Source organism: Phacochoerus africanus, chromosome 1, assembly GCF_016906955.1.
Source record: "Phacochoerus africanus isolate WHEZ1 chromosome 1, ROS_Pafr_v1, whole genome shotgun sequence".
Lineage (NCBI taxonomy): Eukaryota > Metazoa > Chordata > Mammalia > Artiodactyla > Suidae > Phacochoerus > Phacochoerus africanus.
This window is the reverse complement of record NC_062544.1, coordinates 170,918,938-171,063,116: the sequence shown is the minus strand read 5'-3', so window position 1 is coordinate 171,063,116 and position 144,179 is coordinate 170,918,938. Positions and strand designations below refer to the sequence as shown.

The 144,179-nt window shown below is 38.2% G+C and overlaps 1 protein-coding gene across 7 annotated transcripts; it reads right to left on the bottom strand.

Moving 5' to 3' along the window:
- Positions 1-43,118: 43,118 nt before the first annotated feature.
- TSC22D2 (TSC22 domain family member 2) lies at positions 43,119-100,312 on the bottom strand. Of its 7 annotated transcripts, XR_007135513.1 has the most exons (5): positions 98,179-100,312; positions 86,094-86,165; positions 56,051-56,131; positions 51,892-51,943; positions 50,650-50,665 (listed from the first exon to the last, which is right to left on the bottom strand). XR_007135513.1 is itself a non-coding variant. In XM_047784558.1 (4 exons), the coding sequence occupies exons 1-4, from the start codon at positions 100,155-100,157 to the stop codon at positions 50,405-50,407; spliced, it is 2,364 nt and encodes a 787-aa protein (XP_047640514.1). In that variant the 5' UTR covers positions 100,158-100,312; the 3' UTR covers positions 43,119-50,404. The 7 variants fall into 7 exon arrangements, 6 of the variants coding, with proteins under 6 accessions (XP_047640514.1, XP_047640524.1, XP_047640547.1 ...); XM_047784558.1 differs by lacking the exon at positions 56,051-56,131 and having other exon boundaries at positions 43,119-50,665; XM_047784568.1 differs by lacking the exons at positions 56,051-56,131; positions 86,094-86,165 and having other exon boundaries at positions 43,119-50,665.
- Between the last annotated feature and the right edge of the window lie 43,867 nt (positions 100,313-144,179).

The following is a 144,179-nucleotide window of genomic DNA, read 5'->3' as shown; positions in this document are numbered from 1 at the left end:
AGTATAAAAATAATGTATATGACTCCTACATTGTTGATGGGAATGTAAATTAGTGTATTCACCATGGAAAACAGTATGTCGGTTCCTCAAAAATTAAAAATATAGGCGTTCCTGTCATGGGGCAGCAGAAACAAATCCTACTAGGAACCATGAGGTTGTGGGTTTGATCCCTGGCCTCGATCAATGGGTTAAGGATCTGGCTGAGCTGTGGTGTCGGCTACAGATATGGCTTGGATCCTGCATTGCTGTGGCTGTGGTGTAGGCCAGCAGCTATAGCTCCAATTTGATTCCTAGCCTGGGAACTTCCCTATGCTGCGAGTTCAACCCTAAAAGAATATATATATATATATATATATATGTATATATGTGTGTATATATATATATATATGTATATTTACCATATGATCCTGCAATCCCACTCCTGGACATATATCGAGAGAGAAAAAACCATAATTCAAAAAGATACATGCACCCTATGTTCATTGCAGCACTCTTCATAACAGCCAAGACATGGAAGCAACCTAAATGTCCATCAACAGAAGACAGAAGATGTGGTACATACATAGAATGGAATGTTACTCAGCCATTAAAGAAAAAAATGAAATAATGCCATTTGCAGCAATATGATGGACCTAGAGATTATTATACTAAGTGAAGTAAAGCAACAAAGAAAAATACCATGTGATATCACTTATATATAGAATCTAAAACATGACGCAGGAGTTCCTACCATGGCTAGGCAGGTTGTGAACCCAACTAGTATCCATGAGGACGAGGGTTTGATCCCTGGCCTTGCTCGTGAGTTAAGGATGTTGCTGTGGCTATGCCGTTTGCTGCAGTTCTAATTTGATCCCTGGCCTGGGAACTTTCATATGTGCAGGTACAGCCCTAAAAGAAAAAAAAAAAAAAAAAACCCGAAAACCAAACAAACAAAAGAACCCACAAGCAAACAAACCAAACCTGTTTATAACCAGAGTCTAGAACAAAAAAATAAGCTCCCTTGACATCTTCCCGACTTTGTAGGCACATTTCATTCTGGTCCATTCTTTCATTGAGGGTGTAGACCTTCAAAAGCCTCAATTTATTTACCACCTGCTCCCTAACCCTTGCAGAACCAGGATTTGTCTCTAGTCCCTTTGTCATTCTAGGACAGCTGGAGGATTATCTCCTGAATTTATCATCTTGGTTTTCCATTCCTTCCTTCCTTTTTTTTGGCAGCACCTGAGCATGCAGAAGTTCCTGGGTCAGGGGTTGAAGCCACACCACAGTAGTTACCTGTGTAAAAATAGTGTCTAGTGACAATGCCGGATCCATAACCCACTAGGCCACCAGGGAACTCCTCCATTCCTTTTTACTCTGGCCCTTGGGGGCTTCTCCTTTATAATTTGGCCAGTTTAGCCACTTACTTAAGGAGATTATTGTTATGTTTTATTTAGCAATCCCTTGAATGGAAGGGTAGATTTTTCTAGTCTTCTTATTGAAATTGGGAGGCTTGACCTTGATGAATTTCAAAAAAGGCTAAAATCATAACTCTCATTTAGATATAACATGAACATGTGTTAAAGGTTTATTTAATTCATCATAAGGAAGGAACCTATAAGATGTTAACCAGTTCAAAAGGGAAGCTAAGAAACACATATTTATATGAAATAAAGGAATGTTGATATAGATTTACAAATGAATAGAGTAAAACTGGCTTTTTCCATGGGAGGAGGAAAATCAATTAAACATCCATCAGATGTAATATATTTCTGTGTCTATAGACAAGACTTTCCTTGCATTGCTATCATTTATCCATAGTTCACAGAGTTATAAAGTAGCTAATAAGTAACTGGCACCTAAATAGTGCCAGTTTTCCATTGGAGACTCGAAATAATCTTTTTGCTGCTTCCAAATGTGCTTCAACTAAGCCTCTCTTTGACCAAACTTTAGTCAGGCGCCTCTGTACTCTCTTGTGGAAAAAATGTTTGTGTTTCCTCCAAGTTCATATGTTCAATTTTTAACCCCTGGTGTTCCCTCTGGTGGCTCAGCAGGTTATGAACTCAACTAGTATCCATGAGGATGTGAGTTCAATCCATGGACTGGCTCAGTGGATTAAGGATCTGACATTGCCGTGAGTGTGGTGTAGGTTGCAGAAGTGGCTCAGATCTGGCATTGCTGCTGCTGTGGTGTAGGCTGGCAGCTCTAGCTCCAATTTGACCCCTAGCCTGGGAACTTCTGAGTGTCAGCAGGTACAGCCCTAAAAAAAAAAAGTTAATCCTCAAGGGTGATGGTATTGGAAGGTGGGCCTTTGGGAGGTGATTAGGACATGAGGGTAGAGCTCTAAGAAATGGGATTAGTGCCCTTGTCAAAGAGGCCCCAGGCCTCCCTCATCTTTTTACCATATGAGGATACAGCTAGAAGAGAGTCTTCTAGGAACCAGGAAGTGGGCCCTCACCAGACGTCAAATCGTCAGCACCTTAATCTTAGATTTCTTAGGTTCGAGAAGCTTGGGAAATAAATGCTTGCTGTTTAAGCCTCCTAATCTGTATTTTTGTTGTGGCAGCCTGAACTAAGACATCTCTTCTCAACTAGGCCCTGGCTTTTGGGATTTTCTGTGTTTGCTTTTTCAATGTCCAATTTCAGCAAGAATCCTGCTAAGTTACTTTAGCCAGACTCCCTCACCCTTGATATCAAATCAGGTTCCTTTTCCTCCACTATCCCTCTGATGATGTCTGATCATCCTGGCTTAACTTCAGCAAGAATCCCGTCAGCTCGTTTAGCCAGAATCCTCCTTACCACTGATGTTTCCTCTTGGAACTTTTTCATTCACTAACTCCCACCCTGTTCCTTGGTTTTGAATTCCCACTATTCCTTGTTGTATTTGGAGTTGAACCCCATCTTTCCCACCACAAAATCCCATTGCAGTGGTCTGTATTCCTATAGAAATGGTTTTGAAGTCTACTTTATCATCCTTTCACTAGTGTCGTGAATAAAAAATATCTAGTCACTTATGATGGAGCATGATAATGTGAGAAAAAAGAATCTATACATGTATGTGTAACTGAGTCACCATACTATATGTAGAAAATTGACAAAACACTGTAAACCAGCTATAATGAAAAAAATAAAAATCATTATATAAAAAAATTTTTTTAAACACAACCTTGGGTTTTTTAGCACCTTTTCAGAGAAGATTAGCTTCATAATAATTTACCTTCATAATGGGAAAATAACCAGCATTTCTTCTTCTATCTTTTGCTCAGTTAATGGAGCCTAATTTGGGGGTGTGGGTAGGGGATAAAAAAGAAAAGGAATTACTTTACTATCATCTCCTCCATTTTCTCCTAAAATTTTTGTGAAAATATAAGGGGCCATAAATGAACATTTGATCCTAGTTACCCTGAAGACCTTAGTCTGTCAGGTTCTTTACCGATGGAAGAGTGGGTGATGGGGAGCAGGGGGCCACTGTTGATTTGTGGAATATGCACGGGGTATACATACTTTAGGTTTTAGGGACAGAAAAGTCCATTCTCCACCCACCCCTCTACTCCAAACCACTCCCTGTGAAGCATATTTTGAAAACCACTACAGGAATTTGAAAGGTGGAGTTGCATTCAGGGTTTTCCTTTAGATTTCAGGGCTGTACCTTATCACTTTTGTTTCTAGGGAGGATGATTAAGCAGATTTTGTTCATATGTTATCTTGGAGCTGAAAGCGCTTTGGGGACAGCACTGCATGTCCAGGCCTGGGAACTCTAAAGGAGTTAGAGGGATGAAAATCCTGTTTAGGTGGGATAAAAGGCAGGAAAGATGACTTCCTCAGTAATGGGCAAGAAGCTGGCTCTACTTTTCACTGATTTTATGGCTTTGTCTTTGAAGAAACAACAGTGCCCGAAACAGGGGCACTTGACTGCATTCTTGGAATACAGAAGCATTCTATTTTCTTAAATGTGGGAAGGAATGAGAAATATACAAGGAAGAAAAGATTGATCCATCAGGATTGAGGTGGATCTCCTGCAGCTCTGAACATTTGTGTTGAGCAGAATTCTGAGTGGAAGTACTAGATTGAAGGATTTAGGCATATTTTAATCTGTGTTATGCAGCCCCTAAATGTTAATAAATTTTGTATAGTAGCAAGGAAATTATTAGTAATAAACAAGAAGGGCAGGATATAAAACAATAGGTGTACTGATATATCCATGCTAAAATGGGAAAGAATATTAACTTGGCAGATTTTTTTTTTTTTAACCGTGATAGGGTCATGTGTGTGCTTCTTTAAATAGTTTATGTTTTTATCATAAAATTACCTAATTAACATGGGTAATTTTAAAAAGCAAGAGTAGGAGTTCCCTGGTGGCAAAGTGGGTTAAGGATCTGGTGTTGTCACTGCTGTGGTGCCAGTTGGGTCCTTGGCCTGGGAATTCCCACATGCCACAGGTGAGCCAGAAAACAAAATAAAATAAAATAAATAAATTTTAAAGAAAAGCAAGAGTAAAGAGAAAATATACACATTTGCTTATTGTTATTACAATTTATTGCAAATGTTCACATTTTACCCTTATATATGACATTGAAGTAGAACAAATAAAACATATCAGATTACTTAAGTGATAGTGGGAAATATGTATGGCAAGATATCTTAATTTCAAATTTGTGTTTGCTCTCTGAATTTCAGGTCCTTAGGGCTTTGAGGCTTCCTGCCTTTTGTAAAATCCTAGAGAATCAATAAATTGGAGGGGGTGGAGGTGATGGAGGGTGAGAGAGTGGAGAGGCATAGCAGGTCCCCTGAGGCTGGAAGTGACATTGGTGGGTGCTGGAGGGGACTTTTGGAAGAGATTGCCTAACCTCCTTAAGATCTGGAGGCTGAGAGCCACCCAGCTGCACTGAGAGCCAGGATCTGGAGTGAGACAGTGGGGTGGTAATGGGCTAGAAATGCGATTCCAGTAGGTCTTGGGCTGGGGCCTGAGAATTTGCATTTCTAATAAATTTCCAAGTGAGGCATTTGCTTCTCTACTCAGATAATACTCTGATAATTTGCAGTATAATGTGTTTTTCTGATGCTTTATTATCAAGTGTCTTGATGCCCAACCATGCCCCCACCCCACTCCCACTCCCCCACCACCATTATCCAAATGTGGTGTGATGTCAGTTTCACCATTACAGTTCTCTTGACTTTGACTTGGTTTATTTTCAGATTTAAGGATGGAGCCTTTGGAATTTGTTAGACTCATTTCTAAGGCCCATTTGACAGAATTTATCACAATGTTTTCACTTACTTTATAGAAGTTGATTAACATAATAGATGTAAAAGGGTCATTTTTACCTAATTTCACCTCTATCAGTTTATAAAGTTTCCACATATATTATATAATCAGGATATTTCTCTTAATATATATATTCAAAAATATGTCTTTGGATCTTTTAGCAGCAGTTCTGTGAGGTAAACTTAGCATTTTTTTCTGTTTAGACACAGAGCTAGGATTAACTCCACACTGCCTCCTAGTGAGCATGTGTAGGCATAACAGCTAAGATATTACGCAAGAATGTGATTAGGGAATAATGAGAGAAAAACTTCAAAACAGCAAAGGAATGTTAATCATATGACTCTGTAATGAGACTGCTTACACATAGGCTTGTTCCCTCCCAAATGCCTTTCCAAAAAGCCTTCAGCTGGAAATAGAATGAGGTCTCAGCCACAGAGGAAAAGCTTTTTTAGCTAAATTCTGATAACTAATGGACCATATTCTAAAACTGATTGGAACCCACCACTGTTTCTATAATTCAGGGTGTTCCCTAAGGCCACAGTGCACCCTATTTCCTGACCCAGGTCTCTCTCATTTCTTAATTTTTGCCTCCTCGCCAGTTTGAAGGACAGTAGACTCAGAACCCCATACTCTAGTCCTCACGTAGATAAACACATAAAATGTTTGGCCTTCTCTGCAGGTGGAGGAAAAAAGCAAATGTTGGGAAATGAGGGCCAGCAAGTGCAAAAAAGGTGATATTTCACTGAGAGGAAACAGCACAGTGTGGCCTTGGGAGAAGGCAATTCTAAAATTCTAGAGTTTCATTCACTGAGCTCTGAAATAGGAAGAGAAATGTTATGAAAGGAATGAAAAACAAACAAAACTGGTGACTCTAGAGAGCAAGTGGGCTCGGGGCATGGAGATATTCCAACTTCCAGTGTCTCTTCTCCCTTTTTGTCTCCTCCTTTCTCCCCCCTCCCCTTGCCATTCTGTCTACTTGAAATCAGTTTTAAATGACAACTGAAGGCAGCCTTGAAGGGGGAAAAGTTAAAAATACACAGAAGAGAGAAGCATTATGACCCAGTTTGCTTTAGTGACGGGAAGTCTACTAGTAGGATTGTGCTTTTAATTTTATTTATCTATCCTTTAATGCTTTTTAAAGTTGTGGTTTAACTTACATAAAGTGAACAAATTTTGTTGTACAGCTGAAAGAGATTTTACATATCCACACATACTCTTTTTTTTTTGTTTGGTTTTTCAGGCTGTACCCACACATATGGAGGTTCCCAGGCTAGGGTTCAAATTGGAGCTACAGCCACCAGCCTACACCATAGCCACAGCAACTTGGGATCTGAGCCACATCTGTGACATAACACTGCAGCTCACAGCAACACTGGATTCTTAACCCACTGAGTGAGGCCAGAGATCAAACCTTCATACTCATGGATCCTAGTCAGGTTCGTTAACCACTGAGCCATGAAGGGAACTCCTCCACACATATTCTTGTATCCATCTTTTAGATCAAGATATAGAGCATTTCCAATATCTCAAAAGGCTACCTCATGCCTGTTCCCAGGAAATACCTCCAAAGGCAACCACTGATGACCACAATTGCCACTGAATGGAATCATACAGCATATACTTTATTTTTTTACGTATGTATGTATGTATTTATTTATTGGCTGCCCTATTGCATATGGAGTTCCCAGACCAGGATCAGATCTGAGCCCCAGATGTGGCTTATGCCGCAGCTATGGCAGCAGAGGATCCTTTAATCCACTGTGCCAGGCCAGGGATCAAACCTGCCCCCTGGTGCTGCAGAAACACCACAGATTACATTGGGCCACAGTGCAAACTCCTATACTATTTTTTTGTCTAGTATATTAAAAATATTTATTGATGAGTTTGATCAGCCAAGCTGGCAGAGTAGAAAGACCCCGAGCTCACCTCCTCTTGTGAGCACATCAAAATCACACTATCTGTAGAACAACTATTAATGAAAAAGAATAGACCTACTAGAAAAGATCTTCTACAACTAAAGGCATAAAGAAGGAGCTACAATGAGATGAGTAGGAGGGGTGGACTCACAATATAATCAAGTCCCTTGGATTGGGTCAGTTACAAAGTAGAGAATAATTACAGTTCATAAGTTCTCCAATAGGAATGAGAGGGTTTTATTTGTTTGTTTGTTTTTGCTTTTTAGGGCCACACATGCAGCATATGGAAGTTTCCAAGCTAGGGCTTGGATCAGAGCTGCAGCTGCCGGCCAACACCACATCCCACAGCAATGTGGGATCCAAGCCATATCTGTGACCTACACCATAGCCCATGGCAACACTGGATCCCCAACACACTGAGCAAGGCCAGGGATTGAACCCACAACCTCATGGTTCCTAGTTGGATTCGTTTCCTCTGCACCATGATGGGAACTCCAGGAATGAGAGTTTTGAGCACCATTTCAGACTCCCTAGCCTAGGGTTCCTCCACTAAGTTGATGAGCCCCCAAGGCATTTGGTTTTGAAGGCCAGTGGAGCTTAATTTCAGGAGTCCCAAATGACTAGGGAAAATAAAGATTTCATTCTTGAAGGGGGCATACAAAATCTCATGAATAAGAGTTCCCATCGTGGCGCAGTGGTTAACGATTCCGACTAGGAACCATGAGGTTGCGGGTTCGGTCCCTGCCCTTCTCAGTGGGTTAAGGATCCGGCCTTGCCGTGAGCTGTGGAGTAGGTTGCAGACTTGGCTTGGATCCCACGTTGCTGTGGCTCTGGCGTAGGCTGGCAGCTACAGCACCGATTAGACCCCTAGCCTGGGAACCTCCATATGCCGTGGGAGCAGCCCAAGAAATGGCAAAAAGACAAAAAAAAAAAAAATCTCATGAATGCCAGGACCCAAGGCAAGAGCATTCATCTGATAGGAGCCTGGGCCAGACCTACCTGCTGGTCTCCCAGAGAGGTGGAGGGCAGCTATTGCTCACCCTGGGGACAAAGACACTGGCAACTGCTGTATTTAGGATATTCTGCTGCATGGACACTGTTGCTGGCAGTCACCACTTTGGGAATCATCACTCTAGCTCATTAATGCTAAGACCTGGCCCCACCCAATAGCCTGCAGGCACCAGTCCTGATATGCCTCAGGCCAAACAACTAACTGAGTAGAGTGGGGACAAAGTCAGAAAAAGCACCCCCCCCCCCAGCCCCCATCAGAAAACAGGGTATGTAAAGATTTCCTGGCCTCTCTACACACAGTCTTGCCAACCAGAGGGCCAAGACCAAGCTCCACTCACCAGTGGGCAGGCACCAGCTTGGCCCTCCAGAAGTCTGTGCTAACCTGTAGACCAGCCTCACTCACCAGGGTACAGACACCAGATGTAAGCAAAACCACAATCTCACAACAAATGGACCCAGACTACTTACCCTACTTTGGGACTATATGGGTCCTGGTCCTGCCGCTAGCAGGCCCACACAAGCCACACACAAATGCAAATAGCTTAGACAAATAAGCTACATACAAATAACTTAGATAAAATGAGGCAGCAGAGGAACGTGTTTCAGATGAAGGAGCAAAATAAAACCCCAGAAAAAGAACTAAGTAAAGTGGAGATAGGAAATCTACCAGGAAAAGAGTTCAGAGTGATGATTGTAAAGATGCTGAAAGAATTTGGGAGAACAGAAGTTCAAAGTTTTTGACAGAGTTAGAAAATATAAGAGCAACCAAACAGAGATGAAGAATACAATAACTGAAATGAAAAATACACTAGAAGGAATTAGTAACTAAATTATATAGAGAAGTGGATTAGTAAGCTGAAAGACGGAGTAGGAAAACCACTGCCACTAAACAGAAAAAAAGAAAAAATAATGAAAAGAAATGAGGACAGTTTAAGAGACTTCTAGGGCATTAAGTGCATTAATATTCACATTATAGGGGACCCAGAGGGAGTAGAAGAAAGAGAAAGGAGCTGAGTACATATTTGAAAATATAATAGCTGAAAACTTCCCTAACCTGGGAAAGGAAATAGTCACCCAAGTCCAGGAAGCACAGAGGGTCCCATAGAGGATCAACCCAAAGAGGAACATTCCAAGACATGTCGTAATTAAAATGTTAAAAAATAAAGACAGAGAATATTAAAAGCAGCAAGGGAAAAGCAACAAATAACATACAAAGGAACTCCCATAAGGCTATCAGTTAATTTTTCAGTAGTTAAGGCTATTGGTTAATTCTTGGTCATAGGTTATAAAAACACTCTACCAGGAACGCTCTTGTTCAGATCTGATGGAGACAAAAACTCCAAAGACAAGCAAAAACTAAACGAATTCAGCACTGCCAAAACAGCTTTACAACAAATGTTAAAAGAGCTCCTCTAGGAAAAAAGAAAAGGCCACAACTAGAAACAAGAAAATTACAAAATGAAAAGCTCACTGGTAAAGGCAAATATACATTAAAGGTAGAAAATCATCCTCACACAAAGCTAGTAGGGAATTAAAAGGCAAAAGTAGTAAAATCACCTATATCCACAATAGGCAGTTAAGGGATACACGAAACAATTAGGTGTAAAATATATCAAAAACAGCAATTGTGGTAGGAGGAGAGTACATATGCAGGATTTTAAAATGCATTTGAAATTAAGAGATCAGCAACTTAAAACAATCATGTATATATACAGAATGCTATATAAGACTCTCATGGCAACCACAAACCAGAAATTTATGATAGATATACACACAAAAAAGAAAATGAATCCAAGCATGACACTAAAGACAGTTATGAAATCACAAGAGAACAAAATAAAGTGAAAAAAAAACCCTACAAAACAAACAAAACAATTAACAAAATGGCAATTAGAATATACACATTGATAATTACCTGAAATGTAAATGGACTAACTACTCCAACCAAAAGATACAAAGAGACAAAGAAGAACACTACATAACGATTAAGGGATCAATCCAAGAAGATAAAAAAACTGTAAATATATATGCACCCTAATGCAGGAATATCTCAATATTTAAGGCAAATATTAACAGATATAAAAGGAGAAATTGAGAGTAATGCAATAATAGCGGGGGATTTTAACACTCCACTTACATCAATGGACAGATAATCATCCAGCCAGAAAATTAATAAGGAAACAGTGTCTTTAAATGATACATTAGACCAGATGGACTTAATTCACATTTATAGAACATTCCATTCAAAAGCAACAGAATCCACATTCTTTCCAAGTGCACATGGAACATTCCCCATAGGAGATTACATGAGAGGCTACAAAACAAGCCTCAGTAAATTTAAGAAAATTGAAATCACATCAAGCATCTTTTCTGACCACAATACTATGGGACCAGAAATCAACTACAATAAAAAAATCTGAAAAAACACAAGTATGTGGAGGCTAAACAATATACTACTGAACAACCAGTGGATCGCTGAAGAAATTAAAGGGAAATAAAAAAACCTACAGACAAATGAAAGTGAAAACAGGATGATCCAAACCCTATGAGATACGGCAAAAGTAGTCCTCAGAAGGAAGTTTATTGTAATACAAGCTTACCTCAGGAAACAAGAAAAATCTTTCTTTCTTTTTTTTTTTTTTGGCTTTTTACCTTTTCTAGGGCCACTCCCGTGGCATAGGGAGGTTCCCAGGCTAGGAGTTTAATCGGAGCTATAGCCGCCAGCCTAGCCAGAGCCACAGCAACGTGGGAGCCGAGCCGAGTCTGCAACCTACACCACAGCTCACCACAACGCAGGATCCTTAACCCACTGAGCAAGGCCAAGGATCGAACCTGCAACCTCATGGTTCCTAGTCAGATTGGTTAACCACTGCACCACAATGGGAACTCCAAGAAAAATCTTAAATAAACAATCTAATCTCACACATAAAGCAACTGGAGAAAGAAGCACAAACAAAACCCAAAGTTAGTAGAGGAAAGAAATCATAAAGATTAGAGCAGAGACAAATGAAATAGGCATGGGGAAAACAATAGAAAAAACTAATAAAACTAAAAGCTGGTTCTTTGAAAAGATAAGCAAAATTGATAAATTTTAAGGCAGATTTATCAAGAAAAAAAGGGAGAAGGACAAAACAATAAAATCAGAAATGAAAAAGAAGTTGCAACCAACACTGCAAAAATATAAAGGATCATAGGGGAATGCTATGAACAACTATACACCAATAAAGTGGACTACCTAAAAGAAATCAATAAATTCTTAGAAAATTTCTAAATTCTCAGAGAAATTTCTAATTTCTTCCATGACTGAATCAGGAAGAAATAGAAAATATGAACAGACCAATTACCAATAATGAAATTGAATTGGTAACTTAAAAACTCCCAACAAAAAAGTCTAGAGTCAGGTGAATTCTAACCAACATTTATAGAAGAGTTAATACCTATTCTTCTCAAATTATTCAAAGAATTACAGAGGAAGGAACACTTTCAAACTCATTCTTTGAAGCCAACATTACCCTGATACCAAAACCAGACAAAAATATCACAGAAAAAGGAAATTACAGGCCAATATCACTGATAAATATAGGTGGAAAACATCAATAAAATATCAAGAAGCCAGAGTTCCTGTCATAGCTCAGTGGTTAACTAAGCCGACTATCCATGAAGACATGGGTTCGATCCCTGGCTTTGTTCAGTGGGTTAAGGATCCAGCATTGCCGGGAACTGTGGTGTAGGTCACAGATGAGGCTCGGATCCCACGTTGCTGTGGCTGTGGCTGTGGCCAGCAGCTGCAGCTCCCACTTGACCCCTAGCCTAAGAACCTCCTTATGCTATGGATGCAGCCCTAAAAAGACCAAAAAAAAAAAAAAAAAAGAAAAACGAAAAAAAGAAAAAAAATATTAAGAAACCAAATCCAACAATACATTAAAAGGATCACAGGAGTTCCAATCATGACGCAGTGGTTAACGAATCCAACTAGGAACCATGAGGTTGCTGGTTTGGTCCCTGACCTTGCTCAATGGGTTAAGGATCCAGCATTGCCATGAGCTGTGGTGTGGATCACAGATGCAGCTCAGATCCCGAGTTGCTATGGCTCTAGAGTAGGCTGGTGGCTATATCTCCAATTGACCCCTAGCCTGGGAACCTCCATATGCTGCAGGAGTGGCTCTAGAAAAGAAAAAAAGACAAAAAAGACAAAAAAAAAAGGATTATTCACCAGTGGGATTTATCCCAGGGATGGATGCAAGGATTTTTTTTTTTTTTTTTTTGGTCTTTTTAGGGCTGCACCTGCAGCGTATAGAGGTTCCCAAGCTAGGGTCTAATCGGAGCTGCAGCCCCTGGCCTATGCCACAGCCACTGCAACGCGGGATCCAAGCCACATCTGCAACCTACACCACAGCTCACAGTAACGCCGGATCCTTGACCCACTGAGCGAGGCCAGGGATCGAACCCGCAACCTCATGGTTCCTAGTTGGATTGGTTAACCACTGAGCCATGACGGGAACTCCAAGGATTTTTCAATACCTGCAAAAAAAATAAATGCTATATACCACATTAACAAATTGAAGGGATTTCCCGTCATGGCTCAATGGTTAACGAATCCGACTAGGAAAATGAGGTCTCGGGTTCAATCCCTGGCTTCACTCAGTAGGTTAAGGATTCAGTGTTGCAAGAGATGTGGTGTAGGTTGTAGATGTGGGTTGGATCCTACGTTGCTGTGGCTCTGGCATAGGTTGGCGGCTACAGCTCTGATTCGACCCCTGGCCTGGGAACTTATATATGCTGGAGGTGTGGCCCTAGAAAAAGCCAAAAAAAAAAAAAAACCCAAAAAACAAACAAAAAAACAAATTGAAGAATAAAAATGATATGATCATCTCAATAAACACAGGAAAAGCATTTGACAAAATTCAACATCCATTAAAAACTTTCCAGGAGTTCGAATTGTGGTGCAGTGGTAATGAATCTGACTAGTATTCATGAGGATGTGGGTTAATTACGTCAATTATGCTATGACAAAAGAGGCAAGAATATACAATAGAAAAAAACACAGTTTCTTCAATAAGTGGTGCTACATGTAAAGGAATGATATTAGAACATTCTCTAACATCATATAAAAAATAAACTCAAAATGGATTAAAGACCTGTATGTTAGACTGGAAATCATAGAACTCTAGGAGAACATAGGGAAAACATTCTTTTATATTATTTTGTTTTACTTTTTGCCTTTTAGGGCTGCACCTGCAGCATATAGAAGTTCCCAGGCTAGGGATCAAATCGAAGCTGCAGCTACCAGCCTGTGCCACAGCCACAGCAACGCCAGATCCCAGGCTTGTCTGCGACCTACACCACAGCTCATGACAATGCCAGATCCTTAACCCACTGAGCAACGCCAGGGATCGAATTTGCATCCTCATGGATACTAGTTGGGTTTGTAACCTTCTGGGCCACAGTGGGAACTCCAGGGAGAACATTCTTTTTTTATTTTTTTAAGGGCCACACGCACTGCATATGGAGGTTCCCAGGTTAGGGGTCAAATCAGAGCTGTAGCCACTGGCCTAGGCCACAGCCACAGCAACTCGGGATCTGAGCCACATCTGTGACCTACACCACAGCTCACAGCAGTGCAAGATCCTTAACTCACTGAGCGAGGCCAAGGATTGAACCTGTGTCCTCATGGATACTAGTGAGATTTGGTTCCCCTGAGCCATGATGGGAAATCCAAGAACACTCTTTGATATAAATCTTAGCAATATTTTTTTTTGGATCTGTCTCCCAAGACAAAGGAAAATAAGCAAAAATGAAAGAGTGGGACCTAATTAAACTTCCAAGCTTTTGCACAGCAGAGGAAACAATTATAAAATGAAGAGACAAACTACAGACTGGGAGGAAAAATTTGCAAATAATATGACCAACAAAAGGTTAATATCCAAAATATATAAACAACTTAAACAACTCAACATCAAAGAAACAAACAACCTGATTAAAAAATGGGAAGAAGATTTGAATAGACATTTTTCCAAAGAGGAAATACAGGTGGTCAACAAGCACATCAATAGATATTCATTATTGCTAATAATCAGCAAAACACAAGTTAAAACCACAATGAGATTTAACCTCACACAACTTAGAACGACTCTCAAAAATAACACAAATAACAAATGTTGGCAAGGCTATTGAGAAAAGGGAATTCTTATATATTGTTGGTGGAAAAGTAAATTGGTGCAGCCACTGTGGAAACAGTATGGAAGTGTCTCAAAAGATTAAAAATAATCAAACTCCTGGAAGAGAATATGGGCAAAACATTCTCTGACATCTACCTTACAAATATTTTCTCAGGTCAGTCTCCCAAAGCAACAGAAATAAGAGCAAAAATAAACCAATGGGACCTAATCAAACTGACAAGCTATTGCACAGCATAGGAAACCAAAAAGAAAACAAAAAGACAACTTACAGAATGGGAGAAAATAGTTTCAAATGATGCAATGGACAAGGGCTTAATCTCTAGGATATACAAGCAACTTATACAACTCAACAGCACAAAAGCCAACCACCCAATGGAAAAGTGGGCAAAAGACCCGAATAGACACTTCTCCAAGGAAGATGTACAGATGGCCAACAAGCACATAAAAAAATGCTCAACATCCCTGATTATTAGAGGAACGCAAATCAAAATTACCATGAGATACCACCTCATACCAGTCAGAATGGTCATCATTAATAAGTCCACAAATAACAAGTGCTGGAGGGCTTGTGGAGAAAAGGGAACCCTCCTGCACTGTTGGTGGGAATGTAAGCTGGTACAACCACTATGCAGAACAGTATGGAGGTACCTTAGAAATCTATACATAGAACTATCATATGGCCCAGCAATCCCACTCGTGGGCATATATCCGGACAAAACTTTCCTTGAAAAAGACACATGCGCCCACATGTTCACTGCAGCACTATTTGCAATAGCCAAGAGCTGGAAACAACCCAAATGTCCATCGCCAGATGACTGGATTAGGAAGAAGTAGTATATATACACAATGAAATACTACTCAGCCAGAAAAAAGGAGGACATAATGCCATTTGCAGCAACATGAATGGAATTAGAGACTCTCATACTGAGTGAAATAAGTCAGAAAGAGAAAGACAAATACCACATGATATCACTCATATCTGGTATCTAATATATGGCACAAATGAACCTTTCCACAGAAAAGAAAATCATGGACTTGGAGAATAGACTTGTGGTTGCCTGGGGGGAGGGGGAGGGAGTGGGGTGGATTAAGAGCTTGGGGTTAATAGATACAGACTATTGCCTTTGGAATGGATTAGCAATGAGATCCTGCTGTGTAGCACTGGGAACTATGTCTAGTCACTTATGCTGGAGCATGATAATGTGAGAAAATAGAATGTGTACATGTATGTGTAACTGGGTCACCATGTTGTACAGTAGAAAAAATATTGTTATTGGGGAAATAACAATTAAAAATAAATAAATTTTAAAAAATTAAAAAATAAAAAGCTTAATGGAGAGAGGTTAAAAAAAAAAAAAAAAGAGCTACCATGTGACCCAGCAATTCCACTCCTGAATGCATGTCTGAAAAATAACCCACTAATTTGACAAACTATATCCACCCCAATGTTCATAGCAGCATTATTTACAATTGCCAAGATTAAAAAAAAAGAGGAGTTCCCATCGTGGTTCAGTGGAAATGAATCTGACTAGTAAACATGAAGATGAAGGTTTGATTCCTGACCTCACTCAGTGAGTTAAGGATCCGGCATTGCTGTGAGCTCTGGTATAGGTCATAGATGTGGCTTGGATCTGGTATGGCTATGGCTGTGGAGTAAGCTGGTGGCTCTGATTCAACCCCTAGCCTGGGAACCTCCATATGCCTTGGGTGCGGCCCTAAACAGACAAAAAAAAAAAAAAAAAAAAGCCAAGATACAGAAGCAACCTAAGTGTTCATTGACAGATGAATGGATAAAGAAGATGTGGGGTACACATACACACACAATGGAATATTACTCAGCCATAAAAAGGAACAAAATACTGCCATTTGCTGGAACACGGATGAACTTGGAGGGCATTATGCTAAGTGAAATAAGTCAAAGAAAGATAAATATCACTTATATATAGACATATCACTTATATGTATGATATCACATATGTAGAACCTAAAAAATTTAACAAACAAGTGAATAATACAAAACGAAGCAGACTCACAGATAAAAGGAACAAACTAATGGATACCAGTATGGAGTGGGAGTGGTAGGTACAAACAATTGGGTATAAGATAGACTCAAGGATGTATTGCACAACATGAGGAATATAGTCAATAATTTTGTAATAAGTGTAAATGGAAAATAACCTTTAAAATTATACAAAAATTAAAAATAAAAAATTAGTGATTCATAGAATAAAAGAGGTAGCAGATGCTGCAGAAATCATCTATTTCAACTCCCTTCTCTCCAACCTTTATAGTGGTTTCTGTATTTTCTTGCAGATGAAGAAAGGGAGCTCAGATAGGGTGACTGTCCCAAATCCACACAGTGAATTAGGGACACAGCCTGATTGATAGCACAAATTTTGTTTCCTTACCTGGCTTTTTTTTTTTTTTTTTTAGGTGATTCATCATTGCCCACAACAGTTTATGGGCATAACTTGAAAAAGCCAATTAAATTCTGAGTTGGAACTAAGATGTAATTTCAGCATTTCACCGAGGGTTTCAAAAGAAATAACGAGAAAATAAATTTTAATTTCTCTGCTTCTATAAAATGAGGACCAATGTTGTAGAAAAGGGGGTATTGTGAATCCTCCCTAACTCTTCCATAGGTTATAGATTACCACTACTACTCTTTCTGGGCTTCATTTTTTTTGTATCCGCAAAATTAAAACATTATTATTTCATTAATAGCTACTGTCCAGTAGAACTGTTTTCGGATCCACATATAAAGGAAAAAGTGTAGGGTTCTTATGTAAGTGACACTCTAGCCTTTTGGATTTTTTTTTTTAATTTTAATTTTTAATTTTTGTTGTTGTTGTTGTTGAGTTGCATGACTTGTTTTTATTTATTTAATTAATTTATTTAGTCTTTCCAGGGCCACACCCACGGCATATGGAGGTTCACAGGCTAGGGGTCGAATCGGAGCTATAGCCCCTGGCCTACGCCAGAGCCACAGCAACGCCAGATCTGAGCCACAGCTCACGGCAACGCCGGATCCTTAACCCACTGGGCAAGGCCAGGGATCAAACCCGCAACCTCATGGTTCCTAGTTGGATTCATTTCTGCTGCACCACTATGGGAACTCCTCTAATTTTTAATTTTTAACTGTGGTGAAATACACGTTATTTACCATTCAGCCATTTTTTTCCAGGGGAAAACTAATTTTCTTTGTATTGTATCCAAACCACTTAAATTTACCATCTTTATCACTTTTAAGTGTATAGTTTAGTGGCAAGTATATTCACTTTGCTGTGAAAATTTTTCATCTTGTGAAACTGAAAATCTGTACCTATTAAATAACGTCTCATTTCCCTCTCTCCCCAGGTCCTAGCAACTACTATTCTACTTTCTGTTAATTTGACAAATTTAAATATCTCATATAAGTGGAATCATTATAGCATTTGTCTTTTTGTGACTGGTTTATTTCACTGAGAATTATGCCCTCAGTATTCATCCATGTTGTAGCATGTGCCAGAATTTCCTTCCTTTTGAAGGATGATTGATATTCCATTGTGTGTGTATACACCACATTTTGTTTATCCATTCATTCACTGATAGACACTTGGGTTGCTTCCACCTTTTGACTTTGGGGATTATTTTTGCCATATGGAATCCTTTTGTGATTTGAGGACAATGTATATTTTGAAGGAGAAGGAAAGGAAAAAGGCCTTATGGGTATTTGGGCTTTTATTCTAAGCGGCTATACAGTCTTAGAAGAAAGTCTTTCTTTCTTCTAAGTGTACCACTGTGTAACACTGTCTTATGTGTTAGAGTTTGTGACCCTCTGATCACTTGTGTAACTCTTTTTATAGCCTTAATTCTTCTGTGCCTACTGTCTAAATACAGATCACTTGGCTTGTTTGGGATAATTTTCACTGAGAACAGAGTAAGGCCAAATCAAATATAACAACTTATTAGAGATATGACTTCTTTCTTTCTTCTTCTTCTTCTTTTTTTTTTTTGGCTATGCTTGTGGCATGTGAAAGTTCCTGAGCCAGGGGTTGAACCCACACTAGAGCAGCAATTGGAGCTGCTGCAGTGAAAACAATGGATCCTTAAACCCCTGTGCTACAAGAGAACTCCAGATATTATCTCCTTTTTAGTTGAGGTGTTACAGAACTTTTAAATATTTGCAAAGTGTTGTGTGTTCAATTTAATTAGGCAAGCATTCCAACAGTCCTCTGGGATTTATGTTTTAATAAGTAAAATCTCCAGATCTAACAGAAGATAAGAAAGGGGGTTATTCCTGTCCTGAGGGCAGTAGGAGTGGAAGAGAAAAAAGGGTGGGAGTGTCTTTTCAACTCCCTTGTGTGAAACTGACAGGATACAAAGTCTTTTCTAAAACTATAAAAAGTTAAAAAGCAGCATTTGGACATGTGACTGAGTTTCTAACCTACCCCTCAGCTATGTATAAAGTTCAGTAAACTATACGTTGCTGCTTTAAGCATTTCTGGTGAGCATGTTTCATCTTTGCCAAGAGGAGCAAATAAAGATCAGATGCATAACAAGAATGGCAGCCAAGGCCTAGGAATCCTTGGTCAAACAACAAAGAAAACTAGCTCCAAATTTCCAGGAGGGAATGCAGCCCCAGAAGGTAACAAATGCAGGAGCCTTAGCAGTTAGCTAGAGACCTTGTCAATATCTTGTCGGTCACGTAGATTTTAAAGGTACTCCTCAAGGAATAACTAAACAGAATTCACAGTAGCTCCCAGTGTCTTACTGCACCTGAGTGAAGTGTTACATTTTGCCACCTCACCTTAGCCACCTTGCCATCTCTGGCCCTTTCATCTTCTCTCTGGCTCATGGTGCCTTCTCGTTGGTAGCTGATTATTCCATTTTTAGCAGGTGCCCGATTCTCATGTATTGTTATTAGACATCTTGCCAACCAAGCTTCTCCTCTAGCTGTGCTTTGAATACTTTTGTCTGAGACTTTACTTTCCTGTTCACTTGGTTTCTCTTCTTTGTGTAGCCTGATCCTTACCATGACCTTCTTTCTTTTTTTTTGTTTTTACTGTAGCATCTGCAGCATATGGAAGTTCCCAGGCTAGGGGTTGAATCAAAGCTATAGCTGCCGGCCTACACCACAGCCACAGCAATATGGGATCCAAGCGGCATCTACAACCTATGCCACAGCTTGTGGCAACCCTGGATCCTTAACCCACTGAGCCAGGCCAGGGATTGAACCCGTGTCCTCATGGATTCTATGTTGAGTTCTTAACCCACTGAGTCACCATCAAAACTCTGCCATGACCTTCTCTTAAATCACTAGCTTGTTCTGATTTAAGTTTAGTGTTACCAAGACTTCAGAGTGGGCTGGCACAAGGTTATAAACAGACTTGGTGCCTCCACTGGCTCTTCCATACAAGCTGAAGACTCAGGAACCCAAACTTTAGATCACCACTACTAACTGAAGGGCTATTCGCCCTGGGCAAGTGTTCTCGCATGAAGGGCATGCTGAAACAAATATTTGCAGGCCTGACTCCCAGAGCTTCTGACTGAGCAGGTCTGAGTTGGGCTCAGAGAACTGGTGTTGCTAACAATTTCCCAGGTGATGCCAATGCTGTTGGTCCAGGGACTATACTTTGAGAATTAAAGCTCAACAGTGATAATATCAGAACTATATCTCTTAATTATTGGCCGCGTATTATACACAACAAGACAATCTTCTCAGTGCTTTACTTTTTGTCTTTATAGCAGCTTGTGTTTTTTCTATTTTCAAATGGGAATGCTGAGTCAGAGAGAAATTAACTATCTTTCTCCAAGTCACACCGATAAGTGTTGGTTTTGGGCTATGAACCTTGATAGTTTCAGCCCATGGGTTTAAATTAACCTCCATAATATCAAATAACATATCTAATGGCTTAAAATAAGTATACTGGCATACATTTTGCATTTACTTTTGCATGAACCTGCAAAAGCTCAGGCATGCTTAAGAAAAACCATCATTGTTGTTAACAGGGAACAAATTGTTGCATATCTCCCCTGTTCTATTCATTTTTTACATCTGGTCCCCTTTGTGGTCCAGAATGATGAAGAATGAGGAATATCAAACATTTTAAATGAAAAATGTAAAGATTTACCTCTGAAAATGAAGAGTATTCTGGCATATTATTTCTCTTTTATCTCCCTTCATTTCGAATCCCCACATCAATCTTCCACCATTGTAGTATTTTTTTCCTGCACTCAGATCACCTGTGAAGATGTAGCTTATTACTTTCTTTCCTCTAAAGAAAGGCCCTTTGGTGTTTTTTTTTTTTTTTTTTTTTCCCCTCTCTCTCTCTCCCTCTGCTCCACTGATGCTTTAATCTGGGCTTTCCCAAGAGCTGAAACTGAAAAACATTATTGATTTGAGAGTTTGCTCCCTGAATGACTCTAAATTGTGACAAATCTGCTCCTCTTGGGTTTCCACACCTGTGACCATGATAATTTAGAGCAAAAGAGAGGTCTTGAACCAAGGTGACTGTATTTCATCAAGTTGAAGATGTCACTAATTGTAGGAAGAAACATTATGTTACATATCACTAAGAGAAAAAAGATGCTGCCAATTAAACTATGCCACAGTGTCTCAGCTGAAGTCCTTATGCAAGAATTGGTCATACCAACCTCTCACATCTTTAACAATACTTTCATCTCTTTTGAAGCATTTGGCAAGGTCTCCAAATTCATTTGGGTGCATTTCTTGGCATGTGATATGGCAGTGCTTCTCTCTCTCTTTTTTTAATTTATTTTTTATTGTTTTTCCCCCAACACACTTTTTTCCCCCCACTGTACAGCAGTATGTGGTCAATTCTTGAGAATGTTCCATGTGCACTTGAGAAGAATGTCTATTCTGATTTTTTTGGGTGTAATGTCCTGAAAATGTCAATTAAATCTAAATTTTCTATTGTTTCCTTTAGGATCTCTGTTACTTGATTGGTTTTCTGTCTAGAGGATCTGGCCATTGTTGTGAGTGGGGTGTTAAAGTCTCCTACTATGATTGTATTCCCCTCAATTTCTCCTTTTATGTCTGTTAATATTTGTTGTATGTATCTGGGTGCTCCTATATTTGGGGCATATATGTTGACGATTGTAATATCCTCTTCTTGAATGGATCCTTTAACCATTAAATAGTGTCCTTCTTTGTCTTTCTTTATGGCCTTCATTTTTTTTTTTTTTTTGTCTTTTTGCCATTTCTCGGGCCGCTCCTGCGGCATATGGAGGTTCCCAGGCTAGGGGTCGAATGGGAGCGGTAGCCACTGGCCTACGCCAGAGCCACAGCAACATGGGATCCGAGCCGCGTCTGCAACGTCACAGCTCACTGCCAAAGCCAGATCCTTAACCCATTGAGCAAGGGCAGGGACCGAACCCGCAACCTCATGGTTCCTAGTCAGATTTGTTAACCACTGCGCCATGACAGGAACTCCCTTTATGGCCTTCATTTTAAAGTTTATTTTGTCTGATATAAGTATTGCAACTCCTGCTTTCCTGTCTTGTCCATTGGCATAAAATATCTTTTACCACCCCCTCACTTTCAATCTATATGTGTCCTTTGTCCTAAGGTGAGTTTCTTGTAGGCAGCAGATTGAAGGTTTTTGCTTTTTTATCCAATCAGCTACTCTGTCTTTTGATTGGAGCATTCAGTCCATTGACATTTAAGGTGATAATTGATAGATGTTTATTTATTGCCATTTTAAACCTCGTTTTCCAGTTGATTCTATGATTCTCCATTCTTTCTTTTCTTGGTTGGATGGTCTCCAATTATTTTCTGCTTGAGTACTTTTCTTTTCATTTTTTGTGAATGTAATGTTCAGTTTTGATTTGTGGTTGCCCTGTTTAAGTATGTTACCCCCTTTCTATTATTGTGTGTTTTAGCCCGATAGTCCTGTAGGTTCAAATGCTTCATTACCATAGTGAAATTTAAAAAAAAGAAAAAAAAGAATCTATTCATTTCCTTACTTCCTTTGCCCAGATTTTATGATTTTGATGTATTTTTTAAAATTTTATTTTATTTTAGGGAGTTCCTGTTGTGGCTCAGCGGTTAAAAAATTCGACCAGGAACCATGAGGTTGAAGGTTCGATCCCTGGCCTTGCTCAGTGGGTTAAGGATCTGGCGTTGCTGTGATGTAGGTTGCGGATGCAGCTCAGATCTCACGTTGCTGTGGCTCTGGCGTAGGCTGGTGGCTACAGCTCCGATTTGACCCCTAGCCTGGGAACCTCCATATGCACGAGGGAGCGGCCTAAGAAATGGCAAAAAAGACCAAAAAATTTTTACTTTATTTTAAACATCTTCATGATTAGATCTGTATGCTGGCTTATTTAAGTGACTGCTCTCTGATTGTGGTTTCCTCCATCCTAGTTCTTCCTCTTTTTTTTTTTTCTTTTTTTAATTTAGAGAAGTCCTTTCAGTATTTCTTTTAGAATGGGTTTTGTATTGCTGTATTCTTTTAGCTTTTTTTTTGTTGTTGGAGAAATTTTTTATTTCCTCTTTTTTAAAGAATGATATTCTTGCTGGCTAGAGTATTGTAGGTTGCATATTTTTTCCTTTCAGTGCTTTTAATATCTCTTGCCATTCCCTCCTGGCTTGTAGAGTTTCTGTAGAGAAATCAGCTGATAGCCTTATGGGGGTTCCCTTATAAGTGACACTTTGCTTTTCTCTTGCTGCCTTCAGGATCCTCTCTTTGTCATTAACTTTTGCAATTTTTATTATAATATGTCTTGGTGTGGGTCTATTTGGGTTCAACTTGTTTGGGGCCCTCTGCGCTTCCTGTATCTTGAAATCAGTATCCTTTAGATTTGGAAAGTTTCCAGCGATAATTTCTTCAAATATATTTTCAATCCCCTTTTCTTTTTCTTCTCCTTCTGGAATTCCTATTATGCATAGATTGGCCCACTTTATGTTATCCCATAGGTCTCTTCTATTGCTTTCATGTTTTTTCATTTGGTTTTCTGTCTGCTGTCCTGTTTGGGTGATTTCCATTATTCTATCTTCCACGTCACTAATTTGTCCTCTGCATTATTCTTTCTGGTTTTTACTGACTTTAGCTCCGTTTGTATCTCTGCAAATGAATTTTCTAGTTTTTCTTGGCTTCTCCTTATATTTTCTAGTTCCTTTCTGAGGGAGTCTTCATTACTGTTCATATCTTCTCTTAATTCCTTCAGTATTTTCACTATGTCCCTTTTGAACTCCAAGTCTGTCAGACTGCAGAGGTCTGTTTCATTGTTGACTGATTTAGGTGCATTCTGTTGCTTTGACTGGGAATGGTTTCTGAGCTTCTTCATCTTGCTTGTGTTTTTCTTTTTTGTGGTGGAGATGCACTCCCTGTGGCTGGGCAGGGTATGCCCTGGCGGAGTGCTTCTTGAGGGCGGGCAGTGTTGGCTGGCCTGCTTTGAGGCAGCGGGGCATTTCCTGAAGGTGGGCAGGGCTAGCTATCTTGCTCTGAGGTAAAGGAGTGCTTCCTGAGAGTGGGTGGGACTATGGCAGTGCTTCTCAATGTAGTATCTGATTCAGTAGGTCTGGGATGGAGCTAAATTTCAGATTTCTTTTGTTTGTTTGTTTGTTTTTTGTTTTAGTTTTTTAGGGCTGCACCCATGGCTTATGGAAGTTCCCAGGCTAGGGGTCTAATTGGAGCTACAGCTAAAGGCCTATACCACAGCCACAGCAGCTTGGGATCTGAGCCACGTCTGTGGCCTACATCACAGCTCACGGCAATGCCGGATCCTTAACCCACTGAATGAGGCCAGGGATCATAGCAGCATCCTCATGGATACTAGTCAGATTAATTTCCATTGAGCTACAATAGGAACTCCCACATTTCACATTTCTAATAAGCTCTCAGATGTTGCTTATGCTGCTGGTGGCACACCACATGTTGAGTAGCAAGTTGGCAAGCAATCATTTACATACTTCTCTTTAACAAAATGATGTAACTCCTTTTTTTTTTTTCTTTTTAGGGCTGCACCTGTGACAAATGGAGGTTCCTAGGCTAGGGGTCATATTGGAGCTACAGCTGCCAGCCTACGCAACAGCCACAGCAATGCAGGATCTGAGCTGCGTCTTTGACCTATACCACAGTTCACGGTGACACCAGATCCTTAACCAGATGAGTGAGGCCAGGGAGTGAACCCGCAACCTCATGGTTCCTAGTCGTATTCTTTTCTGCTGTGCCACCATGGCAACTCCAAAATGTAACTCCTCTTCATCCACTCCTGGCTGTCTTCCTTTCTTAGTTCTGGTAAAGCACAGGCTTGCTGCTTGGCACGCACACACAAAAAGGTTGCAGTAATTCCTTCAACGACAACTTATATTTGCTTTACAAATATGAAGCCCAAGTACCACTCCTTTGCTACTAGGGCTTTCTTTATAGACAACGACTTTGTTTCAATATTGAATCACAGTGTAAACATTTTGAAGAATTTAAAGGGTAATAAAGCTTAACGGATCCAATTGGACAAGGCACAAATTTCAACAGAAGAGAAGCTCATAGGACAGCCATAACCAAATCCTTGAAAGCACAGGTAATGACAACCACGTCACAGCCGCCTCCTTGGAGACAGTGAACACAGGATGCCATCAGGTTGCAAGACTCATCTGGACTTCTCTGCAGTATTAAACTAGGAGAAAAATAGAATATACAAAAAGCATAATTATGGTATTTTAAAGGAACAAAACCAATAGGAGGGCAAGTAAAGACACTGGAAGTTAAACTATATGAAGTGCTTTTCACTTATTTGCTTTTTCATGATATATTTATTGAGCATTTACCACCCGTGAGGCACTAGGCCCTGGGGAAATAGTGAATTAGCAGAGCCCCATTTCCTGCCCACATGCAGCTTACAGTTCAGCCAGGAGACTGACATTAAAGAAACACAGTCAATGCTTATTATTTGTGGATTCAGGGAGGAACTGAAATGAGTAATTTTTTCCAGTTCCCTTCAGGGTTTGTGTTCTGATTTCCAACCACCAGGTGGAGACCACACAAAACTCATTAAGACATCTCCGAAGTCTGCTTTACACCGAATCTGAACAATTCCTTAAGCTAAATCAGGGGCAAGGAGAATTTTTCTTCTCTTGTGAGGAAACCGCTGAGCTTCTAGGGCATAAAACCATAGCTCAAAGACCACGTGCAAGCTCACAAGAAACACAGTTTTTTCCAAGAGAACCTATTGTGTTCAAATCAATGACTTTTGAAATAAAAATTGGGAACCCTGCCTATTTTAAATAAGTTTAACAAAAGCGAATATGTTTTTGTGCTACTTTATGACCAGTTAGAGGGTGAGTGAGATAATGTAGAGAAAAATAGCAGCAAAGGAAAAAAAAAAAAAAAAGAAAAGAGGAAGAGAGAAAAGCAGACACAGACAGGCCTACACAGAGTGAAACACCAGCAGTCGAAGGTTGGGCTGGAGTGTGAGAGAGAAACACGAGAGGGAGTCGAGTCTGATTGTGTGTCTCGGGGCCAGTACCGTTTTGATCCTTCTTGTCCCCGTGCACTGAGGCTATGCGGGTCAGCAATCCCACAGAGCTCTTTCAAAGACTGATTAACCTCTAAGCAGCCCCCTTTCTGAAGGAGGAATTGGGTCTGCTTTTATTTGCAAACTTCAAAGTTTAATTTTAAAATGAAGATTTTTTTTTCTATCCAACTTGAAAGATTTTCCCACCCCATGTAAAGAAATCACTTGTGTTTTTAAAGTTCCCTCTTTGCAATTTTAGAAGTGTGGTTTTTGGGGGTGAGATATTTAATATTCAGAAGCAGTCAGGTAGTCATGTCTTTTTTTTTTTTTTAATTTGAAGTTAGGGGTTTCTCAGTCCATAATATTTGGAAGTTATAATCATTCTGGTGGCCACAGAATTTTTCTGAACCTTGTTGCCAATCAAATCTATTGTCTACGTGTGTGAGAGTCTTTGCGGGTCACATGCATGCTGCCTAATTAGAGCCTTGAAAATCTATGATAGGGACAGAGACAGAATTTCCCTTGGGGGAACAGCAGACTCTGTTTCCTGTCTCTGGAAGGATCCAAAAATTTCAGTCATTGCAGCTCACCACAAAGAGGGGGAAACAGCCCTGCATCTATAGCTTACTTCTCCTTATTTGCCAGAAACTGTACACAAGGAAATTAGGAATGCAACTTCTTCATGAGGGTCTGGTTGTGCAGACTGTCTGGAATAGTTGCCATTGAAGCTAGAAAGTAATGAGGGTATTGGAACCAGTTTCATTGTTTGAGAAAAGCCCATCTCATAGGTACTATGAATCACTAAAATGACATCAAAATGTGAAATGGCATCATTGAAAAGTTGGCAGCCTTTTGACAAAAATGTGACAGTATTCATATTTCTTCCCATACTACTTGGGGATTAGAAAAGTGGAGCAAAAAAGAAAGCTAATGTTTTCCTTTTTTTTTTTTTGTCTTTTTGGCCGCATCTGAGGCATATGGAGGTCCCCAGGCTAGGGGTCAAATTGGAGCTGCCAGCCTATGCCACTGTCACAGCAACATGGAATTTGAGCTGTGCCTGCAGCCTACATCACAGCTCACAGCAATGCCAGATCCTTAACCCACTGAGCAAGGCTAGGGATCGAACCTGCCTCCTCAAGGATGCTAGTCAGATTTGTTTTCACTGAGCCATGATGGGAACTCCTATCTGTTCTTTAACAAGAATCTATTTGCTTTTTGCACAACCCCCCTCCCCCTTTTTGGCTGTGCCCATGGCATGTGAAAGTTTTGGGGCCAGGGATCAAACCTGCGCCACATCAGCCACTGGAGCCATAGTGGTGACTAGAGCTACAGCAATGTCAATGCTGGATTCGTAAACCAGCAGGCCACCAGGGAACACAATATCTACTTACCTTCTAAGAGGTTTAAAATAAAACCAAAATTACCTCACTGGAAACAAGATATTGACCTTGGGCTACTCATTCAACCCCTTTGGAAGTCTGAGTCTCAAAGGTGGATCGTGCCCTTCTGGAGCCTAGGCAAAGATGATCCCCTAGGGAGCTGAAATAACTGGTAGAAGCTTTATTCATATTTTTTCATCTGAAATGTAAGAAAAAATATTAAGCTTTAATAATATTTGATATATGGATCAAGAGAGTACAGGATATAATTTATAATATACAAAAGTTGGGAGTGCATGCTCTAAAATGTTTCCCTCAATGGCATATAATCAAAAAATTGTGGAGATTACCAATCTACACTTTTCCAAGATTAGGCTACAGTCTTTTTTCAAGTTGCTGGTTGCAACCTGTTGTTAGATTTTGCAGTTCAATTAGGGAACTATAAAGAAGTGAAATAAAATATGTGTGCATTGCTTGGTAAGAATTAAGTCCTGCTTCATGAAACTTTTCAGATGAACACATGTGTGAGCCCTGGGTTCTGATGTAAAATGTATCTCCTGTTGTATGGCTTGTGCTTAAAAGTATATTGAAAGCAACTGGCCTAAAGCAGCAGCTATCAAACTTGGGCCAGCAGTGGCATCATGTGAGAACTTAGTGGAAAGGCATATTCTTCAATTCCATCCCAGATTGACTGTATGAGAAAGTGGGAGTGGAGCCTGGAAATTGTTTTGTTTGGTTTTGTTTTTTTCCTGCCGTGCTTGTGGTGTGGGGGAAACGTCCCGGGCCAGGGATCGAACCTGTGCCACAGCAGCAACCTGAGCCACTACAGTGACAATGTCGGATCCTAAACCTGCTGAGCCATGAGGGAAATCCTCAGCAATGGTGGCTAACAAACTCTCCAGGTGATTCTGCTTTATGCTCAAGTTTTTATTTTATTGTCTTTTTGGGGGCTGCACCAGTGGCATCTGGAGGTTCCCAGGCTAGGGGTCAACTTGGAGCTGTATACCACAGCCACAGCAATGTGGGATCCGAGCCATGTCTGTGACTTTCACCACAGCTCATGGCAATGCCAGGTCCTTAACCCACTGAGCAAGGCCAGGGATAGAACCTGCGTCCTCATGGATGCTACTCAGATTCGTTTCCACTGAGCCATAAGGGGAACTCCAGTATGCTCAAGTTTAGAGCCACTTGCGCTCATCTGGTTATAAGATTTTAAGACTGTTTAGGTACTCATTTAACTAAGGCAGTATTTTTGGAACGTACCTGGTCATAAGAGTCACTTAATGATTTAAAACTACCTCAGAGATCCTAAGTAAGCAAGTCTGGGGTGGAGCCTTGGACTTTAATTGCCCCCTTGGCATATGGTATTTCCTGGGCTAGGGATCGAATCCAAGCTGCAGCTGCAACCTGGGCCATAGCTGCTACAACTCTGGATCCTCAACCTGCTGCGTCAGAGTGGGAACTCCTTGGAATCTTATTTTAAAAGAACATCTCTTGCAATTCTTGTGATCAGACAAGTTTAAGAGCTGCTTTACCAAGAGATATGAAGATTAGAAAGAGTCTGTAAAGTGTAACTGGAGAATATAACCATTTTACTGAGCAGAAACGGTGTTATAGAGAACCCAAGTCTAAGAGAAGCAAATAAGTAATTCAAACCAGAACCTGAAAAGCTAAGAATTATCTAAACATTTTTAAACTGAATTAAATGCACTTCTTTTCATGTCGAGGCAGCTGAGACTGATTCTCCCTTGAAAAGCTAGTTCTGGAGTCCTAAGCAGCGCTTTCACTCTAGCACAAGAGTATGTGCTCAAGAAGCGCTAAGTGAATGAGACTTGCACGCCTACAATATTTAGTTCTGGGGTCGGGGTGGAGAGCAGGTTCTATATTCAGGGAGTTTGGGGCAGGTGTTGGAGGCAGTGTTTTCAAATACCTTCCTGACTGAACCAGGCAAATTTCATATACATTGGTGGGTAGAGACTCCACTTTGAAAAGTAATTATTAAAATTGACTTATGTAAATGTACGGGAGTACTGTATGCTGCTAAAATTGCATTCTTAGTTGATTGTAATTAAAAATGATTTTTTTTTTTTTTTTTTTCACAGAAGTTCTCCTGTGGTGCAGCAGGTTAAGGATCTGGTGTTGGCTGCTGTGGCTCAGGATTGATCCCTGGCCTGGGAACTTTCACATGCCATGGGATGGCCAAAAAAAGAAATGTGTATAAAAATCTGAAAATTCTCGGAGTTCTCATCGTGGCTCAGTGGTTAACGAATCCGACTAGGAACCATGAGGTTGCAGGTTCGATCCCTGGCCTTGCTCATTGGGTTAAGGATCCGGCGTTGCCGTGAGCTGTGGTGTAGGTCGCAGATGTGGCTCGGATCCCACATTGCTGTGGCTCTGGCATAGGCTGGTGGCTACAGCTCCGATTAGACCCCTAGCCTGGGAACCTCCATATGCTGCGGGAGCGGCCCAAGAAATGGCAAAAAGACAGAAAAAAAATTACTTAAATAAATAAATAAATAAATAAATAAATAAAAATAAAAATCTGAAAATTCTCTGACACACCCTCCCATTTTCAGCTCCCATCCCTCAGGTTATCATTGCTAACAATTTGGAGGATATTTTCTGACTTTTTTTTTTTTTCTTATTTTTGGCTTCCCCTTAGCATATGGAACTGCCAGGCCATGGTTCAGATCTGAGCCCCAGTTGTGACCTAAGCCACAGTGGTAACAATGCCGGATCTCTAACCCACTGTGCTGGGCTGGGGATCCAACCCATATCCCAGCAGCAACCAAAACACTGCCGACCCAGTTGCGCCATAGCAGAAGCTTCTTTTCTGACTTTTTGATATACATAGATGCTTTTGACATACATATATGGGGCTTTTTTTTTTTCTCTTTTCTTTTTAGAACCATATCTGTGGTACACGGAATTTCCCAGGCTAGGGGTTGAATCAGAGCTGCAGCGGCTGGCCTCCGCCACAGCCACAGCAATGCCAGATCTGAACATCATCTGCTATGTATGTAGTAGCTTGTGGCAACGCCAGATCCTTACTCAGAGTGAGGCCAGGGATTGAACCTGAATCCTCAGGGACGCTATGATGGGTTCTTAACCCATTAAGCCACAGTGGGGACACCCTATGGAGTTTTTAAACAACAAAGTTATTATTGATGTTATTCTGTAATTTTTCAGTAGATAATAGGTCATGGACATTTTTCTGTGTTATTATAAGAATCTAGCCAATTCTTTTGAACATCAGCAGGTTTTAAATATTTAATTTTTATGAAACTTTTTTTGACCTCCGAACACTTAAAATTGGTATATATTTTGACTGAATATCCATAAGTACTCAAGGCAGACAATGTGTGCTTGGATTAAAAGAGACAGCAAAACAATGTCTCCTGAACAGCTTAATACTTCAAGAAATGATATAAATTTAATTTATTGTACTTTAAAATCTTTATAACAGGAAGAATAATAAGAGCAAAAAAATTAAATCACCATATTTTACAAGGAACAAAGTATACTGAGGTTAAGTAAAATGTTTTCATTTTATATTTTGGTATAAATTGTGACTAAAAACTACAAATAAAACAGCAGGAGTTCCTGACATGGCTCAGTGGAAACGAATCTGACTAGAATCCATGAGAACGCGGGTTCAATTCCTGGCCTCGATCAGTGGATTAAGGATCTGGCGTTGCTATGAGCAGTGGTGTAGTTCTCAGGCGCAGCTCGGATCTCACATTGCTGTGGCTGTGGTGTAGGCCGGCAGCTGCAGCTCTGATTCAGCCCCTAGCCTGGGAACTTCCATATGCTGCGAGTGCAGCCCTAAAAAGACAAAAAACAAACCAATCATTTTTTATATAAGAACACTGTAACAAAAGAAAGACGTAGACAAACTGTACAAACATTTTATGGTCTCCATGTATTCTTGATTTAGATACTCTAAACATCCTTAATTATATCCTGTTTGATAGCTCTCTGCTGACTTTTCTAGAAAATGATGGGTATGATCATTCTTTTTTATGCTGACTTGTTCAACTGTTCTGCTGTTTTAATTTGAACAAAGCTTTTGAACTACAAGACTGTTTTTCCTTAGAAACTTTTTTCTTTTACCCTTCAGTCTATGAGGAACAAGTTTACACATTATGTGTTTAAAAATACCATAAACATCAAATAATAACCTCCAATGTGTGTGGCAATTATGAGATAAGACACTTGGCATGGATCAGAACAGTCGTTATCCAAAAGAGGGTGTGCAATGAGGCACTCGGAGGTGTGAGCTTCCCAGGCAGGGGATTGCACACTAGGTAGTTTTCCCCTGCAAGTGCCCAGAATTCTGGGGTAGGAAGCAACTTTAGTATTTGCTGAAGTCCATGGTTTAGAACACAATTGTTATATTTAGCAAGGGAATAAATAAATGTTAATAAATTGCTATAAATTCAACTCTGAGGTCAATTTTTTTCTAATACCAGAATCAAACTGTTGAATTGGGATTATTCAACCCAGGCCTCAAGCCTCAGGGAGAATATTCCCTACTGAGACCTCTGCCATTAATACAATTAATATTGAGGGTGGGGAGGACAGGAAATACCTTTCTATTACTTTCATCAAGGCTTTATAACTTTGTAGTCTACAGAAGCATTGTCTGTAGATTATTTCATTTAGCCTTTAGAAACACACTGTGAAGCAGGTATTATTGCTGTTTTACAAATGAAGAAGCTGAGGCTCAGAGTGATAAAGTGACCTGTGCAAGGTCTACAGAAATAAGATTCGTGGTTTTGTTTTTGTTTTGTTTTGTTTTGGTCTTTTTTAGGGCCGCACCTGTGGCCTATGGAGGATCCCAGGCTAGGAGTGGAATCGGAGCTGTAACCACCAGTCTACACCACAGCCACAGCAATGCCGAATCTGAGCTGCATCTGTGACCTACACCACAGCTGACAACAACTCCGGATCCTTAACGCACTGAGTAAGGCCAGGGATCGAACCCGCATCCTTGTGGATACTAGTTGGGTTCTTACTGCTGACCCATAACGGAACTCCAGATTTGTGTTTGTTTGGTGTCCAAGCTTGTGCTTTGTCTACCATGGCAGTAGTTCCAATGCTTTAGTCATTTACCCACTATCAACATTTTTGTTCCATGTCCACTGCTGTATTTCTTAAGATATATATATCTTAATAAAAATATTATACATTTATATCTATATATATATATTTGTCTTTTTGCTTTTTTCTAGGGCCGCTCCTGCGGCATATGGAGGTTCCCAGGCTAGGGGTCTCACCAGAGCTGTAGCTGCTGGCCTACACCACAGCCACAGCAACGCGGGATCCGAGCCACATCTGCGACCTACACCATAGCTCACGGCAATGCCGGATCCTTAACCCACTGAGCAAGGCCAGGGATCGAACCCGCAACCTCATGGTTCCTAGTCGGATTCGTTAACCACTGCGCCACAACAGGAACTCCTAAATATATATAAATTTTTTGGCTGCATCCATGGCATGTGAATGTTCCCAGGCCAGGGATGGAACCCCCACCTGGTTCTCTTTCCTCTTCCTGAGAACATGTGCTTCCCTTCCTCCCTCTCCCATCCTTTTCTTACTGGGTGGCCTTACCCTGGAGGATAAAAATCTCTGGGGTCCAAACTAAGAGACAGTTTGAAATAACAGCTTAGGTGTTGACTGCGTAACAAGTCCTTCTGCAAAGCAAATTTTCTCGATTTTTAATTTCAGCAAGATTAAAGAAAGACCTGATAGTGTTTTCAACTTATTGATCAGTGAGAATAATATCTGAGGAAATATCACTCTCTGGATCTTGGGACATAACTTAAATGAATTCAAAGATTGATGTTGCTGTAGCAAAACTCCCATTCCCATCTACTTAAGTCAACAAGATTTTTCAGAGCTGACTTCTATAAAAATGAATGAAATGAAAAATTGAAAAATACAAATGGAGGTGAAGCTAAATCTTTCTCATTCAATTAGTAAATAATATTTATCCATGGATGTATCAATCAACTTTAAAAATTATCATCCATATTCATCTTAAAAATGTGTATTTTCAATGCAGCTTCTCTTTTTTAAGTTTGAAATTCATCTTTTTTTTTTTTTTTGGCCTTTTTAGGGCCACACCTAAGGCATATGGAAGTTCCCAGGCTAGGGGTTGAACCACAGCTGAAGCTGCCAGCCTATATCACAGCCACAGCAACACCAGATCCAAACTGCATCTGTGAATTACAGCACAGCTCACGGCAACTTGGGATCCTTAACCCACTAATCGAGGCCAGGGATCGAACCAGCATCCTCATGGATACTAGTCAGGTTCATTACCACTGAGCACAAGGGGAACTCCCCTCAGCAAAACTGAAATTATTTTTTAGTTGTCTATTTTTTTCCTGTTTGGTTTGATCATTCTTGGGATCTGCTGCATGGGTCTTTATTCAGTGATAGCTGGAGACAGAAGCTCAGAGGCATTTCATTTAGAGTTAGAAGCAAGAAAGGTGGGGAGGGTTTTCTTAAGTGTGACTGGGAATAGTGGAATATTTTTAGATCAAATATTACTTGACACCCTGTTTTTATGCCTGTATTGGAAGACACATTTTAAATATGGGTTTAAAATTCGTTTGGAAATTGTCTTTAAGCAGGGATTGCATAAGTTATTTTAAAAGCTTGGCTTCATTAAAAATGCATTAAGGAACAATCAGATACTGTGTGTCTGCTAATGTGATGCAGTATGAGGCAAAGGGCACCATGTAGGAAGCTTCTAGCCACTAATGTGAACTTGAATCTAAGAATGCCTCCAGAGGTGCACTCCTATTTACAGGAAATGGGGGAGGGAGGAGAAAAGAAAAGGTTAAATGATAACATTTGGGCCCAGATTTGCTGTAAAATATTTCAGTAAAGAAAAAAAAAATAGTAAAAGGAATGTGCATTAGTTTCCTGTGGCTGTTATAAAAAATTACCACAAACTTGGGGGTTTAAAATTATGGAGGTTTAAGAGTTCCTATTCTGGCTCATTGGAAATGAATCTGACCAGGAATGATGAGGTTGCAGGTTCAATCCCTGGCCTTGCTCAGTGGGTTAAGGATCTGGCGTAGCCATGAGCTGTGGTGTAGGTTGCAGATGTGGCTTGGATCCTGCATTGCTGTGGATGTGGTGTAGGCTGGTGGCTACATCTCCAGTTGGACCCCTGGCCTGAGAACCTCCATATGCCGTGGGTGTGGCCCTAAAAAGCAAAAAAAAAAAAAAAAAAAAAAAGGAAAGAAAAGGAGATATACTTCTGCTTTGGAGGCCGAAGTTTAAAATCAAGGTGTTGGGAAAGCTATATTTCTTCCAAAGACTCAAGGAAAGAAGTTATTCCTTGCTCTTTCCAGCTTCCATTGACTCTAGGTTTTCCTTGGCTTGTGGCTGCATTACTCTAATTTTTGCCTCCATGGTCATATCTATATCTATATGTCTATATCTATCTATGTAGATATATCACATATGTATGTATTTTTGGCCACACCCACAGCATATGGAAGTTCCTGGGCCAGGGGTTGAATCCGAGCTGTGGCTGCAACCTATACCACAGCTGTAGCAACGCCAGATCAAACCTGCACCACTGCAAACAATGTTGGATCCTTAACCTGCTGTGCCACAGTGGGAACTCCAGCCTCCACAGTCATATTACTTCCTCCTCTTCTATGTTAAAATTCCCTGTATGTCTTTCTTATATGGATACATGTGATTGCATTTCGAGTCTACCTGGATAATTCAGGTTAAACACCTCTTCTCAATATCCTTAATTTAATTACATCTTTTGCCACATAAGTTAACATTCACTCTTTTGCCATGTAAGGCAATATCAACCACAGATTCCAGGGATTAGAATGTAGACTATTAGTTAATTAATTAATTAATGGCATTCAGATTATAAAAGTCAAACTCTATTTATGGATGACATAGTCCTGCATATAGAAAATCTTAAGAAACCTACCCCTCTCCCAAACACACACACACACTGCTAAAACTAATAAATGAGTTCAGCAAGTTTACAAGGTTTAAGATCAATACACAAAAATTAACTTTATTTCTATATGATAGAGAACGATCTGAAATGATCTTGGGAAAAAAGTTCCACTCACAAAAGCCTGAGAAATAATAACGTAATTAGGAATAAATTTATCAAGAGAAGCACAAGAACTGTACACTGAGAACTACAAAATCTTTAAATTGGTAAAGATTTAAATAAAGAGGAATTCCATGTTCATAGATTAGAAGACAATAATATTAAGATGGTATTTCTGCCCCAAATTGATCTACAGTTTCAAAAAATCCCTATCAAAATCTCATCAGACTTCTTTGGGAGTAGAATTTGACAAATTTCTGATTCTGAATTTTAAGTGGAAATGTGAAGAGCTCAGAATAGCCAAAATTATTTCAAAAAAATAAATTCGAACATTTAAACGATCCTGTTTTGTTTATTTATTTACTTTGCTTTTTAGGGCTGCACCCCTGGCATATTGAAGTTCCCAGACTAGGAGTCAAATCAGAGCTGTAGCTGCCGGCCTATGCCATGGTCACAGCAATGAGGGATCTGAGCCAACGCTGGAACCCTGACCCACTGAGCCAGACCAGGGATTGAACCCGTATCCTCATGGATACAAGTTGCATTCATTTCTGCTGTACCACAGTGGGAACTCTCTAAACTATCCTATTTTAAAACTTGCTATAAAGTCACAGATATACAAGGCTATATAAATCAAGAGTATAGTATTTGCACAAAAATAGCCATATAGATCAATGGAATAGAACTGACAGAATTAGGGCTTGCATTTTACATTGTAAGAGTTTCATATCTATTAGTCAACCAATTTTTGACAAAAATGCCAAAGTTCAATAGGGGAAGGATAATATTTTCAATTGGAATCCATACACAAAAATGGTAAATTCAAACTCTTCATTCTATATACAAAAATTGACTCAAAATGGATCACAGACCTGGCTGTAAAAGCTAAATATAAAAAATTTCTAGATGAGAACAAAGGAGAAAATTTTCATGACCTTGGGGTAGGCAAAGATTTCTTCAGGAACATGAACCATAAAAAAATTCTGACAAATTGTAATTCGTCAAATTAAAATGTTATGCTTACAATGAAAAGACAAGTCACAGGCTGGAGAAACTTTTTTTTGTCTCTTTAGGGCCGAACTCATGGCATATGGAGGTTCCCAGGCTAGGGATCTATCAGAGCTGTAGCCATTGGCCTACCCAACAGCCACAGCAACATCAGATCCAAGCCACGCCTGTGACCTGCACCACAGCTCATGGCAACACCAGATCCTAACCCACTGAGCAAGGCCAGGGATCAAACATGTGTCCTCATGGATACTAGTCAGATTTTTTCCCCACTGAGCCACAAGGGGAACTCCTGGAGAAACTATTTGTAATGTCTTTATCTAACAACAGACTGTATACAGAATATACAAAGACACCTTACAATTTAAATAATAAGAAATCAAGGAATTCCTGTCATGGCACAGCGGAAATGAATCCGACTGGGAACCACGAGGTTTCGGGTTTGATCCCTGGCCTCGCTTAGTGGGTTAAGGATCCTGCATTGCCTCCAGCTGTGGTGTAGGTCATACACAGGACTCGGATTGATGATGCTGTGGCTGTGGTGTGGGCCAACGGCTACAGCTCTGATTCGACTGCTAGCCTGGGAACCTCCATATGCCTCAGGTGTGGCCCTAAAAGCAAAAAAAAAAAAAAATAATAATAATAAATGAAAACAATATATCTATGCAAACACTTGTATACAACTCATCATGCAGCTTTATTCATAACAGCTCCAAATAGGAAGCAGCCCAATTATTCATGAATGCTGAATGGATATTCTGTGGTGCACCTCTGCAGTGGAATACTACTCAGCAAGACAAAGGAGTGAATTACTGATGAGGGGCATCTATGAATTTCCAAAAATATTGCACTGAGCAAAAGAAGCCAGGTTTAAAAGATTAATTCTGCATGATTCCATCTATATGAAATTCAGGATAAGGGAAATCTAAGAGGTCAACACACGTCCCCCCTCAAATCCAAATAACAGAAAACAGCGCAGGGCAGGAGATGGGGAGGACTCAACTTTAAAGGGGCAGGAGGGAATTTTTATGGTGGTAGAACTAGTCTTTGTCTTGACTGGTTGTGGTTACATGACTATGCATACTTGTTAAAACTCATCAAATTGTACATTTTAAATGGTATATTTTCTCGTATAGATTAAACCTCAGTAAAATTGATTAAAAGGTATTAAAATTAGATACTATTTTAAAGGTTTCTCTGCTTTCAGTAGTGTCCTGAGAGCACCTATATTTTAACTGTTTTTGCCTTTTTATCCACTCAGCTTCTCCCCTGGAGGCAGGCAGTTGTGTAACTAAGTGGGATAAAGGGTAAGGGGTTCAAATAGAAGAAATACAGCTTATTGGAGTTCCCTTGTGGCTCATCAGGCTAAGGATCCAGGGTTGTCACTGCTGTGGGGTGGGGTGGGGGTGTTTGCTCCCTGGCCCTGGAACTTCAGGGCCTGTAGTCTGGCAGCTGCAGCTCTGATTGGACCCCTAGCCTGGGAACTTCCATATGCTTCAGGTGCAGCCCTAAAAAGACCAAAAAAAAAAAAATTGTCTTTAATAGGGGAATGCCATGGTATGACTTATTATACAACACCATGTAGTCACTTGAAAGAATAAAAATGATATCCGTGCTGTTACGGAGGGACAGTAGATTTGTAGAAAGCAAGTTGAAGAAGAGTATGTTTAGGATTACCTAATTTTCATTAAAAAAAATAACCCACAAAATGTGTGTATGTGTGTGTATCTTCATTATAGGCAGAGAAAACTATTAGCAGAGATTAACTTTTCAGAGTAGGGTTGAGGATGAGTAAAGAGGGGAAGTTTTGGCTTTTTTTTTTTTTTTTAAGAAAAACTTCTTTATTGGAATATTTTTCTTTTTTTTGCTTTTTAGGGCCACGCTCGTGGCATATGGAAGTTCCCAAGCCAGGGGTCCAATCAGAACTGCAACTGCCAGCCTACACCACAACCACAGCAACTCAGGACCATGTCGGTGACCCACACCACAGCTCATGGCAATGCCGGGTCTTCAACTCACTGACCGAGGTCAGGGATTGAACCCACAACCTCAAGGAAACTAGTCAGATTCATTTCTGCTGCACCACAATGGCAACTCCGTTTTCTTTTTGTTTTATTTATTTTGGCTGCACCCTTGGCATGAGGAAGTTCTAGGGCCAGGGACTGTACCCAAGTCATAGCAGCGACAATGCCGGATCCTTAACCAACTGAGCCATCAGGGAACTCCTGGAATTTTTTAATGAGCATTTACTACTTAAGAAAATACATATTTCAGGGAGTTCCTTGGTGGCCTAGCAGTTAAGGATTTGGTGTTGTCATTGCTGTGGTTCGGGTTCAGTCCCTGGCCCCGTAAATTTCCTCATGCTACTGGTGTGGCCAAAAAGAAAATACACATTTCAAATAAATGAACAATAGTCAGCACCCCTCCACCTGCACTGAAGCAGCAGAAATCAGCTCTCAGTAAGCTGATTGCAGTCTGGTTGGTATTCTACTGATGGTGACTTACCTTTCTCTGCTCCAGGGGGAATATATTGTCACATATTGTTCTCATTTTACCCATATCACATGGGCAAATTTTGAATCACAGAGCTTTCTCAGTGAAATCAAATAGATGAATCAATGCATAGGAATAATTTGTGGACAGCCTCAATGTAATTTGTTCTAGGAAAGGAATTCTTTCTTCCTGTGACCTCTAGCCCACTAGAGTACAATGGGGAGAAAAACATGGGATGTGGTTTTTTTCCGCAGCCTGGAATCTAGTTCTACCATTAACCAGAGATCTGAGATCTTGGGCAGATTATAAACAATCACCTGTTTCCCTCTCTGTCAAATGAGCAAAATATTTGCTTTCTCAATCCTTTCTAGGAGAGTTGTGAGGATCTAATGAGATAAAGGGGAAAAAAGATTTTGCAGAAGGTGGGTTATCTAGGTGATCTGTATTATGATAGGTGCTATTCCCAGGGCAAACCACCCAATCTTTTCCTAGAGCTTTTGGTCAGGAAGTTTTGAGGAAAGAGAGCATGGCCTCAAAAGCAAGCATTCATGGCATGCTCACTATCGGCCAGGTCCCAGTTAAGTGATGTATATCTTGTTTAATCCTCATAACAAGCCTATGACTTTGTTATCTCAGGCTACATTTACAGATCAGAACACTCAAGAATAAGGGATGTGTAGGAGTTCCTGCTGTGGTGCAGTGGGTTAAGAATCTGACTGCAGTGGCTTGGGTTGCTACAGAGGCGAGGGTTCAATCCTGGCCAGTGCAGTGGGTTAAAGGATCCCAGGTTGCACAGCTGCAGTGTAGGTCATGGCTGCAGTTCAGATTCAGTCTCTGGCCTGGGAACTTCCATATGCTGTGGGTGTGGCCATAAAAAATTTGTAACGTAAGCATGAACCCTTATTCATTCATTCATTCATTCATTCATCCATTTATTTATTTAAAACAAATGTTTGGCCATGCCCAAGGCATGAAGTTTGAGGAGCCAGGGACTGAACCCGAGCCACAGCAGTGTCAATGCTCGATCCTTGAATTCTAGACCACCAAGAGCTCCATCCATCCGTGCAGTAATAGTATTAGATACCAGGAGTACACCTGTAAATAAAACAGTAGAAGGCCCTGCTCTCATAGATCTTACCTTCGAGGGTGACCTGGTTTGAAGGTCCCCAGATGATAAAGGCAAAAAGGGCTTCTCATTTAGTTTTATACCATTCAGCTTCCCAGTCCCAACATTGGTATCCACTTGACCCATGTTTCTTAGACTGTTCACTTTATGTCTTACATGTTGGTCCCAGGACCCTGATGTCTTTTCTCCTCCTCCCCATGAGACATCCCGCCCTGTGCTGACATTCTTGAATATCCAGGGCATAGAAGCAGGTATTAACCAGTTTCTTCTCCCGAGGTGTGATTATCTGAGCAGAGGAAACCTCCAGGACAACTGCATTCCCAGATGAGTCAGCTGTCATCACAGCCGTTACCTGAACAGGACAGGTTCAGGAAGCTGAGGGCAGTGAAAAAGCCGAGACTCACAGGTTTGGAACTCAAGGTCGCCGGAAGCAAAAGGCTGGCTTTATTTCTACAGCCAGTGCCATCTTCACTTGTTCAATCTCTCTGGAGAACAGGGCAGGGTAGCTTTCAGAGTTCCATGTAAAAATATTCTGTTATTCTTGGGAAGAGGCTCCTTCTCAATCTTTCCTATGAGTATTTAACAAGGATCTGCCCCGTCAGGGGGCGGGGCGGGGAGGCCAGAGGGGAGAGGAGAGGGAGAGAGTGGGGCAGGAGGAAGGTAAATGAAAGGAGTAGTTCCTAGGAGGGCAAAACAGACCTAAGTTCTCAAAGCTCATGTCTCAACCCTGAAGCCTCTTCTTGTGTCCAGGGCAAGACCATAAAAACTAGGAAGAAATTGATCCTCATGAAGAGTCAAGACATGGTTAACAAAGGCAATAAAGAGAACACCTGGGTACCAGTGTGGCTGATCTTTATTGTCTTGCTTAGAAATAATGCTGCCTAAGCTTAACGTTACCCATCCCGTGCTATTTCTTAGAAAACTTGTTGGCTTGTTGTCAGCTTGGAAGGAGAGTATCTCTGGTCTCCGCCTGGCAGAGGGTAAGCACACAATAGTCTACTGCTCATTTGTGTAACTCTTCATTCCCTGGATCCTCGGGGTACCCTGACCTGCTTTTGCTGGCTGCTGATGCTGCTTCTGAACCAGCCCCCACTCTGCCCAGTTTGGGCACCCTATCCACATTCCCCTCTAGGGACTCTGGACTCAGAAGCTACTCGCAGACTCAGCAATAACAGACAAGACTTCAGGTGGCCATTTCCTATTCTCACCCTTTGGGGGTTATTATTTCCTAGCTTCTCTCTACCAACACCTGAGATACACCATCCTAAATCAACCCACTTTATTCTCTCTTCCTTCTTAGAATATCTAAGTCTTCCTCAATTACTCCTTATTTATTTATTTACTTATTTATTTATTTATTTATTTATTTTTGAGATACTCAACTTATTACTTTGAAAACTGAGAAATATGTTTTCTGTCTGTCTGATTGTGGCAGCCCAGATTGAATGGAGGAAGACAGGGGGAAATAAAGAAAAAAAAGAAAAAGAAAAGAAAAGAAAAGAAAGAAAACTGAGAAATAAAAGGAAAGAATTAAGTCCTTGCTTGCCTTATATGAACTGTATCTCAAGATAACTGAACAAGGATAAGGGCAAGTTTCTCTCTAGAGAAGTGTTTTGCTAATGAGTGAGAAGGAATGAGAGAATTAACAGGCTAACATGTCTAGGTAGTGCTTATCAATGCTGCCAAAATCACAAAAGAGAGACAGCCAGACATTATGTGATGGAAGTTTACATCACCACTTATGAATGAATCTTGATAAACTAGGAATCTTATTAAGCTCCTAGATCTAACTAATTTACAGGAATGACAGGGGGTAGATGGTTCTACAAAAATGTAATCAGGAAAACTCAGGAAAAGCTGCTGGATAAACAACTCTGATTTTTAAAGCATTTCAAGGAAAAAAGAGGGGAGTGAGGAGCCTGTGGATTAAAATAGACTATATAGGCATGCCAACCAGTTGCAATATATGGACATTATTTTGATTTAAATTCAAACACACGCACCATGAAAAAATTTAAGACAAGCGGAGAGCTATAGACTCAGTTTCTAATGATATTAAGGAATTGTTGTTATTATTTTGAAGTGGGATAATAGTATTGATTTTTTAAAGAATCCCTTTATTTTATATTGTTTTATTTTATTTTCTTGGCTGCTCCTGAGGTATACAGACCTGAGATATAGCAGTGACAACACCAGATCCTTAACACTCTGTGTCACCAAGGAATCCCCAAATACTTATGTGTTAGAGATATGTGCTTATTTTTAAGAGATATAGTAAGTATTATGATATTTTTAATTTCAATATAATCCAGAGGGTCATGGGGGAAATGGGTGTAAGTGTAAATAATACAAGATTGGCCATGAGTAGATACTTCAACTTTGTTGGAATATAAACTACTGGAAGACTGGACATTGAATGTATAGCTTCCCAACCATTAGAGGGGATTAAAAAATGAATACAAAAATCATCAACTGAATAAGAACCAGAAAAAGGGAAAAAAGGGCAGAAAAACCTAAAAAGATTTCAAGGAAAAAAACACAAAATAAGGTGGCAGAAATGTATCCAAATGTGCCAATAATGATAATAAGTGGAAATATAATTAAATCTATTAAAATACAGATTGGGTTAAAAAGATTCTCATATATATATATATATATATATATATATATATATATATATATATTTGAAAAAAATCTTTATAAGAAAAACCCATAGGAAAATAAAAAGGAGGAAAACAAAGAGATAGAAAACTGCTAGACTAAACAAATGAAAATAAACTGAAATTAGGTAAAACAATTGAATAAGAGAAGGATGAAACATATTGAATGGAATTAGTAACAAAGTGACCATTGGTACAGGTGACAAAAATAGTTTGGGGGCAAAAGAGGGTTCCAGCCAGGTTGTGTGTGACACAGAGTGAGTGGAAGAAGAAGTGGAAAAGCAGAAGAGGTAACAGAAAAAGCAAGGGGAGGGGGCACATTCCCAGTTAGGGGAGGAGGATTACTTATTTATTGATCATTTGTTTACTGACTGAGCCTGTGTAAATACCAATGTGATAAAGCCAGCGGTGAGGGAGAAGGAGAGGGAATGAAAAAGAGGGGGAAGAACAATCACGGGGAAGAGAGAAGGCGGAAGAGGTTAAGATCCAGAACACCATGGGAAACTTCAGCAGCAAAGAAGAAAACACCTTCTATTTGATTTTTATTTCTAATTTATTAATTTGTCGTTACACAAACAATACATGAATGCATACTCAAAAACATCAAACGTTACAGGTAAAGCTAATGCACTCCACCAAACTACTGTGAACGGTTTGGTTAGTACCCTTTCAGACCTTCTCTATACATTTTTATAATACACACTTAGGTACTTAAGATGTACACTATACAGTATTTGTGTGTGTGGATGTGTGGTATGTGTTTTAACCTCAATGGCATCATAGGTATTTTGTGTATTGTCCTTCGATTTCCCCCTAAACTTCAAAAAACTTAACATTGTATCTTTCCATGTCAGTGCATGTAGGACTCTCATTCCTTTTCATTGATACCTAGTATTTTATAATGTTTTCCATGCTCCATCTTGATGAGGGGTATTTTGGTTTTCCTAATTTTATACTGTTATAACCAAAGGTACAGCAGACATCATTGCATAAGCCACCTTGTGAACAAAAGTGTGTTCTTTAAAAAAAATGGAATTATTGGGTCACAGAGTATGTGATTTTAAAATTGTAATGGCTACCACTCAATTGCCTTTAAAAGTGTCCGTATTCATTTATATACTCACCAGCAATGTGGGATTCTTGTTTCTCCACTATCTTGATTCATATTTACTTTAAATATTTGCCAATTGGATCAGAGATAGTTTCTCATGTTTTAGTGTGCATTTCCCTTTTTTTGGCTAAAGTTAGGCATCTCATTATAACTTACTTATAAAACTTTTTTGCTTACGTGCATTTTCACAGGGGTATTTCTAAAAGGAATATGTGACCAAAAAGCATAAGACTCACTGCTACTCTAGCTGGAATTAATTTTTGTAAGTTAGAGATCTGAGGTTGTTTTTTTCCAAATGGTTATGATGTTTAAGACATCTATTTAAGATATCTATTTTGCTATTTTTGAACCATCCATTCTTCGCCTACTGATTTGAATGTCACTTTCATCATTTATTCAGTATATATTTATTTGTTTCTGGGTTCTCAGCTCTGATTTTTGACATCAGGCACCTGAGTTCTTAACTTGGTTCATTGAATGGTTGCCAAATTTCGTGAGCAAGATATTATTGTGTTGCTTACGAGGCAATAGATGGTATAATTCTTGACACACAAATCCTATTCTAGTTAAGTTTGATTTAAATCAGTTATCTACAAACTTAGAGTATTAAGAAATGTGTAAACGTCTCTTTCAGATTAGTTCCCTTTTTTAGAGGACACCTCAGGCTAAATGTAGAGATGGAAGGCTTTTCACCAGGTCTCCTCTTTCTAAGAGCATCATTTGATGTTAAAGCTTTTTGGTGATTTAAAGTTACTAACTGGCAATGTCAAAAAATTTCACATGGCATGGCAATATTACTGTTGATTTAGTAAGAACCTTTCATTAAGCAAATGATATGAGAGAGGTCCACAAACTATGACATATACTTAAAAAAAAAAAAACAAAAACAAAACCCAACAATACGGCACTCTGGCTTTTATGTTTACATTGGCCCATGAGCTCCTGGAGTGCACAAATCATGTCCCATTCATTTTTCTATCCCCAAAGATCCAGTGCAAGTGTGCAGCACCTGAATTGAAATAGAATTGAAGTGCATTTCAATCATGTCTCTATAAAATAAAAAATAAAACTCAAGCTTCTCAAAAACAAAACCTTTACTTTAGGGGCATCACAAAGTTACGTACATTTATTTTTTTCTGTTCATCTGCTACTTGATTAAATTATACATACCCTTTTCTTTTTTAAAAGTAGGAGCACTAGAATTAGACACTGATGTGATATTTCACGCCCAAATATAGGGAAAATATCCCTTGTTCTCTGTGGACTTCCTCAGGTATGATCCATCTATAAATATGTGCTAGATACGTGCTTGCCTATTAAATGACAGCAAGAACTGGGATCTGGAGAACATTTTGGATTGCGGAGGAAAAGCATACTTTATGGTTGTTATACAGAAATATCTCAGGCATGCCAAAGAATGAAATAAAAAGGTAAACTCAACTTTTTTATAGGAAAGTAGAGATGTGGCATTTGCCTTATTATAAAATTCAGTTATTTTTATGATCTAAGTCAGCAATACCTTTTCCTTCCTTCTTTCAAAGGGGTAACTTTGGCTTTTGTGGGTAATAGTCCATAAAGTTCCATGCTCTGTTTTATAGCTCAACCCATGACATCAGACCATGGGAAAATTCCCCAAACTACTTAATCTATCAGTTTCCCTGGTGAGAAGAAGGAAAAATAAAGCTAACTCACCATCCAAGTATGTTGAACAAATTTCTATGACCAAGTAGACTGTGCCAGTGCAAATACCAACTTTGTATTTTACCATTACCGATCCTGAAAGGCTGTCTTATTTTTATTTTTGATGATTCCGTTATAAACAAAAGGATGTCTATGACTTTTAACTTGTTTTGTATAGTGCCTCACTTAGCATATTTATTTGTGAACACAGCATGTCAGCCCAATTGTAGACCCTTAAGGGTTGTTAAATAGCTCTTGTAATCTCTCCACTAATGAAAGGAACATATGCATTTAAAGAAGAGATCTTATCATAAACATTCTGTGACCTGGTATGTATGAAACAGGAATGCACTCTGCAAAGTCAAAAATGGAAGAGCAGGATGCAAATACACATCATTAAATAATAAACTATTAGTATTGCTAGAAAATAGAACCATGGATTACTAGGCAGGAGAAGGTAGGAGAAAAGGCTCAGTTTTGCTTAAGCAGGGGGCTTATAGGGCAGAAAGAAGACTTCTGAATTAACTGTGTCAAAGAAGGAAAGCTTTAAGCCTAGCAAAACCTATTTTGACTCAGGTTATCAGAATCTGCAATGGGGCTAGAACCCTATTACCCTTTCCGGGGAGGAAAGGATAGCTCTGAGGGACAGCCTTTGAACTCATGCTCCTGGGCCACTCCAATCCAAGTCACTAGCTATAAAAGGACTAAATTTGGTTTACCTTTAGGGCTGGATTTACACAGAGGCATAAAGGGACAGTCCAGGCCCCGCTAGTCCCCCCATCCTTTTGCTAAATTCTTGAAATTCCTTTAACGGGAAACAAAGACTTTCCTTTCATGGAGCTATGTGGTTGTTGGAAGGAAAGGTCTTACTCAAACTTTCTAAGACTTGGAGCTCTGTGATCTTTCTTTGGAGCAAGAAAGAACAGGCACTGGATGATGGGAATGGAGTGTTCATCATGGAGGGAAAAATGGTACAGAAAGACTCAAGATCAACTTCCTTCATGAGCATTACAACATTGCCTATGTAATTTTGCCCATCCATCATTTCTTCACAGATTATTGTCCCTCCTAAATTATCTCAGCTTAGTTTCAGCCCAATTATCTCACATCTGCCACTGTAATGACTCATCTTTCTGAAATGCAATTCTGATTATAATCCTGTTGCTTAAAATCATTCAATAAATCATTTGGCTTTCGGTGTAGACACCAAACAACTCAGGTGAATGAGGCAGCCATTGCCTTTCTGCCTGCCTTCTGTGAAATACTTCTGTGGCTACCCAAGAAGACTTGCTTAATGCTCTTTAATCCTTGAGCACTGCTTTACTTTTGTGAACTTTCTCAGGTGTCACCTCTTTGAGGAAACTGTACCTAACAAAGCCATCCTTGACTGTGCATAACAAGCCTTTATTATTGCATTGTATCGATTGGTTTGTCTATATCCCTAATTAAACTCTGAATTGTGAGGGCGGGGCTTTGTCTGGATTATTGAAAAGAATTGAGTCATGTCACAAAGTACCAGCCCCTGAAGCTATAAAGCTTCCTTTAAAAAAACACGTCCTCAGAGCATCTTAAAAATTTGTTTCCAGAAAGTTAGGTGATCTTTTATTTCTGGTTCCATCTTAAGGACTCTGTGCTTGGCCCCCCCCGGGTTATTTATTTTTTTTTCTTTCCCCTCTAAGGGTCCAGGAGTGACTAGGGTTTGGAACTTGGAGAAATACCCTCATCTCCAATCTGTCACAATTCTTTGTGGATAGTGGCAGGTTTGATTTCTCCACCACTGAGGGCTTGATGGTAAAGAATTCTTATCTTTATACTTACATGCTTAGCTCAGAACACTGGAAATAAAATTGGAACTATCCAGCTATTTTAACATACAATTATGAATTGAAGTAACCATATATCCAGTATCTCACAATCCCCACCACTATTGGGGTGATGGTATAGCAAACTACAAAATCACATTGGAGCTACCTAAAATGAATTTTCTTTAGGGAAAATTAGGTTCGTATTGTAGACACATTGCCATGTCAGGAACAAAATTCTCTATGATTTTTTTGTTGACTAAATTAATCCAACAGAAAACTTATGTGGCACTTCGTTCTGAGCATTTCACTAGGATAATTATGGACTGCATTCAGACAAGACTGTGCTCCCAAACTGGCATCTCAATCAATATTCCAGCTATGTATAACAGGAGACCCTAAATATGTGAGGTAAAACTGAAATTTACTTAAGATCCTAAAGTAATCACCTGGAGGAATGCTTGATGTTGTTTTCAAATAGAGTACCTGATGCTGAAAATCTTTCCCACCCTTAAGTTTGTCCCTGACTTTGGAGTGGGGGGATGACTCACGAGAATAGGTTTGGATTTACAGGCTTCCTTTCACAGTGATTTCTGGGGGTATTTATGAAGGAATGCGTCCAAAGGGAAGGAGACGGGAGAACAGAGGACAGGCACTACTCTAATTTTGTATTTTTTGAACATGGCATGAGTAGTTAAGTATTTTCTCATGGCATTCAATTGCAAAGTTTATTAATATTTAAGGCTTTTTATACATTTTGCCAACTTCCTTTCTAGAAGTACTCAGAAAAGCTTGCCTTTCTACATTAGGTCCTGCTATTTAAAAGAAAATTACTTGGTAAATATTAATTTGGATTTCTTAGGTTAATAGAGGCTGAACCTTTAGAAGTTGCCATTTATTTCTTATGTGAACTATCTTTTCTATTGTGACTTAAAAAAAAAGTACTAGTAGTAACAATTGCTTCTAATTACCATTTAAAACATATTAATCATTCCCTTTGTGACTATTACATTAGCATTTATAATGTTTTTCTACCAACATCAAAATTTATATTCTTACAAAAAAATCCCAGTCTTTTCTAATACTAGTTTTTCTCCACCTGTAATAAGTATCGCACTGTTCACACTTGAGGGGCACATCCCATGATCTTTTGGTTAACTTTTCAACATGGAATTTTCATATTTTAGCTCATCAGCCATGGCTCTACTTAAAATCTTGCTCCACATCTTCAGGTTGCTTCTTCAAGCCTAAGTACTTAGTTCCTTTAGTTATTTCTAGTGTTAGTTAACATTTTGTTTTTAGTGAATGTATCCTGCAGCACAACTAGAATAAAAATAACTGGAGATTCCATGTACATCTTGATTTTTAGTTTGTGGCTAATTTTTTATTTTAAACAGATAAAGAACACTTATCTTCTTTCAACACAGAGCTAACTGCTGATTCTCATTAACTCCTGATTAGCTAGCTGGCTATAGATACAGAGCATGTTAATTTCTACAGGCACCTTTCTGAATTCAAGTAAAAGTCTTGGTAGACAAGGATTTCCTACTTAAATGCATTGATATAATATGAATATTGAGTACAAATATTGCTCACCATTCTTGCATTCTTTAAATTATTTTTACTTTGTAAATTTAAGAACCATCATTAAGTCATTAATAACAGATTTTTCATTTAAGGAATATTTTGAACTGTGAAAATACAAATCTAATCAAATCCAATTTTGAACACATATAGACCAAATATTTCAACAAAACTGCAGTTTAATTTCAGAAAATGTGTTAAAATATATTTTTATACATCAATTTCTGACATACACTTAATGTGTTAGTATACACAAAATGATGCTTTCTCTTGAAACTGTATTTATGAAATGTACATTTTAATTTAAATACTCAGTATACACTGCACTTAATCTGCATGTTGCATTTATTAAATACATTAAAATCTGCAATGTAACAAAACGTTTTCTGCATACGAAATTCAAAACACCATTTTAAATGAACAAAAGATGGCTCACTTCATTTTTTTTTTTTTTTACAACTAGTGTATAGTACACTAGCTCAGCTCCACCATACTACCTGTTCGTTCTTTTTCATTTGACATTGTTCACAGACTAGTACATATTACAATAAGAGTGCTGGATAAAAACATGAGGTACGAAAGTGGTTCAAAGATTATAGGTCATGCAGATCATGCTAGACAGCAAAGAAAATTGTGACCGAGAAAACACTAAATAAAAATACATAAAGAATGTGCATTATAAAAAAAAAAAAACCAAAAAAAAAAACCAACAACAACAAAAAACTCCATTACACAGCTTTGCTTCTTTGGTTACAAAGTAGGTTGAACAATTTCACAGCTTTTTATTCCCACCCGAAAAAAAGTCATACGAAATGTCGAAAAGCAGAGGAATCGTGGCAATTTCTCTATTAGAAAGTAGAAACAAATGAACAAAGTTTTCTTCATCAAAATAGTCCAATTATTTATTATATCACAATAACTGGTGACTACCTGTACAGTTGCACTATGTTCTTCATACTTACACTATACAAAATTTACATTCAAGCTGGGTCTTTACTACTGAAAATAAATACCGAAAGTAAATTGCCATTAGTGTTAGAAATATGCCAGGATTCTTTTGTTCAATTATTGCCTAAACGTTTTATCTGTTAAATGCAATCCTGTCTTTCAATTCCTTTACTGATACTTATAATTATTCAAAAAAATTAAAAAAGTTCTGTGACATTGTTCATGTACATTATGAAAATAGCAGCCCTGTAATAAATAAAACACAAATAAATGAAAACTTACGTAGGCAAATGTTACTGATATTGAAAGAAAAGTGGCTCTTTAGATGAACTGTTATTTATAAAGTGATAGGAAGGCTCAGGGTAAATCCATGGGTAATAGGAAACATGAGAGAGCCACCAAAGCTCTTAGAAGACCCCAGTCATGCCCACCAGGTAAAATGCAAACTTTGCTTTTGCTCTAATACACTCCCATCTATTATTCTCCTTGTGTACTGATGACATAAACCGGACATCAACAGCACTGCATGACATCTCAAAGAGAGGAAAAGCTCTTGCAGAATGATTGTCTAATACTGAAAAGGCCAAACACACAACCGAAGCATGGCTACTTGCTTTCGTATAAAGTGGAAAGAACACCAGTGGCACACAAGGATAGATTGCTTTCAGTTTTTTCCTTAATGAGGCAAGAAAGCTTTATGCTGAGGAGACATTCGGCTGCTGTGGAGGTTGTGTTGGCTGCGGAGGCTGTGCTATCACTGCTTGTTGTTGAGAAGTGCTACCAGGATTGGCCTGTTGGGCTGGGAGTTGGGATAATTGATCATTGTTTGAAAGAGATTTTAACAGTGCATTTTCTCGTTCAAGTAAAGAGTTTCTTTCAACTAATTCTTTTATTTGTTCCTTTAGAACTTCCACTTCTTCTCTTACTGCATACATCAAATGGCTTTTCACCAGATCCTGTGAAAAACAAAATTAGGAATGTCAAAAAGAGTGAAAGGGAAAGGAGTTGCTATTTGGTTCTAGCCTAGCTGGTGCCTTATAAACACAAGGCAGTTTTTAGCTCTCCTGCTCTTGCTTTTAGTATTTTTACTGTTTCTTGTTTAACCCTAATGAAGATGGGATGGGAAAAACTCAGTTCCCAACTAGGGCAGCAAGCCTAGGATTTTCTTTTTCTTTTCTTTTCTTGTCTTTTTAGGGCCGCACCCTCGGCATAAGATTACCAGGCTAGGGTTATAATCAGAGCTGTAGCCGCTGGCCTAAACCACAGCCACAGCAACACGGGATCCAAGCTGAGTTGCGACCTACACCACAGCTCACAGCAATGCCAGATCCTAACCCAGTGAGCGAGGCCAGGGATGAAACCCACATCCTCATGGATGCTAGTTGGGTTCACTAATGGCTGAGCCACGATGGGAACTCCCTGGTATTTTCTAAGTTTGGAGTTAATTTCAAAAAATACTAGCTCTTTAAATTGTACTATAAGCTTAGAATTTAAAAAAAAAAGTTTAAAACCATATACTTAGATGTCAAATGATGTGAACAAAGGATATTAAACTTTTGCCTGATATTAAACTAGGTATAATACTGCTTTAGGAGGTAAAATGACCTGCAATTTCCAACTTTAAAACCTTAGGATTAAAAAACCAATAATTTCAGATTAATGGCCCTTATTTATAGCCCATCTATGGTTTTAATAACTTGAATCAAAATATTTTACATAATATGAACTGAGTATCTTTAACAAGAAAAGTTCATAGTAATAGCAGAAATCAGAAGCAGAATCAATAGAAACAAGTCTATTCATTAAAGCTGAGTAAAACAGTCTCAGTAAATGACTGAAGAACGGAAAAGATTTCTAGCTTAAGTTTTCATTTTAATACTCCTTTGTCTCTATTTTTGATGCTGAAATTTTTAGGGGATCATAAAGCATGTTGATTATGTATATCCCCCAAATGGCCCTTATTAATAGTAATGCATGAAATGTGAGATGTTTTCTGGAGGAAACATGCACTTCATTGAATTTCTAGACTAACAATCTCAATGTTCTAGCATTTTCAACTAAAACTTATTATCAAAAAATACACTTGGTCATCCTGGTTTAAAGAAATAAGATATTTTGTTTTTTTAGAATTGATAAAAGCCAACAATCTTATGAAATGAGAGGACTATACATTTTTACTTACCATTGCTTGTTCTATTTTGTTGTCAATGGCTACACCACCTCCCCCAGATGCACTGGAAAAAATTAGAATATTTTATTAAATTATTCTAGAAAATGTAAGCTCCCTTCCAACTCTTAAAATTAAAAACATTTGTGGTTTACTTAAAACCAGAAATAGTAAAATTTAAAATAGATTATTAGTTTTTTATCACAATTTCATACTCAAGAGCTCTCATTTTGAAAACGAGGATCTCAGAAAATAGATCACTTCTAAAAATCCTTTATAGTTTTAATAGTTCCAATTTTCCCATGACAAATATGCTACTTTAAAATGGAACTCCCTATTCTGTTTGAGAATTCTCAATTCAGTGAACTTAAGACACATTTTGGAAGAGCAGTACCCTCTCCACATCTCTCCATTTACCAACTATATGTTCCAATTGCCTTTCATGTGGAAATTCCAGTTGTTACCTACTGCATTAAAATTCAGATGATTTTTCTTCTAAAGATTTTATATTGTAGTATCTGTTTTTTTAAATTTTAAAAACTGGAGGGCTTTGGGGCAAACAGTACTTGCAGGGCTGGTTAACAAGGAGCTCAATATTCTGACAGACCTGCATGCTCTGACTGTAGTTTACTAGCTAGCAATAATCACCTACTAAGGTTATGTGGTGTAGACTAATTTTTCCTGGAAATAATTGGAAATAATCTAGTTGGTAAGTACACCCCAAGTTCAAATATCACCTTAGCATTTATATGCTAATGACACAGAAGGTTGAATAATTGTTCCTCTTTGGCAGTCTATATTCTCCCACATGTGTATTGAGGATCTATATCCACTTCTTGGTGTTCTTAAGAACACTTAATAGGTTTTCTTGGAAAGATAAATCTGATACTTTAATCTACTATATCAATACAAAAGAGGTCTTTAAGCCATTTTTATACAAAACTTTACTACATACTCTTCATTTAGTATTCAGTGCTAAATTTAGGTGCTAATGACAATCTGAAAACTATTTTGCTTTCAATAATGTGGACCCTCAATGTTATATCAGAATGAGACTCAGAATCCTGTCTGATGTAGTGGTGCCTTTTAAATTCTAATCTAAGTTGATCTGGCTTTAATCCTGATTATCCTATCACTACCTGTGTGACTATTAGCAAATCAACTATTTAACTTCCCTGGACCTCAGTTTCCTATCTGTAAAATAAAGGGGTTGGTTTCAATGCCCCAATGGACTTTCCACTTTTAAATCCTCAAAACTCTTGAATCAATGCATAGGAAACACTAAGCTTGTTTATGTGAGCATTAACCACATTATTTACAACATACTACTACACTTCTCACTGCTATTTCTAAGATGAAAAAGGGCTTCTGGACACTTAATAACTGGAAAGGATATACAGATCATTAATATACATTTATATATGCTAGTCTTTAAATACTTGTAGAGAGCTGCATAAGGCAAAGTATGGTTTCACGTAATTAATGAACTACAGGACAACTATACAATCTTTAGTGTAAAGTGCAGTTCAGATATCATATGGATAAATTCACCATATATTGGCCATAATTTGGCAAAAAGATAGTGATAGGCATTTAATTAGAATTTGCCTGAGATTCCTATATTATACCTTCTTTATTTTTTATTTCTATGTCAAAAAAAAACTGAAAAAGTTTTAGTCACTTCATAACTTAAAGACATTCAATTCTTTTAATACATCAGTTTTAAACAGAATATATCTTAAATGCTAAAGTTTAACACCAATTTTACATATTAATGAGTAAACAAAACAAAAAAAACCCAAGCCCTTAAAAGGGGGTTTATTTCTTCTTCTTTTTTGATAATTAAAATAAAAAATCCAGTCAGTTTCCAAACCATTCCCTCAGCTAAGGATAATTAACATCCTATTCTTTGCCGATACAATAAGCCCTAGTCCTGACCCAGACCTCTTTTACTGCTACAGAGAAACAGGTTTGCAATGTATGAACGGATTGTGTGAATGGATTATGCTAAAGACATGTGTCCCTTAAAAGGTATTACTATTTCAATTTTGTTAAACATTGTACTTTAACAGAATAAAATCAGTCACAGGTACAATTACTATCACTATAGTGATCTTTGGCTACTTTGAAGGCTGTTATTCAAGAATTCTATAATCTACTGCAGAGGTTCTCAAATTTTAGCATACACCAGAGTCATATGGAGGTCTTGTTAAAACACAGACTGCTGGGCTCCACCTCAGTTTCAGATTCAGTAGATCTAGTGTGGGGCCCTGGAATTTTGTCTAACAAGTTCCCAGGTGATGCTGATTCTGCTGCCTGACAAACCATATTTTTGAGAACCACTGTCTTACAAAGACGAAAGTTATAAGAGTAATAATAATTAAAAAAAAAAAACCCTATTCAAAAAATTTCTTAGCTTATATACCAAAACTCTTCATGACTTTGACCTCTTCTTCCATGGTCTCCTTTCCTCTCATGCTCCATCTGGCCTACTGTGTTATGGTCTTACATAACTATTTGCAGTCTGTGGAACATATGTCCTCTTAGGTTTCCATGGCTTTGCAGAAACTGCTCCCTCAGCTGGAAATTTTCATAATTCCAATTCATCTGGCTATCTTTTTTACTTGTTCCTTAAGATGCTCAGTGCCATTTCTTCTGCAATGCCTTTTTATCTCCTAAAGTAGAACCAATTATTCTACCCATTCTGTGGTCCACTAATCATCACAAACTTTTTGTAGTGAATAACCAGGAAAACAAATTCTGGCTCCTCCATATACTCGCTGTGTGAATTCCAGGAAATTATCTAACCTTTCTAGATCTCAGTTTGTTTTGGCTAAAATAAGGATTATATACTCCAATTCACACAACTTCTGTGAGGATTAAGTGAGTTTTAAATAATACTAGCACTGTTAACTCTATTAGTCTGAGCTCCTTGAGGGAGGTGCGTTATCTTCCTCACTTCTGTGAAGAAGTGAACACAGTTCCTGGCACACGAGAGCTCAAATGGATACTGAAAGAGTCAATATGATATCAGATTAATATTATTTATTAATAATATAACAATATTAATAATTAATAATAATGACTGGTTCATACTAGGAAGTCATTAAAATTTCCTGATTTTGAATAATCAGTAGTTCTCAATGTGTAGTCCCTGGACCAGGAGCATCAGTATCATATGGGAACTTGTTAGAAATGTAAATATTCAGGTCCACTCAAACTTACTGAACTAGATACTTTTGAGGAAGGATCCAAGAAATCTAATTTAATAACTCCTCCAGGTAATTTGAGAGAAACTGAAGTTTGAGAACCACTGCTTTAAAAAGCCTAATTTTTAATAAAGATACCAATACGGTAGTTTTAAATATAAACAATAAGAGGGTATTCTATTTCAAGAATCCTAAAACATGGTTTAAGGATACTGTTTCAGAGGGTTAACAAGTTTTTTATTGTGTTCAGAGTCAACACAGTAGTTTGGGCTTTGAGCTCTTTTAAAATGAGAACGATCAGCCAAAGCAGAATGAATTAATTTTCCTTCATTTGCTTTCTTGACCTAATGTTATAGTATTAGGCCTTATTTTCTTTTTTATCATTGCACTCATCGCACTATAACTGGGTGATTAATCAAACTTAAGTTCCTTAAGAGAAGGCTTCCTAAGACTTTCTAACTATTCTGGTAAACTACAGAGTGCTCTATAAAGGTAAGGAATAATTTTTAAAAGGAAACTTTCTATAAAATATGGGTCGCTCTTTTAGAATAAAATTGTAGCTGGATTAGGATTTACTAGATGAATAAAAAATTGTGGTTATGGAGGGAGCAAACTGAAATATAGAACTGTGGGGAAAAAAGGATAAGAATGACTAGACTGCTTTTTATATAATGAATTTTCATTTACTGGAATTGTGGCCACCAGATGAAACAAAAGAGCTTTAATTTAGTGTTTAAATAAATTACAATCACATTAATAAGAAAAGTAAAATTTAAAGTATCAACAACATAGCAAGATAGCTTGGATTTCCATGCTGTTCATCTTTTAATTCGTCCCAATTGGCTCCCCACCACAACTTTTCTTCCCAGGCCTGCTTACTCTTATCACAACAGATTACTTGCAACCTCACTGAGAAGACAAGAGACCAGATAGGAACCTCCGCTCCGGCTTCACAAGTTTCTTACATTTTCATCCTTCTTAAAAGGCTAACTGTTTCATCCATGCTCTCAGCTCAGTGACTGTGCAAATCATCCCGTCTTTCCTCTCTAAAAATTAAAACCAGTGAAGGCAAAGTTAGGCTAACTTGATCTCACAGTTAAGAAAAATTCTTTATGAGAAATCAACTTTTTTGTTTATTAATGTGGACAGAGACATCATGGTTACTGTTTAAGATAAAAGCAGTGCAAATTTCTTCCCTAGTACATTTTTGACTACTTTGTCTTTCTCTTGCTTTTGCCTTGATTGAAATACTAATCGTCAAAATAACAAGGTAGAGAACCCAAATGACTCACACTTCCTGGCGGGCACACATTACTTTAGTGAGTCCCTACTGCAAGTCTGACCAACACTCTTCATCTCACAGTGGAGGAAACTGAAGCCAAGTAACTTACTCGAAGACACACCTTAGGGACAGGATTGAAACCTAACTTAATTAATGTCAAAATACATGCTTTTCCTATCATAACAGTAAGACTGTGAAAGGAAGAGAGCAACTATAATGACCTAAAAGAAATACAGAGTTGTGTACATTATGAAAAAGTGCTTTAACTAAGGACCAAATGTTAGTTGTGAAACCATAAGCGTGGACCCAAAGATTAAACTATGTTCATAATATGCCATTTATCTTATCTAGCACATTCCTAGAAGAGGTTCAGCTCTGAAAACAAGGGAGGTAACTTCTTGGAAAAGGCACTTGCTCAGTGATCTTTAGACAGCCAGTATAGTTTACCTATTTGCTAAGGACTAAAATGTTCTTTTTTTTTTTTTTTTTTTTTTTGTCTTTTTGCTATTTCTTAGGCTGCTCCCACGGCATATGGAGGTTCCCAGGCTAGGGGTCCAATAGGAGCTGTAGCCACTGGCCTACACCAGAGCCACAGCAACGCGGGATCCGAGCCGCGTCTGTCTGCAACCTACACCACAGCTCACGGCAACGCCGGATCGTCAACCCACTGAGCAAAGGCAGGGACCGAACCCGCAACCTCATGGTTCCTAGTCGGATCCGTTAACCACTGCGCCACGACGGGAACTCCTGTTCGGGTTTTTTTAGAAACCTGAAGCTGTCTTAAGATTATATGGATCTATATTCAGGATATTATAAGAAATTTTTTCTTTGTTTTCTCAAAAACCCTTCTAATTTTTTTTCTGTTAAGTCACAACATAATTAAAAATCCACTACAGGAATTTCCCAAATTACAAAATAAAATGTTTTGTGATAAGAACTTCTTTGACTGACTTAGGAAATTTCATTTACTTATGGTCAAGCCTCCTTACCCAAACCAGGTAAAACCAATTCTTCATAAACTCACAAGCAGAAGCTATAATCTTTCTTGGAGACCAGTCCTCAGTAAATCATTTACAATCTTCATCCCCTTGTCTCCTTGCATTAAGATCTATAATAACATCATAGCACTAAAAATGCTTTAATTCTAACCTGGGTAAAATTTTTGCATCTTCTCTAAGAAAAGTGTGTTTTATTTTTCAGAAAAAAGTCATTGAGTTGCTGATTGCAAAAAAACCCCCCCAAAACCCCACAAACCTAATGTATCTATAGTTCAGAAAGCCTACCAAGCTTAAAAAACAAACAAACAAAACAAACAAACAAACAAAAAGCCCACTGCCATTCTGCAAGGGGATTAAAAAAAATATTTACAGTTTAACACTTAATTTAAGAGCAAATAATTCTCCTTACAAAAAGGAGCCTAAATAGATAAATTCGTGCAGATAATCTCTGGCCAAATGCAAACATCTGTGGGTTAGAATGAAACTATTAGGCAAAGTTAATAGTAAATTAAGCTAAGAACTCAAAATTTTATGTATCCAAACTATTATTAACCATAAGTTCTACCAAAAATCAATCTGTTTAATTTCATGACTTAAAATCTCATAAAAAGGAACGATGGTGATGTGTATTATTAGTAAGACAAAATAAGTGATTTTTGTGGATGATAAAAGCTATTATTTATGCTAAACAATTAGGTAAAATGGTTACTCACAAAGCTAAATGCTATTATTTTCTTAAGTAAATAGTCTTACTGTGAAAAAAGCTTTTATCAAGGAACTATTAAGAGTCCAGCTAAATATTTATATAAATACTAATATTTGTGTTTAGCATCTATAAAACTTTGCTCACCAATGAATGCCCTCAGTATATTTTGTATTCATCTAATTAATTTCAGGTCAAACTCCTGACCAGAAAAGAATATTTAAAAAGAAAAAAGGATACATGCTATGGATTGTACCAGTGTCGATTTTCAGTTTTCGGGTTTTATATCATGTCAGGCAAGATGTTACCATTGGGGGAGAAATGGGTGAAGGGGTCCATGAAAGTCCCTATACTTTTTCTGTTGTTGTTGCGACTTTTTAATCTATAATTATTCAAAATAAAAAAGATTCATGTACACTATAGGTAATTAATAAATTCAAAGAGTATACACAAAAAAGATACAATAAATACAAAGTCTCTCTCCTATTGCAGACTCCCTTTGTCCAGAGTCAATCATATTGTCTCTATTAATGGCCTCAAAAAAATCCATTTAGGAAGAATTTCTTTAATATTTTATTTTATTTTATTTTTTGCTATTTCTTGGGCTGCTCCCGCGGCATATGGAGGTTCCCATGCTAGGGTCGAATCGGAGCTGTAGCCTCCGGCCTACGCCAGAGCCACAGCAACACAGGATCCGAGCCGCGTCTGCAACCTACACCACAGCTCACGGCAACGCCGGATCGTTAACCCACTGAGCAAGGGCAGGGACCGAACCCGCAACCTCATGGTTCCTAGTCGGATTCGTTAACCACTGCGCCACAACGGGAACTCCTCTTTAATATTTTAGAGTGGGAGAGGCTTTTTAACTATAAGCCTCAAAATACATATAAAAAAAGCTTCTTAAATAACTTCCCTAAAATATAAAGTACTTCTATAAATCTTTAAGACTAGAAGCTCAACAGAAAAATGGATGGAATTTGCATGGCCATTGACAAGATACGAAAAAATGCCCAACATTTCATTCAGAATAAAAATACACGTTAAAACTGTATGATACTATTTCCCTAAACAGACTGGCAAACATTAAAATTTAATATGCTGTTAGTGAGGCTATGGGAAAATAGGCTGTCTCATACAGTGCTGGTACAAGTGGTATAATGGTATAATCCTTAGAGAGCAACTACATTAAATAAATAATGGTAGAGCCATCCATTCAATTTAATACTAGCTATCTATTTCAAAAAAACAAACAAAACAAAGATACTCTTCTGAATCCTTAGATGGAAACAATGTATCTTTTTAAAGATCTTTAAAAAAAAAAAAAAAGATAAGTTCCCATCCTGGCTCAGTGGTTAACAGAACCCGACTAGTATCCATGAGGGTTCGATCCCTGGCCTTGCTCATTGGATTAAGCATCTGGTGTTGCTGTGAGCTGTGGTATAGGTCACAGACATGGCTTGGATCTGGCATTGCTGTGGCTGTAGTGTAAGCTGGCAGCTACAGCTCTGATTCGGCTCCTAGCCTGGCAAAGTCCATATGATGTGGGTGCAGCCCTAAAAAGACAAATGACAACATAAATAAATACTAAAATAAAAAAAGGTACAGATGTGTGTACATTATTGGTGTGAGGAGGGAGATAATATATATTGTATTTGCTTGTGTATGCATAAAGAGAGTGGAAGGACACACACAAGACACAAAGTGATTATCTGATTGGGAAGGCAGACAGGGAACAGGGATAGGAGACCACTTTCACTACACTTTGAAGACTACTGAAAAACACACATTACAAAATGAAAATGACTCATGAAGGAGTTATTACCCTGTACAGTGTGAACTCAAGACATGAACAAATGGCAGACAGGAAACAAAAAGGAGAAAGGAGGAGGGAAGAGGCCCAAGAAGTCCACCTGCTTTTGGAATTATTTCATTCTGAAAGATTAGGTGTTATGTTTAATATACAACACAACAATCATTATAAATATCTGTGATTTGTAAAATTTATTTCCTTGGCATAGGATGAATTAAAATCATTTAAATATATGGTGTAAATAATGTTTATAACTCCTGGTATAGTTATTTCTGTTCAAAGTGATTCTGTCAAGTAAACAGTAAAGTCTCTGATAAATATCTAAGATACAATAGGCTATATAAATTTACACAATGTTACATTAAAAATTAATTCCAAAGAGTTCCTGTCATGGCTCAGCAGTTAACGAATCTGACTAGCATCCATGAGAACTCAGGTTCGATCCCTGGCCTTGCTCAGTGGGTTGAGGATCTGGCGTTGCCATAAGCTGTGGTGTAGGTCGCAGATGTGGCTTGGATCCTGCGTTGCTGTGGCTGTGGCGTAGGTCAGCAGCTGTAGCTCCGATTCGGTCCCTAGCCTGAGAACCTCCATAGGTCGTGGGTTCGGCCCTAAAAATTTAAAAAAAAAAAAAAAAAAAAGGCATTCCAAAGAAGGTATAGATAAGGTTAACTTTACCGTCTTATTCCAGATCTCTTTACACTTCATAGTTATGGTATTTGGGGAGAATTATTTTAGTATTTGGTAGTAAAATTCTGATATAATTGTTTTTCCTTGAAGAGCTACTCTAAGCAAACAATTAAAATTTGTTTTCTATTAAAACAGGATGGAAGATGTAAAAATTTAGTGTGGAAAAACTAGAGACTGACATAAAAATAAAATATGTATAATAATTTTACCATTACAATCCAAACATTCCAATAAATTAAGAAACTTTTTCAAAAACTTCTATTATTTCAAGTTAAATACTTATATATTATAAGAACATGCAATCATATCTACTTAAGATAAATGAGCTTATACACTAGCTAGTTATTTATTAGACTAACATTAAGCAAGGTTTGACACAATGAAAAAGTTATTTCCTTCCCCTGAGTCAGAATGAAGAGAGACTCAGACTGAAAAGATAAGAGGAGGGGTAGGAGGAGGGTGGCATTTCCCCCAGTATTGGAGTGCTTACATTTAGAGCAGGCTCTCTTAAAAGAGATTTTACTGTCTACACACAGCAATAGGTAATTTGATGATAGCCTAATTCATTACTGAGGAGTAAAGGCTATATAACCAAGAAGCTTAAGCCCAAATTAACAACCTGACAATATAGCCCTGGCTACTTTAATTTACTTCCTGGATACTGGGAAATCAGTATATGAAAACTGTCTAGACTGAGATGTACACTGGTACTTGAGAGTGGGGAAAAAAAAAAAAGGACAGGGATTAGAAAGAACTTTTGCCAACGGATGTCTAGCTCTGAATACTTGACAAAAATCTAAATAAGGTAGTTATACTGAAAAGGAATAAAGTAGATGTAAGTCCATGTATTTTTTTCTAGATAGTCTGAAACCATTCCCTTAGTCTACTGGGATAGAAGCTAAACAACTTCTAAAAATATCAGAATTTAGTAATGAAAGTGCTATATACATTAATTCAATAAAATAACTTTTTTTTTTTTTTTTAAAAAAAAAACAACTGCACCTGTGGAATATGGACGTTGCCGGGCCAGGGGTTGAATCAGAGCTGCTGCTGAGGCCTATGCCACAGGCAAGGCAACACTGGATCCAAGCTGCATCTGTGACCTATGCTGCACTTCGTGACAAGGCTGGGTCCTTAACCCACCCAGCATGGCCAGGGATCAAACCCACATCCTCACAGAGATTAACACTGGGTCCTGCTGAGCTTCAACAGGAACTTGGAGCTATGGCTTTCAATACTGATTTTAAGGACTATCTTTCCTAGAAAGTACAAAATTTTAATAGAAGAGAAAAATTCAATAAAATTTCTTAATATGAATGAGGACATTAAAAATACAGAAGCGGTCAAATTATTTCAATTATGTTAGGAAAGGGATAAAGAATAAGAAAAAGCCTTCCAGGGAAAAAACTACATTTAACAGCCATTTTGTAGTTAAGATCAAGTCTCCTTTAAAAGGTTAATAATCTAGCATTCCTTCCTTTTGATTATGAGGAAATAATAGCACTTTCACCACCTAAGGAAATCTTCATTTAAGTGTACAAAAATGAACAAAACTAGAGAAAGAATATGACAAAACAAATGTCAAGGGAAATAAAACAAAAAACATAAAGCTCTTAAGATTTGCATTTCATTTCAGAGACCAACAAGCACTGAATAAATTTTCACCCAGCAGTGGGCCTATTATAAAAACAACCTTTTTATATAGCTAAGTTCATCTAGCACTTCTAAAAGTAACTCAGAATTCTTCAGCAATGACATAAAAATGGGCCAAAAGGGGGAAAAATCAGAAGCTAGCTTACTAATATAACTCTAATGCTAAACTTTACATTATCCCACCCCCCACCCCATTTCCAAATACTGGCTCGACTTTTATATTGGATGTCCTAAACTTAAGACTCTTCATGGTTTACTTTTACTCTCTTTGCTCACACTGTTTCTCACTCTTTAAATACTTTTGTAGAAACTCTACCATTCTTTTATAAATTTCAGCTCAAATACTTTAACTTCTCTAAAGGCTTCTCTAACCCTTCCAGAAATGGTAAAGTCATGCCCCACACTGTACTTATGACACTAACCACATAGACTGTGTTTTAACAGTTGCATCTATCTCCTACCAGACAAAGCTCTATGTGCTGTACAAAAATCTACCATGAGGCTGGCAGCCATTTACTAAAGAATGTGGCAGAAACTTGGACTCATAAACCATATACTTGGAATTTGAGTCCTAAATATATCACCTGCTCTGCAGACTCTGGGGCCTCTTTTTCTAGCTGTAACATGAGGTAGCTGTATTGGATCACCTCCAAAGCCACTTCCTACATTTAATGGCAAAACTGATTTTTTCCAAGCATTCCTTGGTATTTAATGAACATGGGTAATACTATTATTTTAACAAAACTCAAAATACTTAATTGGGAAAACATTCCTTAATCTCGGTCCTCATTTAGTTTTAGTATAAAACTAAACTTGCCATATGTTCTTGCTGCCTGCTATTAATATCTAATTCATACATCTAAATAATGCAAGTTCCTTTGGAGGTAACAGGTCATAAATCCTGCCTCTTATTTCCCGAAAAGCCAAATCTCAGTAAGTTATCTTTTTAGATGACACTTTTGTAAAAACATAAATTCCAATCTGTAACCACTGCACATGCCCAATGCTCAACAAAGACTGGTTTGAAGAACACCAAGTTAGAGACAGTGTCCATCAGTGGGAAGACCACTAGATGAGGAATTAGCAAGTACACACAGCAGCTTGCCCTCACCTCAGATCTGCTGGGTCTGGAGACAGGTTATTTATTCTCTTTGGGCTTTTTTTTTCTTCATCATTTAGTTTTAGAGACTTTTATGAAACTTAGTGTAACCACTCAAATGTGGTGTGTGTGCATATTAGTGAGAAGGAAGGACAGTAACATGCAAGATAGGTCTTAATGTGGCTGAGTGGGTTAAGGCTCCAGGGTTGTCAGTTGTCACTGCAGTGGCTTGGGTCACTACTGTGGTGTGGGTTCAAGCCCTGGCCCAGGAACTTCCATAGGCTCCCCCCCCCCAAAAAAAATTACCTAAGCAAGCAAAGGAGAAGGGCTATCTGGACACTGCAAAATGCTTGTTCATAGGGATTAGCAAAGTAAAATGAAAGTTTTTATAACTGAAGCACAGAGAATCTGTGAGAGATTGAGAATAATAAATAAAGGGGGTTCACCTCTAACGAAGAAAATGCCAAGGATGACTGCAGTTTTAAGCAGAACTAAGGAACTGGGAGATGGTTAGCGTGTCATAGGTAAATGATTATATTTTTTGAGGGGGTAGGGAGAGAGTGGCAGAGAAATCTGGGGATGCAAATGGGAAATTTAAGTTACATTTGGGATTGTTGAATTTTAAGGTATCTGGGATATAGAATAAGGTGGAGAAATAAAGAATACTGCTAGAAGTATCTAGAATTTTAAAGTAATCTCTGGTGAGGAGTTTAGATTTCAGTTGTCAATGTGGTAGATTGACACTGTGAGACCAGCTTGGTTGAGAGTGAAAACAAATGGGATCAAACATTGGAGAACACCAGCAGGTGATGACTTATAGAAGATAGGATGGGGAGAAGCTTGGGAAAGCTAATTATGTCTTTCAGGGAATGGCCTAACATTTGCCTCTTCTTTCTCAAGCACTCCATATACTATTTTTTAATTAAGCAGTTATTCTTGAATGAATCTTCTCAATCCCATTTCCACAACAAGGCCTAACCAAATGAGTCAAAATGAGACCATTCTCTTGAACATCAAATGCCAAATACCAGTGAGAGCACATAGATAATTTTTGCTCATCTTATAGCTAATCTTTTCATTTACACTCATTTCTTTAAGGTGCAAAAATGTTTAAAATAGCTTCACAGAAAAAGCATAATTCTATGGATATTTGGCAGAGTAAAATTATATCAAGTTAGCCATTAGAGTTTTCTGACTAAAACCTAGCTTTTGTCCCTAGGTTTTTTTTTTTGTCCCCCCCCCCCCTTTTTTTTTTTTGCTAACTTACATCCCCTCCTAATCTGTCCCCAAAGTCCAGGGATAGTAGTAAATGAAAATGGAGGTTATCAAGGAACTGCTTCAAAATATGGATTAAACTCAGAAGAATTAAGAGTATCATGAGGTTTTTAAGGAGATAGTTGCTTCATTATGATTTAGAGTAAAGGGACAGCATCGAGCATGGTCCTTATCATTTAATAAAATGAAGAGAATATCATACCAGGGAAAAATATGGTCTATTTTACTTTTTTTTTTTTTGGCCTTTTTAGGGCTGTATCTGCGCCATATGGAAGTTCCCAGGCTAGGGGTTGAATAGGAGTTGTAGCCACCAGCCTAGACCACATCCACAGCCACAGCAATGCCAGATCTAAGCCACGTCTATGATCTACACCACAGCTCACAGCAACGCAGGATTCTTTAACCCAATGAGCAAGGCCAGGGATCAAACCTGTGTCCTCATGGATACCGCTCAGGTTACCACTGCGCCACAATGGGAACTCCCTGGTCTATTTTACTTTTAATGAATTAATTAAAAGTAAATATTTTGCATTTGGGATGTTTTAAAAATTTAGGTTTCGGTTTGAGCAAAGAATCAAACTTCTCATCTTCAACAAATATAAGGAAAGTACATATCCTGGAGGATTAAAGTTGTCTAGCTTATTTTACTACTACTTGGCTTAACTTTCTTTTGCTTTCTAATTCATTCTGGAGGTAAGACAGCTTACCTCTCTTAGCAGCTGCCTAAGCAAAAAATGAGGCAAATTTTTCTCAAAGAATAATAAGGTGGTTTAAGAACAGGCCTTAGAATTAGACAAGGTGTTTTTAAAAATCTCAACTCCACTACTTACTAACGAGGTGATCCAACCAAGTTAGCATAATGAAACCAGTTTCTTCATCTATAGGTCATGGTTAAACCTAACTTAAAGGGTTACTGTGAGGATTATATGAGACTTTTCACAGTAGAAGACACTTAAAAAAAAAAAAACAGAACTTTTGTTCCTTCTACTGTTTAGATCAATTTGGATTCTGATGTTGTAAAAGGTCTACTATCCCAGTGTACCCTGGATTACATATAATCCAGTGAGGTGCAAATAAAAATTAATTATAATTAGTACTAAGACACAGCCTTTGTATTTATTATGTCTTACCTAAAGTATGAAATAATCCTAATTATGGCTTAAATTTACTTGATTTCTTTATATTCAGTCAAATGTTAAAGATTCAAGGTGATCACGAAATAGATGGTGAAGAATAAAAATATATGCTAATAAAAATTGTGTGACTTGAGATTTAAACTTATAATAATATTTAGTAGCACAGCATTCCTGTGGATTGAGCAATTGTCAAGTTCTTATTGATCCTTTACAGGATCACCAAGTTTCACTGTTTAGAGTAAAAATAATCTTAGCTTACTGTAGGAAATTGGATTTTTCCAAAGGCCACTGAGGTATAACTGAATTAGTTTCATTTAAAATAAAAATTTCTAAAAAACTGTTTAACTAAAAATATTTCATGCCTTTCTTCAGTGTTATATGACATTTCAACAATAAATATTATTAAAAATAACTCAAAAGAGTGGATAAAGTGCTGTTTTGCTTCTAAACCACATTTACTCTAGTTGAGAATCACTACTTTAAAATTACCTAACTCAAAAAGGGATTCAGATATAGGAAAATAAAGAGAAGTATAAAGCAGTAGTACTATAAAATCTAAAGGATTGTAGAGTTTTTTTTCACTCAAGCATAACTATGCTTAAATATGCACGTTTTCAGTGACAAAACATTAACAGGTAACAACCTTTTCTCATTTCAATATAGATAGATCCATGTCCTTGAAATATTCCAGGCAATACAATTCTATAATACAAATATGGTTAATGACAGACATCAATTTATGTAAAAGTTTGAATGATGACTTCTAGACTTGTATCACGACTTGAAGCCTATTAAATCAATTTAGTTTCTAACAATACAAGTGAAATAAAGGGAGTTCCTGTTGTGGCTCAGTGGAAATGAATCTGACTAGTATTCATGAGGACTCAGGTTTGATCTCTGGCCATCCTCAGGTTAAGGATCCAGCATTGCCATGAGCTGTGGTGTATGTAGGTCGCGAACTCAGCTTGGATCTGGTGCTGCTGTGGTTGTGGTGTAGGCCAGTGGCTACAGCTCCAATTCAACCCTTAGCCTGGGAACCTCCATATGCTGAGGGTGTGGCCTTAAAAAGACAACAACAACAACAAAAAAGAATGAAATGAAATGAGATGCTTCACCAACATAATTTCTGCTCTATTCCTTTCTTGCCAATAGGCTCCACACCTCTGACTCTTCCATAAGTAATTTTTGTTGTCTTCACTGAATGTTCTTCTCCTTTCATTGAAACCTTAAAGGCAGTAACTGTGTCCATCTCAAGGGTCTACTTATTACAACACTCTGCATATAACTTATATTGAACATTTAATTTGGAGAAAAAGATGGAATAAAGCATATCTAATTATCCTTTTAAGTTCAACATGAACTTATGTCAAATTGAGCTTACTGCACCTGGAAAAAGAATTAAGAAATTAACCAGCTACTTAAAATATTAGAAATTCATTAACAGTGTCACTGGAACACAGAGAAAATGGGAAGATTTCCCCAGAATTTTTTTTTCTCCCTGACAAAGTCATCTTAAATAAAACACCAATAAGCCTTTTTGTGATACTCCTGGCTGCTACTCACTGAAGAGGAAGAAAAGTTTAATAGTTTCTATATAATATGGGCAACTGAAGTAAGAAGAGAAACTGAGGAATAGAGAGGTCAAAGCTCTATGGATTTTCAGATTACCTGTAACAAAATCATGCCAGCAAAACTTAGCTGTTTCCATGTATAGATCATGGTGATGACAAAGTGGAAAATAAAGTGGACTTGAAAAACTCAACGATCTTTTGGATAAAAATCTTGACAAGTATCTGTTTATATTAGAATCATGGATTTAGGGGAAAATCTTTTTGTAAATCGAGTGAAGGTTTAATTATATGTATAATTATACCTCATAAATATCCATCTGGGTTCTCTCAATTCTCCAACATCATTCTCTATAGACAATGAGAACTGAATCTAAAGGGAAGAAGTAAAAGAAACCAAAAGTATCCTGAAGGTGGAAAGAGGAGGCCAAAGGCTGGCTGGTTTGGTCAGGTCAGAAAAAGAACAAAACTATCATGCCTTTAAGCATGTGTCACAAACAAGTTAAAAAGATCTAAGTAAACTAAGATCCAGGAGTCTAAGAATATTCAGATGTACTTTACTCTTTTTACACTGGTGGATCAAAGCACACGTAAAGGAGTCCCATTAACCCCTTACAACATTGCTAGAATCAGTAATTACAAAGAGGAAAAAAAATCCTTGAGCTCTAAGATGTTAAGCAATATCTACTTATTCATTTTGCTTGAATTAAGCCCAATGACTTATGGCATGAACTGAAACCCATATTCTTGACAAGCAGCTATGAAAACTAATAGAACAAGAGAATGTTCTCATTTCCCAGAGAATTTGTAGTGCAGCTTATATTTTTAGATGATCTTAATCTCTTTACCAAAACTTTAAGTGACGGCAAGGTATTTTTCTGTTTTATATTTTAGGTTCTCTGCCACACAGGAAGGGTTCATAAAGGTTTAAATATGAAAGAGAAAAAGACCAGGATGTTAAGATAAATATCACTGGAGGTGTTCAAAGGCTAGATGACAACTTGGAAGGTATGTTGCAGACATGAGTCAAGTATGAGACAAGTGCTTAGAATGACCACTAAATTCCCTCCAACTCAGATTTATAATTCTAGACTCAGAAGATAAACTTAGAGGTGGTATCAAATAAAAGGGCTTTGACTCTGGAGTCATACCCAACTCCAACACCTTTATGATACGACTTCACACAAGTTATTAGCCTCTCCAAAAGATAATAATAAGACCAGATGATGGGAATCCATGAGATAATGCATTGGTGTCTAGCATATGGTAAACACTTAATACATTAACTACATAATTTGCATTAGTAAGGTAAAGTGGACAAAATCTAAATGTCATGAAATACGGAATACTGACTTAAGAGGTGATCTATTTTTTATATCTGACTTTTGCTTTTAACTGTATATGATTTTTTTTTTTTTTGTCCTTTCTAGGGGTCTAATCAGAGCTGTTGCTGCCGGCCTAGGCGAGAGCCACAGCAATGTGGGATCTCAAGCCGCGTCTGCGACCTACACCACAGCTCAGGGCAACACTGGACCATAACCCATTGAGTGAGGCCAGGGATCCAACCCGCAACCTCATGGTTCATAGCTGGATTTGTTAACCACTGAGCCATGACGGGAACTCTTGCATATGATAATTTTTAACATTCTTTCCAGATATTAGATTTTGTGATGCTATATTACAGAGCGATTTCAATGTAGTGAAACATTTATCAGATGCTGATTAAGGGGATACATTATCAAATAAACATAATCCCAGATACAGTTTAGTGCAGGAGATAGACAAGTTAGAGGTGTGATAAATATTAAGACTGGGCATGATTATAGAGGGTGTTTTGAGAGCACATAATCAAGATCAAAGGTCAGCGGAAAAAAAGAAAAAAGTTAAGAAAGTGCCACAGTTACGTGGGGAAGAAAATCATACACACACAAAAAATTTTCCAAATAAAAAGAGCAGTAGGTACAGTCAGCCATGTTAGAAAACTCAAATAGTGAAGACCGGTTAGAAGGTTGTTGCAATTCCAATTAAGAAAGGATCGGGAGTTCCCTGCTAGCCTAGTAGTTAGAAGAGCTGGCATCGTCACTGTTGTGGTGCAAGTTTGATCCATGGCCCAGAAACTTCTGCAAGCCTTGAACTTGACCAAAACAAACAAAAATGCTTATCAGAGAAAGAGAGAAAGGAAGGAAGGAAGGATGGATTACGCTCTGATTAGAGATGAGAGAGGTTAACAGACTGAAGAAATACTCAGAAGGTAGACATGGCAGTATTTTGTCATTAATTGGTTATGAGAGGTCAGATTAATCGATTATAAAAGATTAGGGAAGTGTGAATGTAACGACAGATACTCAGGTAATGAGTTTGAGTGCCAAGTGCATATACGTGGCTTCTTACAGCATGTAGATGACATCCAAAGCCATCTATATGCTCTTAGGATTAATGAAGAATGTAAGAAATAGGTCTGGACAACATCACGAGGACATGAGTAATACTTAAAAGGATAAAAAGAAAAGTCTCCAGAGATGACTGAGAAGAAACAACCAGAGAGTTAAGAAGAAAAAATGTAAAGGATGGTATCACGGATGTCAAAACATCAGTCTGAAATTCAAAATCTATGAAATATCAGTATTAGCTTTCTACAAATGAATAAATATTTGGAACACTAAAAACTATTTAAAAAGTTTGCAACTATGACTATCCATGCATCTGTACTATCTAGAAGGAAATACGCAAATACTGAGACAGTAATTGTGTTAAAAACATGGACTAGGTGGAAGTATTCTTATTCTGTTTCGCAATTTTCATAGTTGAATTTTGAAAGGGTAAGTATATTACTACTAAAAAAGCTAGGGTACAGATATATTATCTGAAAGAAGACTTTTAGGATAGAATTCTCATATTCTGATGACTTATCATGTTGTTTGCATATTTTCAATCAAGGTTATAATTTGATCTGCAGACTATTTCAATTTAACCAAAAGAAAAAAAACTTATAGTTTTACTTGTTTTTATTTTAAGCAGTACTACTATTGTAGATTTAATTTTAAGCCATATTTAGACACAGGATCTTTATTATAGACATTTAAAAATAGAGAAAAGGTTTCAAGAGGTTTGGAGCTCATCTGAGAATAAAATTAAACTAATAAAAAGGATTTACACAAAGTAGGTGCTCAATTAAAAAAAAAATCAATTTTTTCCCAAAAAAACAAATTTTGCTGCATAGCCATAAAGAGGTTTCTGAGTAGAATTATTCACAACTAAGGGCAAGTGTGATATAGCTTAGCAGGGGGTATTACATGTGATTCATCTCCCTATTCCAAGAAACATTTGCAGCTCAAAGCAGCTTTTTTTGGGGGGGGGGGGGAGTCTTTTTAGGGCTGCACTGGAGGCATATGGAAGTTCCCAGGCTAGAGGTTGAATTGGAGCTGCAGCTGACAGCCTACACACACACAGCAACGTGGGATCCGAGCTGCATCTATGACCTACACCACAGCTCATGGCAATGCCAGATCCTTAACCCACTGAGAGAGGCCAGGGATTGAACCTGCATCCTCATGGATGCTAGTCAGGTTTGTTACTGCTAATCCATGATGGGAACTCCTCAAAGCAGCTTTTTAACTTGCTTCCAATGTTTGCTATTTATAAATCCTAAATTTTAAAGGGTGGATTCTTTAATAGTTAAGCTTAGTACAGTAGTATTCAAGTAAGTACTAAAACTTTTCTAACACATACACATTTGCTTATAATCATAAGCATTAAATTCAAATGGAGGTTATTTCACAATGCAGTAAATAATTTCAGATAATAAGCAACTTATCAAATTTATTTTTTGGCAAGTGCTTTAAAAATGGTTTTATAGTAAGGATGACCCATTGCTACTTAAGTTCAAAGGAAATCAAACTTATGTATTCACATCTTCATATGATATGAAATTCTCCCTTATCTTATCTTTCAAGTTTTCAGGATTACTCTATATACCTGCATACCAACTGAGAGCCCAGGTTCCAAGGAGAAAGCTAGATTTGAATCCTAGTTCCACCACTTAATGGTTTTGTGACCTGAGAAAGTTACTTACTTTCTCTAAGCTTTTGATTTCCTTCTATGTAAACTGAGGCTATTGATAATATTGGTACAATATGACAGCTGTGAAAATTAAGTGAAATAACATTTACTTAGCAGTATCTGACACAGAGTAACCACTAAGTAGCAACCCTCCCCCCCAAAAAAACCCAAAAAAACAAAGAGAACTACTCTGTGGAGAAATCCAATCAACACTTGAGCACAGAGACCAACAGGATGTAATTTCTACACTAAAAGTGCTTAGGCTCTGATTTGTTCCTTCAGTCTAAGCATCACTTACAATAAACTAGCCTTGGATAAATATCAAGAGTTATGGATTTAAAAAAAAAGAGTTATGGATTAGTGTATTCATTAAAAATGTCTTTTATAAGTCATATACTTGGGTGTCTAATAAGGTCTGTTTCTTAGACAATGTTATAGCAATGTTACTCAACTGTTTTTTAAATGCTCTGAAACTTTCTTATGATAACACACATAAAGTTCTATCCAAAATTCCATCGGCTTCATGATTCCCTGAAGCCTACCCACTGATTACTAAATGTGGATATCCTATACTAAAGAAATTATAAATTTTCCTAATTACCAAAGTTACATGGATTTATTATAGGAAATTTTAAAAAATGAAAAATATATATAGAATAAGGGACAACTGTTATTAGTTTGTTGTATTTCTTTTCAGGTTATCAGTTATCATTGATTGCTATCACTGGTTAAGAAAGTTAAGTTCATGTACAGAATATGATCAATGGAATAGTATTATCAGAAACATTTTAGAATATTATTCAAAAGATAGAATGTGTGTGTGTGTGTAGGAGAATAACACATCTCTGGTTAAGAATCAAGTCAGAAACAGTTATTGTAGCCTACTTAGATGATAACTTCAAATATCTGTGATAGGTTTGCAGGTTATGTGCACCATATTTTAATGAAAATATTAATTCTACAACTGTATAACCTTGGACACATAACCTAGATTTTAAAATTCATATGCAAACTATGATCATCAGATTGAAGATTAAGATATCTTAATCTAAACTGTATTATTTTAAGAGTCCCCTACAAAATACAGCTGTGTAAAACAAAGCAAAGTAAGAAGGCACACAAAACAAATTAAAAAATTTTGCTTTCTAAGCAGAATTTTGAAAGGAAATTATTTTTAGGGCATACAAAAAATGTATACTGATGTCTAAGACATCATTTTCATTTGATACTGTCATCTTAGGTGTCTTCAAGGTAAGAACTGAGAAAATTTCTTTGGCTTTTATTTTTACAGACAGTAGGAAAAATGCCTTTTATTCAGAAAAATAAAATCCCTCAATTATATTTTATGAAGAAAATGGATGTAAATTTTTTTTAAATAAAAGATTAATTTTATCAAATATCTCTTGGGATATTAACTAGAAGTATATGGGGCTCTTAACTATGTTGTAAGCATCTACAGTGGATGCAACAGCAATATTTAAATAACCTTACTATAATATAGGATGTCACTTTATTTTTTAAACTGATTATTTATTAAACACCATTGCAAAGATAGGGCCTTCGGCCTCATGAGACTTTGAAAGGATTACATACTCCAAGTATTTAAAATTCCAAGTTTTAACTTATATTTAATACTACACTCTTTAAATTATACAATGTGCTCATTTTGTTCATAAATATTCATCTCAATACAATAACATCAGGTATAATACATAAAATCTAATCCATTAAGTCTTACCAATTTATGACCTGATGAGACACTCTTGTGGACAACATTCAGTCCTTAGAAGCTAGAATAACCCTCCAACCATGTGAGGGCATCACAACTTTTAAACTCTCGGCTTTCGATCATTATTATGTCACATTCCTCCTCCGATGCTGAATTCTAAAAAAAATTCTAGCAAAGAGTTTAAGTAAATAAGTGTTTTAATCAAAGAGCCTTTAAAAATCTTTTATAGCAAAGTTTTATGTTTTACCATGATTACACAACTGATATTTTGTACTTAATTTTTTTTTTAAATGTAGAATAACTTCAAATTTGATCTGGATACTTCAAACTTTAAATAACATGGACTTTCAGGCCATCAGGAATACTTGTTAGTAGAGTCAAGTAGAAATGGAACCAATTAAAGGCTTACAATCATAATCCAGAAGTTATGATTTAACATCATAACTTGGCAAAGACAGCTTTGCAATCCTGTAGAATGGCACTTGAGTTCTATTGTTTGGGCCATATCCATGAGTTTCTAAACTTATACAGCACAGGTGGCTGAAGCAATGATAATCTATGTCGACTGTTTAAATACTCAAGGAGGCATTCAATTTTTATACCTAACTGCTAATCTATCTCTATGTCACCCCCAATTTTAAAATCAGACAACATGATGGAAAGAAACTTTTATTTTGAGTTTTACATAATAAATATAACAATGTATCCTATTCAGAGTAATCCTACTGCTCAACTGTGTATGGGCATGGAAGAAAACTGGGGGTGGGAAGATTTAATAATGGTAAAAATTACTTCATTAAGAATATAGTATTAAATTTATTAAATTTTTATAAAAAAGCTTTCAATTAGGCACCTATTTTAATCACTGAAAGGTATTATTAACACTTTGTTTGATAAGAATGCTTATTTATAATTTTAGTTGCCAGTAATCCACAGAAAGGCGACCCACATATTTATGGGCATATTTTTGCCTATATTAACCCCCTAAATAAAATGGCAAGGGGGAAGGGGAAAGAAGGAAGCTCTTATTGAGAAAGATCAATATGTGCAAAGCTATAGGAAACTCAAAGAGCATTGTAAAGGAAATTCTGCAGCTATCTCCAGAGATATTTGACCCAAATATAGGGGGTTGGAGTTACACTGTTACAGATTTTAACTTTTAATGAAAATCTTCTATTAAATACACATGGTCACTTAAAAGTCTTCCATACAATCTGAAGAACTATAAGAATTTTTCCAATTCACAAATATATTCTTTCCAAATGTAATCTCGCAACACATTTGACTTTAATAAATTACACAACTTTACTGTCTGTTGTCAAAGCACAGCCTTATAATGTAATCACCTGGTGAAGGCAAAAATCCATACTTATTAGGATAAATAATAAAGTTGTGGTCATTCCATCAACATATTACCACAGTGTTTTTAGAAAGTTTTTATGCAATTCTAGTCTCCTATCAACCAAAATACCGCTGTAATTTTTTAAAAAGTTACTTTAATGATTTATTCTTTTGAGGGACAAATCCCATGAAAAGATACAATACCCAGCCATATCTAGCAAAGTAAATGCTTCCTGAAATATATGTATCTATAATGCTGGTAACTTGCTTGTATGTAAGGCTTTGATGAACTGTTCATCTAAAGGGCAGACTACTTGGTTCTTTGTTAAAGGGCCTGCTGACAAGAAGTACTGTTATGATAAATGCCAGGAAAAAAATCTTTGGAAGATAGAATTAAACCAGCCATATAAAGGAAATTTAGTTATTTTACTGTGAAGCTTAGAGAAAACAAAAAACTTAAGGATGTGTGTACCATACAAATGTATGGGAAATTTAAGACTTAAGAGCTGTATATGTTAAATGTGTGTACATATATGTATATATACACAAACAAAACTTCTGTATCAAATTTTTCCCAAGCATGCATTTTTAAAATTAGTTGCTACCAAGTACAAGGCTCACATTTGAAGTTTCAATCACTAAATTCCAACACGTAGTAAATCCTTATTAAAAATCTGAAATAAAATTGAGTAACTTAGGTGCCTGTGGATGAATAGAGTTAAGATTAAATAGGTACCCTTTAATATATCATCATGTTGAATCTCTGGCAAGAAGGCTATCAAAAACAAATCTTGACCATTTCATTCTTCAATCTTTGAAGAGAAAAATCCCATTTAACTGAGAATGTGCTATTAAATTACAGCTATAGTATAGTTTAGCAAGAACGAAGCTTAAGTTTCCCATTGCTTAGCTAATTTTATGGCAAACTTATATTAACAGAACAAAATAGTGAGCATAGAAGCAAAGAGGTAGCCGATTTGCAATTTCCAAGTCATTATTTGAAAAATGACATGTGAAATCAAACAAACCTACAAGAGTTCCTAAAGGAACTTGCTATTTGAATGAATGCACTTAGTTTTTTTTTTTTGGTACAAAATTTCACTTTCAAAATGTAAACCACATTTCTTTAAAAAGTTCACTAGTTGTTTTATTCTAGATAGTGTATAAACCAATGATTGCTTCTCTAATGGTCAGAAATGCTTATTTATTTCATGGAGAAAAGGGGAAAATGGAGCAACCCTGCATAAACCCCTGATAAATTACAACCTCTGATAAATTACATAGAGTTTTTCCATATATACTGGAAAAATGAGGCTAGAAATATCAAAGACAAATGTATGAAAAAAATTAGTCCGAATGCACCTACATAGAATAAGAACACTGAAAAGATAGTCTTCCAAGAAATTCACATATAAAAAGACATAACACAATTACAGGAAGCCACATATCTGTGGTTGAGCCAAGATATAAGACAGTTATGTTAAACATGAAAAAAAGTGTTTAGCACATTATATCAAATGCACCTATTGGTGGAAGATACGCAAAACAGGTAGCTTAAAGAATTTCATTGAAATAACTTTGAAAAAGCTCTAACGAAGTATGCTATAGATTTTTTTTTTCTTATTCTTTTTTGGCCACCCCTCAGCATGTGGTGTTCCTGGGCCGGGGATCAGATCCGAGCTGCAAGTGCAACCTAAGGCTCAGCTGAGGCAACACCGAATCCTTAGCCCACTGTGCTGGACCAGGGACCGAACCTGTGTCCCAGTGCTCTCAAGATGCTGCTGATTCTGTAGTGCCACAGTGGGAACTCTGGGGTTATAGATATTTTAATAGATCATATTTATTCACAAATGATTTATACACCTCTTTCTTTCAAAAGTAGAAACAGCATATAGAGGATAGGAAAAAAAAAAAAGGAAATTGAAATTGGGGTGGAAGAAGATAAAAATGAAAGACAAAGTTTAGTGGAAGCCAGTTACACATTACTCAAATACGTACAAAAAGGTCCTGCAGGTCTTTTTAAGCTGCGTATTTGATTCTGAGCTTTTATTAGCAATAGTTAACTAATATAAAGGAAATATAACTTCTTAAAGATAACATCACATAGTACACGTAAGAGTTAATATCTAACTTCTTGAAACAAACTACCTTATCACCATCCCATACATTTAGCAACATTTTCTGGACTAAGAGATATCTAAGATAGAAACAGCTGCTGTAAACACAAATTTTCTGAAGATTAATGGTTAATAGTCACTGAGAATAGGAGTGAGATTAGACACAACTCTTTTTCCCTTCTTGTTCCCCTTCTAAAAGTGTGTAGATCTAGAGAGAGAATATCTTATCTTGATATTAGCACACCACTATTTCTGGGCCAAATATCACAATTGAAAATGGAAAAAAATACAACAAGCACCTCCAAATCTTTTTAGTATTTGTAAACCAAGGATCTTCAAACTATGATGAGAAACAAAACAGCATAAAAATGCTATTTCTTGAGGATACTGATCAATGAATGTTCATTCCAAATCATTAACACCTATTTAAATTTGTCAAGTATGAAAAATATTTTAGAAGTAGTCAAGTGAAACCTAAACACAGAATCTATTTTTTTTGTAAGTTAATGCATTTAAATGCTCTATATCAATCACAAACATCTAATACATTTCCTGATTTGCATGATTTAGAATATTAGTTATTAGTTTGAGTGCACACACATGGGGAAGAAGCAGAATATAGTCATTTCTCTCATCCAACTACCTACCAACGCAAATCTTAGTGAAAACAAAATATTACAATAATTCCATTTAATATTTCCTTTCAATAGGATGCCCAAACTATCTTTAGGTTTAAACCATAGAAGAGGTATGAGTTCATATTTTAAACTGTTAAGAACTAGAGTGGAAAAAACCCCAAACAGATGTTATACATTTGTTCTGGTTCATTAATTTCAGGCTATATTTAAATTTCCTTTTCATTTGAACACGTTCAGTAAGAGTTGGTTCTTAAAAAGCTCTGCTACAGAGTTCTAGATTCTGTAGAAAAACATGAGTTTAACAAATTATACACACAAGTTTCTGTTTCCATGTTTTAAAATCGCTTCTCAAATTTCATCCTGAAAATAATTATCATGACCTCTCAGAGTAGGCTGGTGGAGAAAATTTACTAACCAAAGGGGAAGGTGGTAAGCACATGAACAGAAGGAGCAGAAGCACAGAATAATGGATAAGCAGTTAACAGTAATTTCTCACCACCAATTCTGAAGTCTAGTTACATGCTGAAAACATTATCAACATGTTAAGTGTCCATTTCAGCTACCCACAGAAAAGCTGAGAGAAGAAATGCTTAGGATTCACTAAAACAGCACTTCAAACAATGACCTACAGATATATGGTTAAAAATCTGGCAGCAGACAATCCACCTTAGACAACTATTAGAAAAAAATTAGAAGGATACAACAGACCATAAAGGATATTTGTAAACCCAAGCAGTGAGTAAAAATGTCTTCGAATTATATTACTTTTCCCAACTCAAGATAATTAAAATCTCAACTTAATACATATGCATAAAAATCACACTACAGAAAAAGTTGGCAAATGAATATACCTCAATTTCTATTCTAAGGGATATACCCATATTTATATCCACAGGTTTGCCTTTCCTTGCCACCCCTTCCTAAACTTTGAGAAATAAAAGATTCCTCTTAAAAATTTCTTCAATCCTAGTAGTTGTTTTAGCTGAATTTTAGGCAGTCCTCCCTTTCCTCTCTTTCCCAACTTCTATAACACAGACTAGCTAGGCAGAAGTATTAGTTCATCCAGAACATTAGCACTTACTTTTTTTGGTGAATATTAAGCAATTTTAGAGAAGACTAATACAAGTGAAGTACTTATTTATTTATATAAGACAGGAGGAATAAAAGACAGGTGTTTCATAATTAAATGTAATCTGTGCTCTCGTTTTGGATCCTAGATCAAGTAAAAAATGGTCATGAAGGACATTATTGAGACAACTGGCAAAATGTGAATATGAACTGTATGTTACCTATTAGATAATAGTCTATCAAATCTGAATTTGGTAATTATTCTATTGCCACATAATAAACATACATTAAAGTATTTTAGGGTTAATTAACAGACATGCTACTGCAACTTACTCTTAAAGGGATTTTCTGGGTTTTCTTGTTTGTTTGTTTTTGGTCTTTTTAGGGCTGCACCTATGGCATACAGAGGTACCCAGGCTAGGGGTCTAATTGGAGCTGTAACCGGTGGCCTACGCCACAGCCACACAGGATTCAAGCCTCGTCTGAGACCTACACCACAGCTCATGTCAAGGCCAGATCCTTGACCTACTGAGCGAGGCCAGGGATCAAACCGGCAACCTCGTGGTTCCTAGTCAGATTCATCTCCACTGTGCCACGATAGGAACTCCAAAGGGATTTTCAACTACATAGAAGGTTGGCATCCCTCTAGTCCCTGCACTGATTAAGGATCAACTGTATTACTCTTGCTATTTTTCTGTAAATTTGATTTTTTCTCAAAATAGAGATTCAAGCATTTTCCCATCTTTTTGGTTAGGAAATAATATTCTCAGAATATTCTAGTCTCTAAGACCACTCATCTTCTCCAAGTTTCTCCTGTCCTCTAAATATTGGTAGTGTTGCCCAAGGTCCTGGCTTGACCTTTTTATCCTACTCTGCTCCTAGGAAATGTTAGCCTTTCCTAAAGCTTGAACTCCAAAACAAAATAAGAATAAACAAACAAACAAAGAAAAGATTCTTCAATCTCTTTTAGCCTTAACTTCCCTACCAAGCTGCAGGTTTGCAGCTAAAGCTGTGCTCTTAAATATTTCCACCTTGACTATTTCCTGGCTCTTCAACTCATCCCAAAGTAGCTAGAAACAAAATCTCATCACTCTTTTCTCCTTCCCAAAACACTTATATCACCCAAACTTACTAATGGTACCATCAATCCCTTAATTAGGTTTAACACCCTGGAGTGGAGTTGAATTTGACTGCTTTCCTATCAGGTCCAATCAGTAGCAAAACTGTTTAATTCCAGTCTTCTGATAACCACTCTTTCCTCATCTCCATTGCCTAGTTCAGGCCTTCATTACCTTTCTAATATCTTTAGTCTCTATCCAATCCACCATCTCTTCGCTGTTGTCTTTCAAATGTTTTAAGCCCCCACAAACACATTTTGAAAATGTATTTCAAATTTAACCGTCCTTATCACACATGCCCTGTATTTCCACAGTGGTTCACAGTATTTCCTCTAGCTGGAATGTGCCTTTTCCCTCAGTTCTTAAACTCTGTGTGACCAAATTCAAATCACCTTTAGGTTTCAACTCAAAAAGCTACCTCTTAACAAAAACTTGACCAATCCTTCCAGCCGTGCTTGAGAGGCATATAATGCTTAAATTTTAAATGATAATTATCACTTTTAATCATGTGTTGATATTCTCACCTTTTTCCATATTAAGACCTAACTCACTGTTTTCCCTATTTGTGGCCACCACTTAATTGCTTCTGACAAGGGAATTCTTTCCTTAAGCAAATACACAACTCTTGAGGTTTTCTGATAATCATGGGCAGCAAATACAAAACAGAAGTAAAGTAGATCAATTCCAAAATTTCTTACGTCCTTTCTTTTTTCTTTTAGAACTAAAACTCCTCTTTCCTTTAAATTAAAACTCCACACAGTAGGGATTTTAAAAATAATTAGATCAAAACTTCAAAGTCAACATTCCTGATTAATAGGAAGACACCTTTATTATTTCTAGTGATGGTAAGACTATTTTCCAGGGGTCCCATCTCCTTTCAAAAGTAAGCACATGCCTGCCTGTTGAAACACCCACCTGGCTGTCCAAGTGGAATATAAAGAAAGTAGATCTTCTAGTTAGCTTTATATTTAAAGTAACTATCCTACAGAAATGGAGTACAATAGGTTTGTCACCATTTTTCCTATTGACTATAGTTATATAAATATTCCCTCAGATAACATTAGCTTTTGCGGCAGGCTTGTCACTTGCTAACCAATACTATAAAATGTAGTCAACTAATACTTCTACCTATTCAACCTAAGTTTTAACCTTCCTGAATTTACATACACATTCTTACACTCTCTCAAATTTCTGCACATACTTCAAGACTGTTAAATTTACAAATGCTATAATCCAATAATAGCTATGACTTCCTGCTTTAATGTCATCTGAATATTTTATAAGCACGCTCTCAGGTTTTTTTTTTTTTGTCTTTGTCTTTGTTGTTGTTGTTTTTGTTGCTATTTCTTGGGCCGCTCCCGCGGCATGTGGAGGTTCCCAGGCTAGGGGCTGAATTGGAGCTGTAGCCACTGGCCTACGCCAGAGCCACAGCAATGCGGGATCCGAGCCGCGTCTGCAACCTACACCACAGCCCACGGCAACGCCGGATCGTTAACCCACTGAGCAAGGGCAGGGACCGAACCCGCAACCTCATGGTTCCTAGTTGGATTCGTTAACCACTGCGCCACGACGGGAACTCCACGCTCTCAGGTTTTCATCTAAATTTGAGATTCAGTCCTAAAAAGGCGATAGGCCATTAAAATTTTGTCCTCTAATTTTTAGCATCTCTGGTTATCCTCTATTGGATGCCCTTAATTGGAACTGGTCAAAATGTAATCAGGTAATATAAATACTAGGGAAAAATTCTTAGGAAATATGTTCAGCATGGTTACATAACAGTCTGCGCTCATATCCTCAAGGTACTTAACAGTATAATTATTAGGAGAGACCATCTGACCATAATAATCTTTAACAAGTACGTTCCATGGTGATTTTAAAATTATATAGTTCAGATCTATAGCTATAAAGAACCATAGAGATGAATCTCAAACATAATACTGCATAAAAGAGGACAGATACAAAATACACAGTGTATGATTCTACCTACTGGAAGCAAAGATACAGGAGGGGAAATAGGAAGGGGGCATGAAGAAGTCATGAAAGAGCTCACAATACTGTATCTTGATCTGGTTACACAGATATGTTCAGTTTGAGCTGTGCATTAATCAATGGTGTCCTTTTCTGATACAAATTAAACTTTAATGATATATCCAAGCTTTCTGGAGAATAAGTGAAACAAAAATAAATTGTTTCATGCAACTAATTTAATTCTGATTCACTCCTAACTTCAAAAATGAAATCTCATAGAAAACAACTTTATGAAATATTGGCTGCCTTTTCTAACATAAAATACTTCAGATTACTTAGCAAGAACATTTTAATACAATAATTTTGAAGCTAGATAGACACTTAAGTAAATAATCACTATAAAAATGGACTTAATTTAACGGAAATCATCAAGTACCTGGTAAAAAACATACCAGAACCTTACTTAGACATTCATTTTAAGTTAACAATCCATGCATACTACTTTCCTTATTCATTTATCTTTAAATATTGGTGCAACCATTAGGAAGGACAGGCTGACTCAAGGAGATGGTGCACCTAGCAACTGTTACTCTCATTTGCTAATTGCATTTAAGTCTTTTCTTCATTAAGGCAGAAACACTTTTAAGTGTTTATCAATAAGAGCAGATCCTTACAAACTACCGATTTCTTCCTTTAGTTTACCAGAGTTTCTTCCCTCTAGTACTCCTTTGACCTGATATTTCCAAGAGAGTAAAAAATGTTTGTTATAAATTCTTACCCTTACCTTTTTTAGACAAACAACTCCCAATGAGAGTCTGCTGCTCCCCAGTGATCATCAGGAAAGGTTTCTAAACCAATTATGTCAATTTAACAATGCAATGCCAACAACTGTTTGAAAAGCTGTTCTTTTTTTGTTTGTTTGTTTGTCTTTTTGCCTTTTCTAGGGCTGCTCCCTCGGCATATGGAGGTTCCCAGGCTAGGGGTCTAATTGGAGCTGTAGCCGCCGGCCTACGCCAGAGCCACAGCAACTTGGGATCCAAGCCGCATCTTCGACCTATATACCACAGCTCAAGGCAACGCCGGATCCTTAACCCACTGAGCGAGGCCAGGGATCAAACCCGCAACCTCATGGTTCCTAGTCAGATTTGTTAACCACTGAGCCACGAGAGGAACTCCCTTGAAAAGCTGTTCTTTAAAGAAGAAAAATAACAGAGTTCCCATTGTGGCCTAGCAGGTCAAGAATCCAACTAGTATCTTTGAGGATGCAGGTTTGATCCCTGGCCTTGCTCAGTGGGTTAAGGATCTGGCGTTGCTGTGAGTTGTGGTGTAGATCACAGATGTGGCTCGGATCCTGCATCATTGTACTGTGGTGTAGGCCAGCAGCTGCAGCTCTGATTTACTCCCTAGCCTGGGAGCTTCCATATGCTGCGGATTCGGCCCTAAAATGAGGAAAAAAAATAAAAGGTCAAATTTTAAAGTCACTATTCTGAAATGACAATAGGCTAGGATATCACTAAAAACTGCCACAGGGCTTAAAAGTTTTCTGAAGAGTAAGATAATCTCCAGGGAGATAATAATGGAAGCTATAGTATTCACTGTAATAAATAGTTTAGATAATTTTGGCTTCCTAAGAAAAAGTTGTATCATTTTAGCTATCAGTATCTATTGTTCTTACATTTGGTGACGGTTTAAGCTGAAGGATTCCCTAAGGAATCTGTAAATGACAAATGGGAAGAGAGAAAAGAACGATGGCATCTATAGAAAAAGGGAAAGGAAGGCTTGAGAGTAGCTTTGACTTCAGTACAACTAAATAAAAGCACTGGATATCAATGGAAAGAGAGAATATCTATATATAGGCAGAAGTAGATAAGGGAAAGCTTCTCAATTTGCTAATTCTATTATTATTATTATTATTATTTTGCCCTTTTGTCTTTTTAGGGCCACACCCACAGCATATGGAGGTTCTCAGGCTAGGGGTCGAATTGGAGCTGTAGCCGCTGGCCTACGCCACAGCCACGCCGGATCCTTATCCACAGAACGAGGCTAGGGATAGAACCCACATCCTCATGGATGCTAGTCATGCTCGTTAACTGCTGAGCCACATTAACCTGCTAATTCTATTTTAAATGAGGGAGAAAAAGAGACCATTAGAGAGCTCTAAGTCAACGTGAGAAAGGTATACTAGTTACTTATATTTTGATTAAAAGATAGTCTGCTAAAAGAATCCTGGGAAAAAAATATCCCGGTCTTTCAAGTAAGGCAAAACCAAGGATCTTCAGATATCTAGGTCAAATTTAATAAAAACCGGCACAGGGCTTAAAAGCTGCCCTTACTGAGAATGATTTCCAAGATTTCATAAATAGAAGCCTGAAATACAGTATCTAATGACAGTGATAGGGAAATTTATACCTCAAAGTAAGGAGATAATAGAATTCATAGTCCCTTAAATCCCTGAACGGTTCTATTTAATAGAATCACCTTTGAAAAACATGATTTGCCAAATTATCAATAAAATTTTAAGAAAGCCCTAAATTTGTAATAGTAAAAAACAAAGAAATTTGATGAGATGTTTTTCTGAGCTTAATACACATAAATCTTCAACCCAACTGCAATGAAAAAGAAAAAACAGTCCCACAAAACTTTATTAGATAATAACCTATTAATAAAGCCAGACACTACTGCTCTTATCAATTTAAAAGTAATTAAGCTAGGTGAAAAGCTAAAAGAAAGCCACCACTTTCTACTGGGTTGGGCTTGTCAATTTGGTACCAACATGCCAACTTACAGTGAAGAATGGCTAATCTAGAATATAAATCCTGATTATATTTTAGCACTAACACACTATAGACCAGTGTCTGTTAAATTTCTTCAGTTCTACATAAGAGACTCCCAGGAGAAGAGAAAATATTTTCAACCCACCAGAAACTACAGATACTGATTCCTTAAATGTTTCTGGTATCTAAAAAAAGAAAATATATAAGGAGTATTTAAGCTGTAACAAATGATGAGCTGCTTTATAATGAAAAAGAAATCTTTTAATATCAGATCCAAATTATAAGAAATAAAGCTCAAACTTTTCTATATTGTTTTGATGAAAATAACAGGTATCATTCATATTGATGTCATGGCAGCTGAGAAAAGTTAGTTATTTGAAATAAATTACCACGTATCTAAAAACTATTCTAAAAAAAAAAAAGGAGTTCCCATCGTGGCGCAGTGGTTAACGAATCCGCGACTAGGAACCATGAGGTTGCGGGTTCGGTCCCTGCCCTTGCTCAGTGGGTTAACGATCCGGCGTTGCCGTGGGCTGTGGTGTAGGTTGCAGACGTGGCTCAGATCCCACATTGCTGTGGCTCTGGCGTAAGCTGGTGGCTACAGCTCCGATTAGACCCCTAGCCTGGGAACCTCCATATGCCGCGGGAGCAGCCCAAAGAAATAGCAAAAAGACAAAGAACAAAACAAAACAAAAAAAACTATTCTATTACACTTCTAGAGTGCTATTTTTCCTTTTTCTAAGGGAAAAGTATAAAGTATACCCTGAAGTACTCACCCTGGCTTCATCTATTTCGTCATTTAAATGAGTGAACTCTCATGCTTGTTTCATGCCACAATTTACATTTATCTTAATTTATATTGCTATAGCTGTATAATTTAAAAACTGCATTTATAAACAAAGTACTATACATTTTAAAACTTCTTGTTCTACAAGTAACCATTTAAAAACACTTTTAGTTAAGTAAGGGATGCATCACCAGAAAGACAGTTTGTTAGAAAATTTGAGTAACACATACAAGCAAGTCAAGCCTAAGAATTGACTGTTATCATTTCTAGGCAATGTAGACCATGTCTTAACATGACATGTACATGCACTAAGAGATAATATATTCTAATGAAAGAGATGGTGTTGTGTCCATGAGTGTTATCCAAACTATGCCAAAGGAAACAAATGCACTGTCAGCCAGTTAGAAGAATCTAACAAAGGTTTGTGCGAATTTTAAATACACTGTTTGCACTCAACTTCTATTAACTAGATACAGAATGATGGAGTGCTAATATTCAGCAAAATAAGTGAACAGAGCATATACTACTTAAAATGTGCATTAAGCAGAAAGATAAACCAAAGTATCTGTTGTCATACATGAACTCCAAGATTTCGTTCTATATTTTAAAAAGTTAAAAATATAATTTATATAACATTTCTGTGAGAAAACAAGCTGTTTTAGGGGTTTATAAAACAGTAATGTAGATCTAGTGAATTCTAGCAAACAAGCTTGAAGTTAAAGTTTCTTGCCAAGAATTAAACAAAGACTACTTTGATACCTTAGTCTTTTCCCTCCTCCAATTTCCTAATATGAAATAACATTTTGCTTTGAATCACTAAAGCTTTTAGTGAAAATCATATAAAATAGCACAAAATTAAAATAACTGTAGGTAGTTTATTTTATAGACTATATTTTAACATTAAATAGACATAAACAAGTGGATATGTGGATATTTCATGTAATCAAGTCCAACAGAATATGTCCTTCAAAGAAATGCAAGTGCAGTAAAAAGAAAAGTAGGTTTATATTCTGTTTAAAATATAGATTGTCCTTTTGGTTTATTTTGCTGCTTTGTTCCATGCTAGATACCAAGTGATCTCCCCCACCCACTAAAATAATAAAGATCAGTTTCAATAATGAGAAACCAGTACAGTGCAAAGCAATTCAATTCATGCATACATTTTTACATGTATGCATCCATACGTAAGTATTCATACCTATCCCAGAGGTTCTTTGATTCCTGAATCGTGTTCAAATGGAACGCTTGGTAGAAAGCAGTTGAAGGATTCCTGTGAGATCCAAGAATCAAATGGAAATGAGGTTGAGAAAGTACAGTAAAATGATGGAAGACTGAAGATTTTAGATTTCTAATACAGTGTAACTGCATTAATAAAAAGAGATAAAAACACATAAGCTTGATTAAAAACATTTCAAAAGAAATTTAAAAACTGGACAAAATCCAGTAGACCTCGACAATTTAGGATCACAGTTCTAAAAGAAAGGGGTAATACAGATCAAATATTTACTAGCACCCAGTTGTGTGTATATACATTTATATACATATGAATGTGACCAGATTATACCCTAATCATTATTCTGTATCAAATGCCTTTATAAATCCCTACACATTTAGCAGTTTAAAAAGCTGTTCTCAAGTACAGTATTCACACAAAATAAGTGAAGCTATATCTTCATAGTATAAAAATTCTTCATAGGATCTATTTGATAGGGTTTTGATAGGTTGAACTCGACACAATTTCCACTTTCGGAATTCATTTATTTATGTGCAGTTTCTCCAGGTTAGGGCAAAAAAAAAAAAAAGTGTTGCAATGGGAGGGCAGTTTTCTAATTTCTTGATTTGTACAGTGCCCCTTTAAGGGGTAAAGGCTTAAACACCTTAATAACCATCCATCTACTATTCCCTGGAGACACATTCCCTAGGGACCTAACTATAGAATCTTGATGGGGCAAGATCCCAGAATGCTTGTTTCACTGCACATCTCAGGAGTGTTTTCTCATGGGATTAACTTTTTGACAAACCTGCTCTTTTTTAACAGTTCCCCCTCTACCTCAGCATATTTCCATGATCTCCCCCACTCCCAACCCCAGTACATTAGGGAACTAACAAAAACTTGCCACACTGCTTTAAAAATTTTTGACCTGTACTGCAGCAGAACAGCAGCAGCAAGCTAAGAATATATGTGCTGATAATATATCAGACACTATTCCAAGTGTTTTACATTTATTAACTCAATACTACAATCATCCTAAGAGATAGGTGCTATTATTATTATCATCACACAGATAGAAGTAACTTGCCTCATGTCACAGAGCTAGTTAACTGTCAGTCTGGTCCCAGAGTTTATGTTCTTAAACCACTTTGCTACAGCAGAGTTAAATTTTAATCTCTCTAGGTCTGTCTTTTTATCAGTTAAATGGTGATGTTACTATCTAGCCTTGCAGGGTGGTTCAAGAACTGAGACGATATATAAAGCTTCTGGTGTTCGGCCAATGCCCAATAAATGACAGCTATTATTTTTATCAAAATGAAGTTCAGATACAACATGGCAAGTCTGAGACCCTAACTGGTGTCCTAGGAGAGTCTGTATTGTATTAGTACATACTATTGTAGTAGTAGATACTGCAATATCTTAATAGTATATCAAGAAAGCTAATTTCCAAGTTCTATTGGAATGTCAATTATGCATCAATGATCATCAAACAAAACACTCACTCAATAGAGTTCCATGATTTCAAAACTCAGATTAAGATATACTATCCTTTTTTAGAGAAGAAAATTATTTTTTTGTCTTTTTAGGGACACATCCTTGGTAATGCTGGATCCTTAACCCACTGAGGGAGGCCAGGGATCGAACCCACATCCTCATGGATATAGTCAGGTTTGTTACCACTGAGCCACAATGGGAACTCCTATTGAATTTTTTAAAAAATATTTTCTAGAAGGCATTCTTAATTTGAACCAGTAGAGTACCTTTTAGAAGATCTAGAACTGGGAAAGGCAGATAGATAATAGATGCCAGTGTGCCACCAAAACAACTGTTTGATTAATTAAGAATCTTCAGTATGTGTACTTTTTTCCTTCCCTACTTCAACTCCTTTCTATTCTTTAATTGCTTCTCAATTTTTCTGTTGATTAGGTCTAAGGCAATCAAAGACACTGACGGGACCTACTAATACCAAGAATTAACGAGTTGCTAACTATTGCTTATTTAACAGTTTGTATCCTCTCAAGATGTACTGGTCAGGCCCCCTTTATTCACTGTACTTAGAAAATCAGTCTACTACATTAAATGAAAGCCAATTAAACCAACTGAAAATTCAATTTTTTTTTTTTTTGGTCTTTTTTGCCATTTCTAGGGCTGCTCCCAGGCTAGGGGTATAATCGGAGCTGTAGCTGCTGGCCTACGCCTGAGCCACAGCAACTCGGGATCTGAGCCTCATCTGCAACCTACACCACAGCTCATGACAACGCTGGATCTTTAACCCACTGAGCAAGGCCAGGGAACGAACCCGCAACCTCATGGTTCCCAGTTGGATCCGTCAACCACTGAGCCACGACGGGAACTCCTGAAAACTCAATTTGGCTTATTTATTTATTATTTATTTTTATCAGACTCACCCAAGACCATATGGGAACAAGTTTGCTGTTTACACAAATTTGTTTGGAGACCTTGGGTTTAAAATAAACAGGGTGACTCAAAGAGGAAGGTAGCAAATACAAGAGAATAACAAAGAGTAAATTTGGAAGTTATATTGCAAGTTTGGAATTTAAAATTCATTAAAGAATATTTACAAGATATTTTTAAGGGTGATATTCTTTCTTTTTTTTTTTTTTTTTTTTTTTGCTGCATCTATGACATATGAAAGTTCTGGGGTCAGCAACTTAACCCATGCTACAGCAGTGACCTAGGCTATGTTGTGACAATGCTGGATCCTTACCCCACTGTGCCACAAGAGAACTCCTTAAGGGTGATATTCTTTAAAAGAACCTCGGATTCCTTGATTTTTTGAAAAATATAGTTAGGTTCGTTACCACTGGGTATATACATATGTATTTAACTCAAATCAAATTCATATGCCAAATAATTGGTTTTAAATAAAGTCATATGACTTTAAGTCATGAAATTCAGTATTGTTACAGCATAGATTCTAATAATGAAATGATTCTCATAAGTCAAATGTAGAAGTGAAAAAAGAACATATTTGCAGTTAGTCATGTATCTTGGGGGCGAAAAAAAAAATCTGTGAAGTAAAACACTATAAATGGACCTAAAGTCTCTAGAACATGTCAGCAAATACACTTAGACTGCAAAAGCTGGCAGTTAAAAATCTCTTTTTACATATATATTCAAAATGAAGAAGCCATATGCAGTTATAAAATCTATGTACGATAGAATTTTTTAAATAGTTGAGATTCCAAGGATAAACATTTAGATAGCCTTATTATAAAGATATGAAATTTTTGGTTTCTGGACACTTAAGCTGGGATGTTATCCATAAACTGGGAGATTTTTTAGCAAATAGCAACAATTATTCTTAAAACACTGATTACCATTTAGTGATTAAAGGAGCCAAGTCTGTGAAACTTGGTTGGTCAAGAACTTCAAAAGAGCATTTGTAAATACTGAAGGGCTTAATAATCAAAGACTTCTCTTTTGGAAAGGCATAAAACTGAGGAAATTAAGAGTCCAAGGAAAACACTGTTAATGGGGATCATTTCAAGTTTAAAGACTAGGAAATCTGAAGGCACCAAAAAACAACCAACATATTAAAAATTAGAAAGAAATATTGAATTTTATGCAGCTTTGGTCAAATTCTCTTCTGCTCAATAAATATAATTTGAAACCAGTTTTCTAACAACATATTTGATGTCAATGTAAACTACTAATCTAAATACAAAACCAATGAAGCACTTCTTAGAAGACTGAGCTGTGGTGTATTCTCGATTTTAGCCACCTAAAGGAAAATGCTGTTTTCTGACTAGTCTGTCATGTTAACTACCAAGTACATGAAAGTGGTACATGAGAAAGTAATTTAAATGTGACGAATGTCTATCTGCTAAACTAAGACACTATCTTTGTAGGGTAACTATAATAGGAAGGGAAAACATATGCATATATCATACTTCAAAACGAAGCTTAAGGGATGAAGTACATGAGCCCTGAATTCAGCAAATACCTTTTTCTTCTCTCATGTCAAAATGCAACTTCAGGTATCTCTAAATAGAAACCAAAGATAAACAATAAGCAGAGGTGCAAGGGCCATCCAACATTATCATCTACGGATTTTATATCCTTTAGGTAAAAGGTAACAACTACAAATCAGTGGCTACAGTAGCATTCTCTTCCTCCATCTTATAGTCAGCAAAATAATAAAACAAAACTAACTATGGGAATATTCAAGAGCTCTGGCTTCAGAGTCAGAGGCCTAAATCTGACCCTATGCTTTGAGTGACTCCCATCCTGAGAGCCTCAAGTTTCCTTGATCCATAAAAAAGGGGAGAAAAACACTCATTACCTTTGCTGAAAAGATAAATGAGATTACATAAACATAGGGTCTAAAACAATTAAGCCTGGTCTGTGTTTAATATAGAATTATAGTTTCTAAATTATGCTGTACAAAATCAACTTCTGTTAGAGTATCTTAACATATACCAAGTATTTCATCATTATTAAGGTAATACTGAGGCATATAATACTTAGAGCCAGGTATACCAAACTATTTAGTACATTCCATTGGATGAGAATTCCACCTCTGGGTCTCAGAGCTCTCCTAGGACTTCCTTATACACAATTTTATCATAAGATTTTAATTAAAAATATAAGTCGCTGAAAAGGGTACTAAAATGGTTCCAAGATACATACTATTTTAACAAAAAAAGCTACAAGAAACACCTTTAACAGCAACCATAAACTTAAATGACAAAAACCTCAATTTCTTTCCTTCACATTTAAGCCCTTTACTCTGGTTACTACCAAATTATCACAACATGCTCCAAATCTGATATAATCTCACTCTTCTACATTTTTTTTTTTTTACACAAAACTGCCTTCTCCTTCTACTTAGACAATCACCCTCTTCTTTCATCAGTGACTCTTTTAAAAGACTCTGCTTCTGAAGAGTATGCTTCAGAAGAGTTAGCTTCAGAAGCATACAAAAGTAATAATGGGTTGCTTCTGAGGACATAAACTGGGTGTCTAGAGGATAGACGTGGCAGAGAGGCTTTCAATTTATACTCATATATTTTGAATTTTGATCTAAGTATATTTATTACCTATTCAGAAAATTAATTTTAAACAGAAATCAGCCAACTTCCTCGCTATACCAATCTGACTTAATGTCCTAAATTTGTTTCCACTAGAACCTTAAATTTATCCCACTGCAGCCTCTAATGTATAACAAAGTGTACAAATGATAATTAGTTTCATATAGCTTGACATCCTGGAGGGCAGGATGGTCTTACTACTCAGAGAGCACAAAATTGAATGATTGACATACTGCCACTTTAAATGCTTTCCTGGGCATTCGACCTACTTAAGGAGTATATGTGAACTCCTTTTTTTTTTTTTTTGGGCCACATAATAGCCTGGGGTTTGACAGGGAAAAGTTTAAGTTGGCAGATCTCTCTTGAAACATGTCTATATATGGACTTATACTTAGGAAATCTTAAAATTCAACCAAAGACTAAAATTCTAATTTTACCAATGAGGAAAAATCAACAAAGTTAAATGACCTGACCAAAGAAATCAGCCAAGCAGTGGAAAGGCCAGGGTTAAAACACAATTTGCTATACCACTTACTACATCATGACTTTTCTGGCCTGAAACAATGCCTCCTTTTCTTTGATCACAACCATGTTGTGTAAGTACACATTTAGATCAAAACTGAAGACTCTTGGTATGATTTGTAGCAATGTCAAAGGATGATCTGGGAAACAGTTTAGACACCAAGACACTGATGTTTCTGTTATGCATGCTTGCCATAATACTGTCTTAGGTATGTATGGATTGTTCACAAATCACTTACATACCTCACTTAATCCTCTCAAACTCTCCAAGGTAGGTATTATCCCCATTCTTCTCATGGGGAAACAAGGCTTAGTTAGAGGGCTAAATAACTAGTGCAAGGTCAAATGCCTCAAATATGTGGCACAGCTGAATTTCAGCCCAGGCATGTCTGACTCCACTGTCTGTAGTGTCACTCATACATGCTATAGTATGTAATTAAACACACTACTGATTAAGCTGATCAAGGGCCCTCTCTTTTTGTTTCTGCTTTTGTTTTCAAAGGCTAGGTCAACCATATAACAAAGATTTGCTTTGGTTTAACTAACAAAAATGGGGTAATTAGAATTCAGTTAGTAAACAGAATTCTAATTCTACTTCAGAAACCAGTTGGCCTTAAACTTTGCTTTGTGTCTCCTTCATGCACAGATTAAACAATTTACTTGTGTAATAATGAAGGTGGACAGCATAAAGCATTACAAATATCATTTAAAACACACCAGCATTACTTATAATAATTGACAAATTACAGTTTCTCTCTCAATATTCTTTAGTCAAATTTTAGTGAGAGCCTATGGGAAAGGAGGCTTTAAGTAATTTAACATTCAGACGTCACTTATTTGTCTTGCCTGCTCTGATGAGTACAATCTATCAAGACATTTACTGTCTATGTCCTGGTGAACCCTATTAAAATTATTAACTCCATGATCTGTGGAGTTTTCACTTTACCATCAAATATAAATGTACAACTTAAAGAATGTGAGTGCATTCTTTTTAACAAAAGGTAGCTTGGGTACAAAGATACAAAACTAAATACTTTAAATTGAGTTTGGGCTTTAAATTTGAGAGGTAAGCAATCCAGAGTAGCACAGATGAAATTCACCTGATTTTAAAAGTAGAAATTATGCATACTTTTTAGAGGTAAAGCAGATACTCAGTATACCTTTAATATTACCAGCCAAATTTCAAGTGTATACATTAAAATATATTTCATAAGTCATGCAATGATGTATAAGAATAATACATTGGTTATTGCTCCTAAATCTTTACAGAGTCCCAATTTTTGCCCTAAGCAATGCCAGATTAAGAGTATAACAAATATCGAGTAATGTAGTATGTTTAAGAATTGCTTTGGGAAAAACCTAAATTATATCAATGATTCATCTATACACATTCTTTGTTGATGCAATAATTCACATTACATCACCTAAAAGAACAGCCTCAATTACCAAGTCCACTAGTTTAGTCTAAAGAAAAACAAACTTGGAGTTCCCATTGTGGCTCAGCTGAAACAAATCTGACTAGCATCCATGAGCATGCAGGTTTGATCCTGGCCTTCATCAGTGGGTTAAGGATCTGGTGCTGCTGTGGCTGTGGCATAGGCTGGCAGCTACAGCTCTGATTTGACCCCCAGCCTGGGAACCTCCATAGGCTTCCGGTGCAGACCTAAAAAAATAAGGGGGGTGGGGGAGAATAAACAAATTTCAAGGATTTATTCCAATTCAGGAATTATGCTACACATACCTTTTAAATACTGTCAACAATTAAGATTTCTCATTAAAAATCTGCTCTTATTAATAAAAAATTACTTAGAAAACAAAATCATTCAGGCTACTTTACCCAGACATCTGTTTTAGCAAAGCTTCTCTTGTGAAGAGTAATGCAATCAAGAGATAAACAATATCTGTTTGGAAAAGGAAATACATACTGGCTTAAAACAATTATTAAAAGAAGGAACTGGACCACTGTACCTCACTAGTAACAAGTGTTTCTGTTCCTTCTGAGACCATATTTCACATCATTTCACTATATTTCCTTTTGCCCTGGTTATCTGCCATTACGCTCTACTCCCACAATCCCCCAGCTTCTACCATTTCAGAAAAGAAAAGTCAAGATCCCTTTATACTCCTCTATCAACCATTCCTCAGAGAAGAGACTGCATTCTGGTTTCTTTACCTTCTGATTGGCAGGGCTGTTCTTTGTCACTTGAGGACTCTAGAGAGCATGACTGCTTTTAACATCCTTTGGTATGACAAAGACCCCCTTTCCAAATCAGCAAGTACCAGATCTATAAATCCAGTTTCATGTTTTATGATTTCCAAATTAGTGCTATCAGAATTTCTGAAGAACAAATGGATTGATATTACATTTGTTCTCAGAAAGGAGAAAACATATATACCCTACCTTTAAAAAAAAAAAAAAAGAAAAAGATTTCTCATAAAGGCAATTTAAATTTAGTTCAAGATACCCTCCATCTCTTACAAAAAAAAAAAAAAGTGTTACTAAAATAGTCACTTGGAGTGTGTCTTATTCACACACATAAAAGCCCTATGTTTTCTTAAGATTTAACCAATGTTCAGCTATACAATTTAGTTCACACAAAATTTTAAACAACATGAGTGTCACTGTGAATAAAAAATGCCATATTCCTACCGAAACAACTCCTGGTTTGGGGAGTTTCAGGCAGTTTTGGACCATCAGCTATTCTGGAAATCTGTAAGTTCCTTAACTCAGAGCCAGGTTTATCACTAAAGCATATCAGCATGGCATTATGATGAATGAATCAATATCAGTTTTTATACTAAATAATGATGTCACTCATACAGAGGATACTACACTTTGATTACAAAATCCTTGGTAAGATTACTTCAGTAGGCATAAGATGATATCTAGTGTGATTTAAACATCAACTGTAAAGCTGCAAGGGAAAATTACCTCCACGATTTAATATCTAAAGAACAATAAGCTCCAAAGAAATAGATTCAAGGAGAGAGCTTTCATTTCTAAAGACTAAATGCAGTAAGACTTTTCAGAGCTCTAAGAAATTACCTATAGATTTTAAACCAAGGTAAGAGGCATAGTTCTGGCTCCTGATACACATTTTACATAATCTTCTCTCAATGTCAAGTAAAAAAAACCTTCATTAAAAAAGTGTATGTATATATATTTCATACGTATATCTCTATATGTAGATATAACTGTACAAACAAAATTTGTGTTTTATAGCACATACCAGAACACACCACTTAACATTCACAATTTATAATATTTTATCAATGTTCATTAGAAAACCACACAAATAAAACTATTAACAAAATAAAAGATATTTGCCACTAAAAGATCCTTACAATCAGGTTTTCAACAGTCTTTTGGTTGCAGTTGACAGTTCACAATTGCAGCCATTCATAAGAGTTCCTGGAATGTGGCCTAGAGAGTTCACATTGGTCAGCTATCTATAGAAAACGATCTGTACAGTGTTCTTTTTCCAAATGGGCCAGTAACATTTTGCACTTCCCTCCATTTACCAAAAAGAAATATGTTAAGTGTGTAGATAGTTTAACAAATTTTCTAATGTTCACTATAAAAGTATTTATGCCTTTTTTATGTACTGTATTTTCAACCATTATTGTATCCTCCAGTTTACAAAAAAATCAATCTGAAGAATCTCAATAACTGACCATAAGCTAGAATTATATATATATATATACATATATACATATATATATATATACATATATATATATATATGTATATATGTATATATATATAAACTTTCTGGTAATTAATAATACAGGTTCCATAAGCAATGTTAACCAAGGACCCAAGACTCTTCTTACTTTGCGTATACAACCTTTTTGAAAGTATGATAGTATACCAGGTCTGATTCTTTAAAATAAGTGGTGTCAAAATGAACCAATACAGATCCCTGTATTAAGTAATGGAACTGCAATTACAAGATACCAATTTTTTAAAAGACAAACACATCTTTTTTTTTTACAAATATCTTCTAAGGATCTGAAATTTGTCATAATTACTCAAGACCTCAACAATTAGTTTTAATTTACCTATGAATGACTGCAAAATAAAACTGTACAAAGATTTTAATTCAAGAAGGCAACCTAAAATCACACTAAAATTACAATTTTATTCCCACTGTCTCCTCAAAGTACTCATCTCGGTACTTGAACGCCTGGAAAAAACTGTTATTTAATTTCAAGCATACAATTTTAAAATGCCTTGTCTTTTACAAAGGCTTTCCATTAAAAAAACAAATTAAAAAAAAAAACTATTCCTATTTAATGGATTTATTCCTTCACCAGGTGTGTTGATCCAGTGACAAAATAGTCAAATGTGTAGAAGATTACATCTTGGAAACTTCAGCATGTTAAATTAGAAAGCAATGAAAGACTATAACAAAAATTAGAAATGCACATTTGATCAGCAATGCAAACTTTAAAAGACTGGGTTGGGGAGGGAAGTGCCACATTTAAAATGGGACTATACACACATCAAAACCCCTCACTGGATTAACTGCTGCAATTGATAAGAACACTAATACAGCAGTAGTTCATGTTTGAAAATGAGATTCTTGAAGTTATCAACTCTTTTAAAAAAAAGTGAGAGAAGAAATAAATGCATCTTTGAGGTCATACCCTAAATACAGCTCAGAGTTTCCATTTATCAACAGAGCTCTCTGCTTCATTCTGTATTATCCCATTCAAGTTCTAGGGAATGTAATAAGAAATGCTTTATATTGAGAGATGTGAAGAGGAGGGAAAATACATTCTTCATTCATAGGTGTGCATGTGTTTTGGGGGTGGAGAGGGGTTGAAAAACTAGTCATAATTTCTTGGAGAGATATGTGGGCAGTGTACAACAGGAACAGAGAGGTAAGCAAATGGTTATTTACCAACCCATCAGAAAAAAATGGCTCCTGAGAGCTAGCAAAGGGAAGATGCCTGTTAACTATTACCAAAAGTGAACAAATAAATTCAATCTGCATTTCAGGGGTGCCCCTACATGTGAAAAGTGAAATATGGCAGCAAATGTAAAAAGGGATTCTTCTGAGTGGCTTGTTGCAATCAATGTCTTTACTTGGTAGTCCCATATGGATAAAATTTCTCAATGACTAGCTAGCTGAGGTCACTTATGAACACGTGGTATTCTCTAAAAGTTCTCAAAAGGAAGAAAGACTCCCCACAAGCGAGTCACCTACAAAAAAAGATGAACTTTGAATTACAAAAAGCAGAGAAGATGAATTTCAGTGAGCATTTTTCAAACCAACAGAAGTATAACAAAAACACAAGGCTAGTTAGAAATGAAAAGAATGTGAAGGAACTAAGAAGAAAATAGGAAGAAAAAGCTTTAACAGGTCTCACTGTATTCTACATACTAATTATTCTAGAAACTTATAAAAATAGTTCTGATCTTTTAACACATCTAAAATTAGCCTCTCTCAAAACAAAACCTGAGCAAATAAATTTCTAACTGTAAAGTACCTGAAAATTTCTCTGTAATTTTTAAATGTAATTTTTGGCAACAAGTCAGTTTTTAAAAATTTGCATTACAAATATTATGTCAAATTTTCATGTGACATTTCCTCAAAACCACCTGAAATCCTCATTAAACCATAACCAAACATCAACTGTAGTAGAATTGGTATGGCACACACCAATTTTCCCTTAAACTATTTTTAAAAGCATCCCTTAAACAGAGGAAGCAATTGTTGACATTTAGACTTTTACTATAAAATTACCCTAATTTCAAGAACTACCGCTTTCACTACTACCAGAGTCTCATACTTCCCTTTCCTAGAGTAAAAAGATTAATGGAAGATAAGAACATCTTTCTACTATGCTCTTTGCTAAAAAAAAAAAAAAAAAAAAAAAAAGCATCTTAAGTCACTGAGAAGCCTCCTGACCTTCTATCCTCTGCTATTAAAGGGCTGAACCAAGATACCATCTTCGGAAGCTGGATTTGACATTTCACCATTATTTTTCCAGCCTTTCCAGATACACTGGAGGACACACCTTACATGGTTCTTTCTCTACTGGAGGGCCTTTTGGTTTTTCAGAATGGTAAATGTCTAACTAATTTTACGTCTCAGTCTCAAAACTCACACTGACAAAACACTCTACCATTAAGTGTTTAAGTGCGATTGACGTCTAAGAAAGGGACAATCCTACCGGGCATAACCTACAACCTACCACCGCTAAACTGAGAGCATTAAACTAAAATCCACCCTTTTGAATAAATGTTACATTCCTATCCACTTTACTGCTTCTAAACAACTGTGACAAGACTAATTTTCTCCTTACACACCTTTTTTACAATGGCTTTTGAAGAGCGATAAATCAATTTTACTGAACACAAACTAGTTTTTATATTTAGAAATGTTAACTGCCTCAAACCGAAAAAAGATCTCCCACAGCTGCATCCTAAACTGCAACGTTTGGTCAAGCATTCTCATCAAACATTTCAAATAAGATTTCCATACCTGTCTTCATCACCATCAACAGGAATAGCTATGCTGAATACAGAGGTGGCCAGACTGTTCATAGGTGTTAATTGAAGGGGGTTTGCCAGGGCATCTGCAACAGGAGGCTTCACAACAGGCTTATTTTCAGCAATGAGAGAGAGTGGTGGTTGAGGTAGGGGTTCTGATTTTCTTCTAGTATCGTCAACTTGCCCGACCAAAGGCTGGGTCTGAGTCTGAAACTGGCTTAGATCAGACTGCGGGAGACTCGTCGGCGCACTGGCGGTGCCTGGCGCTAAGGGGAGCCCCACGTGCTGAATGATGCTGCCGCTCCTGCTAACCGGCGGATGGCTGCTCAGCTGCTGCGTCTGGGCCAAGGGCGCCGGTACATTTGGCATAGTAACAGAAGTGGTAGACACACTAGGCACGCTGGGAGCCGGAGCGGCTGCAGGCACGTTTGGAACTCCGGGCACCACGGCGTGAGGGGCTCCAAGTGCGGCCGACGGAGTGCCGCTGCCACCCATCTGCGGCGGAGGCGCTGGCAGCGGCTGCCCGGAGGGAACCAGGCCTGAGGGCACCGCGCCTCCCACTACAGCCGGGGGCACTGTGGCCGGTAGACCCGGCGCGGCCCCTGCGCCCTGCACGGGGCCGGGCCCCGGGGCCACGGCTTCACCCGGCAGGGAAGGCGCGCCCATCAGCTGCACGCTCGAGGAGGCGGCGTTCTGGCCGGTGCCCACCGGGAGGCTGGCCGCCGCGGCGGGGCTCGCTCCGGCGCCCGCTGTCGAGGGCTGCGCTGGGCTGGGCGGCTGCAGGCCGGCCACGTGGGGCTGCAGGTACTCACTTTGGCCGGCGGGCTGCACGGGCAGCAGATGGCCCGGCGGAATATGAGCCTGAGGATATGCGAACTGCTGGGACGGCTGCGCGGCAGCAGCGCCGACCGCCGGGCCGGGCTGCGGAGGCAGGGCCAGGCCGGGCTGCGCCAGGGTTACATTCGTCAGCGGCAGGCCCTGTCCGTTGGGCCCCAGGGGCACGGTTCCGTGCCCAGCGCCCTGGGGCTGGCTGGGCGGCGGGGCTGCCATCATCTGCGGCAGCCCGGCAGCGGCTCCCGGGAACGGCGGCAGCGGAGCCGAGCTTGGAGCGACAGCCCCACCTACGGGCGGCGGCTGCGGCTGCGGCTGCGGCTGCCCAACGCCAAAACTCTGCGGCGGGGCCGGGGCGGGTTGGCTCATTTTCTCCGACGGGGGTAGCTGTGACACAGCAGTCAAGGAACTGTCAGTTCCCGAGTCGGGCCCGTGCGCCCCAGGCATGGAGGCCACCACCACCACCACCGATCCTCCGGTGGCGCCCAGGCCGCTGTCCCGCTCCGCAGTCTGGTCAAAAGTATTGCTGTGCCTAATGCAATCCCCGGACCGAGTCAGGACACTGCTATCGGAATCCCGCTCATAGTATTCCATACACGTCCATCGGCCGCGTCTGTAAGGCTCCCCGCTGCCGTGGTCCAGCTTGATCACGCGAAAACGGGAGCTACAAGTGGTAGGGGGCTGCGATGGGGCGGCAGTCCCCGGCCCGGCGGAGGGGCCTGCGACAGGGGGCACGCCGGGGGCCCCCGAAGAGTGGGCCGAGGTGGCGGCCGATGCCAGGGTACTGGCCAGCACCCCAGCCACGCTCCGGGTCGAAAGGGCTCCTCCTCCGTTAGCGGGAGCGGTCGCCGCGGCCGCCAGCTGCCCGTCCAGGAGGAGGTTGGGGGAGACGGTCCCAGGGGTCTCCGCATCCCCAACATTGTTGAGCGTCTCTTCGGAGGAGCTGCGCTCGCAGACTTCCTCGGGCCCGTAATCCGTGGCCCGAGAAACGTCGAATATCTCGGAGGAGACGTCCTCTGTGCGTGACTCGTCTGGGTCGTCCAGGCTCTCAGTGTCCTCAGTGATGCTAGTGGCCACCTGGGCCGTGGTGACACTGGTTATCTGGAAGCAGCTCTTCTTCTTGGCCGGCATCTTGGACATGGTGAGGAAGGCTGGAGAGCAGAGTAGCACGGCGGCTCCTCTGCGATCTTGCCGGAAACCAGGAAGGGCAGAGCACCGGCCCCCAAAGACAAAGTCCGGGTCCGCACCGGGGTCTGAGGCCCGACGCTGTTACGAGTCACGGGCTGATCTGGGCACCGGCTGCTCGGTGAGACATCCTTCTCCCGTTTCCTTCTCGATGTCGGTTTCTCCGGCTCTGTCCGGGTCTCACTCGCGCGGCGGCTCCTCCTTCCTTCTCGCCTCCCGCAGCCGCGGCGCCTCAATTCAATACCCCCAGTAGCGGCGAGAGCGTGTTTCCAGGGGCGGGCCGGCTGCTTCCTCCTCTTGTCTCCGGGCTGCCGTGGTCAGTCCAGCTCGGCGCTCGGCGCGGTCAGCAGGCCTTGGCTGGGGGTGGGAGTGGGAGGGCGAAGGGGAGGAGGAGGCGGCAGCGGCGGCGGCGGCGGCGGCGTGAGGGGCGGTGCTGCCCCGCTCCGGCTCCTAGAGCCAGTGCCGGCGTCAGCTCCGAGCTCTCGGACGCCGAGGGTGGACGGAGAAAGAGTGGCGAGTCCGGAGCCGGGATTCCTGATTCAGCCAGGCGCCGCGGGCGGGCGGCGGAGCTTCGGCGCGGGCGGGCGGCCCTCCCTCCCCGGCTCTAGCCGGAGCTCAACCCCAGGGACATGTCGACCGTCTCTGGCGGAAACCCGCTCCGGGGGAGGAGAAAGCCGGCTCGGTCCTCCCCTTACACAGGGGGAGCCACCCCCGCAGGCGGGCGGCGGCGGCGGTCTCGGCCTCCCCTCGCGGCTCTTGAGAGAGTGAGGGGCGGCGGCCGGCTAGCCGGCGAGCGGCGGCGCTCCAGCTGTGTGAGGTAGCGGCGGTAGCTTCTTAGGCTTCTCCTCGGTGCGCCCAGTTCGCAGGTCCTGGAGAAACTGAAATTCAAACTGCTGAAGCGGCGGCTGCAGCTCCCTCCCCTCGGCCAAGATGGGGCTGAAATGGCCGCGCCAAGGATGCTGGGAGGAGCAGCAGCCCCGCTGCTGCCGCCGCAGCTGCCGACTAAAATGCCGCCGCGCCGCAGCCACCGCCAGCGCCGCAGCCGCCGTTCCGTGACGCACCGGCGTCGTGACGTCACCGCCCCGCCTCCTCCGGTTTCCTGCAGTTTCGCGTGGAGGCTGGGGGGGGCAATGGGCGGGGCTAAAGGTTAAGAAAGGGGAGCGGTTTTTTATTTAAAAATTTTTTTATATTTTGCTCTTTCGGTCTTTAAGAGTTGAACAACTAAAAACTCTAAAATTCCAAGCCTAGAGAAACTTCCAGCCGCGCCAATCGAATGTTTTTATATCAGTTTTTTTCCAAGACACTGGAAGACTGGAGGTCATGTGCTTACTGTGTCTAATGTTTAGCAAAATCTTAGTGAAACAAGGTGATGGGAATGGGGGTTGGGGTATTTAACTAAAAAAAGAGGGAGGCGGCTGGAGGAACCGAATCACCTAAAAAGTCTTTCCTGAAAATAAATGTTATCCATTATAGTCAGAGGAGTGAAATGTTGAGAGAAATGGGGATGATTAACCAAGAATAGCAAGCCAGACTGAGTCAGAAAAAGGATCTTTAAGCCAGAAATTCTGTCTCAGGCAATGGCATCAGAAGATGGTTACTTGCCCAGGCTGAGGTCAGTTTAAAAAAAGATTAGAGGTTACCAACATATTCCTAATTTTCTTGAGTTTGTTGTGATTCCAGCATCGAAGAGTTCATTTAAACATCTTGAGACTGTTTTTACTTTCAGCATGAAATCAGCTTATGGGCTCCATAAATGTAGAACCTACTGCGTTAAATAGTTGTAGTTCTTTCTTTTGTTTATTCTAAAACTCTTAGTAGGAGCCAGAGTATTAGATGGTTTGGATTGGGCCATGAACAATCAGAAAAAGTTAGAAAGCACCCTTTCCTGTCCAGAAGTAGCTATGAAAGTAGTGGAGAATTTATCACCGTTTAGTTCCTTTCTGGTAGAAGAAAATGGTAAGGGCCATTTTTATAAACAGATAAAAAATGGTGAGGAAGGGGACTCTTGAACTTTGGACATACTAATACATCATTTAGGTAAAATCTAAGATGTCTTGATGTAAATCAAAATTTCCTCATGATGACTGACATAAATCAGTTAATCATTGTACTCAGTTCTCTAATTTTTGAAGAATAAAAATACTTTTTATCCCTAAGAATGTTCTGATAATTAAAATTTACAGTTTTTTTTTAAGGCCCTCAGTTGTAAATAAAATACAGAGATATGTCATTTACCAGTAGAAACCATGCCCTCCAAACCCAAGTGACTGAAGACAGGATGTGAAATAAGACCACATAATAACATCCCTGTTTCTTAAGGGGGTGGGGGGAATAAAGGAACAAAGTGTAACATTATGCTGCTATTGTGGCAGAGATAGCTAATAGAATGTTTCATTTCAAAATGTGTAATTTCAGTAATTGCTGGAGACTGTTTTCCATCAATAAGATCAACTGGTTACATCCAATATGAATTTATAAAAACTTAATTTGATTTTGGATTGATTTACCAGATTGTTAAAAGCACCATCATCAATGGGTGATGTTGAGTGTGTGGCATTTGGAAAAATAAATACTGTATGCCTGTTTGGCCCATTATATTACCTTATTTCATAAAATTATTGATTACTTCTTTTTTGGGGGAGGGTCGCACCCACAACATATGGAGGTTCCCAGGATAGGGGTCCAATCGGAGCTGTAGCCGCTGGCCTATGCCACAGCCACAGAAATGCCAGATCTGAGCCGAATCTGCGACCTACACCACAGCTCACTGCAATGCTGGATCCTTAACCCACTGAGCAAGGTCAGGGATTAAACCTTTGTCCTCATGGATCCTAGTCAGACTCATTTCTGCTGCACCACGATGGGAATTCCTTATGATATTTTTAAATCATACATTTAAAGGAAAAATCATAAAGTAATCTGTAAGACCATTTCTCCTTAAATTACATGTAAAGGATTTATTAGGAAAAAAAGTGATGACAAAGATAATTTAGAAGAGATCAGTAAGTGGGCTATATTTCTGGTAAGGATAGGGTTAAAGGTGTTGAAAGGCATCTTAGCAAAAAAAAAAAATAAGATTTATAAAGTTAAAATGTTTTATTTATAATGTTCTAGGATTTGTGTGTGCTTTTAAACTAATAAAATAGTTCTCTTGAAAGTAAGTTTTCCAAAAACTTTAAAGGTTCTGGCTTCTTTTATACATTTGCTCTTTAAAAATGTAAGGAATTTATTGCACAAAATTTCTATGAAGAAATGATAAGAATTCTAGTTGTGAATAAGTCTGGAATAATTTTATAGAGGACAAAAAATCATGTAACTATTATCAAACTACAAAAAGCTATGTAATTTCTGGTTGGTCCACAAAAAATTAAAAGCCTTCACATAACTAATTAAAATGATAAAAAGCCAGGTATATATGCAAGTATGAATGCTGTCTGGGTGGAGAGTTCACAGTAAGCAACTTGGTAGTCAAACTCACTGGAATGGGGAGATTCCTTGGAGTAAGCCTTAAAAACCAGGAGTGTTAATGCAACTGGCCTGGCTCCACGCCTACACCCAGAAACTGTAGGTGAAAACTGTGGAAGCCTTGATTACTGCTCCAGAACCTCCAACTTGCCTGTTCTATACTTGGTTCTTCCTTCAAAAACTTAATTTGAGGCAATGTCTGGGAAGTATACTTAGGAAGAACAATGCAAGGGGAAAAATAACTTAGAAACGACTGTTTCCACTGATTGGAAGCAGTAAAATAAAACAAGAAACAACTACTGTAGCAAGATCTTTTCATCATTTAAGAGATGATTCCCCCCCAAATTCTACTAGGTTTATTATCTAACCAATTACCAGATAGAAAATTAATAGTCATAAGATCCTGGAACGTGAACCATATTCTCAAGAAAACTTGACTTTTGTTGTTTTAAAGAAGGCATATTTAAAATAGTGGAGTTCCCATCGTGGCGCAGCGGAAATGAACCTGACAAGGAACTATGAGGTTGGGAGTTTGATCCCCTGCCTCGCTCAGTGGGTTAAGGATCCAGTGTTGCCATGAGCTGTGGTGTAGCTCGCAGACAAGGCTGGGATCTGGCGTTGCTGTGGCTGTGGTGTAGGCCGGCGGCTGCAGCTCTGATTGGACCCCTAGCCTGGGAACTTCCATATGCTGCAGGTGCTACCCTCAAAAGACAAAAAAGACAAAAAAAATAAAATAGTAATGGAACATTAATCTAAACACTCTGGAATAGAGAAAAGAAAATCATACTCAGTAAAAATGAAGCAACCTGCCTAGGTTAAGAGAAGTAACCCTTGAGAATTAACACTATCAGTCAGACAGTGACATTAACTGAACAGCTTGTATTCCAGTCAACAAATTTTTCTCAGATTTAGAAATAACATGTTTATTTTCTTTTTTTTTAATCACTAAATTGTTAGAAAAGTACAAAGTGGAGGACTAGTTTTCAGGTTCCAAAAGGCTTTTGCTGGAAATAAATATCAGTTGTCTAAACAAATAGTACGTGATTTATTACTGTGATTTTCCTCGGGTTCCATTTTTGGAACAATATCTTATTAATAACCCTCGAAGTGAGGCCATTGTGCAAGATTATCCAAAAAGGGGGAAAATGTAATGAAAGAAGACTAAGGCCAATGAAATTCCATGCATACTTTTATAAAGAAAAACATAATCTGATTGAGATATACAAACTCTACTTGAGAATGAAGTGTGTAAAATTTTCGCATTTAAGAAAAGTTCTATTAGATACACTTCTAGAGTTTGATATACTATGAAAAAATGATGTCTTTTTTTAATAGCGAAGATTTCCTTGAGTCCCAAAGACCTTTGAAGTTCAGGAAGAATACAGCAATTTGGTGGAAGAAAAAGGTGCATTTTGAATTAATAATAAATATAATAGCCTATTAAAGCCTGTTTTCTTTTATTATGGAACTTAATTTAGAATTCAAAAATATTAGTTCTGTGGTTTTGAAATGTCTTAAATGCTATAGTGTAAGGCAACTTCAATAAAAAAAATATGTTAATGACTATATTTTAAAAAAATTATACATGACCACTTTGGATAAAACTGAAGAAATTTATGTTATCTAATTGAGGAGATCTTGATATCAAGAATAAGCTCCAGTTTGGCTATAAAATTGTTTTGTGACTGCTGACAAGTCTATTTATATGCAGTTTCCCTATTGCTAAGAAGAAACAACTTTGTGGTAAAGGAGTGTTAAACTACCAACCCTAGAGAAAGAATGGAAGAGAAACGTAACACATGTGGCAGTGTTTTGGCATCTTTGGAAAGATAGCAACTCAATGTGGTACTATTGGCGGTAACACTTTCAATATAATTTGTTAATTTAAAAAGTTACTAGGTGTACACCATTTTGTGAAGAAGCCGTATTCTGTCATAAATGAGCTATTTACAGACATTTAATGGAATGCCTTTTGATAATGTGAATCATCACCATCTAGTCTGCCCTTATTGTCTAGGTGAATTTGCTGTACACACAGATGTGATTATGTACTGTTTCAAGTGGTGATATGCCTGTGATTTAATTAATTAATTAATTAATTAATATATTTTTGTCTTCTTAGGGCTGCACCTGCAGCATATGGAAGTTCCCAGGCTAGAGGTCCAATCGGAGCTGTAGCTGCCAGCCTATGCCACAGACACAGCAACACAGGAGCTGAGCCATGTTTGCAACCTACACCACAGCTCACTTCAATGCTGGATCCTTAACCCACTGAGCGAGGCCAGGGATTGAACCTGCATCCTCAGGGATGCTAGTTGGGGTCGTTAATAGCTGAGCCATGACGGGAACTCCTACCTGTGATTTTAAGCTGTGACTTTAACACTCACGAAAGAACATTGAAAGCCATCGCCAATTGCTAGACTTCTGGATTATAGTTCCCTCAGTATGTTATTATTGTCATCTGAATAAAGTTTAAAAAAATGTGTTTGAGTATAGAAACTTGTATAAACTTTATTTGGATATGAAGGATGGTCTAAATGTTCTTTAATAATCTGATGGTCATTCTAAACTGATTGGACAACTTTTACTTCATAGGAGCAAAGGGTTGAAAGGCACAGATAGAATCCTGACTACTTTGTATTTGAAGTTATGTTTTAATTCAAAACTAACTAGTTATTTAGTCACTGGCAACAAAACACTTTTAGCATTTAACTACAGAATACTTGAAATCCTACTTTGACAGCATTTGTTCTCTTTAAAAGCTCAACTCATGATCCATGTTTGCACAAGGATTTGAGTGTTGTTTAAATGAATGTGTAGGAGTTCCCATCGTGGCTCAGTGGTTAATGAATCCGACTAGTATCCATGAGGACACGGGTCTGATCCCTGGCCTTGCTCAGTGGGTTAAGGATCCGGCATTGCCGTAAGCTGTGGTGTAGGTCGCAGATCTGGCTTGGATCCTTCGAGGCAGTGACTGTGGCATAGGCCAGCAGCTGTAGCTCTGATTCAACTCCTAGCCTGGGAACCTCCACATGCCGAGGGTGCAGCCCTAAGAAAAGACCTAACTAAATAAATAAAATGTGCATGTAAGGAGCTGCTTCTTTGCAAATTAATACTCATTTCCCTTCCCCATTTGTAGCCTAAAAAGTGAAGTAGGGGGAAAATCAAAATCAGGTAAAATATTAACCATAGGATCATTCTACTTGTGGCCATGAAATTCCTAATGAATGATCATAATAGTATTACAACAACACCCATTTTGTGGCATTTACCTATTTTTAAACTAAATTGACTAAATACAATATATTTTTATCTTCAAATATTTGGAATATTTTGTCTATTTTCACCCTGTGTCTTCTGAATTTTGATGCAGATCTTGATTCTTTTTTGCATATCGTTTATTTTTAGTCACTGATACAATTCTAGATTCTTAGCTTTAAAAACTTCATGCTCACTTGCTTTGTAGGTACTTCATCAATACAATGGTTCTACCTTTGAAGAAAAGAAATCAACCATTTCACAAAGATGCATATTTTAAAGAAAAACAAATTATGTTAATGATTTATTCACATTATCTAAGTGTTCTCTACTGAGTTTCTTTAAGCTTAACTACTATGTTTAAAATAATTTTTTTCTCTTTAGGGCCACACTTGTGGCATATGGAAGTTCCTGGGCTAGGGGTCGAATCCGAGCTGCAGCTACCAGCCTATACCACAGCACAGTAACGCTGGATCTGCAACCTACACTGCAGCTTGTGGTGATGCCAGATCCTTAACCCACAGAGGGAGGCCAGGGATAAAATCAACATCCTCATGGGACACTGTGTTGGGTTCTAAATCCGCTGAGCTGTAACAGGAACTCCTAATTTTTTTTAATATTTCATTTGAAATATTGTATTTGATGTAAGAAGAAAATCTCCTAGAACAACTGACCTATTTTGAACAAACAGCTTTAAGTATCTACTTGTTACTTCATTTGAAGCATTTAGAAGCCTACTATATGCTAGCCTCTTTGCTGGGCTTGGGGAAAACAGTTATGAACTAGACAAGAAAAAGAAAGCCCTTTTTCTAATAGGTCTTATTTTGGTAGGGGAACAAACACCAAATTAAAAAGTAAATGTTGTAATTTCAAATAATCATAAGTGTTAAAAAGAAACAAAACCATAATGGAAGGTGGGGCTAGGGCACATTAGGTGTGTGTCAGATGGGCCTGAGGAAAGGCTCTTTGAACCAAGGACAAGCTCATTGTCAAAAGGCAGCATATAAGGAGAGGCAGGTGCAGACAATGGCCCTGAGGTAGAAACCAGTGTGTGGTGAGGAGGGAGCTGGAGGCTCTGGAGGGAACAGGGGTCAGGTGAAAAGACTCGTATTTTATTGTAAACGTAATGGGAAACCATAGGAAGGTAATAAGCAGGGGATTAACATGCTCTCATTTACATTTTAAAATAAATCTTTTTGTTTTCTTAACCTCTCAGTTTAGAATATTTTGTGTATTACAGATCTAAACTTCTCATTATATAGTCAAAGATAGGTTTATAGGGCTATGATATTGTGTCATACCAAAATGGTAGAAATATCCAGCAATCTACATGACATTCCTTATACAGATTTAATAACTATAGCAAAACAACTAATACCTGGAAGAAAGAAAACTTTTTCTCAATGAAACCCTCAACTAACTTAATGGCAATGATTTTAGTTACTCAAGAAGATCTTGAAATGCCCCACTTAAAAAAAAAAGAAAAAAGTACTTTGAACAACACTGAAAAAAGAAACCATTTTGCTTAAATGCAATTATTAGATAAGTGCGATAGAATCACCTGACAAGATGAACTTCTAACAAGTAGAGCTAATTTTAGGGAGCCTCAGGGCTGAGCCTCATTTTTCCAATGAGATAAAAATATACACAGATAAATCTAGGGACACTTTGAAGCATTCAGTTAGTCATAAAAGAGCCACAGAGGAGGGACCTTTATGGATAAGGCAGGAGGCAAGGCCATACATTTTGGTACTGGTGGGTTAACTTTCTTTTAGAGATTATTACTTTTTATTTCCGTGTAATTGAATTCTAGTCTGTTTCATGGGCTAGTTCTTTGTTGGCAAGAGAAAGATAAGACGGCATTTTTCAATAGGGTTATACTCTGGTGCAATTTTGGCAACAACTGACCTGGTCACTTTCTTCTCTCCTTCATCTTCTCCCAATTCCAGGCCTTTGCGTACGAAGGTTAAATTAGTTCTTACCTTGGTGAACTCCAGAGCAAAGCCATCATATCTGAGAGCTTCAGCAGCAGTAGATGTTTAGGCCATTATTACTTTCTCTGGAGCACACAAATTTCATCTACCTCCCTAATTGAACATGGGAGAAGAAACGCCTAGATGTTTTGTACCATAGGCACCTATGTAAGTGTGAACAGACTGGTGTAAATTCCAAACAAAAAGGAAAAGAAAGTTTGCTTGCCTCATCCAATAGTTTTGAAATATATTGTTCATTATTTAATGGAAGTTTTTGATTTTTTAAACTCAAGGTGTATAGCATAATGATTTGACTTACATCCATCATGAAATGATTACAACAATGAGTTTAGTGAACATCCATCATCTCATATAGAATTTGGTGTTTTAGAAAGTATGGAGTGTAAAGACTAAAAAGAGAGAAGGGTAGCACACCAAAGTTGTTGTGCAAATTCCTTAAAAGGGTTTCACATGTTTCAGTATTATATTTTTGTTAACTGTCATTCTAAAACTCTTAAATTGGGAGTTCCCTGGTGGCTCAGCAGGTTAAGGACCTGGTGTTGTCACTACTGTGACTCAGGTTGTTGTTGTGGTGCGGGTTAGATCCTTGACTCAGGAACTTCTGTATGCATTGGGCTTGGCCAAAAAAACCCACAAACCTCTCCTTAAATTATTTCACAGCTTAATTATGAAGCTTATGAATATTAATTATATTACTTTACAATAGCATTTTGTTATGGGTAGAAAAATATCACTCGGACTTTATAACCTTTTTTTTTTGTCTTTTTGCTATTTCTTGGGCCACTCCTGCGGCATATGGAGGTTCCCAGGCTAGGGGTCTAATCGGAGCTGTAGCCACCAGCCTACGCCAGAGCCACAGCAACGCGGGATCCGAGCCGCGTCTGCAACCTACACCACAGCTCACGGCAATGCCGGATCCTTAACCCACTGAGCAAGGCCGGGGATCGAACCCGCAACCTCATGGTTCCTAGTTGGATTCGTTAACCACTGCGCCACGACAGGACCTCCGGACTTTATAACCTTTAATGAACTTTACTTCTGGTTGACTTCTATTTTCAAAAATTAAAAATATTTTAAAGATGAACTTTGTCATTATTTGATGATATTTTTAAAAGATATTATGTATGGTAGAATATCAAGTTAAAAAACATTAAACAAAATTGTATTTCATCTTTGAGAGACAATTACATGTTTGCATAGAATAAGAACTTTGGGGAAAATATGGAGTTCCCTTCATGGTTCAGTGGTTAAAGAACCCGACTAGGATCCATGAGGATGCAGGTTTGATCCCTAGCCTTGCTCAGAAGGTTAAGGATCCAGTGTTGCCATGAGTTGTGGTGTGGGTCGCAGATGCGGCTTGGATCCTGCGTTCCTGTGGCTGTGGTGTAGGCCAGCAGCTACAGCTCCAATTTGACCCCTAGCCTGGGAACTTCCATATGCTGTGGATGTGGCCCTAAAAAGCAAAAAAAAAAACAACAAAAAAAAACAAAAAAAAAGAATTTTAGGGAAAACATATCAACATTTAAATAGTGCTAATCTCTGGGTGATGAATTATAGACTTCTTTTTTTGTTTGATTTTTTTTTCTTTTTACAGTTACACCTGGGGCATATGGAAGTTCCCAGGCCAGGGGTCGAATTGGAGCTGCAGCTATGGCCTATGTCACAGCCGTGGCCACACTGGATCTGAGCAACATTTAACCTATGCCACAGCTTAAAGGATTGCTAGATCCTCAACCCACTGAACCAGGCCAGGGATCGAACCCACATCATCACAGAGACAACGTTGAGTCCTTAACCTGCTGAGCCACAATGGGAACTCCTTGTTTGCTATTCCCCCCTCACCCCAACCACTGCACTACAACTGCCAAAAGCCTTTAGAAATGGTCTTTAAAAGCCTTAGAAATGGTCTTAAGAGTGAGGCATGTGGTATTAAGGGCAGTGAGAGTGAAGGTAGTTACCAGAATCTTCCCCAAAGGGATAAAACATTGAAATGTACAGAAAGCATTATCATCAACATATAGATAAGGCCAGTTCTGCCAGGCAGCAGTGGGGACAGAAACAGAGCTGCCAGAAAAGCAGGCAGGTGAGTAAATCTAATGGCTGGACCAGGCTGGGTTGGGGCAGAGGAATGAACTGTCCTGCTCAGGAAAGTTTCAGAATGTCCTGGATACCTGAGCACTGAAAACTGTCTTCTGTGGAATAGGGTTGTCATCCCAGAGACTCTGCATTACTGATCTAAGTGACCAATTTACCATGGAAGGTCTGGTGCTAGTACCGTCTGCCTTCTCTATAGCTGCTGTATGGGAGGAGAAGCTGCAGGAGACTTGGAGAATTTAGTGCTTTACCCAGGTTTTCCCAGGAGAGGTTTCCCTACATTCCTGATGCTAATTTCTAATTTCTAATTTCCTGCTGGTCCATGAACCTCCTTAAGAGACACATATGAGGCGTTCCCAAGTTTATAACTTCTGATTCTGGAATCAAACACTGATCTGTCAATGCGGTAAAATTTCAAACTTTGGAGCCTGGTAGACCTGGGTTGAAGAGGTCTACGTCACTTGCCCTCTGGCTCAGTCACTGGCTCAGTCACTTGCCCTCTCTGTCCCAGTTTCCTACATGTAAACCAGAGATGAAAATGGTATCTGCCTCATAGGGTTGCTATTAGGATAAAAGAAATAACTTGCTATTTCCTGAAATTTAGCCATTTGAGTCCCATGTGCGTGATGTTTATTACTTGTACTATTATTAACACTGCAGTTGTCTTTAAGTTGATTCACTTAGAAGTACCTCTATTTAAAAATCAGATATTTAAAATAAATTTTAAAATTAATTTTTGCCATATAAAGTCAAACTAGTCTCTCTTGCTCTTTAAAGAAGGGAAGAGTCATTTAAAAAATCCCAGGGGAAGAGTTTCCTTGTGGTTCAGCAAGTTAAGGATCTGGTGATGTCACTGCAGCAGCTTGGGTCACTGCTGTGGTGCAGGTTCCATCCCTGGCATGCTGCAGACATGGCCAAAAAAAAAAAAAAAAAAGTCATGGGAGAAAAGAATCAATGTTATTAGAATTCCAGCTAGTATTGTAGCCTACTAAGACTCTGAGTATAAGATCTACACATTCTCTGTTGAAAGAGGAGATTAGTAAGTATTAGAGAGCAGTTAAAGATGTGCCAGTATCCACTTGAGTGTCCTTTGCTGCATTAGAATAATGGGAAAGGGGTGAAATCTTTCACCATATGATTCAGTGTCATTTAATATTGGATCTCAGAACCCCTAAAATTATCTTCTCCATGGTCTCTTTTTTTTAAATCTGTTCAGGCGGCTGTAATGGAATACCATAGAGTGAGTAGCTCATAAACCAGATATTTATTTCTCACAGTTCTGGAGGGTGGGCGGTCTCAAATCATGGTACCTACAGATTCAGTATGATAGGTGGCGAGGGCTCACTTCCTGGGTTCAGGCCAGAGCCTTCTCACTGTGGCTTTATTTGATGCAAGGGCTGATTTTTAAAGTATTTTCTAAGTTTTATACAATGGTCACATATGATTTTTATCTGAGTGCATTACTTTATATTTTTAAAGTGTACTCACACAAATCACCTAAACTGAAAGTAACTTGGTAAAGGTGTAACAACAGGTGAGACTACAACTTTAGTCATGTGATAGGTGACACTTCATATTTGCTGTCCAAGGACAAATTTTCCCTCAGGAACAATATATATTTGAATGCCATCAAAAGATAGTATTAAGAATTTTTTTTTCTTTTTTTTTTTGCCTTTTTACCATTTCTTGGGCCGCTCCCACGGCATATGGAGATTCCGAGGTTAGGGGTCTAATTGGAGCTGTAGCCGCTGGCCTACGCCAGAGCCACAGCAATGCCAGATCCAAGCCGCATCTGCAACTTACACCACAGCTCACGGCAACGCCGGATCCTTAACCCACTTAGCAAGGCCAGGGACTGAACCCACAACCTCATGGTTCCTAGTCGGATTTGTTAACCACTGCCCCACGAAGGGAACTGCAAGAATGATTAGTTCTTTTTCAGTGAACTCATTTTAAAGAATAAATTTATGAAGTAAAAGAGGAATTAAAAAAGGAATTGAAAGGGCAAAAGGAACAGAAAAATAATTAACATATGAGGAGTAAAGCTGAAAGAAAGTGGTGTGTCAGGAAACCTTTGTTCTATTATAAGCACTGCAGTGTTCTAGCTCTGTGTCCTTACACAGGTCTCTGGGTCTCATACTCATTTATTTTTTTTAGCCACACCCCCGGCATGCAGAAGTTCACAGGCCAGGGATTGAACCTGAGCCACAGCAGGGGCAATGCCGTGTCCTTAACCATTAGGCCACCAGGGAACTCCTGGGTGTCATATTCTTTAGCTGTAAAATAAGGAAGTTGAATGAGAGGATGACTATTTTTGGTTTTAAGATTTTTATAAATCTAGACTTCCAAAAAACAAGATTGGAGTCTTGGTTTTGTGTGCAACAGCTAATATATGAATGGGTCCACACAATGTGTGTGCTTTAGCTTTGGTAATATTCAAATATGCTAGTTATTGCCTGATTTCCCCGAAGGTACCGTCCTGCCCCAGGACCTTTGCACTCATTGTACCTTCTGTTCTTTTCCTGAGATAATTGTATGCCTAATTCTCTCACCTTCTTCGAATCTTTACTCTAACATCACCTTTTCAATGTTACTACCCTGACTATACTATTTAAAGCTATAAGCTCCTCTTATACCCACCCCTTTTTCCTGCTTTCTTTTTCCTTGCATTTATTACCTTCTAATATGTTATTTTCTTTTATTTTTGTCTGTCTTCTTACACTAAAATGGATTGTTTTGAAGAGGGTAATGGCTTTCCCCTGTCTTGTTCATTCTTATATTTCTAAGATCTATAAAAAAGCCTGACATGTAAGAGATTCTCAAAGATATTGTATAAATAAATGACTTTTCCATGTCTACAACATCCTGCAACATTTTCATTCAATATTATGAAAGCAGAACAAGAAATATGCCTAAAATCATGGAACATTGGTACAGTGGGAAATTCACTGCAAGAACATGTATCTTTAAAAGGAAAAAAGTATTTTAACTTTTGACAAAGATTTTTTAAAATTTTATTTTATTAGACAAAGAGTTTTATAATCCTTTTTATTGAAGCAATTTTATTTTTTGCAGAAACTTCAGAGAATATGCAAGCTATATATTTGCTCATATGCAGAAGACATATGATCACATACAGGATATTTAGTATTCTCTAGAGAGCATAAGATTAAATTTTGATCAAGAATACACATTCCTTTGACACTAGCCATTCTTAGTCATATTTAATTAAAGGCACATTTAAATATTTTAAATATTTGGTATAATAGTCTAGTTTAATTACATTGTCTTTACATAGGAAAATTTAGCAAATAGAGCCACACTAGGGGTAAAAAGTCCTTATCATTTGTTTTTTGTTTTTTGTTTTTTTAATGTAGGTCTTATGGTAACAAATTTTTGGAAAAAAAACCTCTGTTCTGAATTTACAGTGTGTAAGTACTATGTATTAATGAATACATAGGCTTTAAAAAATGTCTTTTATAGACTCCTTGGGCTTTGTTTTCTTCATGTTTGGTTTGACTGCTCTCATTTACATACTTGTTCTCATTAGGGTTTGAATTTCAGAGCTGGCCTCACTCTGCAATAGGAACAAATGTCTTGTCATGTGATACCAACTTTCCATTACATCCTGAAGCATTTACAGTCCCAGAGGCAAAGAATTTATGGTTGGTACATGAGAGATGGAAACATCACATAAAAGAAGCCAAATCTGAAAACATTTTTTCTTAGTGCCAATATAGTTTCAAGATAATGAATATTCAGAATAATCACCTAATGACCAAAAATGAATCATTGTTAAAACACTGTTTCTGGCCTAAAGTAGCTAATGTTTCTAGTTGGCTGATAATTTTCATAGTAACCATGGTATTTGGCATGTCCTAAACACCTTTCATTAGAAGCCTTCAGACCCCTTCGAAGCAGCTCATTATACTCTGAAACAGTTCTGAGAATAACAGAGAATAATACACAAATTTTGCTGATATTCTGTGGCTGTATACAGAGCACCATTTAGCAAATACTGCAAATGCACTACAAAATTTCTCAGTAACTTTCTAGGCAAGTAAGAAATTGAGTAGACCCAGCAAGAGAGATTCAGAAGTACTGAAAGCCAATCCTCAATTTAGAGTTTGGTCAGAATCCCAAACATAATGGTTTCATCCTTTTTTTTTTAAAGTTGAAGTTTATTAATTGTTTTATTCTTAAAAAATAAATAGATGAATCATGGAGGCTATTTCAATAGCAGGGTCACTGTCAATATCCATAATAATAACATGGCACTGTATTTTCAGTGAGTGCTGTATACTTGCCAGTTTCTCCTTATTTCTCACTTTGTTCTATGAGATTTTTTTTGGTGGCAAGTAGAATTTTAGTTTTGGCTAGAAAGTCAAGGGTAAAGAGTATTGAGAATAGCAGTCAATAACTGTAAGAACTCATCACAAATCTGTTCATATCTGTAGTCATACCTTGCATTCATGTGACACTTTATGGTTGTCAAACTCTTGCTATGCTTCATATCATTTGACCCTTATAATCCTATGTCTGTGTGACCTTGGACAAGTCACTCAGCTCAGGGCCATGGTTCCCATTTGGTAAGCTGCACTTAATAGATGCCCTTAACTAAGTCTACAGGAATGTTTCAGAATTAATAATAGAGTAGTCCAATGCATTATGAACTCTTTAAAAAAAGTTATTATTATAAATGTAAGTTATTATTATTTATCTAGCTTGGGAAACTGAAATTTAGAGAGAACAAGTGGCCCTAAGTATTTAACCTAATTGGTCCCAAGAAACACACAGAACCATGGATTAAAATGGTTATGTGTTATAGTTTAGATAATAAGCATTAGCTTTTATCACAAAGTGCAAAATATTGCCTCAAGTGGCGAATAGTACTTTATAAAAAAATAAACATATATTAATTCTGCACCATAAACTCACTAATTTTATTTAAAATTAGCATCAAACTGTACAAAACTGTATACATAAATACATCAACTTGAGTACGATTTCATAAGTTATTGATCAACATTCAGGCTATATATGACAAATGATGACAAAAACAATTTGTTTGAAAAGATACCCAATTTCGAGCTAATTAATCCCATAATTGTTCTGAATTACATAACCTGAAAGGAGAAATAGGTAACATTTTCGATAAAAATAATCTTTTTCAAATATGTATATACATAATCAGAACAATATTTTATAAGTAATAGTTAACATGGTCAGCTACTATAGCCTTATCACACAGCTTCCATATTAGAATGAAATCTCCTTGGATATTTTATGTCTCAGGCTGAATGACATGATATTCTCTAGCTTCTAAATTATTGTTCTTTGGGAAGTTCCCATCCTGGCTCAGCGGAAATGAATTCTATTAGTATCCACGAGGATGCAGTTTCTATGCCTGGCCCTGCTCAGTGGAGTAAGGATTCCCACGTTGCTGTGGCTGTGGTGTAAGCCAGCGGCTACAGCTCTGATTGGATTCCCTAGCCTGGGAAATTCTTTTTTTTTTTTTTTTCTTTCTAGGGCCGCACCCAAGGCATGTGATGGAGGTTTCCAGGCTAGAGGTTGAATTGGAGCTAGCTGCCAGCCTACACCATAGCCACAGGAACGCAGGGTCCGAGCCGTATCTGGGACATCCACCACAGCAATGCCGGATCCTTAACCCACTGACAAGGCCAGGGATCGAACCCACAACCTCATGGTTCCTAGTCGGATCTGTTTCCGCTGCGCCACAGTGGGAACACCATAGCCTGGGAAATTCCATATGCCATGGGTGTAGCCCTAAAAAAACAATAAATAAATAAATAAATGTTATTTTTAAAATGCATTATTTCCCAAACCTACATTATCGACTGTTTGTATTTACCTAACATTGCTAACATCTGAAAATAATCATTTTAGATTACTTTATTAAAAACTTTTTTATAATGGAACATTCCATTTGTATAACAAATGACAATACTTGGATATTTAGCTGGGTTCCTAGAAAATAGAGAAATAGTGGACAACAGAGAGAGAGATGGAAAAGAATGAGTGTTCAGCATTTGTCAGGCAGTTTGGTAAACACTTAAATGTGTTTGCATCATGTCTCTACAACAATGCTATGGGATAGGTATTATCACCTCTAGTTTGGAGATAAAGACCTTGAGACTGAGGACTCCCTCAAGAGTTTAGAGTCAGAGCCACATTTGAGCTGGATGTGAGTACATCCCAGCTTCAAATTCTTGCCAGGACTCCATTGGATAATTTATGAACCACCGGATGAGATGTTTCCAAACTCATGAAGAGGAACCACTTTCTGGGTTTTTGTTTTGTTTTGAGGTCTCCTGATAGTGGAAGGAGAAAAAGGCTTGTTATGGATGAATGTGAGAAGAGTTGCTATTAGTGAAGTTCTTGAGTGGGGAAGAAGCAAGCAGGAGGTAGTTCCTCGCCAGATGAAGCAAACAGTGGACCAGCACAGGCTTTGAGGCAGTCCCTTAAGCTAATGTGTTGGGAACCTCTGCAGTGGTGGAATAAGGCTCTCTGGAGGACTTTCTGTTCACTTATATTAAGGAATAGAGCTTTTATGATATGAAATAAAGAATTTCATTTTTCTATTCTTAAACAGCTGGAGGTGTTGGTCTGTTGCTCTATTTCAATTAAAATGAAGATGCATCTTTAGCTGGAATGTATGTGTAACTGTCTTGGAATTAGACTCTCCAGGGTCAGACTATCTCCACACAGCAGACAAGCAAATTCCCGGGATACCAGGCAATGTTTTCAGCAGGCTGCTGCTGCTTCCTGTCCCAGAGAAGTGGAGACTTTGGTTCTAGTCCCAGCTGTGCAACTGACAAATCATCTTACCTCTCTGGGCCTCTGTTTTTCCTCCTCTGAAAAATAAGTAAGCTGAATGGAACAATTCCTTGACCCCCCCCCCCCCACCCCACCCCGCAGCCCCTCTGGTGTATGGTTCCATGAGAAGAACAGAAATCAGTTTATCCCTTAGGCCCTTTTGGGGGATAAAGCCAACATGGAAGGAATTACCTTCCATGGTAAAACTGTCTGCTATACAAATTTTAGTGTTCAAAGATTTAAAGCCTATTAATCCTGAGGACTTGCTGGGAAGCAGAACATTTTCATACCCTCATTTGAATGTGTTTTAGGGAAGTTAAAAATGTTTATCATAGGCTGAAACTTTGCTTGAGAGTCAAATTTTAAAAATGTTTTTTACACTTCACTTTGCAATTTAAAGTAAATCAACAATACTTCAAAAAATTTGTAAAAATGGAAAAAATAAAGTAATTGACTTTTTTCTTTCTTTCTTTTTTTTTTTTAGGGCTACCTGTGAGGCACATAGAGCTTGCCAAGCTAGGGGTTGAATCAGAGCTGCAGCCACTGGCTTACATCGCAGTCATAACAATGCAGGATCCAAGATCTGAGCTGCATCTGCAACCTGCACCACAGCTCAAGGCAGCACCAGATACTTAACCCACTGAGTGAGGCCAGGGGTTGAACCTGCGTCCTCATGGATGGTAGTCAGGTTCGTTACTGCTGAGCTACAACAGGAACTCCCCAGTAATTGACTGGTTTTGAGTGTCCTATTTAGGTGCTTTTAAAATATCAAATAATTTTGTCCAATACCCCCAAAATTATGCTCTGCCCTCAGAAATTATTTTAAGAAAAATTGCCTGCTATATGAAATGGATAGATGAAAATTTAAATGTAATGTTATTTCAGTTATTCAAACATATTCAACAATGAACACATGCTCAATGGAAACATTTTTACTGTAAAATTACCTTTTGCTTTTGAACTACATAAAGTTCATTAGTTCAAGAATGAGTGGATAATCTTGGTAAGAAAATGAAAAGACTTTTGTGTGAATATAGAGATTCATCTTCTCTCTCTCTTTTTTTCTATGGCTGCACCCACAGCATATGTAAGTTCCTGGGCCAGAGATTGAATCTGAGCCATAGGTCGCAGCTGCAGCAATGCTGGATTTTTTTAACCCACTGTGCTGGGGATCAGACCAATGCCTCTGCAGGGACCTGAGCCACTGCAGTTGGATACTTAACCCACTGCATCACAGCAGGAACTCCCAGATTTGCCTTCTTTTGGAGTGTCTCCTGTTCAGCACACATGTTTTGAGTTCCTGCTAACTTGCTTATTTGCTGAGGCTACAAGATGAGTAAGGAATGCTCACCGCCCCTAGCTAATCACAGCTAGTAGATGCTTGTAGTTTGTTGGGGAAAAAAAGAGATCTCATGAAGTTTTTCTGCTGTATTTTCTTATTTGAACTGATGAGGTGGTATTATTATTTTCTTTATTTTATTCATGAGGAAACTGGGTTTCATAGAGTTTAGGTTATTGTAATGGTCAACCTTTTTATTACTTGCTCGGTATCTAATTGTCCTATTGAACAAAGCCTGGGACCATTTCTGTCCTTTTCACTCTCTAGCTCCAGTGCCTACCATAGTACCTAAAGATAATAGGTGCTCAGTACACATTTGATAGATGAATAGATATTGGATTATTAGTACATCTAACAAATATTGAATGAGAGAAACACTAGTGGCATTAGTTTTCTCACTTTTTAAGTAAGTGCTCTTTTGACTGTGCCTTGCTGCCTCTTTAATTATGTCTGTTTAGTATTAACAGAATGAATGCTTGAGGTCTGGAAAAAGAATTATGCACCACCTAATTTTTTAAATAAGGGAAGCGATTGCCTTTGAAAAGCAGAAGCAGAACATCCTTGCAAAAATACCAGGATAAATCCCCCAGAACTCAGACCTTGAAACTCAACGGTCAAGTTATTCTTTTCTTTATGAAGAAACAGTTACGTCATATGTACTAGGCTTTGCCATTGTTTAATAGTTTGGAATCTTTGGGAATTAGCCATTAGAAGAGATGGCAGCATGTTTGAGGGTCCAGAAGTACTATGTGTACTTTATTGGTAATTTGGATGATATTTATGAAGCTCATTTTATGGCTGATGCCAAGAAATAGGGTTACTAACACATCAGAATATAAGAATGGAATTCAAAATGATCTTGGCAAAACTGAGAGTTGTTAATCCTAAATAGGAACACATGTAGGCAGAGAAGACAAATGTACAATAACTGCAATGTGCAACGGTGGCAGAAAGGAATTTCGAGTGCCAAATTCAGGAACCACGATGTAATTCTTGCATTACAGTCTCCGGGCCATTACTGGAATATTCCCGTCAGTCTTGGGCCTACCAGTTGCAGAAATTTTCAACAAAATGTATAAGATTCAGAGAATGTAGAAAATATTAAAGGTTAGAAACTTGGGAATGTGAAAACAGAAAACAAGTTGAATTTTAGGTTGAGTTCTCAAAAATGTTTACTACTCTTACAGTCATTCTCAGAAGTTACTCCATATGGGCTCCACCAAAATGAGAGGATAAAGCAAGACAGAGAAAGACAATGGACCCAGGAGGCAGGCAAAGAGTTCCCAGGAGGTAGGAAGGGAGAAGCTGGTGGCCAGTGTGCACCTGGTCTAGGACCACCTGTCTCGTTGATACATGTTACAGAGTTTGAGGAGAGACTACTTCAAGAAGGTGAAAGGGAAAGAATTTCTGATGTGCTTGAACATTTTCAGAAAAAGGTTTAACAAATTGGTGGAGCATTTGGGGTTCAGTTTGTGATAGGATACAGAATATTTGACAAAACAAACAAAAACCAGTTCCAAGGAACAAAGTTTGAGCCAAACAGAGAAGAAAAATTATGGTATGTAAATGGCAGAGCTTTACTGTAGATAACACTTTACCAACTCTAACATAAAAGCCAAATATTCATCTATCCAACTTGATGATCTAATTGATATTGAATGAATGAAGGGATGTGGAGGGGGATATGTGTCACGGGAGTGGGAGGGTGGGAGGGTGGTTGAAGAAAGCTCTGTATTACGTTCCACAGTGTGAAGTCTCAGAATATGTCTGCACTTCAAAAATCAAATTAGCAATATAGGCAAATATAGTGTACTTAAAGTTGTGGGAGTAAACACCAAAACCATCAACCAACCAATGAAACAAACAAAATAAACATAGTTTAAAAACCTTGGTATTGTTGCCTTTGGCCTAGGAAGAATGGTGCTGATGGAGGCACGAGGGACTGCTATTTTTCACAACAGACTATATAAATTGGATTCTTTAAACTATGTGCATGTATCACTTTGATTAAAACAAACAGAAAATCAAATCAACTACGTGAAAATATAGTTAAGAGATGACTTAATAATATCCAAATGTGGGGAAATTTGTCACTTCTCAGAGTGGTAACTAATTGCTTGTTGTATTTGTGAGGTCAATGCTGTGGCTGTGCTGTGTGCTCAGAAGGGCTGATCCAAAGGAATTTCTAAATGGATGAGGTGTTTCCTTTCCTGGAGCTGTGTGGGACCAAGGATACACACTCAGCAGTCCGGGATGGCTTATATGCAGTGATGGAGTTAGGCCCAAGTTGCATTGCCCTGGCTCACCTTCTGGATTCCTTATAACTCTGTGGGCCTCTGGCAGAGGTGTGGTGTGAAGGACAGAGCACTGGCTTATAGACACACAGACCCAAGGTCAACTCCGGCACAATCATATAATATTTATGTGGCCTCAGAAAAATTACCTAACCTCTCTGAACCATAATTTCCTCATTTGTAAAATGCGTCTATGTGATACCTACCTCATAGCAGTCCTGAGTGATTAAATGAAATTGTAAAGCACTTGGCAGATACTCAAAACATATCACTGCCTTCCTCTTGGAGGCAGTAATCTCCTCACAGATTCAGGGAAGTCATAATTTGAATCATATTATGATGGCGTCAATTCACTCTAATATAATGAGGTATAGAATTAAAAAAAATATATATATATACACATATATGCTTGTTTTACCTTTTACCTGATGCAAACAACCAATTCTCCCATTCTCCCATTCTAAATGGATATGCTTTAAAAATAACTGATTTGCTCAAATGGGATAGCTATTTTGACTTCTTGTAGATACAACCTGAGTGTTTATGTGTTACGTGTGGCCTAGAACCAGGAGAAGACTAAAGAAATGCTCAAGGCCTATAGGTGATGGAATAGTCAAAACATGTCCCATCCAACCAGTCTCTCAAATTGCTACATAACCCCTTGAGACCCTATGAATCATAGTTTATAAACAACTATTCATAGATACAGGTATTTCCCTTAGGGTGTTACTTATGTGAGGCAGCTAAAGAACTTTTTTTTTTTTTTTTCCCTGCCAAGTCTTAACCCTAGCACCTGGATCATGAGAATAGAGGGGTGGGAGGGTGGAGAAGAACCCACTTTGGAAGAGAGGCTGAAGGGGCCCCTTGCAGACAGAGGATGGCAAAGAAAAGTCAGCCTGTGAAGAAAAAGTCTTCCTGGAGAACAAGAACCATGTGGTCTTGTGGTCCTCCAAAATCCAGATGCCAAGAATGAAAGATTCTGGTTGATGAAGAGCCACTTGCCACTTACTCAGCTTTGTGATTCTGCCTGAGCTGGATTTCCAGCTGAAAGGTTAAAAAAACCAAAAACCAAAAAACCATCTCTGTATCACTGCCTCTCAAATATGCTCTTACCCGATACTAGCAGTTCACGGTCTATGACAGGAGTGCCTATTTTCACACTGAAATTCTTTTATTCAATAAAAATATTTTCATCTTATAAAATTTAAACAATGGGAATTCCCTTCATGGCTCAGCAGTTAACAAACCCAACTAGAATCTATGAAGATTCGAGTTTGATCCCTGGCCTCACTCAGTGGGTTAAGGATCCAGAGTTACCGTGAACTGTGGTGTAGGTTGCAGATGGGGCTCGGATCTTGTGTTACTGTGGCTGTGGTGCAGGCCGGCAGCTGTGACTCCGATTCAACCACTAGTCTTGGAACCTCCATATACCATGGGTGCAGCCCTAGAAAGCAAAAAAAGAAATAAAAAATAAAATAAAATAAATTTTAAAAATGCTGCCAATAACCATTTTAATTTTTCCAAAATGGGCTCACAGTAATCCAGATTTCTCACCTTTGACCTAGGTGAAAAGCATTGAGTTCCTAGTTTGTATCATTCTACTTTCTCTACCTCAAACAGAAACAAAAATCCTTTCAATCATTCATCAATTGGATTCATTGGTTCCTTGAATTGAGCCCCTCCTGTGCTCTGAGAATCCCAGAAGACTGTGGCAGGATAGCTGGCCCAAAGGATCTTATTTGCTATTTAGAGATGGTAGTGGAGGCAGAAGAACCTAGGTTTAGAAATTGGCAATGATGATAAGATAACAAAAAAACTGTGGACAAAGATTCAGACTGCACAAAAGCTAGTAAGACTAAGCCTGGGGCTTCTCAGAAAAGCTTCCACAGATGAGGTGAAGTTTTAACTTGGTCTTGAAAGCCTTGTGAGAGTTTACCAGTCAGGCAAAGGGGACACTGAGGACATTTGTGAAGGATGACAAAAGAACGGTATATGTTAAAGGAAGAGATTTGAAAGCCAAACAGCATGCTTGGGGAATGGCATGAGGCTCCATGTGGCCAGGGTAGGGAGTAAATATAGTGGAGGTAAGAAACGAGAGGTAAGACATCCCATAGGTAAGTAGCAGGAGCGACAGGCTCCAAGACAGACGGTCAAGAAAATACTACTGACATACTGACAGTGAGGATGGGCTAGAATGAGGTGAAAGTGTAGCTGGTAGTCCAAGTTGGAGACAGGGAGTTTTTGAACTGGCAATAAGCCTGTCAAGAAGGGGATGCTAGGAGTTCCCACTGTGGCTCAGTGGAAACGAATCTGACTAGCATCCATGAGGACCCAGGTTTGATCCCTGGCCTCGCTCAGTGGGTTAAGGATCCTGCGTTGCTGTGGCTGTGGTGTAGTCAGCTACAGCTCTGATTCAACGCCAGGTTCCTAGCCTGGGAACCTCCATATGCCTAGGATGCAGTCCTAAAAAGCCAAAAAAAGAAAAAAAAAGGGGGGGGAATGCTAAGAAATTAGAAGTAATTAAAAAAGTAAAATGCTATGTCCCATTATAAAAAGATATCAATTCTTGGTATTATTATCTGTCCTAATTCGGAGTATGTTATGACAAACTATTCCTAGTTAAATAAATGTTTCCTGTGGCCGATCTAATGCACAGTACCATCTATAGTAGGTATGTGCTATCATCAAACAGCACTCTCACGACTTCCCAGAATTTTTCATAGAAGCTATTTGTGGAACCAACTTGTTTTAGTCTCTTTAAACATCATAAAATAAACATGGATTGCCCATTTGATTTTAAGTATCCTCTAGAAGACAATTAACTTTCCTTCTAACACATAATAATCATGTCTCTATAACTTTTGTGGAATTGGTAAAATGGTGAAATTTAAGGATGTGAAAATTGATGCCTGTGATTTTATAGGCTTTTCACTCAGATGAATGAATTGATGGCTTTGTCAAAGCATTTTCAGCATTCCAAGCTTGTGATAAAATTGAATCCAGTTCAAGTTTCTTTTAACCTTCATTTGAAGGAACCAAGTGGCCCTTCTGATTAGATATGTTAAACATTGGTAAATATGTATCTTTGAATTTAACAATGATTTAACATTTTGACCAAATACCTATGCTAAATCCATCAATGAGACAGCTGAGGAAATAATTTCTGGGAGAAGTTTTACTGTTCTTTAGTGTTCCTTGGGCAGGAAGCCACAGGAAATAATGTATTGTGGTGCATATTTCCCTGCAGGATTTGGTGTGTCATTCATTGTACACAATTTTGCTTTCCAGCTGCCTGTAGTTCACATTTTTGTACTTGCTTTTCCCTCCAGGATAATTTGATGAAGTCAGTTCCTCAGAGACAGAAAACGTCTTTTTCTTTTTTTAAGGTCAGATTTTTTTTTTTCCTATTCAACTTCAAGATAAATTTGATTAAACAGAAAAGACTTAAGTAGCCAGAATGAACTATTTCAACATGTGAAATAACTATGATTGGAATTTGAAATAGTCATTAGATAATTTTATTAATCTGATAGGATGAGCATTTGGGGTTAAATAAAAATAAGATCTGTCAAAGTTGGAGCGGTTTAAGATGCGATATATTAGAACCTGAAATATGGAAATGGAAACCATTCTTTTCTGAGAGAACGTCACTGTTATTTTATTAGGTATGGTTTTTCACTTTAAAGTTTCTCTGCATTTCTTTTCTTCTCACTATTCTGCACACCTTCTTTAATGTAGAGTAAAAATATTTCCCCCACTCTTAAATGGGAAGTAGTACAATAGAATGCTTTAAAGTCAGAATATTTGCACATTAAGCAACCGTTTTTTTTGGCAATTGGGGTGGGGGGCAAGGGGGCATGCCCACAGCATGTGGAAGTTCCCAGGCCGGGGACTGGACTCAAGCCACAGCACTGACAGCGCTGAATCCTTAACCTCTAGGCCACCAGGGAATGCCAAACAACTTTTTTCAAACACCTATACTAGTGAATTTTCAGCCCTGCCTGGAGAATCCTTAGAATTCAACTCTAGAATCACTTGGAGTACTTAAAACAACAACAACAAAAAACAACATGCAGATTTCTCTCCAGAACTACTGATTTGACTGATATGAGATTGGTTCCATTTCTTAAAATCTTCCAAGCTGAGTCTAATGTACGGCAGAGTTGAGACCACTGAACACTACCATCCTTTGTACAGGTATCCTGTTCCCCATTATTTAGGTCTTTTTGATTACTTGTTGTCACCAAAACAGCTCAAATGTTGGCTTTTTGTACAATGAAATAATGCAACATGGATGGAACTAGAGATTATCATACAGAGTAAATTAAGAGAAAGACAAATATAATATCACTTATATGTGGAATCAATAAAAAATGATATAAAAGAACTTATAGAATAGAAAAAAGCTCACAGATTTCAAAACCAATCTTATGGTTACCATGGGTGAAACCCTTGGGAGGATCGAAAAATTGGGAGGGTGGGAATAACTTACACATGGTACTGTAGAAACTAGATGATTAACAAGAACCTACTGTAGCATAGGAAAATCTACTCACTAGTTCGTAATAACTTACATGAGAAAAAAGAATAGATATGTGTATATGTACTTTGCCGTACACCTGAAACTAATACAACGTTGTAAGTCAACTCCAATAAAATTAAATTTGAAAAATGTTGGCTTTTTGTGTCTGCCAATTGCTGTGGTTTTCTAGAGTTATGTATGAAGTCCTGCAAGATGTTTGTCCTCCACTTCATGTCCCAGAAAGGGCAGGATTGTATAAAAAGCCATAGAATACAGTTTCACTTGCTGGATCTTTGCTTTTCCCTGGCTACAGCTTCATCTTCTAAGTTCCCCTGTTAGTGAAATTTTTTTCTCGCCCTTCTAAACTCTTCTAAAATGCATAAGTGCTTTTTTAAAATTTTTTTTATTTATTTTTTTTTATTTTTAGTCTTTTTTGTTGTTGTTGTTATTGTTGCTATTTCTTGGGCCGCTCCCGCGGCATATGGAGGTTCCCAGGCTAGGGGTTGAATCGGAGCTGTAGCCAACGGCCTACGCCAGAGCCACAGCAACACGGGATCCGAGCCGCGTCTGCAACCTACACCACAGCTCACGGCAAAGCTGGATCGTTAACCCACTGAGCAAGGGCAGGGACCGAACCCGCAACCTCATGGTTCCTAGTCGGATTCGTTAACCACTGCGCCATGACGGGAACTCCACATAAGTGCTTTTGCATACAGCAACAGGAGAGATTTTAATGTAGAAATGCCTTCACAATAGCTCTTGATATTAAGAAATAACTTTTAAGGTGTAATAATGATATAGTGGTTATTTAAAAAGAATAAAAGGAATCCTTGTTTTTCAGAGACACATAATGTAATATTTATGGAAAATGCTTTAAACTAATGTGAGCATATATTTAACCACCATCACTTTTAAAAAACCCTTAATATGTGGAGGAGGAAGATGGATGGATGTTGGATGAGACACTATTGGCTGGGATTTGACAATTACTGACTCAGAATAATGGATACATGAAATGGATACATTAGTATATTCTGCTTGCTTTTGTTGCACATTCAATTTTCTATATACAAAGTTTAAAATCTTTTGGATCATTTATGGCTCACTTATTTAAAAACAAAACTCTCTGCTCAATTTAACAAAGGCACTCCAAACTACAACTCTTGGGCCTGAACAATTTCAGATAGGGGCTTCAGGTTGGGTTCTGCAGTGAATTCTGCTCCTTCTGGGGCTGTTTTCCCCTGTCCCCTTGATCTTTCCCCTCTTTTCCTTCACCCCTTAAAGTCTGTCTGTCTCTCAACCTGCTAGACCAGGAATCTCTTCCCTACAGTTAACATCTCCTCTTCCACCAGGTCACTTTCCTCTGCCTTCATGGTTTTCCTAGCACATCATTTTGCTGGGTGATGTACAAATCTGCCTCACACAGATCTAGCACGTCTGCCTCACATCAAGATCCTTTCAGACATCAAATGCTCAAACCCGGTCAGTGCCCTCAGGCCATCGTGTCTCCCCTTCACCTAGTTTTGCCCGACAGCCTGGCAAAAGCTCAATCCTACTCTACTGTTTCCGTTCTGGAGGGCTGGCCAGCAGGGCCAAAAAAAGCAGCGTCCCTTATTCATTTTCTTTTTTTTAAACACATCCAATTCAATTCAATTTCTTTTTTTCTTTTTTATGGCCTCACCCATGGCATATGGAAGTTCCCAGGGCTAGGGGTGGAATCAGAGCTGCAGCTGCTGAGCTATACCACAGCTCATGGCAACACCAGATCCTTAACCCACCGAGTGAGGCCAGGGATCCAACCCGTATCTTCATGGACACTATGTCGTGTTCTTAAACTACTGAGACACAATAGGAACTCTTTTATTTTATTTTATTTTATTTTATTTTATTTTATTTTATTTTATTTTATTTTATTTTATTATTTTTTGCCTTTTTAGGGCCACACCCGAGGCATGTGGAGGTTCCCAGGCTAGGGGTCAAGTTGGAGCTGTAGCCACCAGCCTACATCACAGCCACAGCAACGTGGGATCCGAACCTCATCTGCGACCTACACTACGCCAGATCCTTAACCCACTGATCGAGGCCAGGGATCAAACCCAAGTCTTCATGGATACTAGTTGGGTTCATTAACCGCTAAGCTATGATGGAAACTTCAGCTTTTTTTTTTTAATTTTTTTTTCCCCCCACTGCTGATTCCCCAGCCAGAGACTGAGCCAGTGCCTCAGCAGCTACCCAAGGCTCTGCAGTGACAACACTAGATCCTTAACCCTCTGCTCCACAAGAGAACTCCATTCCCTCGCCTCTTTTGTGAGTGTATTCTTGATCTCCTGGTTCTGGCCTGAGGTCTCTTCCTGTATGCTCTGCATCTTCCAGCCTTGTATGGCAATCCTGCAAGGGGGAATTTCAGATACTTGTAGACTTGGAGGAGGTGACCTTTCTGTTCCCTTCTCTGAGGCCTGGTGGAAACCACCCTGCCTCCTTGTCTCCGTGAAATGCAAAGTCTAGATTCGGGTTTCAGAGTTTCCGCTGGGGGAATTTCTGGGATGCCTGTTCATTTTCCTGAGTTTTCATACTTTTTAAATATATAAGTTGCTCTGAAAGTCCCTAAAGCATTTATCTTCATAATTGTGATGAATCCCTGATATTTGGAGAACTTCAGCATTTTCAAAATAACTTAGCTATATGTAATCTCACTTATCCAAGCATTTATTTGATTGATTGATTTTGTAACACGCACAGCACCTGCTTTAGGCCTTCTGTCACTAGAGTGAGAAGGTCCACTCTTCAGCCCCTTGGATGTGAGCACTACCCCACGGTCTGCATCTCCTTTTCTTCTTAACAACTTTCTGGTCCCCCACCCCTAGCATAGCTCTTAGATATTGCATCACCACTTCCCTTCCCCCTACTACTCTGTGACCTACCACGTGAAAAGTCTTGGGCAGTGTGGACAGCTAGCATCTCAATGCTGGCAGCCACCTTCCTCTCACCCCAAAGCTAGGCCAGGGTAGGGGAACTAGAGGGAGGGGCTGGAGCTGGGAGAGGGAGAGGAAAGCAATAATTGTTCACTTTCTCTTCTCTTTTCGCACTTCCAATTTTAGAGTGACAAGAGGCAAATCTCCTGCTCAGCATTTTAAGGACACCAAGAGAACTAAGTTTAGGACCTGTCAGTCTCACTTGCACCCCCAGGACTGAGACCAAACTGGGCAAAGAAGGAAAAAGAAGAGGCACTGGGGCAGTGCCAGGCAGTCCTAGGAAGATGGGAAAATGGGAGGGAGTGATGGGATAAGAGACAGCAGAGCGGAGGAAGTGGAGGAAGGGGAAACATTTACTCTTTCATCTAGTTCTTCTTCTGCTAGAAGGAAACTGGACTATCCTGTGCTTCTTGCATTAAAAATGCATTTCATTAAACCTCGGACGAGAAATTTGAAATGTCTGAGTGGTAAGGGAGCTACTGATAGGCTAGAACATTATGAGCAAAGTGAGGCAATTTTTCAGATACATCCTAAAACATGAAGTTCCTAATGTTGAGGAGAGAGTCATTTGTTGACTATGTTTATCCAAGTTTACTTCCCAGCTCCTCAACAATGTATTTCATATACTGCATATTTCCCATCAGGTTGATATTTTGACTTAATTTTCCAGGCCATTGGTGGAAACTGCTTGAAACTCCTGCTTTTGCCTGTATAGACTAGGCCGATGTGTTGATAAGTTGGGTTTATTCTTTTTGTACAAATCCTGGCAGGCGTATATAGATAATACTTATCTTTTTTATTGGGGTGATGATATGTTCACTTAAGGAAATCCAGAAAAAGTACCAAAAAAAAAAAAAGAAAGAAAAGAAAAGGAAAGGAAAAGGAACAGAAAAAGAAAAGGCCCAATCCTCAGAGATAATTACTGTTAATTTTTAGTGTGTATCCAGCAGTCAGCCTGCCATTCATGCATCCAATTCTTCCTTTCTCTTTCTCCCCCAATGGGGGTCATGGTGTTCATTCAATTTTGCATCTTTCTTTTTATTTAATGACTACATCATAGACCCATTCCTATGTACACAACAGGATTTTTAAAGTATAAATTTTATTGCAATATAACATACAGAAAATGCACACATTATAAGTGTACAGCTTGATGAATGTTCATGAAGAACAGAACACAACAGGCACCCCAGAAACAGAATATAGCAGCTCCCAAAAGCTTCCCTCATGCCCCCTTACAGGTACTGTGATCCATCTGAAGTGTTACCACTAACCTAACTTTTAAAGCATAGATCCCTGCCCAAGCCCAGACCAGTTTTGAACTTTATACAAATGGTATATTTGTAAAATAGATGGTATGTGATAAAATATCTATAAAAACTACAGTAGGTAGTTTGGTTTTTGGTTTTGTCTAGCTTTTCTCATTATTGTGATTGTGAGAGTCATTCAATGCTGTGTATGGCTGTACTTTGCTCATTTGAAGTGTTATATAGTATTCCATTTTATGCCTACACCACCATTTATTGAATCATTGTAGTTTGTTTTATTTATTCATTTATTTTTTTTGTCTTTTTTGCCATTTCTTGGGCCGCTCCCGTGGTATATGGAGGTTCCCAGCCTAGGGGTTGAATTGGAGCTGTAGCCACCGGCCTATGCCAGAGCCACAGCAACGCGGGATCCGAGCCACATCTGCAATCTGCGCCATAGCTCACAGCAACGCAAGATCCTTAACCCACTGAGCAAGGCCGAGGATCGAACCCTCAACCTCATGGTTCCTAGTCTGATTCCTTAACCACTGAGCCACGACGGGAATGCCATCCTAGTTTTTAATTTTTTATTTTTTTGTCTTTTTAATTTATTTTTGTTTTTTGCTTTTATGCACCCTTGGCATACAGAGGTTCCCAGGCTAGGGGTCGAATTGGAGCTACAGCTGCCGGCCTATGACACAGCTCATGGCGATGCCAGATCCTTAACCCACTGAGTGAGGCCAACCCGCATCCTCATGGATCCTAATCAGGTTCGTTAACCACTGAGCCATGAAGGGAAATCCTGAACCATTCTAGTTTTGGTGTGCATTTGTGTTGTTTGCCTCTCCTGAGCTATTATAAGTAGTGTGGCCATGAAAATCTTCATATGCACCTATTGGTGAACTCTTTTCTCTCCCCAAAATGGATTGTTGGGTGATAGATGAGGTATGTGTTTGACTTTGCTAAATAATGCCAAACAGTTTTTCAAAGTGGCTCTTTCAATTTTACACTCTCACTAGTAATGTCTAAGAGTTCCAATTGTTTCACATTCTTGCCAATACTTCATATTTTTAATTTAGAAAGTCCAGCCCATCAAAGGTAATTGCTAGCAACTCTTCTTTTGCCTAGACAGATAAGACCCATATATTTGTTCTTTTTGTATGAATTCTCCAGAAGGTGATAAGTATCTTTTCTTGTCTTTTTTTAAATTAAAATGGGGATATGTTCACTTAAGGAAATCCAAGAAAATTTTGGTCATTTGGATAAGTGGAGACTAATATCTTATTGTGGTTTTAATTTTCATTTCAGGAGTGTTCATCATGGCTCAGTGGAAACAATTTGACTAGCATCCATGAGGACACAGTTTCCATCCCTGGCCTTGCTGTGGTGTAGGCTGGCGGCTCCAGTTCTGATTCAACCCCTAGCCTGGGAACCTCCATATGCCATGCAGATGGCCCTAAAAAGCCAAAATAAAAATAAAAATAATTTCATTTCTTATGTTTATCAGCCTTTGGATATCCTGTTTTGGGCAATGATTGTCAGGTATTTTGCCTATTTTTCTCTTGTGTTGTCTATTTTTTCATATTAACTTGTAGGAGTTCCTTATATCTTTGGAGGCATCCTTTGTCAGATATGTTGTATAAATATCTTCTACTCTGTGACTTGCCTTTTCATTCTTGTTTGTTTTTTTTTTTTTTTGGCCACCCACAGCATATGGAGTTCCCAGGCCAGGGATCATTAACCCACTGTGCTGGGACTGATCCTGCAACCCAGCGTTTCAGAGGTGCCACACAAGGAACTCCTGCCTTTTCACTCTTTATGGTGACTTATCATGGAACGTAAGTTCTCAGTTTTGATGTAGTCCAATTTATCAGTGTTTTCTTTTGTGGTTTGTGCTTTCTGTGTTCTATTTGAGAAATCTTGGCCTATTTTAAAGTCATGAAGATACTTTCTTATATTTTCTTCTAAAAGCTCAATTATTCTACCTTTTACGTTTAGATCTATAACACATCTAAAGGTGATTTTTATGTGTAGTTTGAAGTAGAGGATCAAGACTTTTTTTTTCATTTATGTCTCTATGTATCTAATCCAATCCAGTGTCATTTACTGAAGGTATCATTCTTTCCCTAAACAATGTGAGTTTTTATGGGTTCATGCATTGCATATGTAAATGTACTATTTAACAAATTGAGAGAGCATTTTAATTACATTAAATGTACATTAATTAGCTGAATAATTAAAATTCTCTTTTATATTTTGAAGACCAGTTTGGGGAATGTAATGATTATTTGATATTTACCAGAGTCCTGGTTTGAGAATAAATTACACTAATGTTTATTGTTATTACACTATTAGATTTCATTCCCTCAGTGACTTATTTTGAGGTTCAAACTTTATTTCAGATGACTCATAATTTTAAATGTATTAGAAAATGGAAACTTACAAAGTGTTATTTGACAAAGATGATCATAATCAATATTTAGGAAGTAGGGTTCTGTATATTCTGACGATATATATATGTGATTTTTGTGATTGAAATTTTAATATTTGCATATGGTTAGAACCACCATTTTGCACAATTAGATTTATCTGATCAGGAAACTTAAAGTCAGTTTCCCAAATGGACTTTAACTATATTATAATATAGCCTGGTATTGGAGGAACGCACTATTAGTCTTATTTAGCTACTGGGAGAATGTCAGTGTTAATTATCCTTTAACACAGATTTTTTTCACTCTATTAAGCATCTATATGATTATGAAGTCTAATGTATTTGATTTTAAAAAATTAATCTTAAAGTGCTTAATAGTTTTGCCATTTAAAATGTTGTAATCAAAATAAGCAAGATGGGTTTTTGATGAGTAAACTTAATTTTTCTACACTTGGCTGAGCAGAAATTAATTTTAATTTAAAAAGTCTAACTAAACTGCAGTGCATAAAAAAGCATTCAGATTAGATTTTAACTTTTAGTAATTAAACTTATTTTTTGTAGAACTTTTATTATTATATATTTACACATATCTATGCTTACATATATTAACCATTTTTAATTCTGTTGAAATTACTTTAAGATGAATAAATATAGTGAAATTAGATTTATTGAGACCTTTGCCCTTTTTATTTTCACACATGCAAACTGACCTATCTCTTGTGTCTTCTCAAAAATCATATGCCCTTATTTGCTTAAGACTTCCACTGAGCAAAATGGAACTGGAAGCTAGAAATTATCACAGTAAGGTGTGTGGGTTGGTGGAGAGCGATCTAAACCAGAGCTTCCCAAAAAGTGTTTCACAAAATTCTAGTTCATAGGATTTAAGTAGCATTGTGTTAAAACACAACAAAAACAACAAAACACATGCAGTAGTTTAATTCATTTGAGAAATAAAAGTTAATCAGGATTTCCAAATGCTAGGTTATTGAGAGCCTTTAATATGCTAATGTGCATTGTGAGTGCCTGGGTGGTGGTGGGGAGGTGGTGGGGAGCAGTGTTTCCCACACTGAGACTTCAAGGTGACTCTAGGGTGACTCCAGGATCTAGTCCAGAGTTTCTGGAACATTCTTCAGGAAATGTTGGTTTATAGAAACCTACTTCACCCCACGGCCAGTAGTTCAGCCAGCTCCTGACCACTCTCCCCTTACCCTAAAGGCCCCAAGTCTAAGAAGGATCTGATAATTTGGGGCCTTTTTCCTCTGCCTTTTATTCCTGTACTGAAAAGTTAGCATATCCTGGTTTCTATGTGGGAGGAGTTTGAGTTGCCTTTACATCCTTGAACTAGATCCCAACAAATCCCTTATTTTCTTCTACAAATATTTACAAGATCTTACTCTTCCCTCAGCCTGGAACAGTCTTATCCTTGATATTCTCAGGGGTGGCTGGCAACTTGCTCATCTGTTTTTTTCTCAAATGCCATGATTCGACGACTTTATCTTATGTTCCCTTCCCTTCCCACTCTGCAGCACATTACACCATTTTATTATCTTCATGGCGCCTGTTGCTATCTGAAAATATTTATGTGTTTATCTATTTGTTAATTGTCTGATTTACCCTGATGGACCACGAGGTCTGAAATATTGGGGACTTTCTCTCTCTTGTTTGTATTTCCAGCTGCTACAGTGGTGCCTGACACACAGGAGTTCCTCGAAAAGGGCCTCTCTGTTCAGGGAGCATTCATTCTAAAGGGAAAAGGATACAAATATAGACTCCCATGTATCACCAGCTGTACTTCAGGTAAACATAGGCTGCTATGGACCTCCAAAATGAATGCTACTCTTGGGCAACAGTGGTGGGGGTGGGGAAAGGGTGTCATAGAAGACTTCGTACAGGCGACCTCTGAGCTGAGTCTATTTTTTTTTTTTTTGGCTGCATCCATGACGTGCAGAAGTTTCCAGGCTAGGGGTGGAATCCAAGCCACATCTGCAATGTAAATCACAGCTGTGCCAATGCCAGATCCTTAACCCACTGTGCAACAGTGGGAACTCCCTGAGCTGAGTCTTAAAAGCCAAGTTAAGACATACAATGTTTTGGGCCAAGGAAATATCCCTTGCAAAGGGCTGAAGATTAGTTAGATGACCCAGTAAGTGCAAGTGTTTCAGGGAGGGCAGTTGGCAGGGTGGAGGAATTAAGGCTGGCAAAGATGGTAGGGAGAGGTGGTGGCAGAACTGGAAAGCTGGGCTACGGAGTTGGGTCTTTATTCTGAATTTGATGTGCAGCAGTAAAATTGGAAGGCTTATAATCATGTTCAAATTAGTATTTTATTTCTGGCAACAGCAAGTTTGATGAATAGGAAGGCATGAAACCATAGGTGGGAGGTCAATTCAAAGACTTTGAAACCAAATAGAATTAACTAGTGTTTGAGACCTGCCATGAACTTTGCCCTTCCTCTCCTTTGCTCATAGTTGTTGCTTTGGTGGAAAACATCTTTTCTTTCATCCCCACATGCTCTAATGCTACCTATTATTTAATGCCACCTTGAATGAATGAATATGGGCATGGTGGGCCAAAAAGAACCAAATATATAACCCTGGGTTTGTTTTGAGGGTACACAGCAGGAGATTATCCTGATCATTCATGCCTTTGTCCTGGGCATTCAGGACTGTATAGAACCATTCAATGGTTTGTTATTTCCTACATGTCAGATACTGTGTAAAATACTATATTTACAAGGATTATCTATTTAATCCTCATAACCACCAGTACACAGTGTATTTTTATTAACTTTACATCATGGATTAATTGACTGAAGCACAGTTTTGTAAATAAGTTGTTTAAAGACACAACACTATTAGTCAAGATTAAAAATGGAAACTTGGAAGGTTGGCACTAGAAACATAATAGTAACATTATCTTGTAAAGAGTATTAGACTAAAAGTTAATGGATCAGGATTATAGTCAATAGCTACCATACAACCAGCTCACCAATCCAGGAAACTGGATGTTATCATTCCATGTTAATAGTAAAGGTACTGTGGATTAGAGTGTTTAAAATAATTGTACAAGGCCACTCAGCTTGGGATTTGAGCCCAAGTCCATATGATTCCAAAGTCAATCATTTTAATGACTTGGAAATGCTCTTCCAATCTGTAAAATGGCAGAATTGCACTAGATAGCATCTAGAATCCCTTTTGCTCCATGATCTATGATCTAAGGTCATCCCGGAGCCCCCCCTTGATTTCTTCCCCTGTTACTCATCTTCACTGCTCAGAGTTGGATTTACTCCTTTGAATAGTGAGGGAAATTTGAATAAAGATGACCAGGATAGGCAGCTTGCAAAGTGAGCATGGAGTAGAGAATAGAGGGCTGGCTCCAACCAACTGGAAACAAAAAGGAATTGAGGAGATGAAAACCTGAAGCCAAGCTCCATACAGGCAAAATATTGGAAGAGAACACTGGGGAAATGATTGTGGAGTTTCAAGGTCATTCCAAGGCCCCGTGAGTATCATGAGTGAAAAACAAAAGCTGTGTTAGCAATTTGTGCACGTGGCAGGTACGTTGTAGGGATAGAGGTGAGAATGGAGTTCAGCGGAGAAAAACCAGGACTTAGTGGATAGTCTGTTGAGACAACATTGTGTCAAGAATAAAGGTGGAGAAAAGCAGGTCAGTTGGGTGACACCTGATCAAGGCAGCTTGTCTAAAATGGAAAGATCACATGCCATCTGGGGACATTTCCTAGGAAATGTGTTTGTAGAAAACCTGAGCTTTAGTAGATAAATGGCTGGGAAAGCTTTCAGGAGAGAAGATGCAGGTCATGTTTGTGTGGCTAATTATATTTATTTGGGGTTGAGGGATGCAATTAGCAATTTGCCACCTTAGAGTTTTCATGTCAGGGAGACAAAAGCATAAAAGATGAGAAAGGGTGAGGTTTTAAGAGAGTGAAGGGAAAAAAGTCTTAATTGGCACATGATAATGAAGAAAAAGTAGGAAAATAGAAAACTTTGTTGTGCAATCCATGTGTAATACAACTGCAATAGATCATTAGGAAGGGAGGCCCCATTCCCAAGTCTTGCAGGCCTCTCTACAATTGCTTAACTGTCTCTGTCTGAAATACTGAGGCTAAGTCATAAAGAGAACAAGTTGTCATAGACCCAGAAACATTCTTGCACTGGAATGTTTTTCTGCATTATAAATTTGATGAGATTCATTTCTTTTTAGAAGGGTAAAGCTAGGCAAACTTTCAATATTGGGGCCTGATGACTTAGAGATACCCATTTTATTATCTTTTTGTTCACTTTTCTCCTTCTAGAATAAGGCTCATTTAAGTAAGGCGTGCTTAACCTGTATTAGAGGAACTGATCACAAACTAATTAATGAAAAAAATAAAAATTGGAGACATTTTGACATGAAGGTAAATTGACAGAAAATTTACATTTCTAGAGTCCTAAATGCTGTGAAATGAAGGTCTGAAAATGTGACCTGGGATAATGACATGAGCAACAAAACTATATCACTAGAAGGCTGTGAAGATAAAAATAGGAATAAAGAAGTTGTTTTAGGGTGAATGATGATATAATGGAAGATAGTTCTCAAGAGGCAAATGCATTAATAATAAGGTAGAAACTTGAGACTTCACAGATGTTTAAGTATTTAGGAAAATGTGGAACCTTCCTTAAGCCAAGGAACACACATAACATAGTGCCTGATCTTCAGAAAATTTTCCTTTTTTCCTTTCCTCTACTCCTGACTGATGAACCTGGGAAAAGAGAGACTTCCTTACTCTTCCAACACTTCTACTGACCTGAAACGAGTTTTATGTGAAGCTACCACAGGGAAGAGAACAGGTTTCTCTAGAACCAGAAAAATCCTTTGAGGGATGAGGTGAGCAGATTAGGGTATAATGTTTACTGAGCACCTATTTTGTTCCAGACACTTTACTATGTGTCAGTGATTTCATTTTGTGCTCACAACAGTCCGGTCTCCGTTTTGAAAAATGCAGAATCAGAGAATCAAAAGTGTGACAGTTTGCCCCAAATCACATAGCTGCTAATGAGGGAAAGTTGAGGATTGTCTCCAACCAAAATTGTTCTCTTTCTTAAACTAACCCTTAAAATCATCATGTAAGTCTTCAAAGGGCAACTTTACAGATGCAAGAGGCAGATGGTGCTACAGGAAGGTCACTTGGCTGACGTGTTTTAGGGATAAGCAGAGACATCACTTGCTCCTCTGCTACATGCTTTCAGGTAAAACAAAAGTATTTCTTTTCTTCTTGCAAAGATAATACCTATGGACAGTTGAAAAGAAGAAGATGAAAGTCACCCAAATCCTGACACCCATAGATAAACAGGGGTAATATTTTCGTTACATCTCTCTGATGCTTTTTTTAATGCTTATGCACAGTTGACCCTTGAACAACAGAGGTTAGGGGCCAATTCCCCCTAAGCAGTTGAAAATCCACATATAATTTTACAGTCCACCCTCCATATGGGAGGTTCTGTATCTGTAGATGCAACCAACCTGGGATTTTGTAGTACTGTACTATTTATTATTGAAAAAGAATCTGCATTTAAATGGGCTTGCACAGTTCAAAACTGTCTTGTTTAAGGGTTGACTGCATTTATAAATATAATGTTTATACAAATATGTATTTTACAAAAAGTGATCATAAAGTACATACTAGATTTGCAAACTTATTTTTGCTTAAACAGATGGCATGTGAAATAAGTTTCTTTACTGAAAAATTCTCAGGACTGGTTAATAATATTTTGATCAACAATTCCATGGAGTTCCCATCTTGGTGCAGCAGAAACAAATCCAACTGGAGCCATGAGGTTGTGGGTTCAATCCCTGGCCTTGTTCAGTGGGTTGAGGATCTGGTGTTGCTGTGAGCTATGGTGTGGATCATGGACATGGCTCAGATCTGAGGTTGATGTGGTTCTGGCATAGGCTGGCAGCAACAGCTCCAATTAGACCCCTAGCCTGGGAACCTTCATGTGCTGTGGGTGCAGCCCTAAAAAGAGCAAAAAAAAAAAAAAAATCCTTTTGCTTTAATGAAAGCTTTACAATGTTTATTACATGTATTGAGAGTGCCAGAGGAGAAGTAAAACTAATGAAGTTTAAAGCTATTTACATCTATTAAAATAATGTTCATTACATGAAATGTAATAGACTAATCTCACACAAATTTGATGTCCAATGCTAATTCAGTGCTGAAATCATTGGGTACACAAAATCTAACTGTATTTCCTTTGAAACTGGAATTTTTTGAGAGTTCCCTGTTGGTTTAGTGGGTTAGGATCCAGTGTTATCACTGCTGTGGCTATGGTTATAGCTATGGCATGGGTTTAATCCCTGGCCCTGGGAACTTCTGCATGCCATGGGTGCGGCAAAAAAAAAAAAAAAAAAAAAATTAAAGAAACTGGAATTTTCTTTGAATAGCATAAAGAGCATCAAAGTTAACTTCTTTTCAGACATTATGAGACCTCAAATTATGTTATTACATTAGTCTGGCTGACAGAAATAATATTCCGAGAACACTAAGTAATAACTATTTATCTTCTCCTCTAGGATACTTAAAGTTCTATGCTTGGATCAAATAATTTCTTTAGGCTATAATGTACTTACACTCCTTGAAACCCTTCACTGACTTTAATGAAGATCCCTAGATAAGCATGTACATGAAATTCACTCCAATATTTGCTGCAGAAATGCTATTGTGTGCTAGGAGCAGTTTACCACACCACTTGATGCCCCCTATATTGAACTCTTTGAGAGAATTTGCTTCAGATTTTAATTTTAGGAAAAAATGTCTTGCTGAGAAACTCCTGACACTTTTTCCTTCATCATAATAACAGCAATTTGAATGACTGTGATTCCTAACCTCCCCATTACCAACCAAGAAGCTTAGAGCCAAATTTGATGCCAAATCAAATAAATTATGTTAATAATGTCAACATGTTTGCATTTTCCTCTTTGGGAGTATTGTTTCCTATTTCCATTTTATAACCCTCATTATTATATTTGTATTTAAAGTACATTTTTTTTTTTTTTGTGGCTATGTCTGTGGCATGCAGAATTTCCTGGGCCAGGGACTGAACCTGAGTCACAGCCTGAGCCACAGCAGTGATAAGACTGCATCCTTAACTGCTAGGCTACCAGGGAACTCCAGGATAATTCTTCTTTATTTCTTTTCTTTCTTAGTTCAGAAAGCTAAAGCAAATATCTTTCTCTTAAAGGGATATAATATAAACATTGTGTTTTGCCACCTTAATAACTGATTTTTTTCACTTCAGTTTGCTGTGCGTATGTCATCTTACAGGATCTTTCTCTCAATCCTTGGAATTTAGACATTGCATCAAGATGTAGCTAACTGTGGCTCTCTTTTCAATAATCTTTCCTGGCCATGAGTGAACCCTCTTCACCTCAGAGAAATTTTCTTCTCTTATTTCTTAGATCATTGATTCCCCTTCATTTAATCTATTCTCTCATGAAGCTAACTTTTTCTTGGACTTAAACCCTTGTGAGGTGGCCAACTCATGCTGGTTTGCCTGGGACTGTGCCAGGTTTAGCGCAAACCAGGACATTGGGTTACCCTACACTTAGCCAAGCTATTGTGTCCCTGGGGACAGTGGTTTTTATTTATAGTGACTGGGGGAGTTTTTTAAATTTTTACTTTCTAATCCATTGTGGATTCATTTTTCAAAAAAAAAAATATAAATACAGACCACAAAAATGAAATAAAAAACACATACAAAATGCAGGTCCAATTTTAAAAATTATTATTGGATTAAAAGACATACAATTACTCTGTCAAATTGCTCCAAAATTTTCACAGGCTTTCTCTCAGTTTCTCTAGGTAGCTTGTAGGAGCTAGTGTTACCCTGTGGACCACACTTTGAGTAGCCCTGAGCTAGGATATATCTAATCTGCTCTGATAATCCCTTCCATCTCCTCCACTCCACATTCCATTCTCTCCAGCCTGCACTAAATGCCTCTTTTGTGTTCAGATACCCCATTACATTAAGCTGTGTGCTTCTTAAAGGAGAGGGATTGAATCTTATCTTTCTATACCCAGCATCCACCACACTGCCAGGCAAGGAGTGAGTTCCTTAGGCTGTTGTACTCATTTGTTACTGAGACTGGAAGAAATGTACAGACTTCTAGTTATGGCTGTTTGGGGAGGGAGAGATTATGGGGCCATTCCTTCTTTTTTTTTTTTTTTTTTTAATAGGTTTTAGTATTTCCTAAATTTTTCTAACACACATCTACTGCTTTTTGAATGGGAGAATTTAAGCACTATTTTAACTGATGCATTGGAATAAGTGATACCTATCTTGTGGCTTGTGGTCAATAAAAAGTCCCCTTTCACAGTGTTGTTGATTTGTAGGACAGAGGCCAGCTTGTGTTAGAACAGAAAACAACAGGAAATAATCCCTGTCTTCATTGAGAAACAGGATCCTATTCTCATCCTATTTAGCTTGGGGAAATCATCAAGAGATAGAAATGATTGATTTTAGGACATGGTCAGGGAAATAGTGTACAAATTTTTCCCCCAAAAAAGAGGATAGAAAGCGTGTTCTTTTCACAATGTGTTCCTTTTTAAGTGGCTTCTGATGTCTCGAAGTTCAGTAAGCACCTCATTTGCATTATTCAGAAGCCAGCATAACTGGATGTGATCATTTAAACTGTGATGGGGCTCTGACTTCCCTCAGTAGACAATAGTGCTGTTTGAACTGGCAGTTAATCACAGTTTAAAAGTGACTTATCGCTAATGTACAATATGACTAATTTAGTAGCTAAACAGTTTCATTGTGATCTTGGTTTCAGTGGAATTCCTGTCACCTATCCAACAGTTAAGTCATATTGCATAATTGTTGAGTGACATCACCAGGCCACAAGATTATTGGCTGAAGAAAAGGAAAAAAAAAAAGGTTTCCTGGACTGTCAGCCTTTCCGGTATCTGAACGAATAACTTGTACTGTTACTGCCGTACAGCCGGAGAGCAAAGTAAAAATGTGAGTGGAAGTGGCTGGCTTTTGGTGTATTGCTGAAAACCACAGTCTGCAGCACACAAAGAGATTCTCCAACATGCCTAATTATGAGGTCTCTCCCTTTATGTGGGACTCCACAGTGCCAGTCATTAAGGTGTGGAGTGAGAGGGCTGAGACCATGGCTCTCTTTTGTAATGGGGGCATTTAATTTTTCTGAGAACTTGACAGTCTTCTCTTTGGAAGGAAGAGTTTAAAAAAAATGCAGCTCACCATCTGCTATACACATAGACACGGAAGAGGTGGTCAGCTGGGACCCAGTAGAAAATCTTTTATGGTTAGAAGCCTGGCTTATTTCCAAGGGAACTAGTAGTTCAGGTTAATTACCACGGAACACATAAACTTTAATTGTACGAAATATTGAGTTTTAAAATTACCCACAGACATGCATAAAAACTGGAGCTGTGGCTGCTTGGAATGTGTGCTAATGATGGCTCACGTTGTTTGTTTTATTATTATTATTAAAGTATAGTTGATTTACAATGTTTCTTCAATTTTTGTTGTCCAGCAAAGTGACTCATTCACACACATGCAGTTCCCTGTGCTGAACAGTAGAAGCCATTCATGTTTGTCGTTTACTAAGGACCAGCACTCGGCATTTTGCACAGAGGAATTTATTTCATCTTATGAAGTAGATACTATCATTTTCCCTAATTTACGGATGAGGGAACGAAGACTCTGGGATCCTGCAGCAGGTAAAGTGTAGAACAAGGACCTGAACCCAGGTAGCTCAGCACTAGAGTACACAGTGTTAACTGTTGCCCTCCACTGCATCATCAACAACAGCAGCAACAAAAACAACCACTACTATTACTTTGATCTTGTGAATGCTTTTCATGTGACTGACACTGTGTTATAAACATTGTATCCTTTCATCAATTCTGTGAGATAGAAACTATGCTATTACTATCCCCATTTGATAGATTTGGAAGCTGAAGCACAGAGAACACAAATCATACAGAGAATAGGTAATGAAACAAGCACTCAAACCCAGAAGGTCTAGATCCAGACTCCATGCTTTTAACCACCATGCTACACTGCTTTTCATAGCTGCTACTATCCAGTACTTACTGAAGTGTAACTTTCACAGCAATCCTATGATACCTGTAATCCACAATAATACCTGCATTGTGGGTATAAATATCCCCGATTTATAGATGAGAAAATTGAGGCTATGAGATATTGGATAACATGTCAGCTTCTAAGAAGCAGAGCTAGGAGATTTCCAAGTCCATTGGACTCCATCACATCACACTACCTCTCAAAAATCCAAAACTACAACTCTGGGGCAGGGTAACAGATCACATGTCAGGGAAAAGGATGGACTCTCAGAAGTCACAGAGAGTGAGGAGCCATAGCTTGGTCTGAGCATCCCCAAAGGGTGGGCGCTGCTACAGAGATGCCAGAAAAGGCCTGGAAGTCAGCTGTGCTCTAAGGGCGCCCTTCCTTGAGTGCCACTCTCCATTGGCAGATTCTAGGAGGATGTCTTTGATGTGGTCAGACTCCCCTCTCTCCCTTATATTCCCTTTCTCTTTTCATTCCCCTCCGTATTTCCAAAACTACACTGCTCTGCCCTCCTTGGCTTAGAGCAGAGCTTTGCACATGCTCAGTTCTCTTGTCTTGAAAGGGTTTCCTCCCCACCCCCGGCCTCCTTTCGTTTTGTAGCACACATTCTGTTCTCTGGAATGTGGCCACCCTTAAGCATGACACATTTTCAAAGGGCTTTAGAAATGAATGTGATTAGTGAATTTAATTTTCTTAAAGGAGAAGCGTATCAACACTGCACAAGTATAACCTCTACCAGGGTCCTGCCTTTGAGAGTGTAATAACTTAAAAAAAATCTGAAATCACAACCAAAAGCAAAAACAAACAAGCAAAAAAACAAGAAAAGTTTAGGAAAGAGTTTGAATATTACAAAAACATTTACCTTAGAGTTTTCAAGAGTAAAGAGCTTTTTAAAAAATGTCATTCTATTACAGAAAATCAAATGTATCTATTCATTAACTTAAGTAACAATGTTTTGGGGCATTAAAGAATAAAAATATGTGCGACACTCCTGTATACACATAAGTACTTATAAAACAGACTCAAGAGCCATAGAGTGAAACAAATTGTGAGATAGAGTTGGTCCCATAAGGAAGAGAACTCTTTACATGGAAATAATCAGGGAAATTTCTTGAAGGAGCAGAGACTTGGCTAGAAGAGCTGGTAGGATTACAATAGGTTGATATTAGAAGTTAAAGAAAGGACAGTCCATACAGGGAACTAGTGTGACACAAAAAGACAAAATGAAGGTATAAGGCTATGAATTATTCTTTAGGGTACACAGCTATTGAGTAATGTGAGAATCTTCTAGAAAAATCTGTAAGCATGGCCAGGTATTTGCTCTGCTTTTATACCAGAGATTAAGATTTAGTGGGAAAGTGTGTCTCATACCAAAATCAGATAAGGAAACATTTTAACATATTGATGTGCTA

What these genes read in the sequence shown, in the direction of transcription:
- TSC22D2 (XM_047784558.1), bottom strand. Translation starts at nt 100,157, where the DNA reads ATGTCCAAGATGCCGGCCAAGAAGAAGAGCTGCTTCCAGATAACCAGT. An exon ending in GTTGATGGTGATGAAGACAG is followed by an intron (nt 86,166 to 98,178) that starts GTATGGAAATCT and finishes TGGATCTCACAG; the next exon opens with GAATCCTTCAACTGCTTTCT. An exon ending in TCAAAGAACCTCTGGGATAG is followed by an intron (nt 51,944 to 86,093) that starts GTATGAATACTT and finishes AATTTTTTCCAG; the next exon opens with TGCATCTGGGGGAGGTGGTG.